Below are 118,643 nucleotides of genomic sequence, written 5' to 3'. Positions count from 1 at the left end.
TTCAAGTGTCTACACAGTTAAATTAAACCAAATATTTCACAGCACATTTCCAAAACAGTAAAATTTTTGTACTAAAAGAAAAAAAATGACTGGTTACTACCAAGGTGTACTGTCTGCGAATTGAAAGACCTTCGCATTTAGGCAGCAGGTACACAGGCAGGAGGGCAGGCAGCAACAGAAGGCGAGACTGGAGAACATGTCTCTGTGGTAAACGCCCTTGGGGAGGTGCGTGCCAGTGAAGTAATGGGGCTGATTCTGTAAAGCAAAATGGACACTGATCTCATTATTTTATAGCCACACTTTGTGGTATGTTTATAAAATATTTCTTCCATAAGGTAAAACAGTATCTGCTACAAATGAATTTAATTTTAGTAAAATCAGTGAAAAAATTCTATGTTAATGCAACGTTTGTTGTAAAGATCCCAGAAACACAAGAGTCAAAATTTCAAATTATGATTCCCACAGTGACTGTAACTCTGCTATACAACATACATAATGGAAGAAACGTTATCAACACACACCACTGTAGAAAATACTCAGTAAGCAGAAACAAGCTGTTATGCTTGCTGTGGGAATCATCACTTTCAACCAGCTAAGGATATATAAAAATTGAAACCATAAATGCATGCATTATTTTATGTATTTAATTCCAATTTTTCTTGATCCAATTTAATCAGCTTTGCATCCAAACTACATTTCCCTTTCATAAACTGCAAATGAATGTCTTTCATAATTTTAAAATACACATCATTTGGTTTCTTTTTCTCATGCAGGCTGCCTTAGCAGAATGGCATTATTATACCCTGTCCCTCCCCCCAAAAGTCAGGACAGGTCTGCGGGGACCTATTCATCTAGATTCCTTTTCTCCTTGAAGGACACCACAGGGAGGAGAAAAAGAATACCAGAGAGAACAAGAATCACACCGAGGAGCTTGGAAAGGTAAACAAGTACGACAGAAAGAGGGACTCTTGCACCATGCACTCCGCCTGGTATCTTCCTGAGCAGAAATAAGAAAAATAACACCACCCTATATTCACAATTTCCAAAGTGTTTAGTCATAACATTATCTCATCTGATCCCCACAATGACACTGTGAGCAAGGCAAAAAGAAAACACCCTTCAGTAGTTCAGCTCTTTGTGACTCAAGTAGACCATATGTAAGGATATGCTTTTATGTTATCATTTAAAGTCTGGGCCATTTAATTGCACTTACAACATTACCCACTTACCACATGCAGAGGATTTACTTATTATTGAAGGCAGAATATGCTTTATGTAAAAAGATTATGGTTATGAGCTAAAGATTTAACATACTTTAAGCTTTTTGCTTTAACTATACTCTGAAAATTCAATAATGAAACAGAAAGAGAAATAACTGCTCTTCGAAACTCTGCCTGAGCAAATTTAACCCTGTATGTTATATCCAGTATTACTTTTCCCAGTTTTAACTAAGAAGTGCACCATCTACAACCTCTGAGGAGGAACACTTTTACTTCCCAGCAGTCTTTACCATCAAGACTTTCATTATATTCAAACTAAATTACTTTGGCTCAAGAACAATCATATTTCCTTTACCACTCTAAGTAGCTCCACTCCCCCACAGTGTTCATGACCTAGTGTGTTTGGAGGGTGACACGGTCAACGTTTTTTGTCTCTTAGCACTACTATGATCCGGCTATTTGAATTTAAGTTTATTTCTCCCTTGTTAAAAAAAAAAAAGAGACACTAGGCCCAAAATGGAGTCACTTGTGCTAAGCCCATGTCACCAAATCAAGACTTAATATCTAATCTAAGTGCAGTTTCAGCCTCTCCCGTGAATGTAATCTTAACCAGTAAGTCTGGAATTACCCCATCAGCACTAGTGAGGTAATCCCCCTGACAGACCCCTGCCATCCCCCAAGGGAAGGTAATCTTGCCTGAAACAATCCACTCTTTGCTAGTTAACTTCCTTTTCCTACCCTCTTCTGCCTATAAAAGCCTTCCACTTTGTAGAGCTCTCCAGAGCTCATTTCTATTAGCTAGATAGGATGCTGTCTGATTCATGAATCATTGAATAAAGCCAGTAAGATTTTTAAAATTTACTCAGTTGAATTTTGTTTTTTAATATTCCTTTCTATGTATAAAAGGATCCTTCTCCATAAAAGTACGTAAAAATTTTCCTTCTTCATTATCTAGTGCACCAATAAAAAGATCAATTAAAATGAAGATTCAGAGCTGGCAAAAAGCCTCAGTATCATTTGTTCTAACCTGGGAGATAATACAATTAATCCTTTGCCTACGAAAGTACGACCATTTTGCATGTAATTAAAGGGTAATATTTTAAGTGCTAAAAGGAAAACAAATCCTAAGGAATATTAATTTTAGGAAGTTTTATTGTGGAGGAAGAGTTGTCTTCTTAATGTTACCTATAATTATAAAACAGATCTTTGTAATGATTAAAGATTAAAACATAAGTTCTTGGCTAGAACAGCTAAAATACAAAAAGGTATCCTCAGGGAAAGGAAACTCAACTTTCAGAGTTTTTTTCCCCTTATATGCAAAAAAACCAGATCTAGGGCTGATAACAAAGCACAATCTCAATACTGTTTCCATGTCTGTACGAGAAAGACATGAAGACGGCTGGTAAGCTGGAAACTCAGTGATGGGGCATCTGTCAGACACCAGAAAGGGGCTCCTGCCTCCTGTGATACACAGATCAGACACGAAGGCAGGACCACAAGCGTGAATTTTCCACACAGTCTATCCACTTTACGGGGCTGTCTCAGGAAAAGTGTAAACCCAGCCAGTGGGCAGGGTTTACCTTAAACAGACCGTCTCTTCCAGTGTGGAAACTGAAGAGGAAGTGACCAACTCTAGAGATTCACAGAATGCTTAGAAATGAAAAACAATGGAGTTTGTTCCTCTTGAGCAGTCAATACGTAAAATTCCCAAAGGTCTTGAATTTTCCAGATAAACTGATAGCACATAAGGTCCTGAAGACTGTCAGTACCACAGATTAAGAAACTGATTTTTCATATTTACTTATAATTAAAGCTGCAGAATTCCATGAATGACTGACAGTAAAATATTAACACGTTAAAGTATGAAACAAAGGAAAATTCTGGGAACAAGTTAAGTGGTCCAACAACAGAAGAATGTTAAATAAATTACCAGACATCCATAAAATGGACACTATGAAGCCAATCACAATGTGTTCTCGAAGAATATCCAAGGAAAGGGAAAGGGTTGAGAACACTGCAAAATGAAAAGTGATGTTACAAAATGGTATGTTCCATATGATTTCTATTTTGGAAAAAAAATATGTACATAGAAAAAAAAGACTGGGAGACCATACACAAAAATACTAACAGAAGTTACCTCTGCTAGTGAGAACTTAATGTCTTCACATTTTTTCTTTTCCAAATGAAAAGCGGAAAAGGGGAAATTCTTATTTTCAAAAAAAAGTCAATGAGTATACTCTGATCTCTCTGTCCCATCTTTTTATTAACACATAAAACGCAAAACTGAAATATATTGAGTGTCATTTAGCACCCGCATTAACAATTATTTCTCTTTAAGTTATAAAATCAATAGTTCATTCAAATTTATAGTTTCCTTATACTTTTTGCCAATTCACACAAGAGCAATGTATTTTTAAAAAGATATAATGACATAAATTTTTATCCGAGGTTGTAGTCTTCCATGCAGTCTTCTTCATACATCGTCATGTCTAGAAAATGAACTTCATATGTTTGATTCCATAAGTTTTGAAGAAAACCATGATAATGAGTGCCCACAATCCCAGAATAAAACCTCCAGGAGGATGCCAATCTTTCAGCTTTGGTTTCTGCAAAACAAGGATGACGTGGTAAATTTAACAACAGGTAAATAATTCAACAATGGATAAAGCAAATACTGACAGAAAATGGAAATTTTACAGGTTGTGTTTTAAGGGGGAGTCATTTAACCATATTAAATGTATTGGGATGGCATCAAACAGGGTAAATATTTCCAAGTAGTTCTTACAGAGATCAGTTTCAAATGACCTTTTGTTCCCTCAAAGAGGCTTTCCCTGACCACCCTATCCAACCACCTCTCTTCACCCAAGCTATTCAGGCGCCTAACAGTCCTTCTCACTTGGAATTTAAATATTCATTAGTTTGTTGGTTTCATCTGTCTCTCCTATTAGACCACAGCTCCATGGGGGTCATCTTGTTATATTCCCAGCACCTACCTGCCTCAGTGCCTGACACATAGGAGACACATTTACAATATACTAAATAAATTAGTGGAATAACAAATGCTACTGGATGCCATTTACTCAGATATTCAACAAATACTTGTTGGGGGGCCAGTGCCTTTGGTCATGTTACTCCCTTGAGGTAGAATGCTCCTTACCCCATTCTGCCTATCCAAAACTCACTAACTCAAATGCCAACTCCTCCCGATTTTCCCAGCTGATATATTATTTTCTTCGGATCTGTAGCTCCTTCTACTTTTATTCCTATCTGCTATTAGAGTTATATTTATCACTTATCTCCCTGCAAACTTCCAAAGTCTGGCTGAGTCCATTTTACGTCCCCTTCTCCATTCCCCATCCCTCAACACCCAGCCAAGTGTCTTGTATGTTTCTTTGCCCAGCAATGAAAGGCAGACCACTCTTTCCCATTTAGTTGTCATTTCAACAGCTACATTATGGCCCTGAAACTGGAAGTCTGTGACTATGATCTCTTTATGAGTTCTACTTTCTGAATTACTAAGCAAGATTGTAAGGATAGTTATGATATGAAAATCATATTTTAGAGTAGGCTAGGGAGAAGAGAAACTGTAATCTGAAATGTGCTTTAGTCACCATGTAAACTGGATCCAAGAAAGGTTCATAAATCTCTTAGAGGTATCCACAACTTAGAGTTTGGTTTTCCCTTATATAACCAGGACACCTAATGCTCCTCACTCAATCTTCAGCTCATCACATTACAAAAGGAAAAAAAACAAAGAAAGAAAAGCTCAAAAATAAAACAAATGAGGTCAAATCAACCAGAATTCATCAGCAAAGGCCATGCTGGTAATATACATTCACTGTGGGGCTGGGCCAGTGGCGCGGCGGTTAAGTGCGCACGCTCCACTTTGGTGGCCCAAGGGTTCGCAGGTTCGGATCCCCGGCACGCACCAACGCACTGCGTGTCAGGCCATGCTGTGGCAGCGTCCCATATAAAGTAGAGGAAGATGGGCACAGATGTTAGCCCAGGGCCAATCTTACTTGGCAAAAAAAAGAGGAAGACTGGCATCGGATGTTAGCTGATCTTCCTCACAGAGAAAGAAAAAAAATATATATATACATTCACTGCCACATTCTATAGTTACTTACGTTTATTATCTATGCTTTAAAATATGATAGTTACCTAATGAATACAACATTATAAACATACTAGAAAATTCCAAAGAATATTTTAATAAAATGAAATTCTTTGTCTAAATTTTAATTTTATAAATGGAGAAGTTATCCATGGAAATGCCTGATTTTCAATTAGGTGATTTTTCTGCAAATTTTTCCTTCTCTTCTGAAGCTCTCCTCCCTTAGCTTCAGGGATACTCTCACCAGGTTTTTACTCTACTTCTCCAGCCATTCCTTGTCAGTCTTCTTTGCTCCTTAAATGCTAGTGTTCTCTAGAGCTCTGCCTTCAGCCATTTACTCTCTCCCTTTATAAATATCTTTGGGTGACAGCTGTACCCTGGTTTCAACCTCTGTCAACAGGCTCATGACTCCCAAATTTGTATCACTAACTTGGAATTCTACACTAAACCCTGGACTCATATACAATTAACAGACATCTCTACTTGGATATTCCAAAGGATCACAAACTTTACTACAGTCAAGACTAAACTCATCCCTGACCCTTCCAGCTGTTCTGCTCTTCCTTCCCTGTTCTCCATCTCTCCATCTACATGAAGGGCATCACCACATTGCCCAAGTGATAAACCTGGAAGTCATTCTTAGTTCCCCCACATCTCAGACCTTCCCATTTCAATGAATTACTAATTCTTATAGGCTTTCTCCCCATCATATCTGACCTTTATAAGTTTCCTATTGCCACTGCCACTCCCTTACTTCTAGCTCTTACCATTTCTTGTCAGGATTACTGAAATAGTTTCCTAACTAGTTTCTCTTCCTCCCAGGTGCCCTCTTTTCCATCTATCAACCACACTGCTGCTAGACACACCTTTCTAAAATACAAATACATATTTGTATAATACATATATATGAAAGCCTCACATGTATGCATGTAGGTATTATTTGCCTTAAGCATATGTTACTTTTGTAATTTAAAAAATTAAATAAATAATTTAAAAACAAGGGCATGGTGTGGTGTGGTTCAAAGAGCAAGGAATTTAGAATCAACTGCCTTGGGTCCAAAGTTCAGTTTTAATACTTAAAGCCCATGTTACCTGCCGAGCCCCTTCTCCACTCTGCATTTCTGAATCTGTACAATGGGAATAGTGACACATACCTCCCAGGGATGAATGAACACACAATTATTGCAATGACATGTTTTTTGGAAATTTAGTTTACAACTACTCATTCCTACCTAGAAAAGTGATGATATGAAACCCAAAGTAGTTTTTAGTTGATTTTCATTTGTGTCTGCCAGTTATGAGGAACAATGTTTGAAAAAATCTGATTTTTGTTATTTGTACAACTTTCATCAATTCAAAATTAACTTGTCAAACTAACAGAAGAGAAATCCACCTTGATATCTTCATCTGGATCATAATGCTAGAGTTTTAGAAGTTTTTAATCAGATGCTTAATATGAACTGAACTGACAATATTGTTTATAGTGGTTACATCCACCTTCACTCCCACGTCTACTCTCACCCTCTACCACTCCTTCCAGAAAACTCCCCCAAACACCCTAAAATATTAAATCCAACTTTTCCCCATGTTACTTTCTACTCCAAAGTCTGCAACGGCTTCTCATCATATGTGTGATGACGACAATGACAAATGTCCTTTCCCTCTAGTATCTTACAAGATGGTAAGTTCAGTGGTTCTCAAACCGTTTCAGATGGCGGAGCTCATGGAAGTCACAGTGCTCTTTGTGCAACACTATGAAAAAACCTTAATTTAATTCCAGTAGAAAATCTAGAATAATTAATATAAAGATAGGTTAAGTAAACATCACAAGCATGTGACAATGAAATAACAGGGGAGTGAACCAAACATGATTGACTACTGGGGGGTAAAGGATACTCTTTCTCCCCCAACACATTCAAATCTAAGTAGATAGTAAGAAGCATCCACATGGTCTGTTGGCAAATACCAACAGTTCTAAAAAGAAGGAAAAAACAAGGTGAGGTCATGAGTAAAAATTTCCCAAATATGAGAAAAAAATATCCTGAAGACACAGAGAACATATCTATGAATAAGATTTAATAAGGAACCAAAAGATAATTTTAGCAAAATTTTATGGGGTATGGACTCAAAGACGCAAAAGAAACCAAATATAAAAGAATAGTATAAAGAGAAAAATAATATAAGATACGAGGACAATAGGCTGAGATAAAAAGGGAGCTGGGTGACACAATTCTATAATAGCAAAATTAAAATCTACATTCACAAAGAAGATAGTGTTCTAAGCACATCTTTGAGTCCTTCATTCACCTAGTTTGTGGTAGACTGAGGGCACAAAATGGCCACAATTCTCCATATTTCCCTGTGTCCATACCCTTTGTAATATGTTGCTTTATAGCAGCTCTCATCAAGAGGTAGAATCTATATCTTACTCCTTGAGTCAGCTGGCCTTGTGACTTCTTTTGTCCAACAGAACGCAACACAAGCAACAACACCCTAGTTCCAAGGCTAGCCTCAAGAAGCTTTGCTTGCTTCTGCTCTCTCTCAGACCTCTGCTACCACCATGAGAAAAAAACATAGGCAAGGCTTCTGGAGGAAAAGGCATGACGTGGAGAAGAACTCAGGTCCCCCAGCCAACAACCAGCCAACTCCCAGACATGGAGCCACCTAATCAACCCAGGGTTTACCACAGACTCATGAGGGAGACCAGCTGAGAACAGAACTGCTCAGCTAAACTCAGCCTAAATTGCCAACCTGAAGAATTATGAGTTAAATAAATGATTGATGTTTTAAGCCACTAAATTTTGGAGTGGTTTGTTCTGCATCAAAAGCTACAGGATACATCCACTGAGGTGACAATTAACGTGGAAGGAAAAATCCTGATCTTTTATTATCAGAAGAAAATAAAGTTCCCATCTACATACTTGTAGTTCCAGGTTTCTGCAACAATAAGAACAGCACGAAGGGCAGCTAGTCAACTTCTTGTCCACCATGAACTCTGCTGAAGTGGGGGAGGTCTTTCAAAATAATCCCTTCTGACCCTCCTAGAATGAGAAATCCAGCCTCATTAACTCATCTGAGCTAAATTTCACAAAGCAAGGACTTCAACAACCACCTGTCGCACCTGAACAGCATTTACAGCCAGACTCTGATGAAGCTGTCCAGGAAAAACACCTGCTATACCGTCTTCCAGAGGTAAATTTCATGAATGTTCTGTGCCACCCCCCTCACTTTAAGGGAGCTGCAGTGAGGCTCACTTTTGGCTCTCTCTTGCAGTCTTCCGGGAAAGAGACCGACTCCACTTGCTACCATGCCAGGAACTGCTCTCAAGGAAACGAAATGGGGGAATCTAGAGACTAACTCACCCACCTTCCCTCTAGCCTTCCTCCTCCCAGCTGCAATCTAGATGTGAAGTCGGGTTCCTTTCCTTTTGAAGTTAGCAATTAGTGTTCATCAGACGTTGCCCCTCCACTGGAGAAATGAACATCTCCCAGGATCTTGATGCACCTGGGAAATTTGCAAAGCAATTAATCTAATCTAGGATAATCAAAGACGATTTGTTTTTGACTATGATTTTATTTTTAATAGAAAGCTGACCATAGTTTTTCCTGAATCACGATTTCAGTTTTTCTCTGACAAGAATACCCACTTATCAACATTATTAGTTAATAAGGCTCTGGAATTTCTGGCCAATCCAGACATAACTTTTAGGAAGGAGAAGTAAATTTTCATTATTTGCACATATTATGATTAGATAACAAACCTTATAAAATCAACTTTTATAATTATTGAGAATAAAGATCTCAGATTTGAGATAAATATATTTAAAAAAATACCCTTCCAATATGCCAGTAAAAATAAGTTGGAAAACAGAATAGAAAAAAATGTCATTCACAATAGCAATAAAAACCATAAAATAACTAGGAATACCCACAGCACAAGACATAAAGTAAACAATCTACATTACTCTACAAAGAGGGGTAAACAGTCATGAATAACAAAAGGTTATGATAAAGCTAATCTATAATTTTGTTCTGATGTAAAATAGAAAGATTAATGAAAAACAGAATAGAAAGCAGGCAATCAGCCCAGTATCCAAAAATTTAGTAGACAACAGAAGAACTAGCACAAATCAACAGGCAAGGGAATATTCTTACTGGTGCTCTAACAATGGACAAACATTCGGGAAAAAAATCAGTTTTGTTTCTAACCCAACAATATAACCAAAATACATTTTACATGGTTTAAAATTAGATGTAAAAATATTAGATTAAAAAAAATTTTTTTTAATTACTTCTGTAATGCAGCACCTAGGGATACATCAAAATGGTAGCTATGGTAATGGTACTGGTGGAGAGAGTTACAAAGGCACTCATTGTGGAGAGTAGAACACATGAGTCAAAGGGCCTGCGGGCTGAGGGGACTGTCCGGTGAATGGTTGGTTATTCAGGAAGGACTTCTCGGGAGAGCTGGCCCTTGAACGAGGCGTTATATTCGGGTTGGTGGAGAGAAGAGGACAACACCCAGATGGTGGCTCATGGAGCAGAGTCATGGTGACAAGAAAAGCCAGGCATTGGGGAAAAGGTGATGCCCCAGTCTCGCTGGCAGGAGGAAGGTGATGGAAGCTCCACAAGGGTGGACATTTGCATCTGCTTTGTTGGCTGCTGAACTCACAGGACCCTGGCACTTAAGAAACCCTGTTGAAAGAATGGATGCTGTTTGGGAGTAGCAAGCATCGGGGCCAAAGAGAATTCTATGAATGCCTAGCTGCGTGTTGGGACCTAAGACAATGAGAAGCCTCTGAGAGCTTGAGCCAGCAACCATCCACAAGTGAATGGGGTAAAAAGAGATAAAATATAGGAGAATCTGCACAGTAAAGGGATTTCCAAGTCTAAAAGCAGTGAATGAAAATAAGAAAGAAACGGTGGAGAGGTTTTTAAAAGAACTTTTTGAAAGATCTGTATTTCTCAAAGTGTATAAATCAAATTAAAAGGCAAATAAGGGGGCCGGCCCCATGGCTTAGCAGTTGAGTGTGTGCGCTCCACTACTGGGGGCCTGGGTTTGGATCCCAGGCGTGCACCTACGCACCGCTTGTCCGGCCATGCTGAGGCGGCGTCCCACATACAGCAACTAGAAGGATGTGCAACTATGACATACAGCTATCTACTGGAGCCTTGGGGAGAAAAAAAGGGAAAAAAAAAAAAGGAAGAGGATTGGCAATAGATGTTAGCTCAGGGCCGGTCTTCCTCAGCAAAAAGAGGAGAATTGGCATGGATGTTAGCTCAGGGCTGATCTTCCTCACACATACACAAAAAAACGCAAATAAATGGGAAAATATGATAGAAACGGGGATAAATTCAGTACATGAAGATCTCTCAAAAACCATTAAGAAAAGACACGAGGATTTATCAATCACTGGGACAGGGAAATAAAAATTTTCACAAAAGAACAATTACAAATGGCCAATTAACGTTTGAAAAAAAATTCAATGTTCTTGATCTTAAAAACAAATTAAAAATAATAGACTAATTATTTCTTCCTCTATTTAAAATTAATCTAGTAACTGTTAATAAAGATGGTCAACTTTTCAGGAAAGTAATCTACTAACATGTTCAGAGGTCTTTAAAATGTTCATATCTTTTCAGTCCTAGGATCTCTTACACTCCTAGCTAGGATCTATATTAAGGAACTCAGAAATGCTGACAAAGGTTTTGCACAAAGATTTTCTTCTCAGTGTTATTTACATAATAAAAACAGGAAACAGTCAATATAAAAAATAACATGGGCAATATTGTACAAGCACGTAATTAAATAGTCATCAAAATAGTTTTCAAACAATTTTAATGATTTGGAAAGATGCTTATACTGTAATAATAAGAAAATAAAAGCAAGATGCAAATTGAGTAAGAAATATGATCTTTATTTCTATAACAATATTCAAAGAAAGGAAATATACTATAAAGTCTTAACAGTGTTTCTCGGAGGGAAGCAGGATTAGAGGTAATTTTAATCTCTTCTCTATACTTATCTATACTTTTGAAAGTATGTTTTCTACAATGCATATGTATTTAATTATTTCTGGGGAGTGGGAGAGAAGGGAAATATATAGGATAAACCTGTATTAAAAGAGTCCACCTAATCCTGAGAAAAAAGAACAAAGCTGGAGGTATCACACTCCCTGATTTCAAAATATACTACAAAGCTATAATAACCAAAACAGCATGGTACTGGCACAAAAACAGACACGCAGATCAATGGAATAGAATCGAAAGCCCAGAAATAAACCCACACATCTATGGACAGCTAATCTTTGACAAAGGAGCCAAGAACATACAATGGGGAAAAGAAAGTCTCTTCAACAAATGGTGTTGGGAAAACATGCAAAAAAATGAAAGTAGACCCTTACCTTACACCATACACAAAAATTAACTCCAAATGGATTAAAGACTTGAATGTAAGACCTGAAACTGTGAAACTTCTAGAAGAAAACATAGGCAGTACGCTCTTCGACATCGGTCTTAGCAACATCTTTTCAAACACCATGTCTGACCAGGCAAGAGAAACAATAGAAAAAATAAACAAATGGGACTACATCAAACTAAAAAGCTTCTGCTCAGCAAAGGAAACCATCAACAAAACAAAAAGACAACCTAACAACTGGGAGAAGATATTTGCAAACCATACATCTGATAAGGGCTTAATCTCCAAAATATATAAAGAACTCATGCATCTCAACAACAAAAAAACTACCAACCCAATTAAAAAATGGGCAAAAGACCTGAACAGACATTTCTCCAAAGAAGATATACAGATGGCCAACAGACACATGAAAAGATGTTCAAAATCACTAACTATCAGGGAAATGCAAATCAAAACTACAATGAGATATCACCTCACGCCCGTCAGAATGGCTATAATTAACAAGACAGGAAACAACATGTGTTGGAGAGGATGTGGAGAGAAGGGAAGTCTCATACACTGCTGGTGGGAGTGCAAACTGGTGCAGCCACTATGGAAAACAGTATGGAGATTCCTCAAAAAATCAAGGATAGAACTACCATATGATTCAGCTATTCCACTGCTGGGTATTTATCCAAAGAACTTGAAAACACCAATTTTATAAAGGTACATGGACCCTTGTGTTCATTGCAGCGTTATTCACAACAGCCAAGACTTGGAAGCAACCTAAGTGCCCATCAAGGGACGAATGGATAAAGAAGCTTTGGTATATATACACAATGGAATACTACTCAGCCGTAAGAAACGATGAAATCCAGCCATTTGTGACAACACGGATGGACATTGAGGGTATAATGCAAAGTGAAATAAGTCAGAGGGAGAAGGTCAAATACCGTATGATTTTCTTCATTATGTAGTAGATAATAACAACAATAAACAAACACATAGGGACAGAGACAGGATTGGTGGTTACCAGAGGGGGTAGGGAGGGAGGGAGGAGGGTGAAAGGGATAATTCAGTACATGTGTGTGGTGATGGGTTGTAATTAGTATTTTGGTGGTGAACATGATGTAATCTATGCAGAAATAGAAGTATAATGATGTACACTTGAAATTTTTACAATGTTATAAACCAATGTTATTGCAATAAACAAAAAATTAAAAAAAAATGTATAACACTATAAGTTCACAAAATAAAAAAAAATTAAAAAAAAAGAGTCCACCTAGAAGAACCTTCATATATTCATCTTTTCCAAATTAGAAGACACACTGTAATAATACTGGTTAGTACCTGATATCTTACTTTAAGAAAATGTAATGTGACTACCATGACAGCAACACAATATAATAAAGTGCCTTTTCAGTATGTATTTATTGATATTCCCAGAGTATAACAATATTGCTATTTTTAAAACAACTATAGGTAATATTATAGACATTCTGCAATGATTTTACTCACAATCAAATGATAGATTGGTATAATTATTGCATTTTGTAGTGCAGCTGCATTTGAGGTAAGTTCATATTAAAGTATAGCTTGTAATTTCATTTGTGTCTATATTAGAGCTTCACATAAAATGACTAATTTTATGTGGTTAAGGTACTCTACTGACTGCTATTAAATACACTCCTCTTTCTTTTTTAAACTTTCACAATAACAGCTATAATACAAAGGTGAAAAGCATACATAAAACACTACAATGTGTCATGAGCAAACACTTAAAAGCTGAAGGGCTACCTATTATTAAAATGCCTAATCTCAATTTAAAAAGATAGGTAGCTAAGCAACACTGTGCTGCCAATTGTGAACAGTATGCAGTCTACCCCTTCGTGTTGCTGGGGGAACATTATCACAGGACTTCAAAACAGTTAACAGAGCACAGATCTAAGTATTAAAATTATGTAAAAAGCGGAAACTGAGGATTTTCAAAATTGTACATGTTTATTGGGAAGTAAATGGAAAACTTCCAAGGTTTCAAAAAGATTCCTTTTTTTTTTTTTTCCTGCAGGGAAGGATTTGCCCTGAGCTAACATCTGTTGCCAATCTTCCTATTTTTTGTTTTTCCTCTCCCCAAAGCCCCAGTGCATGGTTTTATATCCTAGTTGTAAGTCCTTCTAGTTCTCCTATGTGAGCCACTGCCACAGCATGGCAACTGACAGACAGGTGGTGTGGTTCCATGACCGGAAAATGAACCCAGGCCGCCAAGGCAGAGAGCATGGAACTTTAACCACTAGGCCATTAGGGCTGGCCTGAGATTTTTTTTTTTTTTTTTTTTGTGGGGAAGATCAGCCCTGAGCTAACATCCATGCCAATCCTCCTCTTTTTGCTGAGGAAGACCGGCTCTGAGCTAACATCTATTGCCAATCCTCCTCCTTTTTTTTTTCCCCCAAAGCCCCACTAGATAGTTGTACGTCATAGTTGCACATCCTTCTAGTTGCTGTATGTGGGACGTGGCCTCAGCATGGCCTGAGAAGCGGTGCGTCGGTGCGCGCCCGGGATCCTAACCCGCGCCGCCAGTAGTGGAGCGCACGCACTTAACCGCTAAGCCACGGGGCCGGCCCCCAAGATTCCTTTTTTAAAATATAATGAGCATATCAGTTCAGTTAAACTATATTTTAAGGAAAGAAATAAAACAATCTACTGAGGTTATGGTTATAATTACTTCAGAAAACAGCTGTTTGTTTTCAATTGTTTAATCAGTGGCAGTTTATTAGTATTTCCAGTCCATCTATATCCTCTCTACAAAATATAATTTGTACTTTTCACATTATATTAATAGTATAAATAAAACTGTGGTCAGAAGAATTCTAAGCCCCTAAGATTCCCTCTCCCTGGTCTACACATCCTGTATAATCTCTTCCCCTTGAGTGTGGACAGGACTTTCCAATGTGTTGGGATATCACTCCTGTAATTACATTATATAGCAAAGATGAAGGGATTCTGAAGATGTAATTAAGGTTCCTAACCAGCTGACTTTCAGTTCATCAAAAGGTAGATTATCCTGGGGGAAAGGCTGACCTAACCAGGTGATCCCTTTAAAAGAGGGTCTAGATATCAGAGACAGAAGTCAGACAAGTATATTAGAAGCAGCTGAGATGCTCTCCTGTTGGTCTTGAAGAATCAAACAGCCATGCTGTGGAGTGGACCATGGGCAGGGAATGGCAAGCAGCCTCTAGGAGCTGAGGGCCTCAGTCAGTCCTATGACCATGAGAAACTGAATTGTGCCAATCACCAGTAAGATTGGAAGAGGACCCCGAGCCTCAGATGAGACTGCAGTCATGGCTGACAGCTTGACTGAAGCCTTGTTAGGCCCTGAGCACAGGACTAGGCTAAGCTCTGCACAGATTCCTGAGCCATGGAAACCATGAGATAAGAAATGTTTTTAAATCACTACACTTGCTTGTTACACAGTGAGAGAAAACTAATTAACAAACAAAACTTGAAATAAAACTATTCATTACATCTGATACCTGTTCCTTGGGTGGAATAACTGATTAAGATATTAACTTTACAAGTTTAAAAAAAATAGAAGTAAAAAGAATGAAATATTGTAGTCTCATTCCTCCTACTCTTCCATACTTATTCATTCTCTAAGACCCTGCTCAAAGGCCTAGAACAACTTAAAGCAATCGTTAAAGGGATCAAACTGATCCTAGAACAAAATATAACACTTGCTACATGAATAAAACAAAAATCCAGAATCCAGCAGCCAAAAACAAAAAAATTAAAATATCTAGAATCCAATTAAAAAAAAAAAAAACAGGCATGGAAAGGAGGAAAATATGACCCATAGTTAGGAGAAAAATCCATCAATTGAAACAGACCCATAAATGAAAGAGATGACAGATTTAGTAGACAGGGCTCTTAAGATAGCTATTATATGTGAACATATGAGGAGAGAAAGAGAACATATAAATAAGACCCATATAGGATTTCTAGAGACGAAATATGAAATATGAAAGGAAAAATACACCGGATGGTATTAGCAGGTTAGACACTACAGTAGAATCAGCAGAGAACTATTAAAATAGCAATAGAAATTATTCAGAATGAAGCACAGAAAGAAAAAGAGCAGGAAAAGAATAAAGGAGAAAATGAAGAGCCTCAGTGACCTGTGGCACAATGCCAGGCAGGACCACATTTGTGTAACTGGCATCCCAAGCAGGGAGGGAGAAAAGTATCTAAAACAAATAATGACTGGAATTTTTCCAAATTTCATAAAAACTATAAACCACCAAATCCACAAAGCTCAACATCAAGCATAAAAAACATAGAGAAAACCACGCAAAGGCACATCATAACCAAAATGCTCAAAAACAATGATCAAGAGAATATCTTAAAAGCAGTCAGAAAAAAAGAGATTTGTTCTTACAGAGTAGGGTTCAGCAGACTACAGCACACAAGCCAGCCACATGATTTTATAAACAAAGTTTTACTGGAACACAGCTACACTCATTTATATATTGTCTATTGCTGCTTTCACACTACACCAAAGTTGAGTAGTTGCAACAAAGACAAGGTGACCCACAAGCCTAAAATATTTACTATCTGACCCTTTAAGAAAAAGTATGTAGAGGGGCCAGCCTGGTGGTGTAGTGGTTAAGTTTGCACGATCCGCTTCGGCGGCCCTGGGTTCACAGGTTCCGATCCCGGGAGTGGACCTATGCACCACTTATCAAGCCATGCTGTGGCAGGCACCCCACATAAAACAGAGGAAGAAGGGCACAGACGTTAACTCAGGGCCAATCTTCCTCAGCAAAAAGAGGAGGACTGGCAACAGATGTTAGCTCAGGGCTAATCATCCTCACCAAAAAAAAAAAAAAAAATATATATATATATATATATGAATTTTTACATTCATATATATTTTTTTTACATTTATATATATATTAATTTTTTACATTCCTCTGCCACAGAGGAACAAAGATAAGAATGATTGAAGATGCACTGTCAGAAACCATGGAGGCCAGAAGACAATGGAAAGACATCCTTAAAGTACTAAAAAAAAACTGTGAACCTAGAATTCTAGGAAAAATGTATCAAGTGAAAAAAATCTTTCAAGGATAAAGGTGAAATAAAACATCTTTCAGTAAAACAAAAGGTTTGGAAATTCAACAGACCTACATTACAAGGGTGTATACCAAAGACCTATACTGCAAAGTGTACCTACAGCAGACCTATACTACAAGATGTGCTAAGAGAAATATTTCAGGCAGAAGGAAAATTACACCAGATGGAAATGCAGACTTACACAAATGAATGAGGAGAGATAGAAATGGTAAATAGCTAGATAAATATAAAAATATTTTCCTGATTTTAAAACTTATTTAAAAGATAATGGACTGTTTAAAGCAAAAATGATAATGTATTGTGGGGTTCATAACATATGTAGAATCAAAACATATTACAACAACAGCCCAAAGGATGGAAGGGAGGAACTGGAAATATATCATTATGAAGTTCTTATGTTATATGTGAAATAATATAATATCATTTAAAGGAGACTGTGATAAATTAAAGATGTACATTATAAATCCTAAAGCAATAGCAGCAACAAAGTGGATTCACTAATAAATCAAAAGTGGAGATAAAATGTGATCACACAAAATATTCGATCCAAAAGAAGTCAGGAAAAGAAAAAAGGAACAACAACAGATGGAGCAAACAGAAAACAAATAGCAATATGGTAAATTTAAATCCAATCAGATGTAAATCCAATTGAAATACACACCCTTTCACACTAAGTGAAAGGATCTTAACACTCCAATTAAAAGGCAGAGATTGTCAGGTTGAATAAAAACATAAAACTCAATGATATTCTGCCTATAAGAAACATACTTTAAATCTGAGACACAGATAGGTTAAAAGTAAACAAATAAAAATGATATATCATGGAAAAAGAAAGCTGGGCAGGCTATATTAATGTCAGACTAAAGCAGACTTTAGAACAAGGAATATTATAGGGCTGAAAAGGAATTTCTCATATTGATAAAGGGACTGATTCATCAAAAAGACACACCGATTCTAAATGTACTTAGAGCTTCAAATACACAAACCAAAAACTGACAGAACTGAAAGGAAAAATTACAATTGTATATTTCAGCACAATCTAAGAATTAACAAATAAGTTAAAAAAATCAGGAGAAATACAGAAAACTTGAACAACGTTATCAACCAATTTGATGTAGTTGATATTTATTTCACTCTACCCAATAACAACAGAATACAAATTTTTTACAAGTACACATGGAACATTCACCATGAAAGACCTATAACACAAGTCTCAATTAATTTAAAAGGACTGAAATCACACAGAGTATTCCATACAGTGGAATTAAACTAGAAATCAGTAACCGAAAGATACTTGGAAAAATCTCCAAACACTTGAAAATTAAACAATACATTTCTAAATAACTCAAGAAGAAATCACAAGGGAAATTAGAAAATATTTTGAACTGAATGAAAATGAAAATACATTTCAAAATGTGTGGGATGCACATAAAATATGCTTACAGAGATATGTGTAGCTTTAAATGCTTGTATTAGAAAAGAAAAAATTTCTAAAATCAGTAATCTAGGATTCTACCTGAAGAACTAGAAAAAGAGCAAACAAAACCCTAAGTCAGCAGAACAAAGAAAATAAAATTGAGTGCAATTCAATAAAAGGGAAAACCAAAAAAAGGTAGAAAAAAATTTCAATAGCCAAAAACTGCTTCTTCGAAAGTTCAATGAAATTGATAAACTTCTGGCAAAACTGATTAAAAGAAAAAAGGAAAAAAGAATGAAAGAGGACCATCACTACAGATTATACAGATATTCAAAAGATAATAAGAAGATATAAAAATAACTTTAAGGCAATGAATTTGACAATTTATGCCTTGAAAGATACAAACTACCACCTTACCTAGTTTTAAGCCACAGAGTAAAAAAGACACATATTTCTGTAGAGTCTATAAAAATTTCAATATCCCTAATGGATTTGGAAAGGAGGCGAGACTCCTTCTAGAGAGAGGAAAGGGATCTCCAGTCAGAGTGTAAAACAAAAGGCATCTGTACTGATAAGAATGCCTAGGAAGGAACCCAAGAGAGTTAAGCAGAAATTGCAGATAATCCTAACCCTTTTTAAATGTTTTTCATATGCCATGCATTATTTTAAGAATTTTAAATGTGCTAACGCAGTGCCTTTAAGGTAGATAATATTATTACTTTGCTTTACAGCTGAGGAAAATTACCAATTGTTACAAAAACTACCACCACTACCCATAATTGTGATTATCATTCATAGAGCGCTGACCAAACGCTCCACTCTGTGGTAAGACCTTCATATACATTCTCTAATTTAATCTTTACAACAGCACTGTGATGTAATTATTATTATCTTATTTTAAACATGAGAAAACTGACTGAGTAACCTGACTAGTCACAAACTAGAAGCTTTAGTAAGTGGGTTTGCTAGGACTGAAACGTGTTTTAGTTTGATTTCACAGCTGGTGCTCTTGACCACTACATAATGTCACTAAACTCCCGAATTCTCTCTAGGAATGTGTCCAGACTGCTCCTCCTCCAGGCAACTCCCTTCACCTCATAGATACTATAGGGCAACTAAAATAAGCACGAGACCAATGAGCTATAGAGCACATATTGGATATAGTTGGTGTTATGATCTGGCAGTAGAACTGGGGAAGAAAGGTTTGGCACACCACCGAGAGAAGGGGCTAAGGAGGGATGAGGCACCGTGCTAGCTATTCAGGATCACATAGTAATACGCATAGATGAATGCATCTTTAAATGTTTCAATCTCCACTTTACACTGCCACATGGAGGCAACTGACTGAAGTGGAGAGGTCTTTGTAATCATATATAAATTTGATAATTTAAAGCAAGAAATACTTCTACACACACATGCTCTAATTTATATTTCTACATATAAATGGTTACCTTAAAAACTACTAGGATTTACCTTTTTTTGTAATCCATGTAGCAAAGGATATTTAAGTGCATATTAACAGATATAAAGATAATATCTCATCATTTTCTGCATCTTTAATATCTATATATCTATTTCCTACACATGAAAAATGTAAGTAAAACATGTTTTACTAACAGGTTGACAGATGCTTTCAAAATTCAGAAATGCTATTTTATTTTAAAGCTAGAAGAACCCCTTTGAACTGTATTCTTTGTTTTATATTTTTCTAGATTTTTCATCAGTAAGAAATTAAACAAATATTTCCTGAATGCCTACTACGTACAAGCCATTTGAGCTAAGTGGCTTGTAAATATGGTTATTCTTTCCTGTAAAAGTAGTAATGTATATTAACATGGGTTCCTTTCTATTTATATTTGTAGGTTATGAAAAAGATCATTCTCATTTACGTTTGTACAGAAAAGTAGACAAATGCTTATTAATAGAACTAAGGTATACGGAATAGTTTTATAAATTAGTTATGTTCATAAATACTGATGATGCTCAGAAAGAAATTATTTCAAGATTTTAGAGCAGCAGTCCTTTTTCTTTTCTCTGCAAAGGGCCAGATAGTAAATATTTTAGGCTTTGAAGGCCATACAGTCTCTGCCGCAAGCACTCAACTTTGCCTCCTCAACTCCGCCTTGTGTACAAACTTAGCCAGAGACACTATGTAAATGAATGAGCTTGGCTGCGTTCCAGTAAAACTTTATTTGCAAAAAACAGGTGGCAGGCTGGCTTTGAGCCACGGGCCATGGTTTGTCAAGTCATGCTCTAAAGAATTGCTGTTGAATGGGCTCACAACATGCCACCCCAAAATATGACACTTTGGCGTACTGATTATTTTGAACTGAAGGTACTTGAGAAACAGCAGATACAGGAAGGGCTCTGCAACCTCCATCTTTCTACCTAAAAGCAGATCATAAAATTTCCCATGACAAAGGTACCCTCCCTGTACCAAGAAGAGAAGAATCTTCTTATCACCGGAGACTGGGAGTCAACACCAAAATGAATCTATACAAACTAACCTACTAAAATAACCCTTACCTTCCTTTAGTTTCCCCCATATACTTCCTAATCACTTTCCCACAATTCACTCTCCCTAGCCCAAGCTTTGTCTCATGACTTCTCCACAAATTTATTGTTTCTTTCTTTTTTTTTTTTTGTGAGGAAGATCAGCCCTGAGCTAACATCCATGCTAATCCTCCTCTTTTTGCTGAGGAAGACCGGCTCTGAGCTAACATCTATTGCCAATCCTCCTTTTTTTCCCCAAAGCCCCAGTGGATAGTTGTATGTCACAGCTGCACATCCTTCTACTTGCTGTATGTGGCATGTGGCCTCAGCATGGCCGGAGAAGCGGTGCGTCGGTGCACGCCCCGGATCCGAACCCAGGCCGCCAGGAGCAGAGCGCGCGCACTTAACTGCTAAGCCACGGGGCGGCCCTATTGTTTCTTTATTAAAGTATGTAAGCTCTCAGTCCTAACTGCTTTTTTGGGTCTTCATTTTCCTTATAAAGACTCCCATAAAAATATTAAATAAAATTTATGTTTTTCTCCTGTTTATTTTATGTCAGTTTAATTCTTAGGCCCATCCACAGAAACTAAGAGAGCAGAAAGATTTTCCTCCTATGTTTTTATATTATTTATATTGACAAAGAAATAAGAATAAAGTATGTCCTCAAAAGAGGATAAAACAGTGTTTTAAACATCTGATACCTTCACAATACATATCAGTTTATTAAAGATCATCACAAGTCTTAAAGAAATGTAATTTTTTTTAACTAGGCATTTCACTAACATTATACTATGAAACCCTTTTTTTTACCTATTAACTATTAACATCCTGCAGAACTAGTGCTTTAGGAACATACTCGGGGAAACTCAGAGTGAAGCAAATGTAAATTCCATGGCTACAAGTAGGAATAAGAATTTAAGTTGTGTAGTACACATATGATATATACAAGAAATTGGGTATTTTGTGCACAGATTCCTTTTACCAGCTTGTTTGCTTGCCATTTTATCTTTCACAGAAACAGAATGAAATAGGTGCACACTCCAAAAATTTCTGACTATGTTTTAACTATACCAACTAGTTGTATTCCAGTTACATTTTCCTACATGTATACCCAGTTTTACCAATCAGATCCATGGACCAATGGTTTAGTCATTCAATCAAACAATGAACATAGGGAAAGGTGTAAGTGTTGACCTATTCTCTCCTTCCATTAGTCAGTGAGTAACTAAGTGATTCCTGTTATTTCCTTATTGTAACTCATTCTCTGCCCCAATAATTGTGCTCTTAAGTACATTCTCCTAAATATGAGGGGAGGGGGGTTGAAAGAGAGGAAGAAGAGGAAGAGAGTCAACATTTGTCAAGAACCAACACTTGCTGAGCATCAAGAATGTGCCAAGTGTTCTATATATATTATCTTGTAACGATTCTTCTTCGAAGGTATTATTAACCCCATTTTATAGATGAAGACCTAGACTAAAACAGGTAAGTAAATTGCTCAAGGTAACAAAACTATTAATTAGCAAACCCTCGTTTGAACCTAGTTCTGACTCATTCCAAAGACAGAATCTCAGACAGCTGAGGAGAAAAGTAATAACCTTTCATATATCCGATGATGGTTGGCAGACGGAACCAGGATTAGACTTATTTTATGTAGCCTTTAGTGCTAGAACTAAAATGCAGGAGTGGAAAGTACGAGAGAGTGTTTTCAATTAGATATAAGAAAATTTTCCAACAAGCAGTTCTAAGAAAGAACGGCTTGCTTTGAGATGTATGAGAGAACTTTTCCATCATTTAAAGTCGTCTTAATCTGTCCTTTACTGAACAACCCTTTGGTGGGACGCCATCTAAGAGATGCAAGAATTGGATGGATTTTAAAAAGTCTAGATGATCTTCTAACATTGAGATAATATGATTTTATCAAAGCAGTGAGAAGTCAGTATACTCTTACATTATTTTTTTATTTCAAACCATTAGAAAAATTCTCTCATTCTGGTATGAAAAATGTCACCTACTTAGGGGCCAGCCCGGTGGCGCAAGCGGTTAAGTGTGCGCTTTCTGCTGTGGTGGCCCGGGGTTCGCCGGTTCGGATCCCGGGCGCACTCTGAGGCACCGCTTGTCAAGCCATGCTGTGGCGGTGTCCCATATAAAGTAGAGGAAGATGGGCACAGATGTTAGCCCAGGGCCAGTCTTCCTCATCAAAAAAAGAGGAGGATTGGCAGATGTTAGCTCAGGGCCGACCTTCCACACACACAAAAAAAGATGTCACCTACTTAATTATCAAAACTTACTCCACCTGAAAATCCAAAAAGTACATTTAAATTTTTTATGCTGTACCAAAAAAATCCCCCAAAACTCCACTAATACACCAACAATGAATAATGCTTGTCCCCAGTTGCACAACTATTTCTAAATGGGTAAAAAGAGCTAAGAAAAAAATTTTTTAATTACTATAATGGGCTTTTGTTAACTTTCCTGTTTAAGAAAAAGTTAAATTCCAACTCCTTGTTTTTAGGCAGAATTTTTATAACTTCTTTAATGTGGGTCTCCCAACAGAATCATCACAATGTTTTTAAGTGTTAAAGTCTGAGGACTGGTATCTTCTCTTTTGAAATATATAGTCTGAAGAATTAATCAGGAAGCCCCCCCTCTGTGCTTAAATGAAGTCATTCTTTGGAGAAACAAGTTAATTTCAGTCAAATTAATTTTCTGGAACACCATTTGCTTGTACCTAAAAATACCATAAACTAAATTTATTTTAAAATAAATTATATAAAGTTTGACTAAGTATTTTTAACAAAATTAGTCACTTTTAGTCATGGTAGTCATTATAAAAATGTTCAACATATTTGCACAACAAAAGCAAATCTTATAATTATTTTTCCCATACTCTATTTGTAATGATCTTTCCCATGGATAAAAGCCCTCCGTATGGTTTAATCAATGACAATGCTCTGAACAGCCCTTCTATACTAGCTGAAGACAGCAGGCTAAGGTTTATAGTCTATTAGAGGTACTATTTTATTTTCTTTTTGGCAGAAACAGCCAACTGAGACGTGCCAGGAAAGAAGTAAAATAAGAAATGTGAAAACTCTCAAAAGTTAATTGTTAAAATGTCAGTTAAATCTACCCTATCACAAACTTTAACAATTTTAGGTATAGTAGATAGAGCTCATTAACAGAAAAAAATTTAATTAGTGCCTAATATATCCATTTATAATATACCCATTTATAATATAATTCCCTTGCTAGAGCGGAATACATCTCTCTCTAGCAATGTTATAGATTTAGTAACACTACTTAAAAGTAAACATAATTATTCCACAAGATTAAGACAGACATCTAATCTAGTTTCTGATTAAACTAGAAATCTCTCAATCAAAATTAAGCAATATCAGTATTATTTTGTTTTCACAAGATATTAATAACCTTGGAGACAGAACTGGTGAATAAAAAAGATAAAGAAAATCAAACAATTAAATACCTTTATCAGGTACTGATAGCTACGTCTGAATGTAGATCAAAGTAAAAATAATCTTGAAAAGAAATCTGTGCCTATCTAAAAGTTATCAGAAATTATAATTGAAATATACTACACTAATTACTCACCAAACATGATTGGTACAATGAAATGAAAGTTAATCCTGAATGTTAAAAACTAGGGGCTGCCTCAGTGGTGTAGTGGTTAAGTGTGCGCTCTCTGCTTCAGAGGCCCAGGGTTTGCAGGTTCAGATCTCGGGCGCGGACCTAAGCACCACATGTCAAGCCATGCTGTGGGAGGCATCCCACGTATAAAGTAGAGGAAGATGGGCATGGATGTTAGCCCAGGGCCAATCTTCCTCAGCAAAAAGAGGAATGGCAACAGATGTTAGCTCAGGGCTAATCTTCCTCACCAAAAAAAAAAAAAAAAATCTGTAACTAAAAATTGATTCTTTAATGCAAAATATGACTTTTCTTACATGCATATATCAGTTTTAAAGTGAATGATAATCTCAACTTTTACTGGGAAACACATTAAGGCGATTTCATGTCAATTTAGATGACAGATTAAATAACTCCTAGTTACGCTATTTCGATCTGTTGCTAGTCAGGATCTAACTACTGCCAAGAATACAGCACAAAGCTGAAGTGTAATGTATTTTAATATGTCTATATCCAAAAAGCCAGTTCCTGGATCTATACAAGAGGTCTTCTTGGCTTTCATTTTCTTTTTTTTCCATGGTACTTCTAGTACTGCTTTTGGTGGATCCCTGGGTTTAACTGCTGTCAAGTTTATTAGGATAGGCATATAATAATGACAGCTAATTGATAAAAGCAACAGTGTATTTCCCTCACCTTTTTTCTTTAACTAAAATGTTACCTTACTTTATTGCATTGTAAATTAAACCCTTCCTACTAGAAGCGAAGGATGCATTGGGCATGAGTGATCTGGTTCTGTTTTCTTCACTGTATAATGTACTTTTTCTTCCTTGTACAGATTCTCTATCTTAAAAGTAGGTAAAATATATAGCTAGGTAACTAGCCAAGGAGCACATCACTTTTCCATTTCCTGGAGCTGGAAAAGGGCCCATCTCCTCATTTCCAGTATTGTCTACCTCAACCTCCAGAAAGTCAACATTTATTCAAACACCAAAATTCCTCCACCAAATCACAGTTATAGCCCTAATATTATGGTCTACACTTAACCACAAGACAAATATAGTCAGAAAATCTAAGAATACATCAGAAGCTATGTGATACATTTTGATATAACAGAATACAGAAAATGAAAACATTCTTTATATTTGGCACATTTGTAAAATTACAATGAAGTTTAAAAGACCAAAACTCAATTTAGAATTCCATTATGATTATATCATGGTATCTGTTAATAAAATGAAAATGCATTATAAAATATATTTTAACAAGTCTTTACTATTTATACAAAATATTTTAAAAGAAAAAGAAAAATTTTATAACTTCTATGAAGAAGCACCAAAAATTTATCTGGAAGTCTTTTGTCGTAGTAACTAAGAGGAGGAGCGGTAATGCAAAGGGAGTAAAGTTAATTACTACCAAGATCTTAATATTCAAAGCAACACAAAGGGTCAAATGTCTAACATTCATTAGGGATGTTTGCTTTCCAAATGTGATGAACTCTAAATTACTTTGACTTGTGAAAGAAATGTGTGCTTTTCTAGTTGTTTTTAATTACTGATTGTTTATTTTAGTTGTGTATAGCTAACTCTCAAGTATTCAAGGTCCACTCCTACAAGTTAGAGATCATCAGGGCTCTCTGACACTTATTTTTCTCACAACTTTGGACAAACCACTATCTGTTAAGGTTCTCTCAGTGGTGGGGAACAGATAAAGAATTAGTATAGGCAAACAGTGAATGAGCTATACTCCAAATGTGCTTTTTATGATCAGTTTTACAGAAATCAGAAGAGAAATTTTTGAAATCATATTATAAATGTTGTTAGATTATCAGGATAGCTCACAAAATTGTATTAAATCCTTAATGTTGATGAACTATCTAAACTAAAGATGGATCCTCAGATTTGGTGACTACAGAGAAGAATTTTCTCTTGATTCAAGTGAGCCAACTATATGTAAAATTTTAAATAAGTAAAGCTAAACTTTAGCACCCTCTCCTACCACTTTTTGTACCCCATCCCTTCAGATCTCTACCTTGTCTTAAGCCCTCACTGGGGAGCAAAGGACAATAGGGTGGAGAAGGAAATCAAGAATAGAATTGTAAAGAGGGTGACTTGCTTTAGGCCACTTTCTAAGTAAATGGAAATTTATGTTCTGAATATTGAACTAAAGCTGTTGATATTTAGTTCTTCCAAAATGTGGTTTCAATTAACCATAACATGCCTTACGTCTGTTGACACCTCATTCATCAAATTTCCTGGGAACAAAGTTCCTTTGTAAAAACTGTACAATGTTCATAGGAGAAACTATACCATAGTAGTTAAAAGGAAAGACTTTGAAGTCAAACAGACCTACATCCAAATTTTGGCTTTGCCACTTACAAGATGGAAGATCTTTGGCAAGTTACTTAAACCACTCTGAACCCCAATTTATCCATGTGTAAAACGGGAGTGATAACTTTTTCAATGGTACTAATTATTTTCTGATGATGATTATTATGAATAACTGATATATGATATTTTACACTTGTTTGCAGGTGCAAAACAAATATAGAAAGGAGTAGATGAATTTGAGAGACATTTAAGGATACAATAAATAGGAATTAAAAACCAATTATATATGAATATTGTGAGAGGCAGAAGAAGGGATGAAGAGAGGGAAGGAGAGTAGTAGGGAGGAGACAGAGAAAGAAAAAAAAAGGTCCAAGATTCTGAACCAATATTATTGACGATATAGTGGCATTAAGATATAAAACAAAATAGAGGAAGCATTTAGGAAAGGGGTGAATTCTGTTTCAGACAATGTGTTGGAGATCCAGGTGGAATTTTCTTACAGACAATAAAATATTGTTCTGCAACTCAAGAAGGAGACGAGGATATCTGGGTGGGTCACTGGCATATAAGTGATATTTGAAAACCATCATGGTAGATTAAAGAGCAGAGAGTGCACATCCACTGGAAATTTGTAAAAGGGACAGAATCCTAGAGATAAGTCTAGGAAGACATCAGCAAAAGATTTTCAAAGGAAGTGATCAGAGAGATCAGAGGAAAACCAGTATACAGTGATGGTCTAAGAACAAAGGAAAAATGTTTTGGAGACATTAATTAACAAAGCCAAATACCACAAAGAAGATAAAGATTAGGATGATGTGAAAATTAGGAAATTTTAGTAAACTTTCAAGAACAGTTACAGAGCAGTGGCTAGAGTACAAACTAGAACAAAGTAGATTGAGAAAAAATGGGAGTGAAGAAATGAAGAGAGGTAGTTTACTTTTTTTACTGTGGTAAAACATAGATAACATAAAATTTACCATTTCAACCATTTTCAGGTGTACAGTTCAGTGGCATTAAGTACATTCACACTGTTGTGCAACCATCACCACCATCATTTCCAGAACTTTTTCATCTCCCCAAACTGAAATTTTGTACCCATTAAACAATAACTCCTCACTCCCTCATCCCTCAGCAGCTGGTAACCACCATTCTATTTTCTGTGTCTATGAATTTGACTATTCTAGGTCCCTCATATGTGTGGAATCATACAATATTTGTACTTTTGTGTCTGGCTTATTTCACTTAGCATAACATCATCAAGGTTCAAGCACGTGTCAGAATTTCCTTCTTTTTTAAGGCTGAATAATATTTCACTGTATGTATAAGCCACATTTTGTTTATCCATCTATTCATCAATGGACATTTGGGTTGTTTCTACCTTTTGGCTATTGTGAATAACGCTGCTATAAACATTGGGGTACAAATACCTGTCTGAATCCCTGCTTTTAATTCTTTTGGGTACGTACTCTGAAGTGGAGCTGCCTGATCATATGGTAATTCTAATTTTTTGAGGAACCATCATACTGTTTTCCACAGCACTGTGCCATTTTACATTTCCACTAGCAGTGCACAAGGGTTCCAATTTCTCCATATCCTCACCAGTACTCATTATTTTCTGTTTTTTGGTGTTTTTTTTATAATAGCCATCTTAATGGGTGTGAAGAGGTATCTCATTGTGGGTCTGATGTGCACTTCCCGGTTGATTAGTGATGTTGAGCATCTTTTCATGTGCGTATTGGCCATCTGGATATCTTCTTTGGAGAAATGTCTATTCAAGTCCTTTGCTCATTTTTTATTGGGTTGTTTGTTTTTCTGTTGTTGAGCTAATTTATTTTTAAAATATCAACAAGAAAGAAAGGAAAACAAGTGAAGCCTGAAGGGAAAGCAAGATTGAGGAAGATTTTTTTTGTGTGTGTATGAGGAGGACTAGCCCTGAGCTAACATCTGATGCCAATCTTCCCCTTTTTTCTTGAGGAAGAGCAGCTAACATCCGTGGCCATGTTCCTCTACTTTGTATGGGACACTGCCACAGCATGGCTTAACAAGCGGTGTGTCAGTGCACGACTGGGATCCGAACCTGCGAACCCCGGGCCGCCGCGGCACAGCGCACGCACTGAACTGCTTGCGCCAGCGGGGCCGGCCCGAGGAAGACTTTTTTAAGGACTAAAAACACCTAAGTTATCAGTGAAGAGAGTAAAGACAAGAGAGAAAGGCCCAACCGGCGGATCAAAGTTCCTGATTGTGTAGGAATCTCTGATACAATTCACACATTTCTTCCTTTGAGATGGACAGAAATAGACTCATGAAAATACAAATAAGTTTGAAGGTACAGGGAAGATATACTGAAGGTGTTTTTGCCTAATGACCTCAATTTTCTCCAGACTTAGGAGGCTAAATCATAAGCCAAGCATGAAAGGGGCTAGAAGTGAGGTAGAAGCATAAAGATTGTAGCAGATATTTGGAACATCTGCTACTGAAAATTGGAAAAAGACCTAACTAGATTTATTCAGCAGCATTTAACCCAGATAAAGCTGTCACTGTCTTCACTGTTATTGTTGTTGTCATCGTCATCATCATCATATTTCCAATGTATGACTTGCAAAAGAAAGATTAAGATACTTGCCCAAGACCAGACAGTCATTAAGTGATAAAGTTTGGATTCAATTCCAGTTCATTTTATTACATTATGCAGTTTCCTAAAAAAATGCTGTAACAAACATCACAGTTTTAAACATAAATCTTTCTGTCCTAATCTAATTCCTTCTTCTGAATAAAATCATAGGGGTGGAATTACTATTATTATTTATAAATATACACACACTAACAAACTACTTTTCAGAAAGGCTGTATTAACTTACATTCCCATCAGCAATTTATGAGGATGCCCATCTCACCGCCTCTTCACCAATATCAACTACTCTCATTTTTAAAATCCTTACAAATACGGTGAAAACTGTTATCCATTTGTTTTTATTTTGGAATACTTAATGACTAGCGAGGCTCACACTTCTCATTTCTAATACAGAAATTTAATATATCAGAAACAATGATGACAAATTTACAGATGGACAAAATTTTTCAAACTTACGCAAAGTTGAAGAAATATCAGTACTGAAATATTGATCACTATTTTCAAACAGCTTTACAGTTTCATTTATTCCTTGAAAAGTGACACTTTTGGAAGTGATTGTCATAAATTATGATATGAAAGCTGAGGTTAATTTATATGAATTTAAAATCATATCCCAGTTGATATTAAAAGAATATCACATGACCTTCAAGTAGTTTTTCATTACTTGCCTTATGATGTGCATGAAAATAAATGAACAGTATATTATTTCTCACTAGACTTCAGTTTTAAAGTTGCTATGATTAGGGAAAGCTCTACAAGGTTTTAAAGCAATCTTAGTCAGTCTCTAGGCAGACAGAGTGATATGGATTCAGCAACTTCTTGATAAGTTTCCAGATATCGATAATTCAATAGGCACATTTTTAAAAAGAAGGTGTCAGAGATTTTCTACTTGATAGACATTTCAGTCAACCTTCAGTAAAGTTTAGCTATAATGAGGTAGGCATTACTGGAATAAAAAAAGATTAAAATGCCAAAATAGCTACAGTAAAACAAGATGAAGAAGAGTTATCATAAACGAGGACAGAAGAACTGAAAAATTATCCAAATTCATGTCATATAATGACAGAAGCTAGAATTGCAGCATCTAAGACAATATCTCAGAATGTAGAAAAGTGACAAGAGATTCTCAATTACACATATTTTTAAATGTCACAATTAGAAGATTAAGAAACTAGACTTTACAAATAAAAGGTTCTATGGGCACACTGCAAACAATTACCTCCAGTGGTCCTCAACCTGAGGGGGCACTCCCTCCACGGGAGGGGAGGAGCTCAGAGCAGGGGAGGGCTCTGTTTGGTACCACAGTGGCTGAGCAGTGCTACTGGCAGCCAGCGTTTGGAAGGAACAGGGCTGCCAAGTATCCTGTAATGCACAGACCAGTCTTGCACAATGAAAGGACTGTCCCACTCAAATGCCAAGAATACCCTCAAAGAGAAACAATGGACAGAGCAGGAAACTATATGGACTGGTTATACTGGAAAAAATTATCTCTGGGATTAAAAAGGAATAACAAAGCATAGATGAAACAACATTTTACAAGATAAACTTCTATGTTTTAAGCCAGGGCCTGACAGGACACTCGCCAGTACTTCTCTCCAGTAAGCTGACTCTTTGATGAATACATAGCTCTATCGTAATCTCTGGGCAGGTTGTTTGAATGAAAGAGAATAGTAAGGTTACACGGTACCATCATCATGTACACTGTGCAGAGGTGCATTAAAAAATAGAGGTCTCGCAATCTACTAATCTTATAAAAATATTAAAGGATTTGTAAGAAGCCTTGTAATTGAAATAGGAGGATCCAGAGAAAGCCTGGAATATGGATAAGAACAGTGATAACATATCTCTGTCAAGGCAAAGTATTCATTGATTTATAAAAATTGAGTAAGGTCAAGTTTTTTAAGCACACATGGGTTTGTACCTTTGTTTACAGAGAGCCTTTGCCTTAGAGGAGGGTCTTGAATTAATGAAGAAGATAAAATTGTTTCCTGATGTTGAGTCCCCCTGAATTGAATCTCTTACCCATCTTAAATCCCAGGAAAGCATCTACTAAAAGCTCTCTAACCACGATGTTTAAATCATGCATATATTTGCTTGTTTAATATAGGAACAGGCGGACACAGTAAGATAAATTTAATTTCACAAATGGGGACAATAATCAGCAAGCCCAAGAACAGACAGACTCATTGGAGCTTTAAATTCAGTTAGTATTTACTGAACTCACACCTTATCTTTGTTGCTTTCATAGCACAGTGTAGTCAAGTGTATAAGAGCAAAGACTCCAGCGCACGAACATCCAGGTTCAAATCTTGGCTTTGCCATAGACCAGCTGTTTGATGTTCTACAAGTTGTCTCTTGTTCCTGTGCTAACACTTTGTTACGGTTTGTGTCTCTATATTCATGAGGGATACTGATCTGTGGTTTTCTTCTCTTCTGATGTTTTTGTCTTTGGTATTCAGAGTATACTGGCTTCATAAAATGAATTGAGAAGTATTCTCCCCTGCTCAATTTTCTGAGACTGTGTATTATTTTTTACTTAAATGTTTGATAGAATTCACTAGCGATGCCATCAGGGCCGAGATTTTTCTTTGTGTTAAGATTTTAATTTACAAATTCAATTGCTTAACTTGATAAAAGTCTATTCAGCTTTTCTATTTCTTTTTGAGTCAGTTTTAGTATTTATATTTTTCTAGGAATTTGTCCATTTCATCTAACTTGTCCAATTTGTTGGCATAAAGGTCTTTATAACATTTACTTACAATCCTTTGAATTTCTGAAGGCATTGTTGGGATGCCCTCTCTTTCATTCTTGATTTTGGTAACTTTTTCTTCTGTCTGTTTTCTCGGTCAGTCTAGCAAAATGTGTTATCAATTTTGTTCATCTTTCCAAAGAAACAACTTATGGTTTCATTGACTTTTCTTTATTGTTTTTCATTTAATTTTTAAGTAAATTTTTATATTTAAAGTATTGCCTGAACATTATTCTAGAAGCTAACTGGTAACGTGAGCCTCATAACAAAAAATAACAGTCCCATCACTACTTCCTCTCCAATTCTCCTTCCTCACAGTTAACCATCTCAATTCTTTTTTTCTGTTTCTTCTAGTATTTACCTCCAATATTTCTAGATAACGTGCTTATACTGCTACTACTTGTTTTTCAAGCTTAGACATTACCTACTGATTTCCTATGCAAGATAAATTTGTTCCTTGACAGCACCATGCTCCCTATCTCCCAACCCCCCGTCCAGTTCTCCTCCTCCTATCTTTCCTATGTAGTTATGCCATAATTTCTCTTAAAACAGTCAATTGTTTCATTTTTATAACTATGTAACTATTGTTTGAGTTGAGCCACAAAAGTATACTCCAATTCTATATCTTTTCTTACACAACTATTTTCCCTAAAGTTAATAGTCGCTTCAATCTCCTGTTGGCTTAATTTTCTATGTAGCTATTGCCAAATCTACTCTTAAGATATTACTAAATTTTCTCTTAGTACAGTTAAACACATCAGATAATTTATCATCATTCCACCACTCCCAGAGACAGTCATCTTGGAGCACGCCATCATCCTGCTCCAGTCTGCACTCTTTTTTCCCCATTTTTATTGATATATAATTGAATAGTCCGCACTCTTTAAAATTCTACAACAGCTGTCATCCTGAGACTTCCCTTCACATCGATCTGGGAATTTCACTAGCATTTCACCCTGATGGCTCAATCTCTTGTGTCCTGAAGGATGTTTTCAGTTTTTTGGGTGTATTCTTTCATTCAATGAATCATACTTCCAGTAACTTCTTGAAAATGGATGAATAGGGAAAAAAATATTTATTGATACTGAGAATATCTTTCCTGTATCATGATATTTGATGGAGACTTTAGCAATGAATAGAATCTTAAATTGGAAATTATTTTCTCACATAATTTTGAAGACATCACTCCACTGTTTTCTTGTTTTAAATGTTGCTATTGAGAAGTGTGATGACATTCTGATTCTTGTTCTTTTGATTGTGGTCTTTTTTTTTTTTTTCATTCTGTAAGTTTTTAAGATCTTCTTTTTATATTTACTGTTCTAAAATTTCAAAATGATGTTCCTTGGTATGTAGTCTAATTGTTTCATAGTATTGAGCACTTAGTAAACCACTGAGTTCTGGAAAAGTTTTCTTGTATTACTTCCTTAATATACCCTGCTCTCTTTTTTTTTTTTTTTTTGTCCTCTTTTTCTAGTACTTTTATTAGTCAGATGTTGGACCTCATCAGTTATTGTCTAAATCTGTGAAGGGTCTGAAATTTTACCCTGCTTCCAAGGTAACAAGTTGGCCTAGAATAGTTTCACAGATATTGGCAAAAGAGATAAGACTCCTGGGTCAGAGACAAAGGACTTATTACTCATGGCAGCATGAGCTTCATGCTTGTGTCAGTTCTCCTTGCCCCAAGAGTCCCATAGGGACAATGCAGTGGCAGGCCTACGTAGATGCCATGTACACAGCAAGTTTATGTAACAGACAAGGAATCCTCAGATTAGGAAATCCCAAATCTTTTATAAGAAGCTGCAACAAATCTGTCCAATCTTTGCCCTGGAGGGAGACATTATCTTTATTATAATAGCAAACAAATCTGCCCTTATCTCTGTCTTCCAAGGCTCTTCACTATACAAACATCTTTGACAAGACAATCCAGAAAAGCCTGTCAGTGCCTCTGCTCACAAGATGTACAGAAATATGAAAGACTCATGTAGAATTGTCTACCAACAGTTATTCCTCCAATTTTCTTATGCTTTCTCTCCAATTTTCCTTCTCTTTTGTCTTTTTGTCCCACCTTTTGAGTGATTTCCTCAACTTTGCCATCAAAACTCTGTATTGAAATTTTTATTCCTACTCTCATAGTTTTAATTACCAAGAGCTCTTCCTTGTTTTCTGAATATTCCTTTTCTGTATAGTATCCTGCTTCATAAATAAAATATCTTCTATTTCTTTCTGAGGCAGCAGTGGTGGTGGTTATTACTGTTTTCTTCTGTTCCTGGCATTGTCTGTATTTGCTAAGTTCCCTTTTTCCATTTGCTTATTTTGATCTTTGTTTTCATAATGAAGACATTCCCCAAAAGTCTGATGATCCTTGGTTGTATCTTCATGTTCAAGAGTGAGGAAATAAAACACTGATCACAAGCTCTTTATGCATTAGCAGCACTTATAAACCAGTGGGCTCACCAGTGGGGTGAACAAGCTGGGACTTGGCTATTAAACTGGGGTGGTGCAAATATCAAGATGAACATTACTTTTCTATTAGACTAGTATCTTCAGGGAGGAATTCTCCAATGTTCTGCTGATAGAATATATAGGCCTGGATGCCAGTGTTCTGAGAATTAAACAGGAGGAGGACACTGGGAGTGCCCCTTTACACCCAACCTTGAAGGTGCTGGTGCCTCCTTTTCCAGCTTCTGCAGGACAAACTGGCTTCTTCTTACACGTCTCGCCCAGGACGAAAGTTAGGGTTCAGCTTTTTCACTCTGTTAAGTTAATTACCATTTGCTCAACTACTTTTATTCCTTCAATTTTTGTTGCCTCTCATCTACTATTCTCTCCTCTTCCATTCTCTTTCTCTTTGGGGGTTTATATATTTTTACATCTTTACTGTCACTTTAGTAGGGTTTTTCAAGAAAGAGAATAAACATGTATGTTCAACTGGCCATGTTTAAATAGTTCATAAACATATTTACAAATTTTGGTACAAATTACCATATTGTCCTCAATTTGTACCCATTTACACTCCTTTCCAGTGGTGTGTGTGCTCTGTCATTACTGAATATTATTACTTTTCATATCTTTGCTAATCTAAGAGATTTTTTTATTTCTTTTTTTTTTTTTTGTGAGGAAGATCAGCCCTGAGCTAACATCCATGCCCATCTTCCTCTACTTTATATGGGATGCCGCCACAGCATGGCTTGACAAGCAGTACGTCAGTGCACGTCCGGGATCTGAACCTGTGAACCTTGGGCCACCGAAGCGGAGCGTGTGCACTTAACGGCTGCGCCACCGGGCCGGCCTCTAAGAGATTTTTTTAAATGGCACATTATAGTTGAAATAAACAATTCTTAGATTATTAATGAATATTAACATGTTTTCATCAGTTTGGTAGCCATTTTTGTTTCACCTTCTGAGGCATGTCTATATACGTTCTTTGCTGCTTTTCCATTGGAGTGTTAGGTTTTTTCCTTATCACTTTGTAAAAGGTCTTTATACATAAAGATGGTAATTCTGTGAGGAAAATATTTTTCCACTTTGATATTTGTCTTTTCATTTCGATGTACGTAAGTTTTACATTTTTACAAAGTGAAATATGTCAATTTTCCTTTGTAGTTTTTGCCATTAATTTTACACTTAGAAAGTCCTTACCCACGAATATTTACCAACATACTTTTCTAATTGTTTTGATGTTTTCCATTTTTTGCATTGATCTATAATCCAAATAGAATTTACTTTTTCCATGTGTTATAAAGCAAGAATCTAGTCTTTTCCCCAAAAAAACTTAATCACTTGTCTCAGCATCATTTATGGAATAATCCTTTAATTTCCCACTGATCTGTAATGTGACCTTTATCATTTATATAATCCATATACATACTGAGGTTTCCAGTCTATCTAGGAGACCTACTCTATCAATTCTTCTCAGATCTATTCTGCACATAAGACTTACCCACATTTTTGTATCAGTGCTACTTTGCATAACTAAACACTACAAGCCTAAATATTTTAATATCTGCCAGGGCCAACAAAATTAATTCTTGACAAAAAATTTTAAAAATAAAACACATGCCTAACTAGATGAGACTAAAGAAAAAGTGTTATGATAATAACAGCTAAATTGCAGATATTCGTTCATTACTGACCTTTTCACTTTTCAGTATATTTCTAAAATATTTTACTTCAAAGGAAGTTTAAGTAACGTGTATTTGAGACTACACTGATATATATTCCTAACTACATACAAATTTCTCTTTTTAGAAGACTTTTGTGTCTGATTATTTTTTTAAATCCCTAGTTGTCATTATTTTATAACTCAATAAACTCTACATAGCGTTAATCAACTTTTATGTTTACAAATTAAAGCGAAATGAACCCACTAATTCCAGAAAAAAACCAAAAAACTTATCTGACCCTTCTGCATGCAATTCTTTTTACAAAGAAGAAAAAATACCAACTTTCCATCAAAGTACCATAGTACAGTCACATATTTCAAGTCTTAATCCTAAATTTAAGATATTTTTAAAAATTGGTTTAATTTTAAAATTAACATCTGTGAAGTAAATGTAAAATTACATATATAGAAAAATAATCCTGTCTCAGTAAGAGAGTTCTATACCTGCCTTCCTAGTAAACAGATTAAGAGAAAAAATAATCACCTTTAAAGAGAAGTTATCAGCATAAGGATACAAGGTTAACCAAACCACATTCTTTGTCTGTATTTTTCTATTTATTCATAATATTCTAAGTCCTAACAAACTTAATAAATCCTTAAAAGGATTAGTTGTACTTTCATATATGGTAATGCTCCTTACATTAGCAATTGCAATTTATACTTTCCCATGATTTGTACATTTTTATTTTGTTGCAGGACCACTAGATTGCCTAAATTGTTAACATAATGAATCCTACAATTTGTATACCTACTCAGAAATGTTTAATAAATACTACCATTGTTGGCTATGAAAGGAACCTGAGTATCATAAATTAGGTTTGTCAACAAACTCTTTGTAACCTTTAGAGATCTCCTAACTCTCTTTGCTTCTTAGTCAGTGTGTCAAAGACCCCTAAATTCAACAATCAATGGTCACCATACTTATCCAGTGTCTACTATGTATCAGACTCTGCATTTAATTCACTTGCCAAAGAAGGAATGAAATAGAAGGAAATATGAGGGAAAGGGGCAAGAAAGAAAAGTGACAAAGTCAGAAGACAGAAGAGGAGGAAAAGGAGAAGGAATGACAACAAATGAGAAGCTGGTCTTTCCCATTACCTACTCTGTTCTCTTCCTCTAACATTGCCAGAGCTATGCAGCCATGTAGAGAGATGATATATTAAGTATTAACAGACAGGCTATGCACACCAGCCATCTCAGTGATTACCAGAAGAAATAAATGCCAATCCAAAACCATACAATGTAACAGTATATCTCAGTGGAAGAACACCTTGAAGCTCTCAGTGCCATGAAGACATGTCAAATACCCCCTATTACCTAAACTGTGATTCCATCACCCCAGGAAGGAGTGGAAGAGCGTGAAAATCCTGGGTGTGAGTGACTAGATTAAATTTTCTACCATTAGGCAGAAACAGGGAGAGGAAAGATGTTAGTTGACAAAAAAATAAATCCAATTATAAAAAAATATAGAAAAATATGTATTTGCCCCACTGAATTTTGGCTTCTGAATCTCATACGTGCTATATCAACTGTGCTGAGGGGCATCCATATGTTTCCAATTTGTTGTGGCCACAAGTAAGGCTGCTATAAATATCATTGTACTGAGATTCTTATATAATAGTACTTTTATTTATATATTAGTAGTACGAGCTAGATTCTTATGAGTGGAACCATTGGGTTGAAAGGTATATACAAATGTGAAGAGATGTTGCAAGATGGCCTTCTAAAGAGGTAGAAATAATTCAGATATCTACCAACAAGGTACACAAGTACCTTTCCCTAGCACCTCTGCCAGAAATGAGTGATTGTAATTTTTAAAATATCTTTATTGAGATATAATTAATATACCATAAAATTGATCCTTTTAAAGTGTACAATTCAATGGTTTCAGTACATTCACAAAGCCAGGCAATGATCACTACTATCTAAGTTTAGAACATTTTTATCATTCCGAAAAAAGAAACCCTGTACCCATTTAGAAGTCAGTCCCCATTCCCTCACCTCATCCCAGTCCTAAGCAACCACTAATCCACTTTCTGTCTCTAAAGATTTGCCCATTCTGGACATTTCATATAAATGGAACCATACAATATGTGGTCTTTTGTGACTGGCTTCTTTTATGTAATATACTGTTTTCAAGGTTCATCCATGTTGTAGCACGTATCAGTACCTCATTCCTTTTATCAATGAATAGTATTCCACTGTATGGATATACTATATTTTATTTATCCATTCATCAGTTGATGGACATTTGGGTTGTTTCCAATTCTTGGCTATTATGAATAATGCTGCTATTATCATTCATGTGCAAGTTTCTGTGTGGATACATGTTTTTATACACCTAGGGTATAATCATCAGATGATATGGTAACTCCATGTTTAACCTTTTGAGGAACTGCCAAACTGTTCTCCAAAGTGTGATTTTAATTTTTGCCAGTTTGACAGGTATAAAATAATTTTATTGAATTTGTATTGTGCACTTCCTTTACTGAGTTTGAGGTTCTTTTCTTTCATTCATTGGCCATTCAGATCTGTTTTTTTCTGAACTGCTTTTCATCTCTTTTGTCTTTTCTTTCTACTGAGTTGTTTTGTTTGCCTTTTTTAAACTTCCAAGATTTCTGAATATATTTTAAATATTAACCAATTTACTGTTGTCTTCTACGTAAACATTTCATCTTGATTTTAACATTAGTCTTTTAACATTGTAGTATCTTGTGTTGTATAAAATATTCCATTTTTATGGAGCTGAACATATCTTCTGGGTTATTGTGTTCATTAAGGTCTTCGCTCCTTCCAGATTATAAATGCAGTTGCCTAAATTTTCTTCTAAAATTATTTATTTATTTATTTTACTTGGTCTTTAATCTATATACAAAATTTTCTTCATATATAACATGAAATAGAACTTTAACCATTTTCCTAGTGAAATATCATCTTAATCATATATTAAATGATCAGATATAGTGAATTTTTTCTCTGGATTCTCTATTCTAGTGTCTTTCAAGCCACAGGTCAAGACTATTTGTTGCTTTTGAAATCAACTTAGCAGGCTTTATTTGGTATTTTAAAAAATAGAAAATAGAAAAATAAAATATCAGTGTGCATCATATGTAATGAAGGTAAATGTTTCATGAAACTTTTTTTTTTTTTTTGTGAGGAGGACCAGCCCTGAGCTAACATCCGATGCCAATCTTCCTCTTTTTTGCTGAGGAAGACTGGCCCTGGGCTAACATCCATGCCCATCTTCCTCTACTTTATATGGGACGCTGCCACAGCATGGCTTAACAAGCAGTGCGTTGGTGCGCGCCCGGGATCCGAACCAGCGAACCCAGGACCACCACAGCTGAGCACGCGCACTTAACCGCTTGCGCCACCAGGCCTGCCCTACATGAAACTTTTATTTCTGTTTTTTAACACACATACAAACACATACATCAAGGGTCATTATGTATGTAAAATGTATTTCTTATTGTGAATTATAATAAAGTTTGAAATCCACTCTTCTATTGTGCTCCATTAATTCATCTGTCTAGTCTTTTGTCCGTATCATATTTATCTAATTATAGAGGCTGTGTTCTGATATCTGGTAAGGCAGGTGCAACTCTCTTTTTACATAAATTGTTTGGCTATTATTGGATATTTGTTCTTTCACATGAACTATGTGGTCATTTTTTTCCTAACACTAAAAAAAAACAAAACTTAGAGCCAGCCCGGTGGCGTAGCACTTAAGTTCACATGCTACGCTTTGGAGGCCCAGGGTTCGCAGGTTCAGATCCCTGGCACAGACGTACGCACACCTCATCAAGCCATGCTGTGACTTGATCCCATATACACAAGAGAGGAAGATGGGCACAGATGTTAGCTCAGGGCTAATCTTCCTCAGCTACAAGAGGAAGATTGGCAACAGATTAGCTCAGGGCCAATCTTCCCCACCAAAAAAAACCCCAAAAAACAAACTTGCTTCCATTCTAATGAGAACCGCTAATTTGGGAGAAATTATACTTTTATGATATTAAATTCTTCACCACATCAAGTATTTGGTATGTCTTTCTGTTTGTGAAACATGGTATATTTCCAAGATTCTTGTTATACAGGACCTAGAGTTTACTTGTTAAATTTACTCCTAAGTTTTTTATAGTTCTTTTGACTGCTGTAAAAGAAAATTTTTCCCATTTCCATTCTGTGCACTTATTGCAAATATAGAGAAGCTATCACTTTTATTTATTTATATCTGGCTATCTCACCAGATTCTTTTATTAATTCTATTGTTTATAACTTGAGTCTCTTGGGTTTCCTAGATGTATTTGCTAGCACTTCTAAAAAATACCAAATAATTTGGCAGTATAAAATGGCAATATTGAGAATCTTGCCTAGCCGCTGACTGTAAAATGCAGTTTAAATAACATACACAAGAAATTAATTGCTCAAATGACTGAGACCCATTCCCCTCTCTTCTATTTCTCAAGATGTTCCTCATGCTAATAGCTCCTGTCCCTGCTCCTCCTCTCCTGCAGCTTCTAAACTGTGCTACTGGTGAGAGACTCTGGCTTCTGATGTCTGGGTAATAGAGAAAAGAGGTGCTCCTGGCTCTCAATGTACCATTAAAAATACATACCCATCCATTCAGATAAATGCATACATAGCACAAGGCAGATGCTGAAAGGAATATCAAGAAACCAAGAATGTCCAGAAAGACAATCAAATAGGAGATACAAGATGTGAAAAAATAACATTATTTCAAATACAAATGATATATGCTCCAAAATGGGCACAGATAAAACATGATTCAAGATTAGAGGAAAAATAGTTACTTACAGTATAAAACAGTTACAGGTAGAGGTTAGATATGTACTATACTAAATCTATAATTTAGATATATTACAGATTAAAAAGCTTTTGTGGGATTGGCTGAACCTAATTATCACATGTATTACTATTCTCTTAGGGGAAAAAAATAAGTGGACTTCTAGCAACAAAACTCATATGTTTCTTAAAGACCACTGGACAGACAATGGTAACAGTCCCAACGCTGCAGTACTGTCAGGAAAGGGAAATAAGAGGAACAGAGTCTGGTTCAATAACGACCCTTCCTGATTAACCCCTGAGAACAGAGTAACTCTATTCAATAAACATAAAAGAAATTCCTATCATGCAAATTTCTTAAAAATCAAAATTTTCTAAACTCAGATACTACAGATTTTAATTATAATGTTTATGATTTGGTGTTAAAATTAATACAGCTTCTTATACTGCCAAAAATATCACAATAAAAATTCTCACCAGGGTCAAAAATGTGCATCTTTGAATTCATGTGGCATATAACAGGAAAATGCAGCTGTTACATAAACCACAGCTCATTGGTTCACTCCTGCTATAAAAACATGACTGACACTTCATCTGATCAACCACCTGAAAGGTTAATTCTCGCTTCCTGTTTCAGATTTTATTCTAGGTGAACTGTTCTGGGCAGCTTCTATTTACCTATTCTGAACAAACCACAGACTGTTTCATTGCTCACTCGTACTGTTAAGAACACACTGACTTGCTGCCGGCTCTGCTGTTTAATTCATTTATGCTGAGAGTCAGGCATGAAGACAGAATTTAAATGTGACATTTGCAGGCTGTTAGGTCATTTAAGCTCTGACAGTGCTAGGGAATTCCTGACATATAAACTGGACCTGCACCAAGCACAGATAGGCTTCTCAAAGGAGCAAATTTCTGACCATGTTTTGTAATTTGTTGCAGAATTTTAATATTAAATTTTAATGTCAATGAAAAGACCTATATAGCCAATATTTTAAAGTAAAAGCCTGTTTCTTTCAGTAGGCGTTTTCAAACCAGTACTTCCTCTAATCAACCCCTATCAGCTAAATAAAAATTCTTTTTTGTGTGTGTGTGAGGAAGATCAGCCCTGAGCTAACATCCGATGCCAATCCTCCTCTTTTTGCTGAGGAAGATTGGCCCTGGGCTAACATCTGTGCCCATCTTCCTCTACTTTATATGGGACGCCGCCCCAGCATGGCTTGACAAGCGTGTGTGGGTGCGCGCCCAGGATCCAAAACTGCGAACCCTGAGCCACCAAAGCAGAGCGCACGCACTTAACTGCTGCGCCACTGGGCCGGCCCCAAAAATTCTTTTGATTGACAAAGACATATGGAAAGACTCATAATAATAAACATTCATTAAAATTCCAAGAAATTCTGACATTTACGGGCTTTTAATACTTCCTATAATCTACAGATTCTAAAAAATCTGTTAGATCTAAAGACCATAACTCTTGTCAACAGACCATTTAAAATTCTTAGATTCTGGCCCAGCAGGGCACACTTTTATATGCTGTCAAAATTACAGTACAAAATCTAAGTTTAAGTACTTACCACACTGCCTTCTCTAAGACTATAGTTATGTAGAAGGGATGATAGAGTCATTATAATTGGAAATGAAAAAATTGCCCACATGACATTTAGAATTGTACTTTACAAGAGCTGATAATGGGGTGGAGTGGAAGAAGTAGGGAAAGATTGTTTTCTCATTTTACCTACTCAAAAAAATTACACCAAATGATCTTTTTTCAGCTTTTTCCTTGTCACTAACAAGTACTAAATACAATGGTTCAAATGAAAGTTTTTTGAAATTAAGTCTTATTGTTAAGTAATGCACAAAAGATAATTCTGATTTTACCCTGTATTTTATATAAGTAAGAATTCTACTATTACACAGCAAGTAGCCTTTTAATATTGTGCTTTGAATGAGACTTCCAGCCATAATAGGTGGAGTCTAAATAGGAATAGACGGCCTGGAATGCCTTTCAGCTATAGCACATTGATTGTGAAAAACCTAACAAAAGCACTTACTTTTCAGAGATTAAAAATCTTGTTTCTTTCAAAAGAATAAAATGGAAAGCAAACCTGGTGTATTATCTGAGCTACAGGAAGTTGCTCGGCATATTTCAGAGGTTCCATTAGTTCTTCATCCATCTGGTCTTCCTTATGGCTAGAAAAAAGAAATTAAAAAACACAAAGCTAAGGTAAATACTATTTTAAATACGGCAAATATTTAAATATGCTAAATATGAAATATATTAAAAAATATATATTTAATGTTTTTCAAATAATCAGTATTTATCAATAATCTATGAAAAACCACCTAATAATTTTTAAATGACATAACTATAAATGCATTCACATTGCATTTAATTACTATGTAATAAGATTAGCTGACATCAGCTAATATTCTCAGATCCTGTCTTTCATTCTGAGACTTAAAAATGTTTAGGAACTACCTGTTCATAGGGTGTGCTTTGTAATCACAGCATTTAAAAGTCTTCAAAACCTGGCTCCAACCACATTCAAGCCTCATCTCCAGCAACTCCTTCTCTATATACCGGGCTATTGTCTCAGCGGTATCCAACTACCGGCCACCCGCCACTGGGCCTTGCAGCCCTATGACTCTTTTCATTCTGTTTCCTGTTCGGACCAACCACCAATTCCTTCTTTGTTTACTCTTCTTTCAAATATAATAATTTATTTAGATCCATCTAGGTACATTTTTTTACCGCCTTGAAGACAAAAAACATGTCTTATTCTTCTTTGTATATCCAATGTTTACCAAAAAATAAAGACTCAATAAATGTTTGCTGAATGAATATATGAATAAAATGAAGACAACAATAACTCTCAGAGAAGTTATTTTATATGAAAAATATTTTCTTTACTACCTGCATTTACAATGAGATACAGAGTTGACATAATACATACCTAATACAGTATAAAACAGTAAAGTGCAAAGTAGGAATAAAAAATAAACCTCCCCAAATGAAGAGAATTAGAAAAAATGTTTTTAAAATATTATTGACCCTTTTCGAAACAGCAAACATTAGATTTCAAAACAATAAGACCTAAACATATTTAAATTTTCTTTTACCTTTTTTCTGTAAATTACACATCAACTTATCAATTTAAAAATTAAATTTTAAAAATTGAAACCTTGAATTATCTTGAAAAATAATCAAACAAGACTGGTCTAAGCCTCTAGGGCTGTAGTTAAGGAAACCGATAATGAGAAATCTGGAATCTCTCTCAAGAAAAAGGCAGATATACAAATAAGGACCAAATTTTGCACATGATTTAAGAGCTTAAAGAACCTCTTAGCTAGGTAAAAGTTTGGGTATACTTTGTAGAATTAGCATATAAATAATCAATTTGGGGGAACTTTAAAGACTTTCACTAACGATGAAAAAAAATTATGTCAAAACATTGTTTTATAGGGGCAGAAAGCAGAATAGTGGTTGCCAGGAGCAAAAGAGGGGAGAATGAGGTTTTATTGTTTAATGAGTAGAGTTTCAGTCCTGAAAGACAAACAAAGTTCTGGATGTGGTGGTGGTGATGGTTACATTATAACATTATGTGCTTAATGCCACTGAACTGTATACTTAAAAATGGTTAGAATGGTAAATTTTATATTAGGTATATGTAATGGGATGAATTGTGTCCCCAAAACTCGTATGTTGAAGCCCTGACCTCGAGCACCTCAGAATGTGACTGTATTTGTAGATGGGGTCTTTAAAGAGGTAATTAAGGTTAAATGAGGTCATTAGGGTAGGCCCTAATCCAATATGATACTGTCCTAAGAAGAGCAGATTAGGACATAGAGACAGAGGACACAGAGACAGACTAAAGTCCATGTGAAGACACTGGGGACACACACACACACACACACACGACGTGGCCATCTCTAAGTTAAGGAGAGAGGCCTTAGAAGAAACCAATTCTGCTGACACCTTGGTCTTGGACTCCTAGCCTCCAGAATTGTGAGGAAATAAATTTCTGTTGTTTAAGCCACCCAATCTGTGGTACTTCACTATGGCAGTCCTCGAAAATTAATATGGTATATTTACCACAATTAAACATAAAATACAATAAACACTCATTGACCAAAAAAAACCCTACATTATTTTAAAACATTTCACAATGTACATTTAAAAAGTCTATCTACATTTTTAGGTATATAAAACACGTACCAAGAAACAAAAGGAAAATAGATATATTGAATATCATCAAAATTTAAAACTTTTGTGCTTCAAAGGAAACTATCAAGAAAGTGAAAAAAGAACCCACAGAATGGGAGAAAATTTTCGCAAATCATATATCTGAAAAAGGATTTGTATCAAGAATATATAAATAACTATTACGACTCAATAAAAGATAAATAATTCAATTAAAAAATTTTCCTCCCTCATCAAGTGAAACTGACATATTTGTGCACTTATGTGTTTCTTTTTCACTGTGTGTCTGTGGTGGGGACGAACACAATGACTACTACTCAGTACAGTTTGGTGCTACCGCCGTGATTCCTGTGATGGCACCAGCAGTCGCAATAAATATCTGCTGAAAAAAATAAATGAAGATTAAATCACTGAAGTAATTCTAAGAATATACAGAAATACAAAAAAGCCACTCTTCGTTGTTTATTCCAAAAATCTAAAGTAACAATGTATAAGATGGAATACATTTTACTTACAAAATGTCTCTCAGTCAATATAAAAGGTATAAAAATATTGGAAATCTAGCAATTTGTTTTGGGTGACTTTTTTTAAATGCCAAGTAGTTGCTATGCAAAGTTCCAAACAAGTTTCTATATTTTATTTGTTTTTTACTTTTTCTGAACCGTTTGAAAGTTGCAGAATGACGATTCATACTTCAACACTTCAGTATGCATCAACAAAGGATAGGTTTGAAAATTTTCTTAATAACCGCAGGACATTTTTAATCGTGGGTATCACTATGGACTTAGGAGTTTTTTACTTATTCAGTGTTTTACAATAAATTAAAATTATTACTCATTTGGAATTTCTTAAAAACGTTTGTCCATCATTTTCTTTTTTTTTTTTTTTTTTTTTTTTAATTTTTTGTTTATTGCAGTAACATTGGTTTATAACATTGTAAAAATTTCAGGTGTACATCATTGTACTTCTATTTCTGCATAGATTACATCATGTTCACCACCAAAATACTAATTACAACCCATCACCACACACATGTACCCAATTATCCCTTTCACCCTCCTCCCTCCCCCCTTCCCCTCTGGTAACCACCAATCCAATCTCTGTCCCTATGTGTTTCTTTATTGTTGTTATTATCTACTACTTAATGAAGGAAATCATACGGTATTTGACCTTCTCCCTCTGACTTATTTCACTTTGCATCATGCCCTCAATGTCCATCCATGTTGTCACAAATGGCTGGATTTCATCGTTTCTTATGGCTGAGTAGTATTCCATTGTGTATATATACCACAGCTTTTTTATCCATTCGTCCCTTGATGGGCACTTAGGTTGCTTCCAAGTCTTGGCTATTGTGAATAACGCTGCAATGAACACAGGGGTGCATGTACCTTTGCAAATTGGTGTTTTCAAGTTCTTTGGATAAATACCCAACAGTGGAATAGCTGGATCATATGGTAGTTCTATCGTTGATTTTTTGAGGAATCTCCATACTGTTTTCCATAGTGGCTGCACCAGTTTGCACTCCCACCAGCAGTGTATGAGAGTTCCCTTCTCTCCACAACCTCTCCAACACATGTTGTTTCCTGTCTTGTTAATTATAGCCATTCTGACGGGCGTGAGGTGATATCTCATTGTAGTTTTGATTTGCATTTCCTGATAGTTAGTGATTTTGAACTTGTTTTCATGTGTCTGTTGGCCATGTCTATATCTTCTTTGGAGAAATGTCTGTTCAGGTCTTTTGCCCATTTTTTAATTGGGTTGGTAGTTTTTGTTGTTGAGATGCATGAGTTCTTTATATATTTTGGAGATTAAGCCCTTATCAGATGTATGGTTTGCAAATATCTTCTCCCAATTGTTAGGTTGTCTTTTCGTTTTGTTGATGGTTTCCTTTGCTGTGCAGAAGCTTTTTAGTTTGATGTAGTCCCATTTGTTTATTTTTTCTATTGTTTCTCTTGCCCGGTCAGATGTGGTGTTTGAAAAGATGTTGCTAAGACTGATGTCGAAGAGCGTACTGCCTATGTTTTCTTCTAGAACTTTCACAGCTTCAGGTCTTACATTCAAGTCTTTAATCCATTTGGAGTTAATTTTTGTGTATGGTGTAAGGTAAGAGTCTACTTTCATTTTTGCATATGGCTATCCAGTTTTCCCAACACCATTTGTTGAAGAGACTTTCTTTTCCCCATTGTATGTTCTTGGCTCCTTTGTCAAAGATTAGCTGTCCATAGATGTGTGGGTTTATTTCTGGGCTTTCGATTCTATTCCATTGATCTGCGTGTCTGTTTTTGTGCCAGTACCATGCTGTTTTGGTTACTATAGCTTTGTAGTATATTTTGAAATCAGGGAGTGTGATACCTCCAGCTTTGTTCTTTTTTCTCAGGATTCCTTTAGCTATTCGGGTCTTTTGTTGTTCCATATAAATTTTAGGATTCTTTGTTCTATTTCTGTGAAAAATGTTGTTGGAACTTTGATAGGGATTGCATTGAATCTATAGATGGCTTTAGGAAGTATGGACATCTTAACTATGTTAATTCTTCCAATCCAAGAGCACGGAATATCTTTCCATTTCTTTGTGTCTTCTTCAATTTCTTTCAGAAATGTTTTATAGTTTTCGTGTACAGATCTTTCACCTCTTTGGTTAAGTTTATTCCTAGGTATTTTATTCTCTTTGTTGCAATTGTAAATGGGATGGTATTCTTAATTTCTCTTTCTGCTACTTCGTTGTTAGTGTACAGAAATGCAACTGATTTTTGTATGTTGATTTTGTATCCTGCAACTTTACCATATTCGTTTATTACTTCTAAAAGTTTTCTGGTGGATTCTTTAGGGTTTTCTATATATAAAATCATGTCATCTGCAAATAGTGACAGTTTCACTTCTTCCTTTCCAATTTGGATCCCTTTTATTTCTTTCTCTTGCCTGATTGCTCTGGCTAGGACTTCCAATACTATGTTAAATAGGAGTGGTGACAGTGGGCATCCTTGTCTGGTTCCTGTTCTTAGAGGGATAGCTTTCAGTTTTTCACCATTGAGGATGATATTAGCTGTGGGTTTCTCATATATGGTCTTTATTATGTTGAGGTACTTTCCTTCTATACCCATTTTATTCAGAGTTTTTATCATAAATGGATGCTGGATCTTGTCAAATGCTTTCTCTGCATCTATTGAGATGATCATGTGATTTTTGTTCTTCATTTTATTAATGTGGTGTATTACGTTGATTGATTTGCGAATGTTAAACCATCCCTGCATACCTGGAATAAATCCCACTTGATCATGGTGTATAATCTTTTAACGTATTGTTGTATGCGATTTGCTAGTATTTTGTTGAGGATTTTCAGATCGATGTTCATCAGTGATATTGGCCTGTAATTTTCTTTTTTGTGTTGTCCTTGTCTGGTTTTGGTATCAGGGTAATGTCAGCTTCAGAGAATGAGTTAGGAGCTTCCCCCTCCTCAATTTTTGGAAGAGTTTGAGAAGGATAGGTATTAAGACTTCTTTGAATGTTTGGTAGAATTCACCAGGGAAGCCGTCTGGTCCTGGACTTTTATTTTTGGGGAGGTTTTTGATTACTGTTTCGATCTCCTTACTGGTGATTGGTCTATTCAAATTCTCTACTTCTTCTTGATCCAGTTTTGGAAGGTTGTATGATTCTAAGAATTTATCCATTTCTTCCAGATTGTCAAATTGGTTGGCATATAGTTTTTCATAGTATTCTCTTATAATCTTTTGTATTTCTGAGGTGTCTGTTGTAACCTCTCCTCTTTCATTTCTGATTTTACTTATTTGTGCCTTCTCTCTTTTTTCTTGGTGAGTCTAGCTAAAGGTTTGTCTATTTTGTTGATCTTTTCAAAGAACCAGCTCTTGGTTTTATTAATTTTTCTATTGTTTTTGGTCTCTATTTCATTTATTTCTGCTCTGATTTTTATTATTTCCCTTCTTCTACTGATTTTGAGCTTTGTTTGTTCTTCTTTTTCCAGTTCCTTTAGGTGCATTGTTAGATTGTTTATTTGAGATTTTTCTTGTTTGTTGAGATAGGCCTGTATTGCTATAAACTTCCCTCTTAGAACCGCTTTTGCTGTATCCCATAAATTCTGGCATGTCGTATTTTCATTTTCATTTGTCTCCAGGTATTTTTTGATTTCTTCTTTGATTTCTTCATTAACCCAGTCGTTGTTCAGTAGCATTTTGTTTAATCTCCATGTATTTGTGGCTTTTCTGATTTTCTTCCTATAGTTGATTTCTAGTTTCATACCTTTGTGGTCAGAAAAGATGCTTGGTATTATTTCAATCTTCTTAAATTTATGGAGACTTGTTTTGTGGCCTAATATGTGATCAATCCTGGAGAACGTTCCATGTGCATTTGAAAAGAACGTGTATTCTTCGGTTTTTGGATGGAATGCTCTGTATATATCTACTAGGTCCATCTGTTCTAGTGTGTCGTTTAAGGCCAATGTTTCCTTATTGATCTTCTGTTTGGATGATCTATCCGTTGGTGTAAGTGGAGTGTTAAAGTCCCCTACTATTATTGTGTTACTGTCTATTTCTGTTTTTATGTCTGTTAATAATTGCTTTATATATTTAGGTGCACCTACATTGGGTGCACCTACATTGGGTGCGTAGATATTTACAAGTGTTATATCCTCTTGTTGGATTGTTCCCTTGATCATTATGTAATGCCCTTCTTTGTCTCGTTTTACAGTTTTTGTTTTAAAGTCTATTTTGTCTGATATGAGTACTGCTACCCCAGCTTTCTTTTCATTGCCATTTGCGTGGAGTATCTTTTTCCATCCCTTCACTTTCAGTTTGTGAGTGTCTTTAGGTCTGAAGTGTGTCTCTTGTATGCAGCATATATATGGGTCTTGTTTTTTTATCCAGTCAGCCACCCTATGACTTTTAATTGGAGCATTTAGTCCATTGACGTTTAAAGTAGCTATTGATAAGTATGTACTTACTGCCATTTTTTAACTTTTTTTTTTTTTTCTCAGTGTTTTAGTAGTCCTTCTCTGTTCCTTACTTCTTCTATACAGAATTGATGGTCACTTTAGTTTGACCTCTGTCTGAAAGCTGTACTCTTTAACTACCCTCCTCCCTCCTTTTATGTTTTTGATATCATATCCAACCTCTTTTTTGTGCATTTGTATCCATTACGTTCTAATCGTGGAAATAGATAGTTTTTCCTATTTGTGGTCTTCTCTTTTCCCCTTAAATCAGTCCCTTTAACATTTCTTGTAACACTGGTTTCTTGGTGACAAACTCCTTTAATTTTTGCTTATCTGGGAAAATTTTGATCTCTCCTTCCATTTTGAACAATAACCTTGCTGGGTAGAGTATTCTTGGCTGTAAGTTTTTCCTTTTAGCACTTTAAATATATCGTGCCATTCTCTTCTAGCCTGTAAGGTTTCTGCTGAGAAGTCAGCTGATAGCCTTATGGGGTTTCCTTTGTATGTAACTTGACATTCTCTTGCGGCTTTTAGGATTCTCTCTTTATCTTTAATTCTGGACATTTTGATTATGATGTGTCTTGGTGTGGGCCTCTTTGGGTTTATCTTGTTTGGGGCTCTCTGTGCCTCCTGTACCTGGATGTCTGTTTCCTTCCTTAGGTTAGGGAAGTTTTCATCTATTATTTCTTGAAATAGATTCTCTGCCCCCTTGTCTCGCTCTTCTCCTTCCGGGACACCTATAACACGGATGTTAGTGCGCTTGATGTTGTCCCAGAGGTCCCTTAGACTGTCCTCACTCTTTTTAATTCTTTTCTCTTTTACCTGTTCACCTTGGGTAATTTCTTCTAGTCTTTCTTCCAGCTCACAGATCCGTTCTTCTGTATCCTCTACTCTGCTTTTGAGTCCCTCTAATGAGTTTTTCATTTCCAGTATTGTATTCTTCATTTCTGATTGGTTCTTTTTATATCTTCCATTTCTTTGTTGACATTCTCACTGAGTCCATCTATTCTTCTCCCCAGATCAGTGAGCATCCTTAACACTCTTAGTTTGAACTCTCTGTCAGGTAGGTTGCTCATTTCTGTTTCACTAAGTTCCTTTTCTGGGGTTTTGTCCTGTTCCCTTACTTGGAATGTATTCTTTTGCCTCTTCATTTTGCCTCTTTCCCTGTGCTTGTGTCTCGTATTAGGTAGGTCAGCCTACGTCTCCTGCTCTTGGATAGGTGACCTTATGTAAGTGATGGCTTAGGAGGCTTCCAGTGTGCTTCCCTCAGTTCTCAATGTTCCAGGGGTGACCCCTATGTGGGCTACGTGTATCCTTCTGCTGTGGCCTGTTTGCTCTCCCTGTAGGCGCCCAGGAGGCTGAGTTATGCTCCTGGCCAGCTGTTGTAATGCTCAGCTGCTTGTAGTTGTTGTGGGCCCTTCAGTCTCTTTATCAGCTGTGGGGAGCCCCAGCACAGTTGGCTGCAAGTTCTAATACCACATTTGTGTTGCAGTATTTCTTTTAAGTGAGTAGGCCCCCACCGTGGCAGGTTGTTAGGCTCAGGGCCTTACAATTGCTGTAAGCCTCTAGCCTATTAGGTCTCTTGTCAGCTCTCTGAGGATTGCAGCTGGGTGGGGCTGGCCTCAGGCACAGGAGCACCCAATTGTTTCAGGTTTTGGAAGGTGGAGCAAACCTCCTATGTGGGTCTTTGAGAAGTACAAGTCTTCTGTGGCTGAGAAGCCCTGCCGCCCACAGGTCCACACACACAGTCAACACAGTCCTGCCCCGTGTGAGCGCCCCGACCTCCCCAAGTGGACCCAGTCTCTCCACGGCGGGAGCCCCACACACTCTGCCACCGCCCCACACTCTCCACCCGCTCCTTGTGCACACCCTGCCCTGCTCAAGTCAGCTCAGTTGCCAGGCTGCAGAGAATCCAGTCACCAATCTATGCAGGCCCACACGTTGCCTGAGGGCTTGTTGTTGGGTGGGGCTAGTCTCTAGGGTGGGCTGCCTGCCCTGGCTGAGCTGGATTAAATCGGTGGTCTAGCGGGTGGAGCAGACCCTGGGCTAGCAGGTCTCAGGGAGAACTCCAATGGCGTCTGTGTCAGCACGCTCACACCAGGCCACAACAATGGCCGCCGCCAATGTCCCAGTCCCTGGAGAGGTCTCACCCCTCACCGAGATGCACTCAGGGCCTATTAGGTGAGTCTCTTGTCACCAAGCACTGTGCACCTTTCTTTCTGGTGATTTTAGGATGCTTTCTGGAACGGGTGAGTTTGTGCGGGCCCTTTAAGAGCCAGTTTTAGTTTCTTTGTGAACCTGGTTTTCTGGGGTGCTACCCAATGCTTTAGTAGCAGGCAAAGTCAGAGATTATGCTGCTGGTCTCAATTGTGCTGGGTCCACAAAATGCCCACAGCGGGGCGCTCCCGGCTCAGGGCCCCGCGCCTCCAGGGAGGCTGCGTACCTGTGAGCTGCTCCCGGCGGCCGTGAAGCTGGCGGCTTGTGAAGGCGGCGTTTTTCCTCTCCAGAAGGGAGTCTCTGCCTCTTCCACCTCAGTTAGGATTGTCCGTTGTTGCAGGAGTTCCTCTTATCCAGTTTTCAGTTCTGTCTCAGGGGTAATTTTTCCACGAGTAGTTGTAAATTGGCTGTGTCCACGGGAGGAGGTGAGTTCCGAGTCTGCCTACGCCGCCATCTTGACTCCCCTCTCCATCATTTTCTTGCTTTATATGTTGCTGTGTGATGTCAAGCTGGTTTTATTTCCATTTTAATTATTTTCATTTTTAATTTATGTTAAATTTTTTAATTATTATTTTTTGGCTTGCAGGCTCAAGTGGTCTTTTTTTCCTTTTATTTTAAGGTTTAATACCAGGATATAGGATATAGCTAAGAGTCAGTTGTTCTAGATCAATTCTCCCAGGAACAAAGGAGTCCTTTTAATATGGAAATTCAGATCTCCTTGTATTTCAGAAAAGTTTTTTTTAATCATAATTTTAAATATTTCTGTTCATTTTCCATTTGTTTTTCTAGTTCAAGTTCTTGAAAAATATATTGGATTTTCTCTATCACTTTCTCTCTGATCCTTTTATCTCTCTTATTTCAGTTTCATTTTCTTGACTCTTTCATTTCTATTCTTTATGTCTCTTATGGAACTTTTGGCAGTATCTATCTTCCTTGGTACCATGTAATTAAGTTTTCATTTCTGAAATAATTTTTGTCTTTTTCCATCACTTTCTTTCCAGAGTTCAGTCAGCTCCTGTTTCATACATCTTCCTTTTGTTTGTCCACTGCAATTGTGAGTTTTGGAGTGTCTGATTTATGGTGTCCTTTCATAATGCAATTGCTTGTTTAATATAGGTTATTTATGTTTGAGTGTTGTGTTTCAGTTTTCCTGTTTTGTGATTTTTCTTTCTTTTTATTTTTCCTTTTACTCTCTCTCCCACCTCTCTTTCTCTCTCTCTCTCTCTCTGTGAGTTGAAAAGAGTCGATTTTAATTTTCTGTTTTCTTATAGCAACTTTGTACAGATGCTGGCTTTTTTTCCTGTTGAAGATTACTTGTACTGGTTTGTTTCAGGATCAGCAACAGCAAGTTATCTTGTGATGGGGGAAGAAGGGAGATAAGTTGGCTTATTGGGTTTTCAGTTCAAGAGCACCCTCCTCTGTGGCTAGACTGAAGTGTAGTTTCTTCAATAAATGGTACTTTTTGTGGTGGTGGTGGAAACAGTTTTTTTTTTTTTCATTTATCTTATTTCCTTTAGACCTTTATCTTTAGCTGCTCCTTTCTTTCTCTTCACCACCAAGCCTCCAAGGGACACTCCCTCCTTCCTTGCAAGGTATCTTCCATTCTCTCAGAATTAGTACTTTCCCAAGATTGTCACCTAAGACCATCCACACTTTCTAAGCCCCATCTCTCAAGTCCTCAGTAGCCAGGGCTCTGATCAGGTAGTCATGCTTATAGTATAATTCAGAAACTGAGAAAACTACAATGTTAATTTCAATTTATATGTGGCTGTCATCCTAAGGGAACCTGGAAATTTCTTTTGCAAAATAGTAAAGTTCCCTTTCTTAAAGCCATCCATTATTCCTTTATTTAACATTTTGAGTCCCTTCTAAAAGGATATACTTTTTTATTATCTCTTTCCAAGATCCTTCATTGAGAGGATCTACTTAAATAACTTAACAAGGGAGTAATTTCCGCACGGAAAAAGCTATGTATTCCTTTTTTTACTTTACTATTTTTTTTAAACTGTTTTTGTAGAAAACAATAGTAAATAGAATTTGTTTATACTAAGAAAGGATTCTGGATCCAATACAGTGATGCTACCATCTCAAATCAAAATGCAATTAAAATATTGTCCAAATCCTCTGCATAAGTAATAAAATGCTGCTGCCAAAATTCTGAAACCTAGGAAGTTAGTCTTTACCAACCTTCATCTCTTTGGTGTTCTTTTACCCTTTCATAGATGCCCAGCGCTCTCAAAAATCTTTCTCTTTTGCGCTATCCAAGCACTCCTGAAATAACATTGTAAAATTACCTACTGTGCCCACATATAAGGCCATCTCTGATTCAGAAACAGGTGAAGTTTTTATTCTATACTGCCATATTGACATTAGATTATTTATGTATAAAATGACATAGCTTACTGTGGGCAGAAGGCCAAAGCATCTTCTCAAATACTAGAAATATACCCAACAAAAAGAACAGAAAAGCAAAGATGTTGTGCTATTCCAAATACAAACTAAAAATTAAGAAGATCAATAAATAATTCAATATACATCATTTTAAGGTAATCCAAAATCATAAAGAAATTCTCTAAACATATCAAAAACAGGAAGCTAGCCAAAGTTAGTGTAACCTCTTGAACATGATAGCTCAGAAGAATTACTTGAAATTAAAAGTATATAGAGAAACAAAATTAATTTCTTTATCCAATCTTGTTGGAAAAAAAGAAAGGATAGAAAAATTTCCACTCCTAAACTTCATTTTAAAAAATGCCCGAGCATTCATATCATTGACAATACATATTGCCGTGCAAGTTATACTTGACAAACCTGGAGGCCCATGACATTCCTGAAAGTTTAAAGATATTCTAAGGGAGAAAAGAACTCAAATTTATTGGTCAATAGAGACAAACACAAAATGCTATTACAACTCCAGAAAGGTCCCAAGAGTCACTAAAGATCATTTTTGTGAAGATAGGATTAAATAGCAATGAGACAACAGTCTAATGCATCATCTTCCTTGAAATGAGATCCACCTCCCAAACTCGCAGCATCACCATTCTTCTAATTATCAAACTAAAAACTTGTGAGAGAAAATATTAAAACATAACCTTGGCTATAACCTACTTTGAAGAAGCACAAGGAAAATGAAGAACTGGGGGAAAGAGACATAATTTGAGATAGAGAACAGGAAGTTAACTCCCAAGAGAACTAAGGTTATATTAATTTGTAGCCCGACTGTTGAAATGCATCTTATTTACTGCCAGCTTGCAGTGTGGCATAAAAATGCACATACCAGTTAAAAAAGAATACCTCCCAAGAAACACAGTAAAACAGATATAACAAAAACCCAGAAAACCAAGCAATGCATGGCTGCACTGGTCTGTAAACACACAGAAAGTGTACCTCTTCCTGATTCTTACACCTCCTATTCTTTCCTTTGTCTTCTTGCATTATTTGGGACTTCTTGTGCAATGATGAATAGATGGAATTATAGCAAGCATCCTCATCTTGTCTGACTTTCATTGAGATGCTTCTAAAGATTCACTCTAAAGTATAATGTTTGCTGCTGGCTTTAGACACATAGCCTTTATTAAATCAAGGCAGCTCCCTTTTATTTCCAGTTTGCTAAGCCATGTTCCCTTTCCAACATTAATGATTGATGAATTTTAATCAAATGCCTTCTCTGCATCTACCAGAACAATTACAAAATATTTCATATTTAATATAATGAATAACAAAATACATTAATATATTTTCTAATCCTAAATCATTCTTGCAATTTTAAGATAACTTCTATTTGGTCATGAGTATTTTAATCATAAATTACTGGATTCGAAGTTTATTTAAGATTTGTACATCTGTGATCATAAGTGAGGTTGGCTCTATATTCTTTTGACACTCTCCTTGTCTGGTTTTGATTTCAAAATTAACTAGTTCCATCAAACGAGTTAGGTAACATGCTTTCTTTTTTTATTCTGTTTGTATATGTCAGCCCCACACGTGTGTTTGGTAAATGTCACAGATGAAAACCATCTAAGCCTCCCATTTGTTTGTAGTTTCTTGGGAGAGGGTACACATTTTTAACAATTGAAAAAAAAAAAGCAAATATTCTTTTCCTTGGAGGCTTTATTGCTTTTACTTATTTTTTTTCCTAAATCCCCTCTAAGTATTACTTTAGCCACATTCCAAGTGATTTTTGTGCCCTTATAACGAAGACGTCTCATATAAACAGCACATTTTGGGGTTCTGTTTTTAATTTAGTATGATCACCTTACTCTCAAACAGGGCATTTGGTCCAATTACATTAATTTAATAACTGATACAGCTGGATTTACAACTATTATCTATTTTCTATTTCCTACCTATTTGATGTTCCTTTTTCTTTCTTCTTTTGAATTAACCAAATAGTTTATTAATCCTTTTCTTCCTTTATTAACATGGTAGTTATACATAACATTTACCATTATTATAGTGGTTACCTTGGACATTAGAACACCCAACTTTGACCTGTAGTCTAATCAAACTGATCACATTTACCATTTCTCCAACAAGAATAGTATTTTACAACACTTCAATTCCATTTATCCCTCTGCCTTTTGCCTTACTGTTGTCAGATATTTTAATTCTACAAATATTTTTTAACCTAACAGGAGATCATTTTTATTTACTTATTGTCCCATCAATATTCAATTATCTTAAATGATATATTTACCTATTCTGGGTCTGTTCATTCCTCACTGAATTTTTGTGTTTCCCTTTGGGATCATTTTATTTCTGGCTGAAGAACTCCATTTAGTTTTTATTTTAGTTCAGGTGCACTGGCAACAAATTCTGTTTTTGTTTGTCTGAAAATATCTTTATTTCACCTTCATTTTTTGGAATATATTTTTGCTGTATAGAATTATAGGTTAGAAGTTTTCTTCCTTTCAGCACTTTAAACATGTCATTCTATTGTTTTATGACTCCCACTGTTTACATCAGTACTAAAGGTAATGTGCCTTTTCTTCTCTGGTGGAATTTTAAGATTCTTCTCTTTGGCTATGATTTTTCAGCATTTTGACTATAATGTGCCAAGTTGTGGTTTCCTTTGGGAAAGAAAATCCCACTCCTGCTTCGGGTTAATAGAGTTAGCTGAATCTGTGGTTTGATGTGTTTCATTAGTTTTGTTCATTATCTCTTTAAATATTGCTGCTTCTCTGTTTTCAATCTGTCCTCTAGTTTAAGACACTATTTACACACATTACACCATTTGACTGAACCTAATACGTCTCTTACTCTTTCTTTTTTTCTTTCTGTGCTTCAGTTTGCATATTTTCTATTGAATTGTTTTCAAGTACACTAATCTTGTTTTCTGATGTATCCAATTTGATGTTAAACCATTCATTGAGTTCTTCAGTTCAGAAACTAAATTTTTCAATTTTAGAATGTTCATTTCATTGTTTTAGATATATTCATATTCTCTGGTCAATTCCCTATCTTTTCATCTGTTTTCAAGAATTTTTTTCCTATTTTCTTGAACATACTAAACATAGTTACTTTAAGGTTCTTATGTACTAACTCCAAGTTCTGGATCACTTCTAGGTCTGCTTCTATATTCTCTTTTGTTTTCTGTTTTGCTCTTAGTATATGGTCATAGTGCCCTCCCTATTACGTGCCTAATAATTTTTGATTGATTGTTTATAGGACACGGCATATTTATAATACAAAAAAAAGCCACCAACAATGCTATTTTCCATCTGAGAAGATCCACACTTGCCTCTGCTAGGCAGTTACAGAGTGGTGGTCTGATCACTTCCACTCAATCAGCAACTGAGTTGAATTAGAACTGACTTACAATTTTGATAAGACTCATTCTACCTCTAATTTGCCCCTATTCTTAGGGTGAGGCCTTTGAAGGTTTTAAATTGAAACCTGGCAGGTCTTTGTCCCCTCAACACAGAGATACTACAGAAATTCCACTATGCTTTTCAAAGATTTCTGCCTTAGATTTTTTGTCCTGTTGTCCTGTGCAGCTTCAGAATTCGGCATTCCAGCCCCACTGAACTGCCAAAAGCTGTACTGGTCACGCCGTCCCCATTAGTGACCCTTCATCAGAGGCCAAACCCAGACTCCTCTAGCATAGAGGTGAAAAGCTTTTTTCTGTAAAGGGCCAGAGAGTAACTATTTTAGGCTTTCTGGCTATAACGTCTCCTTCACAACTACTCAACTCTGCTATTATAGCCTGAAAGCAGCCATGGACAATATGTAAATGAATGAATGAATGTGGCTGTTTTACAATAAAACTTTATTGACATAAATAGGCAGCAGGCCAGATATGGCCCATGGGCCACAGTTGGCTAATCTCTACTCTTGCTGCGCCCAGAAATCAGTACATAGATTCAAAGGGAAAAGTAGCTGGAAATTGTCAGTGTCAGTTCACCACCATCTCCAGGACTGTCAGGTCTCACCTGGTATGTTCTCCAGGGACTCCCACCCTGCAGATCTTCATCTCCTCAGAATTCAAGATTAGTAAATTCAGCTCCGGTTTTCAGAGGTTTTCTGCTTAACAGATAGCTTTCCCTTAGGTTCAAAATTGGGCAAATATTTTTAAAAGGAAACTGGTCATGTGATTGAGGCAAATATCTTGAAAGGGAAACTGGTTTTGTGATTGAGTGACAACTGTCACTCTAGCTTCACACAATCACTAAAAATTTTGCCAGTTTCTCTATCTATAAGCAATTACCCACTGCCTGGACCTAACCCAGATTCTCGACTTTTGACCTACTCTTAGAATCAGTAAATTAACCCAGCAGAAAAGTGGCTACAGATTTTGAGCTCATCTCTGAAAAGTTTTCTCAAATTTGGATTTTTAGCTTCTCAGTCCTCATTGCTTTTACACTTCTCTAATGTCTTTAAAAATATGATTTTTGTCTGGCTTTTCTAGCTGTTCTTGGTAGGATGACAAGTCTGTTACAAATTATTTCATCTTTCCATAATCAGAAACTGTATCCTACTACTTTCGATATTTAAAGTTTTCATTATCACTCAGTTCTAAGTATTTTTAAATTTTCCACTGATATTTTTTTACTCCAAGAATTACTCAAAGTGTGTTTTTAAATTTCCATACATATATATTTTAAACAATTCTTTTTTGCTATTGATTCTAACAATTATATTGTGATCAGAAAAAAATGTTCCATAAGATTCCAAACCTTTATAGCTGTTAAGATATGCTTTTTTGGCCAATTATGAGTCAATTTTTAAAAGTATTACCTTTGAGCTTGAGAAGAATGCTTATTTTCTAATTGTTGAATCTATCAGGTCAAGTCTGTTAATCATGTTGCTCATATCTTCAATTTCAAAACATCTAGAGGAATATTTTATCAATTTCTGATAATGTGATATTGAAATCTTCCACTATAATGGTGAATTTATCAACCTCTTCAAGTATGTAAATTTTTAAAAAATATATTGTGGCTGTTATTAGATAATCAAAAGTTTAACATGCTTTTATCTTCCTGCTGAGTTAAACCTTTTACCATTAGTTGCCCTCTTTACCCTTGCTAATACCCTTTCCGAAGTCTATTTTGTCCAATATTAATATAACCACATACATAAGCTTTCTTTTGGTTAGCAGTTGCCTGGTAATCCTTTTATTTTCAGCTATTTAATATCATTATGTTTTCTGTCTGTAGCTGTAGTTAGATTTCTTTTTATCCTAATGTGATGATCTCTGTTTTAAACTAAGATTAATTTATTTAAATTTATTGTTATAAGCAACACAATTATAATTATTTCTGTCTTCTTGCTTTGTAATTTCTATTATTCCTGCTCTTTCTATGTTTCACTTTCATTCCTTTGCTACCTCCTCATTGACTTTTTTAAGCCCATCTTTTCTTCTGTACTGTTTTTATCGTATTTCTTCTATTTCTATTCTTTTAGTGGTCATTCTCAAAACGTAAAATGCACACTTACTTTACAGTCTAAAGCTATTGAAATTTACTACTCTTTTCCCCCCATTCAAAAAAAAACCTCAGATGGGGCCAGCCCCATGGCATAGTAGTTGAGTCTGGCACACTCCACTTTGGCAGCCTGGGTTCACGGGTTCAGGTCCCGGGCATGGACCTATACTGCTCATCAGGCCACGCTGTGGCAGTGACCCACATACGAAATAGAGAAAGACTGGCACAGATGCTGCCTCAGGGCTAATCTTCCTCAAGCAAAAAAAGAGGAAGATTGGCAACAGATGTTAGCTCAGAGCAAATCTTCCTCACGAAAAAAAAAAAAAACAAACCTCAGAATACTTTAAAACCAATCACTTCCTCTCCTTCTTACATAATATTATTATTAAATACATTATTTAATAATATTAAATACTAAATACATATTAAACACTTTGCTTTATCTTACTCCCCCAAACAATTACCATGTCACTATTATCATCATAATTATAAAAGATACTCAGTTTTTGCTTAAATTTACTCACATTTGTACTAATTTATGAGCTCAGCATTCTTCCTTGCACTCAGACCTCTCTTCTGGCTCCTTTGCCTTCTTCAAGAAGTGCATCCCTTTAGATGTCGTATAAGTAAGGGTGTATTGATTCAAAATACTCTCAGCTTTTGTATGTTTGAAAATGTCATTTTTTTGTTCATTCTTTAATGACAGTTTAGCTGGATAACCAATTTTAAGCAGGCAGTCATTTTCTTAAGCCCAACTATACACAAATAGGCCCGCAGCCTTTTGTCCTGACCCTCACACAAAGCCTTAAACTCTAGATTTCCATATCGGTAATTATCACTTAGGGAACCTTGCCTTCCATGGTTACTTACCACATGGATTTTAGCTCCTTATATGTTTTCCCCCAGAGATTTCCCTATTATTGAGGAAAGCAGGGCTTCCTATTGAGAGCCACTGTTCAGCAACGGGCTCTTACAAATACTTTCTGCCTCACAGATTAAAGGGCCTGCAGCAGGATAAAGCACATGGGCCCCTGTAAAGGACGTTGGGATTAAGGTACATCTGGACACATCATGGGGTGGCTCTAGGAGAGGGCTCCCACCCACTGATACTCTCTTCATAGTAAGTCTAAGCAGGCCTTACAAAGGGAAACTAAGAGTCTGAGCTTGTCTCCAACTCCTTAAGGAAGCTGCATGTTTGGAACATTAGCTGTGACTGTCTAGAAACATTATGGGAAGTTGAACTTCTGCAGCCCCTTCCACTGAATAAAGGGGTGCCACCAGTTCTAGTTCAATCTGGAAAAAACCAGAAATGCCATTCATCAATGTTGTTTGTCTTCACACAACTACTTTCTTGGTAGCTCAGCTCTGTATTTAAAAGTACTTTTTTTGTAGTTTATAGAGCATCTAAGTATTTTACAACAGAAGAGTTTTTCAGAAAAATCTAGTCAGCAACAATTCTGAAAGTGAAGCCAATTGTTCTTTATTATTAACTTCAAACCACCTCTCTAATAAATCATTTATATTCATTTCTTATTCTAGAAAAAGTGAATTGTTCTTTCTAATTCTGAATATTACAGGGTATTCTTTTATTGAGAAATATTTCCCTGTGATGAAATTTCAAACTATGGATGCCAAAGGCCACTAAAGTCAAGTTGTGTTTTTACATCTAAGGTAAAAATGGGATTTCTCATATTCAGAGCCAACTCACTTGCAACTTTCAAGTACCTGTTATTACTAGAAGTTACCTAATTTCTGGATACTCAAGGTTTTACTGTGCCTAATTTTCAAATTAGAAAGAAAAAAAATCACCCTTAACACTAAAACCATACAAAATAAATTTGAATCAGTTTCTGTGATTTAGAAGATATACACTACAGTGTTTTGGCATACTAAAGAGAAATCCTTATGACTATCAGTTATTTTTTAAAGTGTAACTTAGAGCTTTTTCTGTCATTAGATACAAGATTTTAAATGTACAGACCATGTTTATGCAAAGCAATTAGAGCAGTTACAACTCCATCTATGGCAAGCAATAGAAACTAAGGGTGGACTCTCTAAGCCAGCGATTGCCTGTACTCATAATTTAGCTCGTTATTACCTGTCTCAGTACCTTAAGGCAAAAGTGCAAAAGAATGTCCTAAAGCATGCAATCCTTAAGTCACCTAAAAGTAGATAGGTAGAAATCTAGAACACTATGTTCCTATTCCATCTCTTAATACACATACTCATAATATACATATATTTGGTATACAGAAATAAACATTTTAAAATTAGATATACTAATTTTAATATAACCCAATTTAAATTGCTTACCAAGTATCTGAATCTCTGACTGGCAATGTTGTTCAGACCAATTAAACTAGGTCCATAACTACTCACAGTGCGATGCAAAGTAATTCTCAGCCAGCATCTACACTTAGTTATCACGGACAAATTCAGGTATTCTGAGATCATATCCTTGGAACTCCTGTATATCATTAATTTTCATTTGTTTTTCACTTTTGAGAAACCATACTGAAAAATATTAACTAACATTAGGCTGAGCCCATCAGATAAAGAACAAAGAAAGGCTCTTAATACTGAAGTTAATATAAAGTTGATCAATCTCACTGAAAAAAAGACATCCCATAACAATATTAGCTGCATGCTTCCCTTAGTGAAAGTACTTTCAGAATAATATGCGACAATGTCATCAAATTAAAGAAAGTGCGAAGTCTGGAATACCACTGAGTATGACAAGAACTTTGTATACTTGAATTACAAACAGAGAAAGATGGAGCATAATAGAATTAGTCAATGTTGGATAGATTAATGTCATCGGTAGCTCAAATGAAAACTGTCAATAAATGTTTGTCTCATGAAGAAACATAATATGTTCTTTTTCTCATATAAATATTTAATTACTATATATATTACCAGGTCATGGCCAAAAGTAAACGATTTTTTTCAGTCTCCTGCTTTTTCTTTATTTTTATGAGAAAATTAATTTTGAAATAAGCATTTTTAATTACCTGCCACCTTGTAGGAATTTATCTATTACATTTATAGAAAAATATACTTTAAATAATATTTACTATATCAATTTAATGAAAACACATAAATGACTTTACTTGCAGTTTTTAAGTACAGTTTGTCTTTATTAAAAAAAATTTATCATGAAATTTCAAATTATTGATTACCCCAGAGAAAATCATAGTATTCTAACAAATCTAACAGCAGTGCCCCAAAATTAATATCTACCGTGAAGGATATTGCTAGCAAAGACCTCACGGCCCTGTCCCTTACCAGGTTCATTTCCCCTCACCCTACAATAAAACCTACAGATAGTTTAATGCTAATATTATGATATCAGAATGAGTATTCTAAAAGACTGATAGGCTACAATAATGAACTAATACTTATAAGATAATTATTGATAAGATAAAACACAATGAAGTAAGCATAAATAGAAATAGAGTTTTAAAAAAATCAACTACATGGGTAAATATGAGAAGGCCAGGCTAACAATAATTCCTGTCAGAATGGGCACTATGTGGCATGCCTGATAAAAATGCAAATCAAGCTATATAAATAAAGCTATATTACACCAAACAAAGAGGGTAACACTCTCACTGTATGTTTTGTCTTGGAGGAGAGACATCAGTACGGCTGCAATGAGTTTTACACGGCATGCTCTTAAAAAGGCATTGACAAAGTATGTTCATTTTATATACATTATCCCCAATCCTCACAATAACTCTGAAGGGAGAGAGTAGATTACCCTTTTATAAAAGATAAAATATCTGAGTTTCAGAGAGATTAAATGATGTGCCTGAAGACATAAAGCAAGGAACTAAGCAAAATTTGAATGCAAGTCCCTTCACCTCCATACTCTTTCTACTATATCAGACTGCCGTAAAGGTTCCTTCTGGCACTAGGAGGGACAGGTTGGCAATACCTCACCTGTAGAATCCTTCAAAACCAAGTAACAAGGCATACCATGGCTTCAATAAAAATGGCAATTTCTGAAATGGGCTTACAAATTTACATTATTAATATAAATGTCTTCTTCCTCTTGCTTTACCTAACAGCTACAATCCTAAAGTGTTAGATATAAATCAATATTTTAAAAATTGAATCCAGTTTTCCCCACTGATAAATTATAAATAAAAACTGGTTTATCTTTATTACTAATTAATCACAAATAATCTTCATACACACATCTTAGGTTTTGGGTTTTTTTTTTATTTTTTGTTGTTTTTTTTTTTTTTTTTTTTTTTTTGGTGAGGAAGATTAGCCCTGAGCTAACATCTGTTGCCAATCCTCCTCTTTTTGCTGAGGAAGATTGGCCCTGGGCTAACATTCGTGCTCATCTTCCTCTACTTTTTATGTGGGACACCTGTCACAGCATGGGTTGATAGGCAGTGCATAGGTCCACACCCAGGATCCAAACCTGCAAACCCTGAGCCATAGAAGCAGAGCTCATGAACTTAACCATGACACCACCAGGCCAGCCCCCACACATCTTAAGTTTTTGATCCTTCAATTTCTTGATTAAGTATTTATTAATATGCAAACTAATTTCTAAAAATATGCCAGAAGAATAACAATTCAAAAAAATCCTGAAGATTTACCTATTTTATAACAAAAATTCCATATTATTAGGTTTATTACAACAAGACAACTACATATAGAGAGAAACGTTTACTATCCTTTTTTAAACTGACAATTCAATATCAAAAGTCTTTTTCTCCTGTCAGTGGTCTGAAGAAACACATAGCATGATTATTTGAAGGTAGAACCTACCTCAATCTTTAGTATTAAAAAATATAATTGTTCCATATGTACAAATATGTAATTCTACTGCCATCTTCTGGTAAAACACAATTTCCCAATTCTTTATAGTACTTCTCCAAATGAGAAACCTCCAGATATGAAATTACTTTCTAGTACTAGATTAATAAAAGCAGAATAGATAATTTTTGCAAATGGCCAAAAATATACTAAAAATAGAACTCTAGCCATAATTTTTATCAGTACATGTGATATATTCTCTCAGTAATGTTGAACACTCATTATTGAGCACTTTACTATATTTGAGCACAGAACTAAGAACTTTACAAGCAAAATGAAAATTAATTCTCTTAATAATCTTATGAAGTGGAGTTATTATTCCCATTTTACAGATGAGGAAACTGAGAATCAAAGAAGTCAAATGGTTTGCCCAAAGTGCACAGCTAATAAACAGCAGAGGCTCTGAATTCAGGAGATGACTGATTCCAATGACCCTACCTTTGATTATTATGCTGTAATATCCTCTATAATGCCGGATAATAAACATTAAGTTGATTTAACTCATTTAGGACATTAAAACTTAATTTAGTGGAGTACAGCAAAAACATTACAATTAGTAAGGAGACCAAGAAAGTCAAAGAATCTAGAATCAAAGAGTTAAACCTTCAAGGTCCCACAATCTACTCTCCATATAATTCAGAACTTTATTCCCTAAACATCCCAGCAGATTAAGTTTCAACGTTTTATTTTATAAATAATACTATATCATTTTTAGGTTTTTCACAATTTACAAATTTTAAGTTCTATATGTTTAGCGTTTAAATTAAAATTAACTGCTTTGATACAGTTTTAAATATTAATAAACACTGGTTGGAAATTACTATCCCTAGTAAACATAGTATTTACTAATTTATATTCAGAGATGTTTTATTTATACAAAGGGATATAGCACTATATTCTGCTACACTATTTATATACACTGATTTCTTAAAAGTCATAAACCAACCCAATGGATGCTTCTGTTAATTGTAAGCAGTGAAATAAACTGCTTAAAAAAAATCTGCCCATGAAATGATCAATACATTATTTTGAAACTATAACAATAATTTATGTGTATACAAAATGACAAAATGGTGATTTAATTATCAGTTTTGGTATCATTATAAATAAAACAATCACACCTACTTCATGCTCTGAAATTCCACTTTAATGAGCTCCTGAATAACTGAAATGACTACCATTTATAAAGAACAATACAAAATAAATGGCCAAATAGGATGCTTAAGATAATACAGAATTATATTGATGAATAAAGTAATCACTTTGAAATATATAGTAGTATGTAGAAAGTAGGGAAGAAATCCTGTCAACTATTGTTTGAGCCATTTTGGTGAATCTTTCATTCATAAAGTTTCATAATCACATTAATTTACTGTGAGCAATTTTCAGTGAATAGTTTGATCACAAAGTTTCATATTCCTCACAATCTATTTTGCCCAACTCCAAAACAGATGTTTCTACTGAATAGGTATATTTAAATTTTGATTTAATTTCCTAGTAAACACAATAAATAGAGATGAATTCAAATGTTCAATGATATCATAAATACTATAATATGTCCTTTACATTTCCATATAAATTTTAGAATCAGTTTGTCAATCTCTACAACAAAAGCCTGCTGGGATTTTGACTGGGATTGAGTTGATCAACACCAGATTCAATAAGATCCAAGAATACAGTCAATATAAAAATTAATTGCACTTCTGTATTTGAGCAACAAATGGAAAATAAATTTTTTAAATATTACTTAAAATAGCAACAAAAACAAAAATATTTGGGAAATTTAATGAAAAGTGTGGAAGATATCTATACTGAAAATTATAAAACAATGCAGAGAGAAATTATAAGATCTAAATAAATGTAGAGATATGTTCACGGATCAGAGGACTCAATATGGTTAAGGTGTCCACACTCCTCAAATATACAGAGTCAATCCAATCCCAATCAAACTCCCAGCAGGTTTTTTTCAGAAACTGACAAAGTGATTCTAACATTTATTCAGAAACACAAAGGATCTAGAACGGTCAAAAGAACCTTAAAAAAGAAAAACTGGTCTGTGGGACTTACACAACCTGATTTCAAAACTTACTATAAAGCTAAAATAATCAAGATAGTCTAATACTGGTATAAACGGACATATAGTTCAACGCAACAGAATAGAGTCCAGAAATAGATCCATACATATATGGTCACATGATTTTTGACAAAGGCACCAACACAATTCAATAATGAATTCAATCTTTTCAATACACGGTGCTGGAATAACTAGATATCCTTATGGAAAAAAATGAACCCCAATCCCTACCTAATGCTATACTCAAAAATTAATTCAAAGTAAATCATAGACCTAAACATAAATGCTAAAGCTATAAAACTTCTAGAACAAAATAAAAGAAAGTCCTTGTGACCTTGAGTTAGGTTAAGAATCCTTGCACAAAGGGCATTAAGCATAAAGAAAAAATTGATAAATGAACTTTATCAATATTAAATCTCCTGCTCTTAAAAAGACATTAAGAAAATGAAAGGCAATCCAAAGACTAAGAAAATATATTTATAATACGTATATCTAACAAAGAACTTGTATCCAGAATATATAAAGAAATCTTACAATTTAGTAAGAAAACAAACAACCCAGTTTTTTAAAACTGAGCAAAAGACTTGAATAGACACATCATGAAACAGGTATGAATGATCAATAATCACATGAAATGATGCTCGACATCCTCAGTCATCAGGGATGTGCAAATTGAAATCATAATGAGATATCACTACACACCTACTAAAACAGCTAAAACTAAAAAGACAAGACCAAGTGTAATTAAGGATGTGGAATAACTATTTGCGGGAATGAAAATGGTATAGTGACTATGGAAAATAATTTGGAAGTTTCTTATAAAGTTAAACATGCACTTCCATATGACTCAGCAAACCTACTCTTAGGTATTTACTCAAGTGAAATGAAAACTTATGTTTGTATGCAAATGTTTATAGTGGCTTTATGGATCATTGCCAAAAACTGGGGGCAAAAACAAATGTCCTTCAACTGGTGAATGGATAAACTGTATCTCATGTATCAGTAGTTTGTTCCTTTTTATTGCTGAAAATTTATTGCTGTATCAGTCAAACTACTGATACATGTGACAACAGGGATGAATCTGAAATGTGTTATGCCAGTAAAAGAAGCCAGACTCAAAAGGGTAGAGAATGTATGATTCCATCTACATGACATTCTGGAAGAGGCAAAACCATGGGGACAGAAAACAGATTAGTGGTTTCCAGGGATGTGGGGGAGGAATTGGATAAAAAGGGGCATAAGGAAATTTCTTTTGGTGATGAAGCGGCATAGTGATTATCCAAATGTATGCATTTGTCAAAACTCAGAACCGTGTACTAAAAAGGGTGATTTTACTGTAAGTAAATTATACCTCAATTTTTAAAAACTCAAAAAAATTGAACAAACTGCAGTTGCACACAACAACACAAATGAATTCCAAAAACATAATATTAGCAAAAGAATCAAAACATAATGTTGAGAGATACACGCTTAGGTGATATAACTAAAATGAAGAGCAAGAAAGTAAATTGCGTACAGTTAGGATAGTGGTTAACTTTGAGGGGGAGTGAGCGGGTTGCAGTTGGGAAGGGCCACAGGGTTGGGGGAGCTCCCCGGGTACCAGCACTGATCTACTTCTTTTTCTGGTGGCTACATGAGCAGTTGCTTTGAGACAATTCACTGAGCTACCATTTATATTTCATACCCTGTTAAAGGAGAGCAAGCCAAGTAACTCAGGGTAAATTATAAAAGAATAAAATAGGAACAGGTATTTTTTAGAAGTATGAGGCATTCCTAGATTCATATCTTGCTCTACCATTTGTTAGATGTATGACTTTCGGCAGGTTTCTTAACCTTTCTCAGCCTCAGTTTACTCATCTTTTAAATGAGGAAATTACACCTGTCTCAAATTACACCTGTCTCATAAAGTTATCATATGAACTAAATAAAATTAATATAAATACCCTTCAGGGTATCTGCCTAGCTCCTGAGCCCTTTTTGGGGGTTCATCTTATTAACATGGGGTGCAACCCCCAGCGGCATGATTTTGTGTTATATGACCCCACTATTGCCCAGCTCGACCAGAGGTGGACATCTGACCCAAGCTGGGCTAATCACAAAGCCGTCCGGGGAGCTTCGAATGGGGAATGAGCAAGTTCATTCTCTATCTGGGCTTTATCACAAACAACAGACAAACCTCCAGGACAGTGGTGTGCACACATTCTATCCCTCCACTGCCAGAGCAGCAGAGAAAGAAGAGACTAAAACAACAGGGAGATGGAGAGAGTGCTGCCCACATTTCTGATTGCTATCTGGTTCCTGATTCCAGTCCCTTACTGGGGTCTGCCCTAGGGTTCCACAAAACACAGAATATCTGTATAACAAATGTCCTTAGGAAAATAATGCCAGCTCATGTTGGATTCTATTAAAGTCCTAGCTAATTATATAAAGCATGAAGCATATAGACAGGGCTCAAAATACGATGACTGTGGCAGCAACCGTCTGATCTTTGACCTCATGCATGGGTGGGGACCTCCTTATGAAGCCCTTGAAAGAGTCCTACTCTGGCGTTCAAAAAATAGGCTGACCTTGGGCCGGCCCGTGGCTTAGCGGTTAGGTGCGCGTGCTCCGCTACTGGCGGCCCGGGTTCAGATCCCGGGCCCGCGCCGACGCACCGCTTCTCCGGCCACGCTAAGGCCGCGTCCCACATACAGCAACTAGAAGGATGTGCAACTATGACGTACAACTATCTACTGGGGCTTTGGGGAGAAAAAGGGAAAAAAAGGAGGAGGATTGGCAATAGATGTTAGCTCAGAGCCGGTCTTCCTCAGCAAAAAGAGGAGGATTAGCATGGATGTTAGCTCAGGGCTGATCTTCCTCACAAAAAAAAAAAAAAATAGGCTGACCTCAATGAGGCCATATTCACCCCTCTGTTGGAGGTCTGTACGAAATCCGTAAGAAAAGAGTCCAGTCTCAAATTTCCTGCTAGACTCAAAAATTTTCAATTGCTCAAGACTGCCTAAAGAGAGAAAGAAATTCTAGTATAACAGAATAAAACTACAACAACAAAACATTCATAAATAGAATCAAGTGCCTAAATTTAGAGCCTAAAGCAAAAGTCAGACTAGGAAAGTTTTCGTCTAACCAACCAGGATAAAAGTTCAGGGTTTACAGTTCATATTGTCCTGGATTCCCTTTTTTCTTGGCCAATGCCTACAGAATTTAGACTCCTACATTTTGTAACACTAAAATGTGCCTTTATTTTTACATTCACAAGCTGGAGCTTCTTTTCCCTATATATATCGTAAGGACACAAAACTGGTAATCTGATTAATGCTAACATAGACTTATTACTAGATTCTCTAGTAAGCCCAACTCTTTCAGGAGGGCAGGCTGTTTGTCTGAATACTTAGTAAAAGTCAACGTACATACACTCAGGTGAAGCAGTTTAGAATCAAGTTATATAAGCCAACCTTATTGCAATCAGCCCTTATTTTACCTCATTTGTTCTTGCAAATAAATTAATAACACAATTAGTAAGATACACACAGAAACAGTGTCGTTACTAACTATATGACTGTACCCTACTCAATATCTAAATTTCAGGAAACATAAAAACAATTATTTCATATAGCTACTTCAGTCAATTTTATGTACTAAAGTTCTTCATCATATCTGATTTTAGTTTAGTACAACTCTAGTACACAAAATATGAAATACTGACAATCTGAACAAATCAGTTCCACTATTTCCCTTATGTAGAAAATAATATTTTTAAAAGTATAACTGCCAATTTTAATAACAGTGACTATATTGATATTTTTAACCTAAGATCTGAAAAAATACATTCTAGCCCATAATTTCCTTTTTTTTTTTTTTTAAAGATTTTATTTATTTATTTTTTCCCCCCAAAGCCCCAGTAGATAGTTGTGTGTCATAGCTGCACATCCTTATAGTTGCTGTATGTGGGACGCGGCCTCAGCATGGCCGGAGAAGCAGCACGTCGGTGCGAGCCCGGGATCCGAACCCGGGTCGCCAGCAGTGGAGCACGCTCACTTAACCACCAAGCCACGGGGCCGGCCCCATAATTTCCTTAATAAAATAGTTTTTTGTGATATCTGATCTCTCACAAATATACTTTTCTCTAAACAAACATCTGATTGCCTTTCATATTTGCATATAAGTACCACCTACACACACTGAGATAATATTTGAGGCATTCATGTAAAACTTCCTGGAGCATGTTTGGAACTTAATTCCCCTAAATTAATTGGATAACATATACCAGTAATCACGAACCCATCTGTAAGCAATATTCTAAATAAAATTTATTTATAAACACTAGAGGGTGCTCTAATTCAACAATCTGGCTTTGATGCTTAAAATAATTTTCTTTTCAATTAAAAATAAATTAAGATAATCTTCAGCAACAATTTTTGTTCTCAAACTAATACATGGAGATAATTTATGAGACAAAATTCCATTCTTCCACAATATATAATGAAACTGTAGAATTCCAGTGAAATCATTTTTTATTGTACAATTATTACAAATTTAATACTGGAGAGAATAGAAAGTAAGTACGGAAGAAGTAAAGATGGCCTTTGCCTACAAAGGAAATTAACACAATGTTCAGATGGTTAAGAGAAGATGTATCTTGTATCTTATAGACTTAAGTTCAAGCGAAATTACAAAATGAATCTGGTAAAAGACATATAGTAGCTCAATTTCAATTTTAGTTGCTAAGTATTAAGATAGTTTAGCTATTTTACAAAGGTAATTTGAAATTCAGTATTTAAATAATAAATAAAAGTAATATTGCTGTAGGATATCATCTGTTGTCTTAAGAAAATATTTTTTAAGCCAATAGCTACAGGAAATTGGAAAAGAAAAAATCCAAAACTTCGAATATCCAGAATAGGAAATAATTAATAATAATATTAATTTTAAATCTTCATAGAAGATGTATTTTGTGCTAGCTTTTTAAATTTATTCCTAAAAAATTCATAAACTCAATTACAAACCTTTGAAATTTTCAAAATTGAGAATAATGTATATGCTGCCATTTGGCAACCCAAAAGAGCTCCCTGGAGTACGAGTTTTCAGTAGATAGCATTAGTTTACCTAATCACGAAGTTCAATACCGAGTATAATATATCATCTATATGTTTCAAGAAAGTGGCTATTAACTGAGACACTATTTAACCCTAACAAAGTGTTTTGCTTTTAAAAACGTTTACAGAGAAAAAAACAAACGGAACTGTATAAATATCTCTAAAATTCACATACCCAAAATCAACCAATTTCTCCCAATCTCCCTCTCCCTCCCTTTCTCTCTCTCTCCCGCAGACACACACACACACACACACACACACACACACACACACACACACACACACACACACACACACCCCTACACACATGTGCATGCATGCATATTCACTGCTTTCTCACTTACAATCCACTCCCCAAGAGGGGGAGTACCTGGCTTATACCTCTCTCTCTCATTCCTTTCCTTAATGAATTACCAAGAGCCCTCAAAGAAATCCTAAACAGTGGTAGCTGTTGATGGATGGTCACTCCAAATTTACAACTGCCCTGGATAAACTGTTCCAGACTAACAGAAGACAACGCTAGGGAAAAGTCAGAGCTACGACCGAACCAGGCTCACAAACCACTCGGACTCTAAGAACCAAAATACATGGCAGTCAGAGAACTAACCAGATTGCTGGAGCCCGAAGAAATTGTGAACATGGAAGCATTGGCACTTGCTTCCCCTTTTTATGTTTATCTGCCTTGCATCTGCCAGATTCCTAGGGCCTTTATTACCCTCTAAATGCCCAGCTGCCAGCTTCATTCAATGTCACCTCGTTTAATACCTCCTACTGCAATAGGTGACAGCGCACACACTCATTAGAGAGGATTAATGTTTGAAACACTCATATACCTCCCCTTTCATTAAGGTCTTCTGAACCACTATACACACCTCCACTGACAGAAAGGTATGGCTCTGAGACAGCCAGTTATGGGGAAAGTTTTAGTCCTTTTTAGCAAATCTCAAATCATACTACTACAAACACGTTTTTTGGACCTACAACATAATCCTAATCATGATCTTAGCTTCCCACTGCTATCTATATCTTTTGATCATAAATCTGAAAAGCACAGGGCTTACATAAATTGAAGACTGGGTAGTATTGTGTAATTTTGTTTACAAACATCAACTTTCATCTCTTAATATTATCTTATACAAACATTTACAAACTGTGAAACTAGAATATTCTATTCAAATAATAATTTAAGATGAATACCTGCTTTCCATGATTCCTAAATCTCGTTGCAAACTAATAGTCTCTGTTGTAATTTCCACTTTCCGTACACTTCCAAAGAAATCGGTTATCAGGACATTTTTAGGATCCCTCTGAAAAAGATCAGTGCGATGTCCAGGAGTAGACACACATAGACTTTTGGGACATACCTGAAACTGAAAAAACATATATAACAATAATAAATACATACATGCCTACATATACATACAACTTTTATTAAATCCAATTAACACAATATAGTAGACTGTAGTATATTTAAATTTACAGCTCTTCTAACCTAAAGAAGCTGCTGGTTCTAAAGATTAAAGTTTCATTGCTATCGCAGTCCTTGATATTCTAAGAAAGCTATACAGACACTAGAACAGGTGATAAATAGGGAAGCTAGCCAAGGAGGGAAAAAACATTCACTTTTTTAAACATATGCTCAAAGTATATTTTGAATGCTTAAATCTAGGAGAACTCACACGCAACAATATGACAAGAGAATTGCTTTTTTCTTCATCTATATCCATCTTAGTGGGATGATCTACCAGAGTGGTTTTTAAAGATTTTGTAATCATGACTCTTCATTCAAACTTTAAATTCAAATAGAAGATCACGTAGTACCCCCATATGTAAAAAAGACGAAAGCTGAGCTACCGTGGATCGCAGGAAGTTGAAGGACAGCCTCCCCGCCAGATATCCCCCTTGCTCTCCTGCTGTGAGCCTATGTAAACCTCTCTATAAATGAAGTAACTTTCTTAGTTTATCCATGAGGAAAACAAACCCAAGGCACATCGAGACACTCTAGTGCTCCAAAGACTATAGTCTGAAAACCACAACTTCATCGCTGCACAGATCTCACAGTAATTTTTATGTTAATCTTATCCCTGTTATTCCACATGAGTGAATTACCAACGACAGACACATATTCATTCACTCATTGAAGCATAAAAAGTGTCTATTACATATACTTCATACTTCCACAGAGGATCAACAATTGATAAGACATGGTCCTGTCTTCAAGGCTTTAAGTCTAGTCAGAGATGAATAACCAAAACAAGGTAGAAAAAAAGGTGACAGGTTCTACTTCAGAAAAGGATAAACTTCTCATAGTTTGAAGATAAGAAAAAAGAGGGAGTCAGATTTAAGCTACTTTTTTAAGGAAAAGGAAGACTGCAGACGGGAAATAAGAACATTCCTAATAATGGAGCAGCTGCAGAGACGTGTAAGGCTAATAACCTAGTTTGGCAGAAGCACAGGATATATAAAGAAAACCATTACAGGACTGCTGGTAAGGGCCCAGGGCCCACAGCACCTGCCCAGGAAGGACAAAACAGATGGAAGGTTGAAGAAACAAAGTAAAAGACAAAACAAAATAAACAAAGAATATTGAAACAAAGGTATATTGAAGGCATCCCTGTATGAGCAACCTGACGCGCTTCATTAAGTTACCAGCAGAAGAAAGCAGGAAAAGCATAGTCAAATGAGCTCGGGAAACACTGAATAAGTATTATCTTCTTTGCTGCTAAAATAAACATACTTTCACATTTTATGAAGTCATTCCTTCCTTCAAGAATGTTTATCCTATCGATCTGATTTTCTTAGCCTCAGCAACATAATGACCTGCAACGACTCAGTTTAATTTTCAATAATCTTCTTCACGTACAGGAATCTCTACGCTCGAGCCGGGTTATATGTTCACCACAAAAGACAAGGATTATCTAGTATTCCAACTGCTGTGCTTCTGCAGGTATTCCACTTTTCTAGAGTATGCTATATACTCTCTTCTTTCAAACCTGAAAATCTACCTCTTCCAGGAAAAATTTTAATCACTAACCTCACTGCATTTAAAGGAACCATACAAATGTGCATTGTTGTCATGTCCTTTCCTTCATTTCACAAATCTTCACTGTGAAATGATTTGTAGATGCATCTACATAGATGTAGATGCATCTACAAATACACCAGGTACTATAATTAAGTTCTGTGGGTAGTAAGATGCATAAAACATGGTCCCTATACCTCCTATTTAAGAAGCTCAAAGCCTCCAGGGAACATCACAAGTATGAACAATTACAGAGCAATATTCAAAGCATAATAAAGGTACATAGCAAGAATTATGAACATCACTGAGGAAAGAACATTACTTGGAGGATCAGAGACTTCATATAACAAGTGATACTCTATAAATGTGGTCTTCAACTGTGACCAATGACACTACACATTTTTAAGAGGCTAAGCACCAAGTCTTCTAATTTTGCTGCTCCTGAAGGTACAATACTCTGAATACAGCTGATACTCAACAAATTTTATCATATACACATAATCCAACAAAAATTAGGTATTATTACACAATATCTAGAGATATGTCACATCACTATATTATTTAACTTCAAGGAAATGGATCATTCTTACTGAACAAGATTAAAATAATCATCATTCAATTAAAAAAATGGAGGGAGAAGGACAAGATGAGATATTAGTGAGGAATGTTTATTAAAAACTAAATAGAGGGCTGGCCCCGTGGCTTAGCGGTTAAGTGCGCGCACTCCGATACTGGCGGCCCGGGGTTCGGATCCCGGGCGTGCACCGATGCACTGCTTGTCCAGTCATGCTGAGGCCACGTCAACAAAAAAAAAAAAAAAAAAAAGAGGAGGATTGGCATGGATGTTAGCTCAGGGCTGATCTTCCTCCCAAAAAAAAAAAAACCACTAAACAGCAATTGTGAGCAAAAAAAACAAACAATAGTTCCCTCAGTCTTTCCTGTATGATTTCAATGGAAGAAGTATTCTCTTAAAAAATACACTAGACATTTAAAGTGTGAGTGCACATATTGTAAACTTTTGAGACAGCATGTCATGCATTACATAAAATATACAATGTATAGTCCAAAAATGGGAATAAACTCTAAAATTAAAGTAACTGGAACTGAGGTGACTATAATTTTCTTATAGTTAAAGTAGCAATATCACAAGTTTTGTTTTAATATTCAAATTCATATTGAGATTTAACAGGCATCAAAATATATAACCTCCAAAATGTAGTAAGTAGTTCTATGCTATCAAATTTGATAGCTTATACAGTGGTTTCAGAATTTTGCAGTAGAACTTCTTTAATAAGTAAAAATTTACCTAAAAAATTTCTATATAATAAAAGAGATCCATGCAAAGCTGCTTGGCTGAAGCGCTGGAGTCCATGCACTCAGCCTCCCCTTCATCCCAGAGCTGCACGAAGGCAGGGACAGTGTCTGCCTCTTTCACTAGGGTATATCCAGTGCCTGGCACTTAGCAAAAACTCAAGAAACATTTGTGAATGAATGAAGAAGGCATAAATTAATGGAAAAAAGAATGAAAGTCACTGATGCCCAGTAATTATCCAGTCTAGAATTGTTATTTCAAGCTTTTATTATGTCTACTTTCGATAGCAACTTCAAAGTAGATTTATTTAAAAAGATACAATCAGGGGGCCGGCCCGGTGGCACGGCGGTTGGGTGTGCGTGCTCCGCTGCGGTGGCCCAGGGTTCGCAGGTTCAGATCCCGGGCACACACCAACGCACCGCTTGTTAAGCCATGCTGTGGCGGCATCCCATGTAGGGGGCAGGAATATGGGCACAGATATTGGCCCAGGGCCAATCTTCCTCAAGAAAAAAGGGGAGGATTGGCATCGGATGTTAGCTCAGGGCTAGTCCTCCTCACAAAAAAAAAAATTAAAAATAAAAATAAAATAAAAAGATACAATCAGTGCAGAAAAGCCAGGAAAAAAAGTTGAACTAAATTCAACAAGCCACATCAAAACACCATACTAGAAGTTGTAGGGCACACAAAAATATGTAAGAGAAGGCTCCTCTCCTCCAAGAACTTCCCATTAAGTGAGAAAAACACTCTCACTCAATTAGTAAGTTCAAAAAAAAAGACAGACTATGATAAATGGCACAAAAGAGAAATAGAGCTCTGAAAAGCTTTATTTATCTTATGTAAATTCCAACAGGTAAGAATATGGGACAGCTTCCTGGAGGAGGCAGGATCTGACTTGACTCCCGAAGAATAGACAGAATTTCAATGGGTGAATCTAAAAAAACAGTGCATTTCTGGTAGGGAAAAGAGCATGAGCAAATGAATGAAGAAAATAGGAAAGTACCTCAAGGAATAGCAAGTCAACTGGGCTAAAGCTTTAGGCCTCTTGTACTAAAGAGAGAGATACTACTGTAAAGGGATATTCAAAGAGTTTAAAAGGCCACCATTCAATATATGAAACAGTATCCTAGGAGCACAGGGAATGACAGACTTGACTTAGCACGTTAAGATTAGCATACCTACGTGCTATAATTAAATCACGCAAATACTTACAAGGTCATTCATATTAGTTTGGCTAGCTGGATTAATCTCTTCCAAAAATTCCAAGACATAAAATGTGTATCTATCCATAAGGTGGACTCCAATTGCAGGATCAGGTTGATGCTATGAAAAGACAAAGCATATACAATGGCATATTATTCAGCCATAAAAAAGAACAATACCTTGCTATTTGCAATAACACGGATGGACCTTGAGGACATTACGCTAAGTGAAATAAGTCAGAGAAAGACAAATGCTGTATGATCTCACTTACACATGGAATCTAAAAAAAAAGTTCATAGATACAGAGAACAGATTGGTGGTTGCCAGAGGTGGGGAGTGGGCAAATGGATGAAGGAAGTCAAAGGTACAAATTTCCAGTTATAAAATAAATAAGTCATGGGGTATAATATATAGCATGGTGACTATAGCTGTATTGCATATTTGAAAGTTGCTAAGAGAGTAGATCTTAAAAGTTCTCTTCACAAGAAAAGAAATTTCTGTAACTAGGTACAGTGACAGATGTTAACTAGACTTATTGTGGTGATCATTTCACAATATACACAAATATCGAATCATTATGTTGTACACCTCAAACTAACATAATATTGTATGTCAATTATGCCTCAATAAAAATGAAAAAGCAGGGCAAAAAAAAATAAGTATATGTCTAATAGCATCACTATAACAAAATATTTTAAATGTAATCAAAATTTCCTACTAAGATGTTAAAAAGTCTAAGAATATGAAATAACAAATATATTCATAAAGCACATAAGTGATTTCAGAAATAGCTCAACAGCGCAAAGACAATGCAGTTTGCAAATGGGAAAAATGCACCTACCGAGAGTGAATCTTCTCCCACTTGGCTACTAGCTAAAGCCATTATGTTAGGAGAATAAAATCGCTCATACATGGACGCTCCTTGACAAGTATCAATAATAAAGAGTAGTTCATTGTAGCTGAAAGAAAAGTGGTAATATCTTTGACAAGAATCATGCTATTGAAAATACATTGACTAATATTTTTACAATACTTCTATAACATAAGATGTTGAAGTCATATCTTAGTCATTTCATTAGTTAAAAATTTGAGAGTTTTCAGTAGAATTCCCAATACGAATTTGATATTAGAAATATTAGGGAATAATCCTGTCCAGAGAAACCACCTCAACAGGGAGCAGTGGTTGTGCCACAAAGTAGCTGCCCCAACTCTTTTCCCTTCCCTTATCTATGTCACATGATTCAGAATCAAAATGAATATTCAACTCAACAAACACTTATTTGGCACCCACACTGTCCTAGAAACTGAGCTACATTCAGAAAAAACAATATGAGGTGGTCACCATACTCAAAGAGCTTAAAATCTAACTGGAAGACAGACACATAAGTGTATAACTATACTGGGATGTGATAAGTGTTACACATATTTATTGAGAGCCTGCAATGTGCCTGACACTAAGCTGGGGACACAGCAGTCCCTGCCCTCATAGAGCTTAGAGTCTAACAAAGCCAAAGTGCTCCAAGAGGAACAGAGGAAACTGTGAAGAAAGGCGGGTCACTGAAAGGTGTGGTCTGTTGTTTTATCTAACAAAGGAAGGAATCGCACACTCCAGCAGAGGAAAAAGCCTGTGCTAAGGCCCCTACAGGTGAAAAAGCATAAATGTTTGTGAAAAGGGGAATAGCACTGTGTAGCTAGGATTTAGAGTAAATTTGGGGGAATGAAGGGAAATCTGTTTCAAAAAGCTACAGTAGGGTCAATTTGTAAAGGATCCCATATGAAGTCTGGATCTTATTCTATAAGTTTGAGGAAGACACCAAAGGTTTTTTTTAAGAGAAAGAATCACTTAATCAGCTCCATATTTTAGAATGAGCTGGATAGCTGGTGAAAGTGAAAGTAGGGAGCAGATATGTTTTCGTAGGGGTTTCTCTCAGACACTGGATCTGGGTAAAGAGCTAACACTGCACCTAGAAAAGAAAGCATAGAATCTTGACCCACAATATCCAAGCAGGTGGTAGAAGGCACCATTAATATGACACATTTATTCTGAGACAAAATCTGCAGAGGCCCCAGAGGATCAGAAACATCCAACGTTATGAGAGAGAGTACAGGTAAGAGAGTAAGCTCTTGGGATCAGACCATTTGGGCGCGAATCCTAGCGCTGGCGCTGACTAGCTGTGTAAAGTTTGACAAGTTACTTAATCCATCTGTGCCTCAATTTACTCATTTGTAAAAATGGGAATAATAACTGTATCTACTTCATGGAGCTGTCATTAAAATTAAATGAGACAATACCTGTAAAACACAGCGCCCAGCACCCAGTAGGCATTCAATAAAGGTAAGCTATGAATAAGATAAAACCAGTACCTAGCAAAAGCTTCCTCCTCAACACTTCCATACATTCTGCTTATGCTTATAATTCAATATTTATAACATTTAACTTGTGTACATATTTCTCTTTTCCACTAGATTTTAAACACTTTGAAGGCAAAATAAGCATCATATTCCCCTCTGGGCCATCTGTTTAGAAGGTAACCCATAAGTGTTTATTGAAGGTAATCAATTTAAAGGCAGTTCTATTGCTACTTTAAATTCACTTAAGTTCATATGACAACTTGCAACTAAAGGGGTGCTTACCATGGATGACTAACAATATAACATCCTTAATGTGAGTTGTTACAAATTTTATACTAATTGTAATTTTAGCATTTTTTTCCACAAAAATACATAATGTTTTGCTATCACATGGAGGGCCAGAGAATGTGCAAAAAGTAAGAACAGGTACAAGCTGGAAAATAAATATATGTTTACAATCCCCCTAAATAATGGGGAACAAAGAGGATGCAAAATAACAAGAGATATCATATGAAAATGTTAACTTTTTTTCAAGCTTTTTAATAACCTTAAGTTTTTCTTTTAAAAATAACTCAGTTCAGTAGAAATAACAAACACAAATCTCAAAGATTAGAAGAAATGATTAAAATAAGTTAAAATCTTCTAAAATAAGATCTACAAATCTACTAACCACGGAAAAGTTAGGTACTAATTTATCTTATGAAAAGTTGTCATTTGCTAATTACCGTCTTTTCTGCCACATTTGTTCAAAAGCATCTGCAAGTTCTATGTTGGTAATTTCTTCAGAATCTTGAAATTTCAAGAAACCATTTCCACCATGTCCTTGTAGGAAGAGTTAAAAAGATCAAATAGACACATTTTTTTAATGCAAACTGCATATATCTGGATATAAACATTTACTTTATTCATGGCAATATTTTAATATCATTTGTTATTTTATACTCTAAAATATAAAGTACTGTGAAAACAAATAAATTTAATTTTCTATTATACCAATTAAAAAGAGAATAATGATAGATTGCCTTAAAAATAGTAGATATAATATCTTTAAGAGTTTTTCTATCATTCAATTCTAGAAAAGCACATTTATACTTTTTTACTGGCCCCATTGTTATGTCAGAAATGAGTTTCGATACATAAAAACTTCTCAAGTACCAGGCAAACATTTGTGGTAAGAAAGGAGTGAAAGACCCTAGTCCCTTGGTGTGCTAGTACCACTCACAGTGTACACCTGGAATGCTATACTACCAGGAAGTACAGTTCTCACCTAAAAATCGATGTTTTTACTACCATCAACCAGCATCCTGTGAGAGCTGACCAGAAGATTGTGATATTTAGAATGCATGATAGAGCCAGTCTGTCTGGATTCAAATGCTAGCTTTGCCACTTAATGACTGTATTATCTTAGGCAAATAACAATCTTTCTATGCCTCTTCAGTTTCTTCAGCTGTAAAGTGAGAAATGTATCAGAGACCATCATTAGCATGCTTATTTAGCTCCTTCGTGCAAATTTTTAGAAGGTACCTCCCACTGGGCGCCAAAGTAGAAAAATCTGTCTACTTCAGTGCCCCTCTGAATATATACAGTCCTGTGAGCTCAAAAGCGGTTAGTGGCTACGTCTTTGTGAGGGGGAAAAAAAAAACTTCAGGGGCTGGCCCGGTGGCATGGCAGTTAAGTTCACGTGCTCCACTTCGGCGGCCCAGGGTTCACCAGGTCGGATCCTGGGGACGGACCTACACACTGCTCATCAAGCCATGCTGAGGCCGCATCCCACATAGCACAACTAGAAGGATGTACAACTATGACATACAACTATCTACTGGGGTTTTGGGGAGAAAAAAGGGGAAAAAGGGAGGAAGATTGGCAACAGATGTTAGCTCAGGGCTAATCTTCCTCAAAAAAAAAAAAAAACTTCTCCCTCCCATTAGACACAACTCTATGACAGGGCATACAGCTTAGTAAGTGTAAACATATATTAGATTCAGGTCCCACTCACCCCCTCTAGCCAGACACTTATGTGCAGTGCACAAGCCACACAACCATATGACAACCCTGAATATCAGCACCTAAATCTTCAGGTTGCTGTGAGGATGAAAGGAATTAATAAACACAATGCTTTAGAAAATTGCCTGATGTATAGAAAGCCACAATAAATATTAGCTATTATCATATTATCATAGTTATCAGCCCTCCTATTGTCTTACATGAGTTGGCAAACTTTTTCTACAAAGGGCCAAGTAGTAAATGTCTTAGGCTTGTGGGCTGTATGGTCTCTGTTGCAACTACTGGCCTCTGTCCTTGTGGTGTAAAAGTAGCCACCATAGACAATACATAAAACAAACGGATGCAATTGTGTTCTAATAAAACTTTATTTCCAAAATAGGCTCCTTCCATGGGCCATAGTTTACCAAATACTATCTTAGACTACTGGAATTTCTTCCATACCTGGAGTTATCCTGAAAGAGTACCAACAGACTCAGAAAAAAAATGTAAAACCTTTAGTTTAGTACATCAAATAAAGCTAAGCCACAAGACTGCACTTCATCTCATTTGCCACAAAAGCTCGAAAATTTCTTATAAACTAAAACGAAAATTTTCCTGACTTCATTAATTCTGCTGAATTAATTTATAAAGTTTATAAATTGATTGAATTTTAAAAGCTGTAATAAATGCAACATGATAGATAAAGAATAGTAAACCACTAAGTAGGGGTCAGTAATTGTCCTGCTATGTGACATCTAAGAATCAGTCTGCACCCTTTTTATCTTCAGCTGAATGGAACGCCCTGTGAAAAAACTTTTCAGTATCGCTTGATTTACATTCATAATTACTGAATACTACTACACGACAGTGATACAAAAATGAAAAATACACTAGCAATGACATCTTAGAATTCAAAATCTAATGAAGGCAACAAACATCCAAACAAGAAAGTAACAAGAAGTTAAATGCTAAGATAGAAACTACAGATTAATACAGGAGTGCAAAGACTAGAGCTCACACCAGCCAAGGAGATGAGAAGTGTCGTAGGCAATTATAAAATATATTATTCACACCAGGACACTGCTAAGGGAGGAAGGAGGTGCTATTAATAATTGCACTGGGACAACAGGTGTAAACTAGGACTGTCCCAGGCAATTGGAGACACAGGTCACCTTAAACTTAGGAAAATCACTAAAGGAAGTGACTCCTGAGCTAAGACTAAAAAGATGGGGAACAACCAGGTAGGCAAAGTAAACTGAGAAGACATCAGTACGCAAAGGCAACAGCTTAAGCAAAGGTTTGGAGGACTGAAACAGTCAAATGCTTGGAAAGGAATTAGAAAAACTGTAAGAACAAAAATTAAATAAATAATAATATATATTATGTATATAAGTAAATAAATAATATAACTAAATTATATTATGGAGGACTTTATCTCCAATATTCCTCAAAGTAACAGAAAATAGACTACTGCAGCTCATATCTGGGGAGTATATTTAAAATGCAGTTTCCTGAGTCCCACCCTGAACCAAAACTAAATCAGAATTTTAGGAAAAGGCCCAAGTACCTGCATTCAGGTAATCCTTGTGCACACTAAAATTTGAAACTCCATCAACGGGAAACCATTGTCAAGTTTTAAGCAGAGGAGGGACAGATTTGCAAATTTTATGAAATACTTTACTAGGATGATGAACAGGAGATGTTTAAAACGGAAGGCAAAGAGGCTATATAGCAGGATACTCAGTAACAGGTCATAGCTTTACCAGGGTAACAGTAAAAATAGAGATAAGAAACTACGGGACAGCACAAAATGTCATACTGTTTTCCACTATCATTTCAAGTTGTTATATATCATGAGAAAATGAGAAGTATATAACAAATAAACTATTTTCACCAAAAATCACTTAAGGTGTTTAAATTTCTTTCCATGCAGATATCTTTTTGAAAAGAGTCACAATATATTCTACTAGTAAATATCTAAATTCTGAAATTACCTGTCATATAAATAAGAATATTGCTCCTATCATCAGAAAGAAGACGTTTTGACCGAGGAGTACTAGGTGGGATCCTCCCAGTTAATACCCGTAAAAAATTCTCCACAGTTACCTAGAAAAAAAATGAGAAATCAGATGAAATAGAACTTGGGGAAACCTGATAATTTTTTTTTACTTTCAAAAACATTCCTTCTTCTTTCTCTATGTATTACTCAGCATAAACTCAAAATAAAACACAAAGAGAAATATAACTCAATTAAAATATATTAACTTACCTATATACCTCAAAGTAACTGTGCTTCATTTTAAAAAAATACTAAAAACTAATAAATAAAAACTATCTTGGGGAAAAATAAGTTAATTTTAAATTTAAAACTTTAAATTCTATGAAAGTACTGCCAAAAACTTAAAAATTATTAATCTGTCTTCATAGGCAATTCTTTGGGAAGATATTAAATATAGAAACTTATAAATAAATTCAGTTACTTTATAACTATTGCAGTTAATCTGTGCAACCACTTAGTCAATTCTAGATTAACCATGAAAGACAGGTCCATAATAAATCATAAAAATAAAACCGTAAGGATAGGTCCATAAATAATCCCCAAATTATGTACTTTTGATTTTTTTTAGTGCATTTGTTACTTAAATTTCACTAGGGGTATCCTTAACATGTAAAAATTCGCTTTAAACCAGATTTCCCAAGCTGGAATTTCTGGACTTCTGGGATTCTTTGAAAGAATATTTAAAGTCATGGGGAGTACAATGCTAATTTAAAGTTATATTATACAGATTTAAATTTAAAAAGCAGAAAATCTATTCTTGTTTGACTTTTCTCTAGGTCATAGGAATGTAAATGTGTGTGTGTGTGTGTGTGTGTGTGTGTGTGTGTCTGTGTATCTGTGTATCTGTGTGCACAAGCTGTTTGGTTTACATTTTTCCCAGAAGACAACAAAATGCTAAGTGTTTCAATAGGACTTCTTGTTGGCTAACAACAAAGGAAAATTTTTGGTCTACATTTTATGATGACTAAATAAACACGTAAAAAGTCCAACATTCATACACATTTAACCATTGAACAAACATTTTTGAGTGCCTTCAAAAGGCGATAGGTACTTGCTAGGTATAAGATACAGGCCATGTCCTCAAGGAGCTTACAGCCTGGGAGGAGACAGCTATGCTTTTAAAATTGCTTCAAAACAGGTCTGGGAACACAGGAAATTGTGTCTTAATTTGGTAGGCTTGGTAAAAGGGGAAGGATTATCGAGGAAGACTTCATCAAGAAAGACTTCAAATTTTAAACATATTCACAATATATTAAATTTAAAATGCAGTTTCAAAGGGAGAAAATATAGTATAATGTCATTTTTTTCAAATTTAAATTTTTATTTTTAATCATATATGCATAAAAACACTGGAAGCATAGTGGTTACCTCTAAGTAATGGAAATACCGGTGAGTTTTTTGTTAGTGATTTTAATTTTTCCACAATTAATATATTTACTAAAAACATGATACTTGAAATTTTAGACCAAATAGGAAAAACAAATAATATATTTACTGTAGAAGAAAGTTGATACATAAAACCTCAATAAAACACTCTAATATAGAAGCCAAGATAAAGTTGTTCCATCCTAGATACATACATGAAATGTTCATGTTGTGAAAGTTTTACTCATGTATTGTTTCCTTAATATAAACTCCAGAGACAGAATTATATCAAGGCTTCAGTGACAATTATGCACAAAGTTTTAAAAAAAAAAGAATAAGACTATTTCATTCTACCACTATTTTAGAGCTTAAAAGTAACAACTACATCTCAAAAATGTTGCTAAATTAAATAATTTACCTCATAACTTCTATAATCCACTTCCACATCATCTCCATACACATTTAGTTCCATATTCTTGTGACTGAACACTGTAGCTGGTTTGGGATTTCTAGGGTTGCATGCCATATCATCTGCAAGCATCAGAACGATGTGACTAGAAAAAAAAATCCAGTAAATATACTATTTAAATAAAACCAAAAAGTTAAAAACACATATATTTTATTTATATCATGTGACAATTATGTTCATTCTTTTCTTCATTAAAAATAACTCAAAATTATTATTGAGTACACAGTTAAAAGAGCTTTCTTAATAATTTTTTTAATATCCTTATGTAGTATAAGTTTTAAAGTAGAAAAATTAGAGCAATCTGGCATGAACCTATCTGCAGAAATTGAAGTTACTAACATAAATTTTTTTCCCAACAGAACATATTTTATGCCACATAGCAAAGGGAAGTTGAAGGAACTACACTGTCCTCCCAGAACATTTTTTAAAAATTTAATATTTGATATTCTCAAGACTTACAGATTCCATGTTAAACTATGATATTCCAAAGAATGTAACTTTCGGAACCCCAAATGCTTAAGTATGAAAACATGCAATCCATCAGCAAGTGCAATCAGTGTACCACAGAACACATCTCCAATCCACCACTCTTTACTGGCTCCACTCCATCTCCCATCATCTCTTGACTAGATGCTGGAATAACTGCCTACCTGGCTCCCTGCTTCCACTCTCACCCTCTCACAGTTCATTCTCCGTATAGCTACCAGAGTGATCTTCCTTAAATAAGTTGAATCATTAAACTTTCGCCCTTAAAACCCACCAAGGACTCCCCATTATAATCAGAGAAAATTCAAACTCCTTACATGGTCTAAAAGGTTCAATTAATGTGGTCTCTGTCTAGCTCTCTAACTTCAGTTCCTACCACCCACGTTTACTATGCTCCTTCAACATGGGCCTTCTTCCTGTTCCAGGATATGCCAAGCCTTTCCCACCTCAGGGGCTACTGACCAAATTTAGGCTTCTCTCCTCCCAAATCTTTGTATCATTCCAATCTCAGCTAAAGTACTCTATTCTCATTACATGCTTTATTTTCTATAGGGCGTTTATGAATCTGAAATCCCTGTCATCTCCCACCATCACCTTCATTAGAATATAAGCTCTCTGAGGGCAGGAGCTTTATTTTCCTGTTCACCTCTGAATCATTCAGGCTTAGTATTAGAGTCAGGCATATAGTAGATATTCAATAAATGTTCATTGAGTGAATGAAACATTTTCAATTTTGCATATATTTTCTTCGAGAGAAAGTTACAAAATCTCTCTTAAATATTTCTCATCTTGATCTTACCATTAAAACTGGTAAACATAAATCAGGCAATTCTTTATTCTACCATATACTGGAGCTTCCCAATCATAAGGGAAAAATTAACGTGGCATAATGAGTTTGGCAGGAGACAGCAAGAAGAAAATGTTCTGCTGCATATGTTCCAAATACATTAAAGTTCAAAACTGAAACATTGTGATTTTTCTTGAAAATTGGCTACATTTCTATTTTGAAAGGGTTCCAACACTACCACATTCAAAGATCAGATCTTCAGCTGTTACTGATTCATACTCACAGAACGATGAAAGTTATTTCTCTTAAAATGGAAAATAGATCTTCTTTTTAACAACTTAAGATGATTAACTTACATTAAGTTATTATTGATCTTATCTTTTTTTTGTTATAAGCCACTGTTAAACAAGACTAAACTGACTCCCAAATCTCAACATAAAAATAAGAATATTCCTTTAGGCCATGTTTCTGGTTTAAGGTGAATTTCACTCTATGAAATTAAATGATTATTTAATATCTATACAATTTCAATATCATAAATAAGTAGTAATTTCAGCTTAAAATTTTAAATTCAATCAACATTTTTCCTACAGATAATTTTTAGCCTGAATATAAGTACTAAAACCCTTGGTTAACATAATCAATATATCATAAAAACATCATTTTATTTGTGGATAATAAATGAAAAATACGTCAGGAAACAGACTAGGTTTCAAAGATTTAGAAGTCCAACTACATATTCTAATTCACTGTTTATGAAACTTAAGAAATGTTCAGAACTCTCTTATAGAGAAAAAAAATTATCACTTGGTCTAAGTATTAAATTATTTGTATAATGATACTTAAATATACACATGAAAGTAAACTCCTTAGGCTTATAGTTCTTATAAAACTATAAAAGAAAGACAAAATTATAAATTAAATTCCAATACAACTACCAAACCAATAATACTCTAAAAACATTAATTCTGTTTGAAGGATGATGTTATTTTGCTAAAACCAAATGATGTCTGTTGTATTTAACAGGAGAAAGAGATTAACTTCAGGCCTGGTTCCATACTTCATTTTTTTCCTATATTTTGACATCCACACTACATTATAATTTGATGATACAGAAAATGTCTGTTCACAAAAGCATGTTGTACAAAATGCAAGACATAACTTCCAGGCTCTGTTTACCGTTCAGGATAATCAGATCTTCTATTTAGCTAAACCTTTGTCAGTAAACATCCTTTGAACACCAGTTACTTCGAGATCTAACTTGTCAACTCCATAAAGTGTCTTTCTCACTTGAATATCAGGTGAGCATCACAGTAGTTATTTAAGTCTTCACTGAGTGAGTATCAAACCAATCACTGCTAGAATCAGGACCAAAAAAATCTACACTGAAGACATACTACTATATTCCTATAAATAACGATAGCAAGTTGCTCTGTATCTTATTAAACTTAAGACAAAATCCCTCAAATACATCCAATCGATACAAGAATATGATACTTACAGCCTGGCAATCCTATACTACCATGTGTGATGACTCAACTCTCACACTTTAGTCAAGCCCCTGCAAAACCTGCATCATACAACGAAGCGTATGGTAGGTAATATGGCCTTCTCTCAACACCAAACGAAAAGAAAAAGTGAGGACTGAAACTGTAGAGAAAGTTCAGTTATACAGTGGTTATTTATATAAGTAGTTTGCACATTTGTTAAATCATGCACTCCTATTACTTAAAACAAAATGTGAAGACACACCCATATATATCGACTAATTTGTAAGTCATATGTATTTGCTACTTTAAATATATATAATAAATATTAGTGAAGCATAACTTCTTTCCTTTTTAAATTAAAAAACAAACATAAAGAAACTAATATTTTCTTCCCTTACCACTCTTTGCTATCTGATCTAAATAGAATACCCTGATCATGCTTATATAGATTTTAAAGATCATTAGTATGAAAATGAAATTTTAAAACTTCTCAAAAAAAGAAGGCATGAAACCCAATTTGAGAAACATATGTGGGGGGAAAATGGTCTAAAAAAATACTTTACCATTATTATGTTTGCCAAACACTGAAGGAACAGGTAAGCCCTGCATCAGGGCTGCTAGGCCATTCTTTACCCACTCCCTGAAATTCTTCCTTGGCCCAATAAGGAACCAGTACCCAATGGGTAAAAAAAAAAATACATTTTAAATAGATGAATAATCTTTCACCATCCTAGACCATTAGAGTGTGAAATTTCAAAAAGCATGAATTTTCATTTATGATGGACTGGTATGACCTTAATAAAACTTTTTCACTGAATGAAATTTAAATAAATTACTGTGTTGGTCAAAACATTTTTAAACCCTTCATTGAAAATTGCTATACATTCTATAGCCATGCTACTAATCAGATAGTACTACCTTAGAGCATCCTTAGCTGTCAGAGCTAGGATCACCAGGCTTATCTTCAATATCACCGTCCCAATCTAGAATAGTAGCTGAAATTAAAGCAGCAGGAGACTTCAAGAATCACAGGGATCTTTGATGCCCTCTTAAATCTCTGTTTTCTGCTCATAGATGTTGCTTTTTTTTTCCTGACAAATTATTCCACGTACTCTATAGATTATTGCTTCTGCAGCAATGGAATGACTGTTGGACCAAGCAAATTCAACAAATGTTGTTATGTAATCATTAGCTTGATGTCAGGCTTTTCTTCCTCCTTGTCTTCCATGTCTTGAGGAATCTCCAAGTTAATAAATCTTGCCACTGATGCACTATGAAACTAATCATAACAAATCTGTGAGCCACAGGTGCTAGACCATCAAGATTTTCTGAATTACTTTTAATTTGCCAAATGTCAAACAATTGGCATTACTATGCTATATGATGCCAGGTATTTTGTACTTATATTATTAGAAATAAAAACTCAAAAAACTTCACTGCAGAGACAGGAAGTCATCAGCAGCAGATATGTTACATGAGGGGACAGCTAGCTAGCTATAGGCTCATATATTTAAAGCCACATGTAGTTTAGTATAATAAGATAATAACTAACATTTATTGAGCAATTGGTATATTTCAAGCACCATATTAATAAAATAAGCACATTCCAAGCATTGTCTCATATATTATATCCAAGATATATTATTATCATCCTTATTTTACAGGTTATAAAACTGAGGCATACCGAAGTTAAGTAACATGTCCCAGGTCACATAGTTAGTAAATAGTGGAGTTTGGATTCAAACCTAGTTTGTTTGACACGAACATTTGCTTTTTTGTGCGTGTGTGAGGAAGATTAGCCCTGGGCTAACATCACTGCCCATCTTCCTCTACTTTACGTGGGACGCCTGCCACAGCATGGCTTGATGAGCATTGCATAGGTCCGAATATGGATCCAAACCTGCGAACCCCGGGCTGCCAGAAGGGGAGCATGAGAACTTAACTATTACGCCATCAGGCCGGCCCCTGAACATTTGCTTTTTACAACTCTGCTTTACCCTGAAACTATGTGAGGACATTTGAAAGGATTTAATGATGTGTTTTGTCTTATACTGATAATTTAATCAACTCAGAGGATTAAGTTAAATACATGAACTCATTACTGCTGTTCAATATTTATGGCACATAACTGACATAAAATAGGCCCTTGATATTCTAAATGGAAACATCCAGAGACCTTAGCAAACTCTCAAATTGAAGAATAGCAGTAGAGCATATAATTTCTCCTTTAAATGTAGTAAGGTATAACTGAAAATTTGAAGTGGCCACTTAAATGCAAAAATCAGAGAACAGAACTTCAAAGAGATACACAGGCTAATGTTCTAGACAGTCTCCAATCAATGCCCCCATGCCCTCGACTCTTTTCTACAGAAATGCATGGGGACTACAACCTGCTGCTGGCCCTTCTCTCACCAGGGCTTTTTAGCCACCAAGCCTGCCATTTTCACTCTCAACCAGGTGCACCCACACCGGTAGCCTACACCTAAGGCTATTGGTTTTTGTTATTTTTCCAATAATGATACGTACTGATATAGTCAGTCTCCCCAACTCAACTACTTTTATGACAAGTATCTTGGAATCTTGCTTAGTTAGCATCAGTAAAAGATTTTAAGAGTCTATATGTAACCTCTTTAGAATGCTGTAAGCAGTTTCCCAGGACTTGATAAGGCCTGAATTGCACATTTGGCCTGAAAAATATATGTTGACATCATTAATATGCCTTCTCTAGGACATTTCTATTCTCAAATGGCAAGAAAATCAAAAGGTCTCCTTAATTTTCTCTGGGCATTAAGCAAGATAGTTTAGACATTCTTTTCACTAAGAGGACTTGGATGGCTAGGCTTCTTCTGAGATATCACTTCCTCATTTTTTTAAAAATCTATTCGGCAAAGGATAAAATATAGAGACACAATACTGGTGGTGAAGAGTATTATGCCACCACTTCTGCTCTTCAATTTGATCATAAAAGTCAATTAGGACAAAAATTAAAGGGGAAAAATATAAAATGGAGATTATCACAAACAAAATGAAAGATTAACTGGAAGATAATAATAAATCTCAATTAAATGTAATTCAACAATTTATTTTTTAAAAAGCAATATAACAGTCTTCATTGACATGAATTTCATTTAACCTTTGCATATGAAATTGTATAGGCACTTACCATAATATTTTATCCAAATTATCAAATATGGATTCCACATTTCAATTAGATTATGGAAAAATAATATTAGAAGTTATGGAAAAATGGAAACAAGCTAAGATTACAGAATTAACCACTGTATTTCATTTCTAGAGAGTAAAAGAGAAAACCGGTTCAAATTCAGAAGAGACATGTTAAACAATATGGTAGAACTTCCAAAAACATATTTGAACACAGAATGTTAGTAGACAAGCAAATTAAAAATAAAAGGGAAGGTAGAGTTCTGAGTAAGGAACTTTCAAAACTTCCAGTTCTAACACAGAAGTGATGATTACTAGTATTTAAAACGTAGCCACAATGTGCTAGAGGTAACGTGGTGAGGTACAGGAAGGTGGAAACATGTATCTGTTGAGTTTACTATGTGACAGATATTGTGTTGCAGTCTTTTCAGATACTTAATTCTCACTAAATCACAACAATCCTGTGAAGACTATTGTCTCCATTCCAAAGATAAGGAAATTCAGTGAGGTCAGATCACTTGTCCCAAGTTGCATGGCTGATAAGCAGAAGAGCTGGGATTTGATTTGAAAGCCCACACAACTTCCATCCACTACTACATTCTTTGGCACAATGGAATACACTGCCTTTCACTCCAGTGCCAAGTAGTGAGCCGAGCCAAAGAAAACCTTTCATAACTTCCATACTCACATCAACAAATATTAAAGGAACATCACTTTTCCTCATCATAACCTCCTCTTAGTATTTCCATTTTCCATGGTTCAATGAAATTGATGCTTTAAACTTCATTACAAATATTTTTAAAATTTTAATAAATAAATCATTTAATTTTAGAGCTTTAAATCTGTTTTCACCTTTAAAAAAATGGAAAAATCTTCTCAAACTCTTTTTTTAATTACAATAAAACCTGACTCAGAATGCTTGGGGAATGGAATGCTCTGATTTCAACTCTTTTTCAAAACCCGAAACTGGCCTGGTGCCCTGCCAGCACCTGCACTGCCTGCACCTGCGACGGCCACCACGGCCCCTGCCCTGCAGCCACAGCCCTGCTGCTGAAGTCGCCACCACCCTGGGACCCACTGCATGATCAAGCCACAATCTCAAATGAGTAAACATATTCCTTTCTTTTTTTTTTTTTAAAGATTTTATTTATTCATTTTCTTCCCCCCAAAGCCCCAGCAGATAGTTGTATGTCATAGGTTCACATCCTTCTAGTTGCTGTACGTGGGACTCGGCCTCGCGCTGGACGGAGAAGTGGTGCCTTGGGGCGCGCCCGGGATCCGAACCCGGGCCGCCAGCATCAGAGCGCGCGCACTTAACCGCTAAGCCACGGAGCCGGCCCAACATATTCCTTTCTGTCATCACACATTTATGGAGTTTCTGAAGGACAGTGAAGATTACTGCCAAGCACAGCATGACCTTTATGAGGACAAGAGAACTGTAGAAATTCATTACTGCTCCACCAAGAAGCCATATCAAAGCAGTTCACCTGGACACAGAAGTGTTGAACTGAAATCCACAGAGCATTTTCCAGTTCTGACCTAGATGGGGTAAGCCTCAGTGCACTTCCTTTCTGTCGCTCAATATGACTGGATTGAAGATTTGCTGCTTCTTGTTAGGAGGTTCATTTCATTTCCTGTTCTTCCCAACTTTATATCGGAAGCACTGAGAATTTCAAGTGGAGTATGTTGAGTGAAGTTTCTTTACATCATTTCTGTAGTCAATGTTTCTAAATTTTTTCATAACCCTAATTAGTATTTTTTTAACTATATTAACATAGCTTGAATGAACTGCTCAACTCCCATGGAAGTCACATACAAGAACATATTTCTTATTATACATAATCCAATCTATGAGACCTTAAACAAAGTTATTGACAAACTTAAGAAGTAAGGAGTTACCACAACAGCAAGAGTATGTGAAGCAATGTGTGACATTGCTCTTAGGGAAACAGAAGGCATCCATGCTCTTGACAGGCCTTTAGATGAAGGTGCACCACCATCTAACCAGATTGTCGACCACTGATTAAGTCTTGTAAAAATCAAGTTTTGTGAAGAACCTGGTTGTACTGCTGCTCATTGTATTGCAGGCCTCGGGAGAGCTCCCGTGTTTGTTGCCCTCACATTAATAGAAGGTGGAATGAAACATGAAGACGAAGTACAGATCATAAGACAAAAGCAGCATGGAGTTTTACCATCAAGCAACTTTTGTATTTAAAGAAGTATCACTCTAAAATGTGTCTGTGCCGCAAAGACTTCAATGGTCAATAGAACTAGGGTGCCTGATGCTACTGTCTTGGAAAAGAATTTCTTTAAAAGTTCAGATAGGACCTAATTTCTTGTACATATTAGCCAAGAAGTTGGCTTGGTGAATAAGTCTAATATTTTATAGGAGTATTGAAAAGCAGTTTTACCAGATTACATGCCTGACAGAATCTCTATGTTTGGGTTAAAATCAACCTATTTGGACACTTAGCAAAAGATTCTTGCTGTTCAGCACTTAAAATTTGCTTATCATTGGTACCAGCTGACCTTTCCTGAAATCCTGCAGTACTGAGTTATAAGTCTTCTTTAAATCGACTCCCATGCCAGAATCTTACCAAGACATAAGAAATTTAGACAGATTAGGTAACGAAATATCCAGTATAACACTTTCGTATGTTAGTATCACATAGAATTAAACCCCTAAGAACTATGAACACTAGAACTTATGCGGGTTATTCCTTCAGTCATTTCAAACATTGAAAGCTGGGCCAATATGGTTACTTGCTTGCTCACTTTACGTTTACATTTCCCACATTCATACCAGTATTTTTGTTAGACTTTTACCAAGTCGTACAGGCACCATTTAATATTTTTCTATAAATCTCATTTTGTGCTGTGACGGAAAACCTCCATTTTGAAAATCTACACTGTACAGAAGCACATCTTTAATATTTAATGTCTCTAAGCAAAAAAGCTTTACAGTTAAGTTAATGTTTGCACTTTTGGGTACAACTTAACAGGGAGGACCTGAAAAGGAATGGGAGGAGGTTATTAAATATTTCTAGTAAGATATTGACTTTTGTCTTGTGAAGAATATGTAGAATACGCTCTTTAATTTAGCAGATATTTTTTAAAGGTAGAGAGGCTTTGTTATTGTAGCTAAAACAATTCTTAATCATAAAATTTTTGACATTTTCTTACTTTTCCATACCTACTGGAAGTTGTTTACCAGCTATTATTTTTGTTTGAAGTGTGCTTTTTTAACTTCTCTTCCCAACCTCCCTTGCAAAAAAAGAAGTGGGTTTTTGCTAGAGAACTGAGCAGACATCTAATTTTTATATGCCTTTTGAGTTGTGTAACTCAGTATTTGGATACTTGATACTTTTATTATGTAATTGATCAAATGGTGATGCGTATTAATGTTAGTTCAACCATATATTTATACTGTCTTGTAATGTGTGGTTATAGTTCTGTGGGAGAAATAATTTGTCAGTGTTCATCAGCTTGTAAAAACCTAGTGCAAGAGATAAACATCTAAATAGATAAATGCAAAGAAAAAAGACAATACCTAGACTACTTTCTTGAATAAGTATAATCTACTATACAACAATCCTTATCAGTACATCAAAGCTAACATTTGAATATCTATTTTTATTAAATATAACAATATAGATCGAATTAGATGAAGTCCAAGAAATAGATTTTACTTGCCCAGAATAAACCTAAAATATATTTATAGAACAAGCTCCCTAATAAGATCTTATTTGATTGTCCTTTGGTTCAAGTAAGGTGGAGAAAAACTGACAGTTTAGGTAAATTAAGTTCTGACTTATATGGATTTCACTTTCTAAAATATCTGAATTTCACGATTTGAAGCCTTGGAGATGGATATACTCTTAAACATAACAATGGGTGGGCATAAGGATTTAACGTCAGGGTACCTTTTACTGAACTGAGTATGTCCTACTCATGCTCAGGTCAAATTCTTGGAAATCATTAATATTAAACTCTGTGAAATATCTTTTCTCCAAAGAAATCAAATTATGTTCACAAATGTTAATTTCACTTATCCTTTTCACAACCCTGAAAGAGTCAGATATAAGATGACAGAGAATGACAACACTGTTTCTATCAATTCTCCATTAGAAGTCCTCAGGCCTTTCTTGGAAATACTTATTATTATCACCACTTTCCGTGGTGAAATGTCAAGTTGAGTCCGACTTATTTTGAGGTCACTCCCACTGCCACCACCCAAGCGCTTACATTTTTTCTTGGAGGCTATTGTTTACTCCCCTGCCTTTTCTCTTCCCTGTGTCCCCACTTCAGTTGACATTATACAAATCGGCAAGTGTATTCTAAACACCATAGGCTCTCAATACAGATTTGTTGGTTGGAAAAGGGAAGAAGGAAAGAAAGGAAGAGAAGAAGTAAACTAAATTAGCGTGTATTCCACCCCTACCTCCCACCAGCTGTCTTTCTTCCTTCCTATTTCTCAGACCAAGCCAGCACCTATCCTAAGTCATATGACCTCAAATGCATCAGGCTCCTTTTATTGGTTCTCCAATATTTTTCAACCTAGTTTAGAAAGAATTAGTATCATAAATGGAAGAGTCAATGCAGAGACCTAAGAACCCCCAAATTAATTTTAATCCCTCTCTTCCTATTTTTACTTTTCCTTTCTTCTGACATTTTCCCCCAACTTATAAATTCCTTGTCTCAAAATCAAAAAATCTGTCTTGGTTCTAAATCCCCGTAGTCTATGCTCCGCTTCTCTTTCTTTCTCAGTCAACATCCTCCAGTCACTTTTTCTATTTCTTTGTTTCCCATTAACTCTTCAGACTACTGTAATCATAATTCTACTCACCTGGTTCAAAAGAACTTGAGTGCACCTCCTATATGACATTTCTCTAGTTAACACTGTTGGCTATTCCCTTGTCAAACTCCTCTTGGTTTCCATGATGCCTCACTTTTCCAGCATTCCAAATACTTCTTCTCTGCCACACCCACCAGGTGTCTTCTTGATAGGAACCAGTAAACATTCAAACTCACAAAATAACCAAATTTGGCATCAAATTCAGTTACAAGGATTTAGAATAGGAAATAATATTTGCCATTAAAACAGTGTGGTAGGCTTAATGTTGGCCCCCAAAGATGTCCATGTTCTAATCCCCAGAACCTGTGAATATGTTACTTTTAAAGGTAAAAGGGACTTTGCAGATGTGATTAAGTTAAGGATCCTGAGATGGGGAGATTATCCTGGATTATCTGGGTAGGCCCAATGTAATCACGAGGGTCCTTATAAGAGGGGTACAAAGGGTCAGAGTCAGAGAAGGTAATGTGACAGCAGAAGCAAAGAGGAAGAATGAGATGTGAAAACTAAAGAAGAGTCATTGAAGATATTATGCTGCTGGCTTTCAAAATGGAGAATAGGGCCATGAGTCAAGGAAAGCAGACAGCCTCTAGAAGCTGGAAAAGGCAAGGAAACTGATTTTTCCCTAGAGCCGCCAGAAGGAACACAGACCTGATGACCCATTGTGGACTTCTGATCTCCAGAACTAAACTGCATTATTTTAAGCCACTAAATTTGTGGCAATTTGTTACAACAGCAATAGGAAACAAATATAGGCAGTATTAGGCAAGCCCTTCCATGGGAGTACCCTCATAACAAGCTACAGAGAGGTACACACAACTGTCCAGGACTCTCTCTTTCAAGTCTAAGAGGCTATAGCTGATACTGTGGTATAAGTGTATGTATATATGTATGTAATCCTCCCAAGCTATTCTCTTTGGTCCTTCAGGTGACAATTCAGATATGAGGGAATGAGACTTATATGGGCGGGCAGAATATCCACTTTGGCTTAGAAGCCTCATGCCCCACTGGAGTCAATACCTTATGCAATAACTCCATAGACATAGTTTTCAGGGTCCCTAAAAGGAACCAGCCCAATTACAAGAATCAACACACTCAGGGAAACCCCAAGGTATGGCTTTCTCCTCAAGTATTTATGATTTATTTATCCCGGTCCATTTGTAGTTATCTAATCAATAAGAGAACATTTTTACCATAAGCAATGTTGCCTACCTTTATCAGCTATCCAAGGAAACAGAGTTACAAGGTGAACAAAAGTCAAATTCTTTTGTAGAAGGAAAGGGTTTTGTTAACCCTTTACCCATACCTTAATTTATTCTAGTTAGGCTGTCTTAACTATAAAGAATCACTAAAGTGAGTTCAAACAGGGAGGATGAATATTAGAATGGCACACAATTTTATGGAAATTCAAGAATAATGCCTTACAAAGACTAGAACTCAAAAGTAGTTTTAGATATATCAACACAAAAAAATTGTAGAATATTATGGATTCCAGCACTTTGCCACTCATGTGACTCAGCTATTCTGCAAGCATCTGCTTCTTTCTCCTTTTCCTACTAATAGGCATATTACTCCTATCTCGTCTGTACACAAGCAACTCATGCCTCACAATGACTCAACTTACAAACCTCCACCTTTTTATGACCTTTCTTATGGTAATTAATACTGTCACAGTAATAATAAAACTAGTATTTAGGATCATTAAATTAACGTCAAGTCAGATGATGCTAGGCCAATGCAATCAAAGTAATCAGAAAACATGACAGACTGATTCAAGAGATTGTGGAGTGACGCAAGGGAACAGGGAGCTGGGAATTACTCCCAACCAGATTGATGAACCAACAAGATTCACCACATGTAAGTACTGTTTCCCCATCTTACCAACAGGGCTCTAAGGCTGAGAAAGATTAAATAATTTGTTCCAGATCAAAAAAACTAGCAGTGATTTTCTCAGGCCATTTCCAGGTTTCCTGAAGACCTAATGATACAGAAGGAAGTAAAACATGTAAGTACGAACCTCAGGCACAGCAAAGAGCTGCCTTATGTGATGGTAGGTAAAATTCTGAGTGACAATGTGGCCCTTCCCCTAGTGACTGTTCTGGATTCCTCTGACCTGGCTGGTTTCTCCCTTTCTGCAGGCTGCACCAACTGCCAAACTCAGGATCACCACGGTGAGAAACTAGGGAAATAGAGGGGAGCAGTAGCCACTTACTCATATCCTTATCTCATATTTCCTTTGCATTGCTTCTTTGTTGGTTTGGAAACAATCTGAAGCAAAAGCAACATAAGTCATCATTCCTGCCCATTTCTGAAACTAAACTAGACTTTGTAGTCTGGCCTAACTCAAGAACAGAGTCACCATGCTGTGCATTACATCCCCAGGACTTATTGATCTTATAACTGGAAGTTTGTACCTTTTGATCAGCTTCACTCATTTCTCACACCCGTTAATCCTCACCTCTGCCAACCACCAATCTGTTCTCTGTATCTACAAAGTTCAGGGGTTTTTTAGATTCCAAATATGTAAGATTATACAGTATTTGTCTTTCTCTGTCCGACTAATTTCTCTTAGCATAATGCCCTCAAGGTCCATCCATGTTGTCACAAATGTCAGGATTTCATTCTTTTTTGGCTGAATAATATTCCATTGTATATACATGCACCACATTTTCTTTATCCATTCATCTGTCCATGAACACTTACGTTGTTCCACGTCTTAGTTATTGTAAATAATACTGCAAAGAACATGGAGGTGTAGACATCTTTTCGAGTTAGTGTTTTTGTTTCCTTAGGATAAATACCCAGAAATGGAATTGCTGGATCATATGGTAGTTCTCTTTTTAGTTTTTTGAGGAACCTCCATACTGTTTTCCATAGTGGCTGCACTAATTTACATTCCCACCAACAGTACACAGGAATTCCCTTTTCTCCATATCCTCACCAACACCTGTTGTCTTTTTGATAACAGCCATTCCCACAGGTGGGAGATGATACCCTATTGTGGTTTTCATTTGCATTTCCCTGATAATTAGTGATGTTGAGCATCTTTTCATGTACCTCTTAGTCATATGTATATCTTCTTTGGAAAATGTTTATTTAGATAATTTGCTCATTTTTCAATTGGATTGTTTGCTTTTTTACTATGAGTTATATGAGTTCTTCATATATTTTGGATATTAACCCCTTACCAGATACATGATTTGCACATATTTTCTCCCATTCAGTAGGTTCCCTTTTCATTTTGCTGTTGGTTTCCTTTGCTGTACAGAAGCTTTTTAGTTTGACGTAGTCCCACTTGTTGATTTTTGCTTTTGTTGCCTTTGCTTTTGGTGTCAAATCCAAAAAATCATCAGCAAGACCAATGTCAAGGAGCTTACTGCCTATGTTTTCTTCTAGGAGTTTTATGGTTTCAGGTCTTACTTTCAAGTCTTTAATCCATTTTGAGTTGATTTTTGTGTATGGTGTACATTAGTAGTCCTGTTTCATTCTTTTGCATGTGGCTGTCCAGTTTTCCCAACACCATTTATCTAAGAGACTGTCCTTTCCTCATTGTATATGCTTAGCTCCTTCGTTGTAAATTAATTGACCATATATGCGTGGGTTTACTTCTCGGCTCCTGATTCTGTTCCATCGGGCTATGTGTCTGTCTTTATGTGAATATCATACTGCTTTGATTACTATAGCTTTGTAATATAGTTTGAAATTAGGAAGTGCGACACCTCCAGATTTATTCTTCTTTTTCAAGGTTGCTTTGGCTATTTGGGGTCTTTTGTGGTTTCACACAAATTTTAGAATTGTTTTTTCTATTTCTGTAAAAAATGCCACAGAAATTTTGATAGGGACTGAATTGAATCTGTAGGTTGCTTTGGGTACTATGGACATTTTAACAATATTAATTCTTCCAATCCATGAACACGGAACATCTTTCCATTTACTTGTGTCTTCTTCAATTTCATTAATGCCTTATAGTTTTCAGTGTATAAGTCTTTTACCTCCTTGGTTAAATTTATTGCTAGGTATTTTACTGTTTTTGATGCAAGTGTAAACGGGATTGTTTTCTGAATTTCTTTTTCTGATAGTTCATTATTAGTGTATTGAAACACAACAGATTTTTGTATATTGATTTTATATCCTGCAACTTTACTGAATTCGTTTGTTCTAACAGTTTTCTGGTATAGTCTTTATGGTTTTCTATATATAATATCATGTCATCTGCAAATAGAGACAGTTTGACCAACAGCTTGTACTCTTAAACACTATGCTAACTGCCTCCCACCTAAATTGTGATTTCCTTACATTTACACAGTCCTTTGAAGCACCTGAATTTTAAATTGGTTTATAATTGATTTTAAAGCAATCATTTAACAAGGTTATTTAACAAGGCCATCACAAATACTCAGGAAACAAAGTTACTGCACATTCTGATGTAAATACTAGATATAAGATGCAATAGGTTCACTTATTGGAGGTGCCAACGTGAAAATAAAAATAATTTTCTGCGTTATCTTCAAATTGAGATAGATGGACAATGAAAAAGCTCATAATAGGAGAAAGCTCTGAAGATAGGCTATTGTAATTTGGGCAAGATTATTAGATTATCGTTTACAGTAGTAAATCAAGTATATTAAGTTATCATGCAAACACCAACTTCATAAGGCATATCAATATTAACTTTATTTTCAATTATTTGCTTTCACTTATCCTTTTTCTTCACTGTTTCACTTATTTATACTGATGAATTGGGCAACATAGCATAATATAACCACTATACCAGGATTCTAGCATTAGGTCTGCCACCACACCATTGTTGACCTTAAACATCACTTTACCTCTCAGGAACACATTTTTCTCATGTGTGATATAACAGATTTCTCTGGACTACTAATTTTGAGGTCTTTAAAGACAATTTTTATCCCAAAATTTTCAAATATGAAAAGTTTTGAAGATTAAAAACACTTTTTTATGGTACAGAGATCTGAAAGGAAGAAAACTGTCATTTTTTGTAGATTTTATGGCTACCAAAAAAAGAGAATTTATATTCAAATTATTAAAATTAATAAGAGTTCAGCAAGTTGCTAGAACAATATACGAAAAACAACTGCATGTGCAACAGAAGTAAGAAAATGTATTTTTTAAAAGGTACCACTTCCAATACCTAAGACAACTAAAAATTCTACCAAAAATGTTTATGGAGAGAAATTAAAAATTTTAGAACTTAAGTGAAAGCTGTTAAACACATAATTAAATGGAGATACATCTTATTCATAAATTGAAACATTTAATACCATGAAGAAGCCCATTCTCTCTAAATTAATCTGAAACTCACTGCAATGCAAATCAAAGTCCCAACAGGCCTTTAAGAACTTGACAAGCTGATTCTAAACTTAACATGAAAGAACAAGATCCAAGAATAGCCAAGACAATTCTAAAGAACAAAGGCAAGGAAATCAAGTTACTGGATATGAGGATGGTGTCAGTAATGAAGACATTGTGTTTGTGATGAAGGAATAAGCTTCTCTCCCTTCTTCAACATCCCAAAACCTTCCTATCAATTTACAAATCAATAAAGAAATTTCCCCTTTGCTCCATAAAACCCTTCAAGGTCTTCTTAGTCTTGCAAATGGGTCCTGCTTATTACCTAAACATAACAGCAGGAGGGCAGTGGGTGGGCAACATGCTCCCTTTACCTTAGTCAGTATTCTCCTTCTTAGAGCACATTTCGACTTCTTAACTATTCTAAATGTTTCCTTATTCCAGATATTATACCCCTCACCAGGAACATCATGTAGAGTGGCAGACAGATCAGCTGCCAATGTGAGAATAAAATGACAGATTGTTCAGAATACATAAGTATCCATAATCAAACACTGTTATTTATATTTTTACAGAGTATATGAGAAAAAACTGTTGAGAAGTGACAGGAGACAAGAAGCAGAACATTCAAAGGCATGAGTTAATATTATCTTGACAATATGATAATACATTGCAAATTATTTACAAAGCATATTTACTACATTTTGTCCCTTTGTTCATTAAAAATGAGGCAAAATCATAAAATAAAAATAGTCATAGAATAAAATTTTAAATATATGTTTAATTATTTAGAAAATTTTATAAATTATTGTAATGGTTTAAAAGAATCACTCAGTGACCTCCCTGTACAGAGTACTCTACAAAGTTCTACATAATGACACAAAGGAAAGAACGATATACGGGTAGGAAAGGAGAGCACAGAGGACATTCTAAGTCTTCTAGGTGGGATAAATGATTAAAAAAAAGTAGAAATAGAAGTAACTAATATTATGCAGTAGATGTCATAACAAATCAACAAATGAACATAATAAGTTGGAATTAACAAAGCAGTAGTTAAAGACTGAAGGCTAGTTGAAAATTTTGAATTTTTTAGAGACGCAACAGAGTCACTGCAGGTTCTTGCCCGTGGGAGTGAAAAGACAAAAGCAGTGTCTGAGAAAAATAATTCTGACAGCTGCGTGTAGGATGAGTTGGAGGGAGAAACAGACTAGAAACGGGGAATCAATAGCGACAAAGCTGTTGAAGTACAGAAGCACATTTTACAGCTACAAAGTATGATGGAGTACAGAAGCATGAAGTACATAAAGCCTGACATAATGAAGACAGACAACAGTAAAAACTATGGAAAAAATAAGAAAATGAGAAAATAGGAGAGGCATTTCTTATATTTATTAAATTAATATTAACTATTTTCGTAACACCCGAACTACATTCTACCTGTACATATACATCTTTGAATTTAATAAAAGCTATTACATGATCAATGTGCATAATTATACCAACCTCTACAGGATTGTCATAAGAATAAAAAGAGATAATGTTATTATATTAAAAGAATTCTCTAATTGTAAACGCTACATAAATATTTACTGTTGTAATTTCTTAGGGAGGAGATAGCTATGATATAATAGAAGTGCTCCAGCCATAAAGTCAGAAGACCTGAATTCAAATTCTGGTTCTACTATTTAGTGGTACCTCTAATGGACCTTAAGCAGGTCATCTAACCATTCTGAGTTACCATTTAAATATGTAAAATGGGAAAAAGCAATCTCTCATAAAGACCACAAGGAAGAAACGAAATAATTCACTATAAAATCAGTAACATAGTATCTGAATTACGGTGGATAGGGAACACGTGTTGCGGAGGAGGAGGCCGGAAGTTAAGTCCATTGTGGCTGACCTGATTGCAGAGAAAGCCACAAGCATTTTCAAAGAACCATAAGAACCATGTCCTTCTCCATATTTTAATGAGAAATTATACAAGAAAATTCTGAATATCTTCTTACTTCTCCACCTTAGACAATGCCCTCTTATGTATAAGATCTAATCCATAGCAGCATAAAGAGCAACAGTCAAAAGCTATATTACCAATGTGATTTTAAAAACAATAACAACAGGCAATTAGTGATTTTTTTCCTTTTTAATTTACAGAAACATTACCAGAATTCACATTTCTAATTCTAATATTTATTACCTGAGAAAAAAATTAAAAGGGACAAGGGACCCAGAAAAAGTACATCCCAAGAGAACTTAAATAGCAGGAAGGTAGACAATAAGTAAAGTTGACATTAACTTGTCTTAGGCAAGACTCTTACGAACTTCTATCTGATAGAAAGAAATGAATTTGAAGTTCTCTGGTGAGATCACCCCCACCCATGGATCCCTAAAGTAGAAGTTAGGAAATAGTTTATAAAATCAACTACAGAGCACTTTTAGCTCGGTGTGGTTTGAGAAACAAGATTTAAAGAGAATATAAATAAGCAGTATTCATAAATATTTCCTTTCTAGCCTAGACCAATCAGGTTCCACTCAGCTAGAGGTCTTTAGCTTACTATTCATTCATGCATTCAACTCTGCACAATATACTAAAGACTGCATTGTGCGGAATATAAACATAGCATCAGAACCAGCCTTGAAGAAATAAGATCAATACAGACAAAAAGTACCTTGATAGAAGTATAAATAAAATATTATTTCTGCAAGAAGGACCAAGAAAGCTTTAGGGAATGCATGAATTAAATTTGGGCAGAGGAAAACTAGAAAGGAGGGAGGAAGGAAAAACTACAGGTGGAAGGACTGGTGGGAGGAAATGACAGAGGCCAACGCAGGGACTTCTAAGAGGGAATTGGCTGGAGCGTGAGGAATTGAAATTAACTATCAGAATACCAGATATGGGACAGGACTGCAAAAGCCCTGAGTACCAGCATGAGGAATGTGAACTTTATTTTGCATACACTAAGAGTTTATGCATAAGAGGAGATGAAGACTAAAATTAGGAATTTAATTAGGAATTAGGAATTTAATTTAAATTAGGAATATTAATCTCACATAACGATTAAAATACAGAGTAAGAGAAAAAAATAGAATCAGAAAAGCTGCTGGATTTAACTACAGAAATAGATAGTTTATCAGACAGGGATCATTACAAAAACTCACATCCCCCCAACTTGTAGTAGATCTAAATCATCTTTTAAGAAAAATTGTATACACATTTAACTCCATAACCAATCTTGTGCACTCAGCCAAAAAAAAAAAAAAAAGAGGAGAATCTCCCCCACCCGAATACTCAATGCATTTATTCCCCAAAATAAACACGAGATGGGAGCTATGACTCTACATTCCCTCAGTCAGTCTCAATTCCCATGTGCCTCTCACAGCATGAGCATCACAATTCCACATGTTCCCTACTCCTAAGTAAGCCACCTTATCAAGTGTTCCACCAAAGAAAAAGAAAAGGAAAACAATGATCTGCTCTAGCCCTGGAGGAAAAACTGGCTGTGTTAGACTTGATGAAAGACAATACCATATTATACTTTATGTGCTATTTAAGAAACTTTCAAGAATAATTTTGGCTCAATTTTTGCTTCACATACTGACTTTAGAATCTAACCCCTGCTTAAGGCCTCTTTTCCGCATCTCAAGCATATTAAGCATATTGGAGGTAGTGAAACAGGGATTTAGTCCAAAACAATTATTTGAGGGCAGAAAATTTCCTAGAAATAGTGAAATGTTTCAGCAAGCTAAAACCAGGCAAATAAACAAAATCTCTGAGGGTGGGTACAGTTATAGAAAGCCTGGTTACAGAGTAGAAGACACCTATCCTCCATGGAACTTAGGTATGAAAACGATAACAGTCAAGCTGGCGGGCAATTATGAAGATCTTATGAGCATGTCTTTTTATTTTCCTCCATAATCATTAAAATCACTTTTCCCTGAGTCAATATTTTGAAATGGTATTATAGAATTCTGGCAACCCATTTATTAAAATGTCTTTTATACCAAATCCACATTTGCTAAAAACTAAACTACCACAATTTAAGAGATAAAAATATTTTTACTTTTAAAGTAAAAAATTGTATTTGCTTTGCCTAACTGATAAAGTATTTCTAAGTCACGTGTTTATTTATTCAATACCTACAGAGCACCTTCTATGGTGCTAGCCACTGTGCTAGGTGCTGGAAGTATAAAGTGAAAGGAAATATAATCCTTGTTCCCTTCAAGGCATTTACAATCTAATGAAGGAGACATACTATAATTAGTAAAATCATGTTATAATCAAAGTATACACAGGACAGACACCACAGAAGCAAAAAAGGGGGTCAGGAAATGCTTTTTTGAAGAAGTATCAGAGTAAGGTGAATTTGGAAGATCACGTAAAACTTAAAGCTGTGCTTCAAACTTGCTTGTGCATCAGACCCACGTACAGAGCTGATGCCTAGGCCTCAATTCAGCTCTAGTGAATTAGAATCTCCAGGAGTGAAGCCAAGAAATCGGTATTTTTAACATGCACCACAAGTGATTCAGAATGACAGCCAGGTTTAGGTAGCAGTGAGCCAGAAGCACAGATAACCACGCTAGGCAGAGAGAACAGCTCAAGTGGACGGAGTGTGTGAAATACAGACAGAAGATCAGAGAGAAATCAAAACAAGAGCAGTGACATAACTAATGTGACATTTCAAACAGGATCGATGGAATTGATGTGAAATTCCAAAAGAAAAGTCAATCATTTGTGTCATGGATTTTAGTAAATGATTTGTGACACGAACTAATTTCTTACTGAAGCATATGCGAAAACTAAATGCAAATACTTTGCATTTCAAATAAAGGTAAAATGCTCCTTTAAAAAAGCAAACAAATTTTTTTTAAAAAGCAGAGCTTACTCATAATTTTTATTAATGTAATGATCAATCATTTTTCTCAGGATACATATCTGGCATATGACAGAAGTTATGATAACATAGTTTTAACTTGAAAATGCCCCACAATGTATAAAATAAATTCAAACTGTATTGTGAAATTCAAGCTTTAAAACTGAAAGCTGTTTTTAATGATTTTTAAGTTTCCAAACTGTTATTTCATAATAATTTGTTACTTTCTGACTAAAACATTACTCATGATTATATTTTTATATTTAATTCCTGGTAGGAGTAAAATGGGACAAGTCACCAATAAGAGGAGTATTCACCATAATAGGCTAAAAACCAAATAGAATCTTTTCTATTGTTCTCTGTTTATTAAATAACAAATGGTTTAAATCACCAACTGTTTAAATCCCCAATTCATTCCCCACCAAAGACTTCATAAACAGAGATGTAGACAGGCAATCACTTGAAACAGGAATAAACTTTTATAGACCATTCTTTAGAAACCTAGGGACAAATCTACTAATTATAATATATAAAATACATCCTATAGTTACACCCTATTTCTAAAAACGCCCTCTACATCTTACTGAAACCATTTACACATACCCTACTGACTTATAGACCAGACAAGGATCCGTTTACCAAAGTGAAAACCTTTGAAAACCATGCACAGTAACCTCCTGGAGGAGCTCATAGGGCACAGATGCCACAGCGGCTAAAAACCAGGAGACGGACCACATAGACCTATTTGAGAACCAACTGACAAACTATAATAATTGGCTAATCACAGGAATAATACATGTATACTTGATCTAACAAATCATTCTTTCTCAGACTAATTTAAGGTACTTTTTAAAAATGGTAATATTATCAAGTTGTCTTAATTTCTAGATGAAATACAAGAATTAAATTATAGTTCTTGTCAGCCTCCAAGGCTAAAATGGAGCTATTTAGGTACAAGGTACTATAACTTTGTTTCACTGCTTCCTTTCTGCTCCTGCAGCACTTTATACATGGTCCTCTTTGCTTTTTTTTCTTTTTTTTTGGTGAGGAAGATTGGCCCTGAGCTAACATCTGTGCCAATCATCCTCCATTTTGTATGTGGGAGGCTACCACAGCAGGTTTGATGAGCAGTGTATATGTAGCTACATGTCCGGGATCCAAACCCATGAACCCCAGGCCGCCACAGCACGCAACCTTAACCACTACACCACCAGGCCAGCCCCTCTCTTTGCTTTTATTGGAAGCGCCGGAACCCTGCAAAGAAGGTACTATTATCACCACGTAATAGCTGAAGAAACAGGCTTAGTATGGCAAAGTGACTTAACCAAGATCACCACTAAACCCAGATTTCAAACTCAGATCCATCTGACTGCAAAGCTCTTTCCACACTGCCTCGTAGGTAGAGAGGTACACAGGACTAAATAAATCAAACCTAAGTAATTGAATTCACTGCAGTTTCTTCTAGAACTGCTTGGATAATGGCAAAAACAGCCTGATCATATCTGACAAACCAAATGTAGAGGATTCCATCTGGGGGTGGGGGTGTGGGGGTTCTGCCCAGTACCTGAACTCCCTCATGTACTTAGGAAACATCCCACTTTATGAGTCATCATAGAAGGCAGAGCCCACCTCCCTATATAGAAGCTAACAACACCACATAGTCATTCTTCCTGTCACCTCTGTAGCATGGACATGGCACTTAATCTATGCTCTGCCAATATGACATTCCCACCAAGGACTTTAAATTTAGAGCTAGAGACAGCCAGAAGCTGGGACAGCAAAGGTTAGGTTTTGGCAGCAGGCAGCAGTAGCAACATTAAGTTTCCAAAGGCAAAGGCAGCAGCTAGGCAGTGGCTGAGTGCAGCCTTCAGCAGTTCGCAGCTGCATTATCATCACTGCACGGGTTTTATGCCATGATTTTTAGATATGTCTTCTCTGCTACCTCATCTTCCTTGTTCCTGACTATTTAAGGCTACAGCCTTCCCAGCAATTTGCTGAACTAATCAACATACTTTTAATAATTCCTTTTCTACTTAAATCAGTAAGAACTGCCTTCTGTTGCCTGCAATTAACAACCCAGAGTGAGGCATATAATAATTAAATAAAAGATACCAAACAATCATACTTTATCAAATCTTTTTACCTTAGTATTGATTGTTGTTTCATATAATTTACCATTATGATCTTAAGTAACAGCTACTTTATACACGATTGGTTTCTTTACCTTCTTCAAAAGTAATACAAAAATACAAATATAATAACAATCATCTAAGGGTGATTTTTACTGAGATTCAGAGTTAAGCTTTATTTAGAATTCTTACCTGTCAGGAATACCTAGCCTCTTGACACTTCTGTAAACAGAAAGAGTATTTGCAACATGTCGATAGTTAAACCAGAATCGGGATGTACACACCTAAAATAGTAAAACAAATATATTATTTTTATTAATCAAAATAAGCCACAGAGTTACAGAATTATTTCTCTTTAAGTAGGAAACAGAGATGCCTAAAGAAAGAGTATATCATAATTCAGGCTTAGAAACAGCAAAGCACATAAAGAATTGTCAATAAAACCAATCTCTCTAAAGAGGGGTCTTTCATAACTATATTAAATAAAAAGACCTTTCAGCTTAAAACAAATCTTTGGGGAATTTAATCAAATACTAAATCAACTTAGTTACTCTCAATTTATGTGACTCTATAATGTTCCTATTTCTAAAAGATTAAATTCTTTAGAATCAAACACAGTGCCCATAATCTCTTCATAGAACTGAAAAGAAAATTAGCTACCTTGGGTTATATGATAGTCCTCTCAGTCTGGATTGCTTCCTAATTTTAGTCGTGAAAAATGTAAGATAGAGACTAAAACATAACATACAAAACAGTTTTATATGCACATAAGAGAATACATTATAAAGAAACTGTTGAACTCAACAGAAAACTAGAAACAATTCAAACAAGTTTTACACTTAAAAAAAGAAGAAACTGATTCCTAACAATGATATCAAAGGTACTAGGAAAATCTAATGCCATGCTTCAAATGTCAACCCTCTTGAGAATCCATTCCAAAGGAAGTAAACGAGAATGGGGTCAGCTGGTAGCACACCTACCACCAAGCAGCCTCCTCCCCCCACCACATGCCTCTGCTGAGAGCAGGTATAATGACAGTTTCGAGACTAGCATACATGTTCTTGCCCCTGCAGACAGAAAGCAACTACGAGATTTTTTAATTAAAATGAATTTTCAACCTAGAATCCAATTTAAAAAAGACTAAAATTTTTGACTACATAAAAATGTAAAACTCCCTATGTCAAAAATACCATAAAATCCTAACTGAAATGAAAAACTTGAAATAATTATAACTCAATAAGAAAAAGATGAACAACCCAATTTTGAAAAATGGGCAAGGGATGAGAGCAAGCATTTCATAACAAAAGTATTAAAAATGGAAAATAAAACTCTTAAAGATGCTCAACTTCTGTCATAACTTAAAAAATACAAATCAAATTGATAAGTATTCAAAAGTCTGACAATTCATAGTATTGGCAAGAGTGTGGGGAAATGAATACTTATAACCGACTGATGAGAATGTAAACTAATATAAACCTTCTAAGAGAGTAATTCGCAACATACGTCAAGTTTGAAAATGTACTTACCTTTTGATTTAGCTCATACAAGTATGCAAAAATATGTATTCAAGGATTTTCACTATAATGTTGCCATATTAGCAAAAATCAAATCCAAAAAGCAAGAAACAAAATCACTACCCATCAGTAGCAAAGAATCTACAGGTTCCCTAACTTGAGCAGAAATAATATAATTGATATCTGAATTAGTCATAATAAAAACCAGTATATTCAGTGCACTTTATCATACCCAAAAGGATTTCTCATCTATTTTGGTATTTAATGATCATAAACCTAAGAAACTGCCCTCATTTTCACCAGCAATTTACTAGACATGAAATTAAGGTGTGAAAAGAGAAATATCAACTTAATATAAATTATCACCTAGTCACTGAATAGAATACCAAAAAAAAAGGAAGTAAAAGAATATGATCCATTAGTCTTTTTAAAAGGAGACAGGAGAAGACACAAATGTGATTACATGCCTTTGACATTTCTGAAAGGATACACAAGAAACTGATAATAGTGATTATAGAGAATAAAAAAAGGGGTCAAAGAAGGGTGCAATAACTTTCCAGTTTACACCCTTCCTCACCATACCTCTTTTCAACCATGAGTACAGATTATCTTTATAACTTTTTTTATTAAACAGAAGCAAAAATGTTTGTTTTACAGCAGATCCTGAGACTAAAATGGAATCTAATTTTCCTTCTATCTCCCTCTGGTGGTAAGTTTTTTCAGTCATATTACAAAAGCAAAGGGGCATTTCATTTACCTCTGATCATCTAGTCAGGACTAAAAACAAATTAATTCAAACTGGAAGGAAAAAATATATATATTTTTTAAAAATATGAATTACATAACATTGAAAGAAAGGTATGTTTAGTACTTTCAACTTGGCCCTGGTCAAATTTCATAATTTTCCATTTAAGAAAGCACAATTTATTAAAGTCTCACTATACTATGTCTGAGTTCATGTGTAAAATACAGCACAAAATATGAAAACTGCTGTTGTGAAATGCTCAGTAATAATTCTCTTTCACCCTCTATTCTCACCTGAGACCCAGGTTACTGAGACTGGAGAGGGCCTTGGTCAGAGGTTTCCCAGAACAAGGAAGGCTTTGATGTGTGTGTAGTATTAGCTAAGAGGCTCTTATTCTAAAGCATGAGCCCGTTAGCAATTAGTCGTCTGCACATAAGCAGTTATCCCCTCTTTCAAGAATGTCACCGGGAGACTAATCATGGAAGAGCCCTCAGTTTCCTGCAGAGTAAGCTATCCTCTCAAATTGGGGGATCGTCGCCTGCTTCTTGATAGTTTTCCCTACTTTTAAGGAATCATTGAAAACCTGTCTCCTTATCTGAAGCAACCTTTATTCAATTCCTTCATAAAACTCTTGTGAGGGGTAGCATATAGAAGGTGCTCTTTCCTGGAGAACAAGAAAATGTGCCATGAACCTATGTTTTACTGTTCTATTTAATCATAATAAAATTATATTCCATACAAATATGTATAGCAACTGTAATCACTATTTACTTCTAGCAACCTGTAGATAATTACATACTTCTATAAAATTGTTCTCGATAAACTTACAAGGCCTCAAACATTTGGACAATCTTCCTTTGGCCTTCATAAAGTTACTTATAATCTCATATGTTTGCTCTGTACTTTTAGTTGAATTCCTCTACCCACCTCCTTTACATTCCCACTGTATTCTTACAATTTGTGTTTCCCAGTTTTCCTCCTTTTCCAACACGAGTTATTTGAAACACTGTACATTCTCTGTTCCCTTCCTTTCTCACAAAAATCAGCTTCCTTTCTTGCCTTTTTATTTTCTAATCTTTTCTTCCAGTCAACCCTTTTGTACATTTTTTTGTCAAATTTATTGTATCTTCTAATCATGTTAATGTCATTAAATGAATCCCCAGTAGCAAAACTATCACCCAAATACTTTCCAAGCACAGGAATAACAAAATTGATTACATGTATTATATTTGGTGAACTAAAAACACAAATTTGTGAATCCAGATAAATTAAAGATGGTACTTCACACAGAGGAAAAAAAAACGAAAAAGAAACTGGGCCAATAAGCAAACCTTACTAAGAATCAAAAAATGCAAATTAAAACAAAATTTAATTTGTTGCCCAGCAGTCAAACAGAGAAGATAAGTTAATGCACAGTTAACTTGGGGTTAGAAAAAGAGGTACAGCATTTCTGGAGGGCAATTATGCTCCACGACTTCACAGCCTTATGCCTAGGAATTTATCATAAAGAGAAAATCAGCCAGGTTTACAAAGATGTATGTATAAGGACGTCCAACACAGCCCTGTTTAAAATAATGAAAAATTTCAAATCTAAATGTCCATGAACAGAAGATTATGATACATTCATAAAACAGAAAACAATACAGCCTTTGGAAAAGATTATGTATCTCTATAACTACCGGCAGGGAAAGATCCCCAAGATATACTGCTATCGGGTTGCAAAATAGCAGATATAATATGACCCTAGTTATATAAAATCATGTATTTTATGCTTATATATGAAGAGAGGAGGTTAGAAGAAGGTTCACCAAAATGTTGATCCTGGCATGTGGGACTTGAAGACATTTTCGATTTTCTTTTTTTTTTAAACTGAGATGAAATTCACATATAAAATTAATCTGTTTTCTTCTAAACTTTTCTATATAATTTGAATTTTCTATAATGATCATTGATTTTTGTGAACAGAAAAAAAACAATTAAAAAAATTTTTAAAAGTAGCCTAAGTAGAGCATATCTATAAACTAATATTATAATTAAGAAATACAATTACTAGTTTCCATCATTAAAATAATTCTATATTTCATAGAATGCTTCCTTTAACAACAGTATCCCTAATTTATTCTTATATTTATTTACCCACCACCACTTGACAGATACACTGAAGGCAAAGAATATTATTAGTTGATGTAGTCAATTTAAAATATAGCCAAATCAAAATAAAGAATTTCTGTTATAAGATATAAGAAAATAAATTTTATTTTCAAAAATTTGATTCAGACAAAATTTCTCAGACACATATCTAATGTGAACAGCAAGGTATACCTTCATGGAATATACTTACCAATACAGCCCAGTTGTTTGTATGGCCACTTCTAAAGAACTGTTCTGCTTGATCCTATCAGTCAAATAACAGCAAAAAGATTAGAAGAGAAAGCCCCACTCCCAGAATAAAGACTGATAAAGGGCAGTTCAGACTCAGGGAGTTTTTCTAGTTGTAATAACAGTAAGTCATCACTGTGCAAGCTTATAAAGATTCTAGTATTTGACCTTATGAAGGACAAAATAAACAGTTTTATTTTTTGCTCGAGGGGGGGCATTGCTTGGGGGGGAGGGGCTGTTTGTTTTTATACATTTTCTCTCACACAGCCAGCTCTTCCTCAGGTGCTTCTAATTTTACACTGTCTTCAAATTGTGAATGATTTATTTCATGTTTTGATTCTACACATAACAATTAATACTCTTGCTGTTGAAATTTCATTCAGTATTCGTCCCTACTCTGTGCTGGGTACTTCCAATTACTTTATTTCAACTCACCAACACACTTGATTGAGCACATTTTCTAACATACTATCATGTACCATATCACTAACCTGTTAAAGTAAATCTGTTATAGTTGCCATCATGCAACATTTAAAACCTCGCATCCAACACTATCCAGGCATCTAATGAACATGATTTTGATTATATATTAAAATAATAGTGAATAAAAACCATAACGACCTCTCAAACAGTAGTATTAGAACAGTCAGATCGCTTGGATTCAAATCTGGGCCCTCTTACTTACTAGCTGTATGAACGTAGGAAAGCTGCTTATCTTCTCTATGCCTCCATTTCCCCATCTATAAAATGGTAATATTACCTGACTCACAGATGTAGGAATGGTGACTGGAACAGAGTAATTGCATAACAAACGTTAGCCATTTTAATTTTCAGCTGACAAGACAATTTCAGGGAGAGTGAAAAAAAATTCCACTCAAATGTGTATATGTCATATATTTATACATACATACACACATGTATACATATGTATATATATTTTTTAACCTTTCTCAACAGCTGCCTTGCTAAAGAAAGTAATGTGCTATAACAGATAAAGCATTAGTTTAGGAATCTGAAGATCTGGGTTTTAGCCCAGGTCCTATCATTCACCCGGCTGTGAGAGTGGGGTAAGTTATTTAGCTCTTGAGACTTGACTTTTCTCATGCAGAAAATGAGAGTTAAACCAATAATTTCTAATGTCCCTTCCAGCTCCAAAATTCTTACACCATTAAGACTTTAGCAAAAAATCTGAAATGGTAAAACTCTTTTGTGATTGTTTAGACAATATAATCACTATAAAGTTACTCATTCATTCTACATATAGTTAATGGAGCACCCATTATGCGCCAGGTGCCATGGAATGTACAGCAACACAAAAATCACTAAAAAGCATGCTACTTTCTCTCATGAATCTCAGAGTTCAATAAAAAAGATAAGCATGCAAACACATTCCACTACAATGTAACATTCATTCACTCATCACATTCATCAGACACCAGGTGCCAGTCACTGTCCTGAGTGCTCAGAAAACAATGACGGCAAAAACAGTCATAGTACTCGTCTTCAAAGAGGTTATCTTCAATTCAATAGACACACATTAAGCAGTTGAGGGCAAATTATAAATTCCATAAAGGTAAGATACACTGTATCATGAAAGAGAATAATAGAGGGACCTGACCTGATCTGGGGGAGAGGGATCAGGGAAGGTTTCCCTAGAGAAGTGACATTTGGGTTAGGATCCAAAAGATGAAGAGAACAGTGAAGATAATTCCAGACAGAGGGAACATGGGTCCTAAAGACAGAGGGAGCTTAGAGGTTTTGAGAAACTGAAATAAGATTAGCATAAGCAGAAGTTTAAGAGAGAACTGGAGGTGTCAGCAGAGGCACAAGTATGCAGGGCCTTGTCTGTGCGTCATGATGAAGATTTTGCTCTTTATCCTTAAAGCAACATTAAGGTGTATATGGGTTACATAATCAGATCTGTGTTTTTAAAAGTTACTCTGGCTGCAGCTTGGAGAACAGACTGGGAGAAAGAAAGAATGACTTGAGGCAGACCAGTTAGGGAGCTACTGTACTCGAAGTGCATGATGGAATAATAAATAGTACAAAGCATACATAGGTTATAAGAGATGAGTGCTATACTAGGTAAGTGTGTAAATCACAACAGTAAAGGCAAAGGTAAGGGATAGGAAAAGGTTCTACATAGGTTATGTTTTTACTGCATCTTGGTAAATGAACAACCAGAGGAAACGGGGTATAAAACACGGTAATGTGAAAAAGCAAGGCAACCGTGTAACTACAAAAAACAGTAATGGTATCCAAAATGAAGTATACAAGATAATCCACTAGAATAAAGGAGGGAAATGGAAGAAATTCTATTCATATTATCTAAAAATATGCATTATAAATACTGAATATATAAATTAGCAGCAATTCATGAATATATAGAGTGCTCAATATCTTTTAACTGGTGGGGATGTGTATTCAAAAAGTTTGAAATCCTGGTGTAAGCTCAAAGTACTGAGACGGCAGGGAGAGTGGGCTCCAATATGAAGACTGGAAAAGTAGCCAGAGACCAGATCATAACGTTTAGACTTTATATTCTGTATGCAATGGAAAAACACTGAAAGGATTCAATCAGAAGAATAACCTGATCACGTTTACATTTTAGGAAAAAATTTTAGATGCTAACCTAGCATCTAGTGAGGGAGTTTGGAAACCTGGGGAAACAAGATAAAGTTATTGCAAGAGTCTAGGTAAGAAATGACCAGGGCCTGCATTAAGCCAGTGGAACTGGAGAGGTGAAAGCAATTCTAAGAGTTCAGAACACAGAATTTAGCGATGATTAAAATGTGGGATAAAAAGAGGAGTTTATTACAAACTCCCAGGTGTCTAGCTTAGCAGCAACACCATAGGAGGTGGGGCAGGCAGAAGATAAAACTTGGAACACAGATGTTCAACTGTCTGCCGACTATCCAGGCCCCTTAGCCAGCTGGATATGCGGGCCTGAAAATGATGCTAGAGATCGAGACTGTAGAACTGGACCGAGGAATCATCAGAGTACAGCGGACAGTAAAAGCTTTAAAAGAGCCAGAACGTCCTGCGAGCCAAAGATCAAACGCAGTACCCATCAGACTCCGACCAAAGGGGAGCATGCAGTTTAGCAGGAGGGAAGCAGGGGCTGCACTCCTGTGCCTGAACTTCACCTGCTAGGTCTGCACACACCTAGCAAAGGAGCAAAGGATCAGGTATTCCCGTACCTCCGAGGAGTTGACTGTTTTAATTCGTCGTTTTAAAAGGCTGAAACCGACCGACACTGTCGTATCCCGTCCCCAGTGACACCCTCCCACAGCCCGGACAGCCCATCGGAGGCTGACGACTCCAGGAGGCTTCCCTCAGCGGGGTACAGGACATCTGCCGGGCGCTCGCAGCCGCGACACGGCTGAACGCCCAGCGCCCTGTCGTTCAGAGAGGCCTGACTCCTACCTCGATCTGACTAGCGGCCAAGCTGCCGAAGGACAAGACCGACAACCCTGCCAGGGCAGTTAAAGCCCGGCTGAGGCAGTAGGTGGCGGCCATGTTTGCCGGCTTCAGCCCACCCGCACCTGGAGGGGCGGGGCGAGGGCCGTAAAGCAGCACGGCGGCTTTTTGCGACGCCAGCCCCACCTCCCTGAGGCCCGCCCCTCGCCAGCCTTTAAAAGTTAGCGCTCGCACGGGGTTGGAGTTCCTAGATAGCTGGGGCGGGGCGGGCGGGAGGTGCTGATGCTGTATCTTTAACTGCATCTTTAGTTTTCGTATTGTAGGATAGAGATAACGTTTAAAATATTTTTGAAAGGTGAGGGAGAAAAACTTGTGATCCGATAAGATTTAAGAAGCTATTTCCTTTTTTGCATAGTGCTGCCAATTCTTTGACTATGTGAAGCATGCTGTGGTGGGAGGAGCAGACGTTTGGGCACAAAAACAGGATTAATTGGATCAATTTCGAATGGAAAGATGGGTGGGTGCTACAGTTAACAGGCTTAGGGTCTATTACTTATTAAAAGCACGAACATGGATAAACTAGTTAAATTTTTGTTTCTTCTGTAATTATGGAGCTAAAACTTAAAGAGAGTCAGAGGATTTAATAGGATCATATGTGTTCGTTCCATTCTGTTCATTATATGCATTCAATTTTAAATTCTGGTTTCCATCTAGCATGACATAAAACATGTTTTTATGCTGCTTCATAATCCTCCTGATTTTAATGTTTAACAGTAACATGGAATTCCATCCCTTATTGGTGCCTCAAAGTAATTGCCACTCGATTGAACAATACAAAGTTTCTAAGTTTTACTATAAAAATATATTGTAGAGAGTATCTGTGGGCATTTGACTTTTTACATTTGTTGACTTATTTTCTCTGGATAATTTTTCTGGAATAGGAATCTTGGATCAAAAGACACAAAAATTTTAATGACTGTCAATGCTGTTGCCTTACAAAGTGTACAAACTTACAGCGCCATCAAAATACACAACTTAACACCAAATTATACCGTTTTTGGCCGCTAAATTCCGTGGTATAAAATGTTACCTGAAGGGGCTGACGGGTGGCATAGTGGTGAAGCTCTGGTGCCCCGCTTTGGCGGCCCTGGGCTGGGACCTCCAGGCCGCTGCTCAAGCCAAGCTGAGGCAGCCTCCCACATAGAGCAACTAGAAGGATGTGTAACTATGACATACAACTATCCACTGGGGCTTTGTGGGGGAAAAAAAAAGGAAAAAGGGAGGAGATTGGCAACAGAAGTTAGCTCAGGGCCAATCTTCCTCAAAAAAAAAAAAAGTTACCTCAAGTAGTTCTAGTTCTTTGATTACTATC

General features: G+C 35.8%; 1 protein-coding gene and 1 pseudogene across 2 annotated transcripts; one reads left to right on the top strand and one right to left on the bottom strand.

Moving 5' to 3' along the window:
* Positions 1-3,464: 3,464 nt before the first annotated feature.
* Positions 3,465-117,401, bottom strand: PIGK (phosphatidylinositol glycan anchor biosynthesis class K). 2 transcript variants are annotated; one of them, XM_004431515.3, is made up of 11 exons: positions 117,278-117,401; positions 113,814-113,867; positions 109,406-109,497; positions 86,076-86,211; positions 84,228-84,339; positions 80,976-81,072; positions 78,740-78,857; positions 77,908-78,018; positions 73,562-73,734; positions 43,188-43,272; positions 3,465-3,826 (listed from the first exon to the last, which is right to left on the bottom strand). In XM_004431515.3, exons 1-11 carry the CDS (start codon positions 117,368-117,370, stop codon positions 3,710-3,712), a joined length of 1,188 nt encoding a protein of 395 aa, XP_004431572.1. In that variant the 5' UTR covers positions 117,371-117,401; the 3' UTR covers positions 3,465-3,709. The 2 variants fall into 2 exon arrangements, with proteins under 2 accessions (XP_004431572.1, XP_087304902.1); XM_087448776.1 differs by lacking the exon at positions 3,465-3,826 and adding an exon at positions 8,762-8,838.
* LOC106801994 (protein tyrosine phosphatase type IVA 1 pseudogene) lies at positions 93,801-94,474 on the top strand (annotated as a pseudogene).
* Positions 117,402-118,643: the final 1,242 nt, after the last annotated feature.

This window comes from Ceratotherium simum, chromosome 2 (genome assembly GCF_057802395.1).
Source record: "Ceratotherium simum simum isolate JZ-2026a chromosome 2, ASM5780239v1, whole genome shotgun sequence".
Taxonomy (NCBI): Eukaryota; Metazoa; Chordata; class Mammalia; order Perissodactyla; family Rhinocerotidae; genus Ceratotherium; species Ceratotherium simum.
This window is presented reverse-complemented; position numbering and strand designations above follow the sequence as displayed.

What these genes read in the sequence shown, in the direction of transcription:
- PIGK (XM_004431515.3), bottom strand. Translation starts at nt 117,370, where the DNA reads ATGGCCGCCACCTACTGCCTCAGCCGGGCTTTAACTGCCCTGGCAGGG. An exon ending in CAAACAACTGGGCTGTATTG is followed by an intron (nt 109,498 to 113,813) that starts GTAAGTATATTC and finishes TTACTATTTTAG; the next exon opens with GTGTGTACATCCCGATTCTG. An exon ending in AAACTAATATGAATGACCTT is followed by an intron (nt 73,735 to 77,907) that starts GTAAGTATTTGC and finishes ATGTTTTTTCAG; the next exon opens with TTTCAGGTATGTCCCAAAAG.